General features: G+C 40.4%; 1 protein-coding gene and 1 non-coding gene across 7 annotated transcripts; both read right to left on the bottom strand.

The window, feature by feature from the left end:
* On the bottom strand, nt 47,797-126,492 carry CPEB2 (cytoplasmic polyadenylation element binding protein 2). Of its 6 annotated transcripts, XM_018049737.1 has the most exons (12): nt 124,478-126,157; nt 121,326-121,607; nt 120,458-120,547; nt 112,212-112,302; nt 88,381-88,431; nt 80,335-80,358; nt 69,673-69,843; nt 67,949-68,038; nt 62,810-62,928; nt 62,427-62,541; nt 60,350-60,531; nt 47,797-51,784 (listed from the first exon to the last, which is right to left on the bottom strand). In XM_018049737.1, the coding sequence occupies exons 1-12, from the start codon at nt 126,155-126,157 to the stop codon at nt 51,557-51,559; spliced, it is 3,123 nt and encodes a 1,040-aa protein (XP_017905226.1). In that variant the 3' UTR covers nt 47,797-51,556. The 6 variants fall into 6 exon arrangements, with proteins under 6 accessions (XP_017905226.1, XP_017905227.1, XP_017905229.1 ...); XM_018049738.1 differs by lacking the exon at nt 80,335-80,358 and having other exon boundaries at nt 47,802-51,784; XM_018049740.1 differs by lacking the exon at nt 120,458-120,547 and having other exon boundaries at nt 47,802-51,784.
* Nucleotides 141,953-142,024, bottom strand: TRNAW-CCA. The gene has a single exon. It is a non-coding gene; the product is annotated as a tRNA-Trp (tRNA).

Below are 144,179 nucleotides of genomic sequence, written 5' to 3'. Positions count from 1 at the left end.
CCTGTTTGAGTTTCCTGAGTGGTACATCAAATTCCCATTGGCTATCTACTTACATATGGTAATGTAAGTTTCCATGTTATTCTTTCCATACGTCTCACCCTCTCCTCCCCTCTCCCCATGTCCATAAGTGGTTTCATTGTGTTTTAAACATAGGTTCTGAGTTTAAACAAATAGGCATTAATGCCGACATGCCACTTTGAGTTTTCAATATAATTTTCATATTTGCACTCTATGTATGATTTTATTTGAAAATGAGACTTCACTGCTCAATAAAAAAATAAAACCAAAAAATAGTGTGTTAGCAGGGAGAATGTGGAGTTTAGAGGCAGGTGGTTCCTTGGTTCAAATTCAAGCAATGTCCAGTAATGAGTGGACCCCATAGCTGGTATTTTACAATTGCTTGCCAGACCCAGTCCAGTCATTAAGGGTGCTGCCTACAGATACAGCCTGAGACCCTTAAGGTTCTTAGACTTTTCTTTTTCCTTTCAGGAAACATCTCACGTGAGGAAGGTGCACTCTGCATGTCAATATGATTCAAAGCCCAAGAAGAACCTGGAAGATAAGGACATTCATGAAAAAAAAAAAAAGAAAATGTGCTAGGTAATCGGGTCAGCCTGGCTCTGAGCCCAAGTGGGCAGTTCAGTAATTGAAGAGTTTTGTTTCTCTAAGAAGCCCACAGGACAATGCAGGCCTTATGCTGAATCCATTGCCCAGACCTTACCTCCCCGCACTGCCCCGGCCCCAGCTTTGGGGACCTCCCGTAATCTCCTCCCATGGACAAAGGAACAAAGGCCAGTCTATTTCCCTCCACCCCGGAGATGCCATCAGGGGAAAACAGAGCATGTTTTCTTCAAAGTCCAAAACACTCAGTTTTTGGCCAGGAGGCTAAACTTGAACTGGGAGAGAGGGGGCTCCGATTGGAGGCTGGGAGGCGTTGGCAGGTTTCCTGACTTTGGGTGGAGTATGCTGGGCTCCGGGTGAGAGACTTGGTGGGAGTTGGACTGAAGGAGAAAGAAGGGGAGCTTGCCAGAACTGGCTGGCTCCAACCTCACATTCTTGGCAAGGAGAGAGAGTCCTTGGAGGGGAGATCTCCAGAAGCTGCAGGGAGGGTTGCCTTTCCTCTGCCTATGTGTTTGCAGAATCGTAAAGGCAATCACATGCTTTATTAGACGTTAAGCCAGAGTTGACGCTCGGCAAAAATAAACAAAACCAAGGAACAAAACCCAAACATCTCAATTAGGTCATCAGAAAGATGCCTCCTTGGTGTCGACAATCAAATTTCCTCTTCATGTTTCACTGGCAGACTTGAAGTCTGCCTTGTTTCAGAGCTGGGGTGGTCTCCTAGGCAGTCTCTCTGACCCTCGGATCATTGTTTTTTTAAAAAAAATTTTTAAATTGGAGGATAATTGCTTTATAGGGTTGTGTTGGTTTCTGCCATACAGCAATGAGAATCAGCCATAACTATATCCTCCCCTCTCTCTTGAGCCTCCCCCACTTCCAATCCACCCCTCTAGGTCATCACAGAGCTGGGCTTCCTGTGCTATGGCAGCTTCCCACTAGCCAGCTGTTTTACACATGGCAGTGTATATATGCCAGGGCTTTTGTCTGCTCTGCACATGGCAGGCAGAGTGGCCAGCTTAGGTAGCATTTTGAAGGTGCCATTTCTTGGCTTTAACTTTCTGTTTCTCCCCATTGTCTATGAAATAAACTTTGACTCATCCCTGTCACTCAAAGCCTTCCACAATCTGTCCCTAAAGGATTTGTTTAATCTTAATTTTACTGTAAACAATCTATTCCCTGGTCAGTTTCACATTGTTCCCCATTCATGTTGTTTTCTCCACATCTTTCCACCTGATGTTCACAGGACTCCCTTCCACCTTTCCAAATTCTACCTACTCTAAAAGAGCAGCCTCAGACACTGCACATTCTATAGAAGCTCCCTGAGAAATAGTCATTAAGAAAATCAGACTTACTCTAGACTTGCCCTTTCATCCACTAGCACTATGGTTTGGGACTAGAACAGCAACTTCTCTGAACCTCAGTTTTCTCAGCAATAAAATGAAGAAAACATAGGGAGTGTAAAATTTTGCAGAGAAAATCACAGAGTTCTTAGCACATGCTTACCTAGCACATAGGGAGTCTTTAAAAACTCCATTTTTGAATTTACAATTAGGCTTACCCTGTTCTATCTTATTTATGAAAGGAAGAAATATAATCCTATTGTTTCACTCTGCATTTGAAAGAATTTCTGCAAGGCAAAAGACTGTGAAAAAACTCACGAAATCAATAGACAACTTCACAGTTACATGCTTATCACCATGTTCCACTCCGCACTATTTCACATATGGAATCCTAGTGGTAAGTCTAATTTACCAAAGACGTTTTAACTAACCATTATATCTTACCTGCTTCCCAAAGGAGCAGTAAAATCAGCATTTACGATAGTGTAGATGTTGTGTTCTCTGCTCAGGGTTCCAGAACATAGAGCTATCTTCTCGTATTTTCAGAGGACTTCAGTTTTCAAACGCTGTCTTGTTTGGTCACCAAAACAATCCTGGAAGTTAAGAATATTCAGCATTCTCTCACAAAGGAAGGAAGAAGGACTCATAATGACCAAGTGAGGCCACCAGGCTAATGTCACAGTCAACGCAGAAACAAGTCATGTGGGCACAGGGTAGAGACCCAATAAGATTTCATAAAGCGCATGAATGAATGAATGAAAAGCTGAATGAGCAAAGTAACCTACCTTCCGCTTTGGCTGAGAGACACGATTCTTTAGGAGTGATGGGAGGATAATGCTCTACGGTGACTTAAATGGGAAGGAGAACCAGAAAAGAGGGGCTACATGTATACATACAGCTGATTCACTTTGCTGTACAGCAGAAACTCACCCAGCATTGTGAAGCAGCTGTACTTCAATGAATACTATAGCAAATAAAAAATTCAGAGCAGTGCCTTAAAAAAAAAATACAGTCTTTTAAAAATTTGAGAGACTGTATCTGTCAGATCTTTTCAGTTTCAACAGAGGTCCCTACATACTTTGCTTGAGAAAAAATGAGATTTATTGGCTTCTATAAATGAGAAGCGTAAGGACCAAGGTGCCTTTTAAGAGTTGATTCTGAGCTCAAGTCATCTTATCAGTTCTTCTCTCTCTGTCTTTCTCACACACACACACACACACACACTCATACACACATACACACACACTGTCTCTCTGTCTCTCCTCTGCAAGACCAATTTCCCCCACTGGGCAGAGAAGATAGCAGTGTCTCAAGCTCCACATCCTTCCTGTTCTACCCTCAGGATGATAAAGAAGTGAGGATGTGCTGGGCTTCACATTCTCCAGCTAAAACAGGGCACGGCAACCCTAGGTGACAGTGATTTTAGAACTACTGGTGGAGTATCCCAGTGCCCATGTGTATTTCATAGTGGTACGGGCTTCTGATTGCCCCCTCCAGCCCTACCTACACCAAGAAGCTGTAACAGCTCATTCCTGTTGGGTACTTATTCATGGTCAGCCCCTGTTCTTTGTCTCTGTTCTTTGATCTCTCCTTGAGTCCTATGAGCAACTCTGCAACATAGTTCTTTTATTATCATCATTTATCGGTAGGGAAAGTAAGGCACAGACAGTTTAAGTAACTTCTTGAAGGTTTTGTGGCCACTGGGTAGTAGGAATAGACAGTTGGGTCTAAATGTTCTATCTCCAGAGACCACACTCATAACCACCACACAACTGCCTCTCAGTTAACGACTGTGTGACTCAAACATTCCATTGTTGTTGTTCAGTTGCTAAGTTGTGTCTGATTCTTTGTGACCCCATAGACTGCAGCATGCAGGCTTCCCTGTCCTTCACTATTTCCCAGAGTTTGTTCAAACTCGGGTCCATTGAGTAAGTGATACGATCCAACCGTCTTATCCTCTGCCACCTGCTCCTCCTCTTGCCCTCAATCTTTCCCAGCATCAGGGTCTTTTCCAATGAGTCGGCTCTTTGCATCATGTGGCTAAGGTATTGGAGCTTCAGCATCAGTCCTACCAATGAATATTCAGGGTTTGTTTCCTTTAGCATCGATAATTATTGCAAAGAATAGGGATAATGAATGTATTCACAATGCCAAGTAGAGATTCCATCAACAACAGCTAATGCTCCATTCCAAGAAGATGCTTATTTAAGGATTCTAGCTAGTCCAGGAAGCTTGTAAGGATGACCAGGACCAGAACTATCAACCATTTTGAGATCTTTGTGTTAACAAGCCCAGGTCTCTGATGCAAGGCTTATACTTTAGTCGAGATTGTGAACAATATTTGGGGCTCAAGGGACAGAAATCCAACAAATTGACTTAAACCTAAGAGAGGAATATTTACTATCACAAATAAAATATGCAGACTAGAGCCAGTGCATTTTCAAATGCACTTTCTAGAAATCAGTCTTTCTTTCTCTCCCAGTTTTACCTTCCTCGATGTTGGTGTATTTTTCCAGTTTGGCAGAGGTGGTCACTCTACAATGTCTTGCCACACTGATACCGGTTTAGCATATTGACCTCCCCACTACCATCCGCAGGTGCAGAGGGCATCTTTCCATCAGAAGCCCTGGGGAAGCTCTCTTTGGTCTGGCTTGAGTCACATGCCTGCCCCTGAACAAGTGACATGGCCGTAGTCAGGCAGTGTTCTGGTTGCCCCAAAGCAGTTGGCTCTGCTCACAAACAGAAATCAAGGTACAGTTACCAAATGAAGGGAAAAAAGATCCAGGGCAGCTGCGACAATTCTTCTCCTCCAGGGCACTATAAACAAAGGTGGAAAATTCCAATCAGTTCAGTGGAGAAAGAGTTCTTGAATTTCATCTTGAGAGGGCAAGCCTCATTTCAATTGCAGAAAGAAAAATTTGGTCTCAATAACTTTTCATTATACCTTCCCTATTCATTCAATATGTATTTGTTAAGCACCTACTATGAATCAGATGGGCTTCCCCAGTGGCTCAGCAGTAAAGAATTTGCCTGCAATGCAGGAGCCACAGGAGATGCAGGTTCAATCCCTGGATCAGGAAGATCCCCTGGAGGAGGGTGTGGCAATCCACTCCAGGATTGTTGCCTGGAGAATCCCATGGACAGAGGAGCCTGGTGGCCTACAGCCCATAGGGACACAAAAAGTTGGACATGACTGAAGCAACATGTATGCATGCATCAGCCACTGTGAAAAGAACTGAGGATATCCATGACCAAGTGGGCTTTATCCCAGGGATGCAAGGATTCTTCAATATCCGCAAATCAATCAATGTAATTCACCACATTAACAAATTGAAAAATAAAAGCCATATGATTATCTCAATAGATGCAGAGAAGGCCTTTGACAGAATTCAACATCCATTTATGATAAAAACTCTCTAGAAAGCAGGAGTAGAAGGAACATACCTCAACATAATAAAAGCTATATATGACAAACCCACAGCAAACATTATCCTCAATGGTGAAAAATTGAAAGCATTTCTCCTAAGGTCAGGAACAAGACAAGGGTGCCCACTTTCACTGCTACTATTCAACATAGTTCTGGAAGTTTTGGCCACAGCAACCAGAGCAGAAAAAGAAATAAAAGAAATCCAAATTGGAAAAGAAGACGTAAAACTCTCACTGTTTGCAGATGACATGATCCTCTACATAGAAAGCCCTAAAGACTCCACCAGAAAATTACTAGAGCTAATCAATGAATATAGTAAAGTTGCAGGATATAAAATCAACACACAGAAATCCCTTGCATTCCTATACACTAATAATGAGAAAGTAGAAAAAAAAATTAAGGAAACAATTCCATTCACCATTGCAACCAAAAGAATAAAATACTTAGGAATATATCTACCTAAAGAAACTAAAGACCTATATATAGAAAACTATAAAACACTGGTGAAAGAAATCAAAGAGGACACTAGTAGATGGAGAAATATACCATGTTCATGGATCGGAAGAATCAATATAGTGAAAATGAGTATACTACCCAAAGCAATCTACAAATTCAATGCAATCCCTATCAAGTTACTAGCGATATTTTTCACAGAACTAGAACAAATAATTTCAAGATTTGTATGGAAATACAAAAAACCTTGAATAGCCAAAGCAATCTTGAGAAAGAAGAATGGAACGGAGGAATCAACTTGCCTGACTTCAGGCTCTACTACAAAGCCACAGTCATCAAGACAGTATGGTACTGGCACAAAGATAGAAATGTAGATCAATGGAACAAAATAGAAAGCCCAGAGATAAATCCACACACATATGGACATCTTATCTTTGACAGAGGAGGCAAGAATATACAATGGAGTAAAGACAATCTCTTTAACAAGTGGTGCTGGGAAAACTGGTCAACCACTTGTAAAAGAATGAAACTAGATCACTTTCTAACACCGCACACAAAAGTAAACTCAAAATGGATTAAAGATCTAAATGTAAGACCAGAAACTATAAAACTCCTAGAGGAGAACATAGGCAAAACACTCTCAGACATAAATCACAGCAGGATCCTCTATGATCCACCCCCCAGAACTCTGGAAATACGAGCAAAAATAAACAAATAGGATCTAATTAAAATTAAAAGCTTCTGCACAACAAAGGAAAATATAAGCAAGGTGAAAAAGCAGCCTTCTGAATGGGAGAAAATAATAGCAAATGAAGCAACTGACAAACAACTAATCTCAAAATTATACAAGCAACTTCTGCAGCTCAATTCCAGAAAAATAAATGACCCAATCAAAAAATGGGCCAAAGAACTAAATAGACATTTCTCCAAAGAAGACATACGGATGGCTAACAAACACATGAAAAGATGCTCAACATCACTCATTATTAGAGAAATGCAAATCAAAACCACAATGAGGTACCACTTCGCACCAGTCAGAATGTCTGCAATCCAAAAGTCTGCAAGCAATAGATGCTGGAGAGGGTGCGGAGAAAAGGGAACCCTCCTACACTGTTGGTGGGAATGCAAACTAGTACAGCCACTATGGGGAACAGTGTGGAGATTCCTTAAAAAATTGCAAATAGAGCTGCCTTATGACCCAGCAATCCAACTGCTGGGCATACACACTGAGGAAACCAGAATTGAAAGAGACACATGTACCCCAATGTTCATCGCAGCACTGTTTATAATAGCCAGGACATGGAAACAACCTAGATGTCCATCAGCAGATGAATGGATAAGAAAGCTGTGGTACATATACACAATGGAGTATTACTCAGCCATTAAAAAGAATACATTTGAATCAGTTCTAATGAGGTGGATGAAACTGGAGCCGATTATACAGAGTGAAGTAAGCCAGAAAGAAAAACACCAATACAGTATACTAACACATATATATGGAATTTAGAAAGATGGCAATGATGACCCTGTATGCGAGACAGCAAAAGAGACACAGATGTGTAGAGTGGACTTTTGGACTCAGAGGGAGAGGGAGAGGGTGGGATGATTTGGGAGAATGGCATTGAAACATGCATATTATCATGTAAGAAATGAATCTGCAGTCTATATTTGATGCAGGATACAGCATGCTTGATGCTGGTGCACAGGGGTGACCCAGAGAGATGTTATGAGGAGGGAGGTGGGAGGGGGGTTCATGTTTGGGAAAGCATGTACACCTGTGGTGGATTCATGTCAATGTATGGCAAAACCAATACAGTATTGTAAAGTAAAATAAAGTAAAAATAAAAATTTAAAAAATAAAATAAAAACAAGAACTGAGGATACAAAGAGAAACACATCTGATACCCTCTACAGCTCCCTGTCTAGTGATGATTTTTGTGGATGGAGACAAGAATTTTAATAGTTATCTTATAGTTTCATGCTTTAGACTCAAAAATAATTTCCAAATATCATAAATATGCGGGATTTTAGTTTCCTGAACAGAGTTCGAACCTGCTTCCCCTGCTTTGGAAGTCAGATTCTTAACCACTGGACCACCAGGAAGTCCTGCAGGCAGAAATGTTTGATAAGCTTTTTGGGGTAGAGGTCAGGACCCTCGAAGAATACTTACCTATCAAAAGATGGTTCATTGCTTGCTTTACATAATAAAAGACCGTTGTGCGCTCACTAGAGAGAGAAATTAAAGGGAGATTTGGCAAAAGAGTAAAAGATGGTGTGATGCTTTGCATTTAATGGTGATGTTTCCTTCCTCCTGAAACCTCCCTCCCTGCCCTCTGCCAGCCTCCACCAAACAATTGGTGTGAGTGGATTTATTGGGGAAATCAGTGAATGGACTAAGCTTCCTCCACACGGAGCCTGTGGCTGCAGTCGCCACGACTGGACTGACAGCACTGACATCTGGTTTACATTGACCTAATCGCAGGGTGGGAATGGACACTCAAGCCTGACCCCGAAGGCAGGAACCATAAAAGAGACAGTGGCTAAATATGACTGCATCACATGAAACAGATTCCTAATAGTTTAAAATGCCATAAACAAAGTTAGCGTGTCGAAGACAAACTGGAGTGAGTTTTGTTTGCCGGGTAAATGACAGAAGTTTATTTTTATAAAAATCTTTTTATTTATAGTTAAGAAAACAAAGGCAAACACTCCAATAGAAATTTAGGCAGAGAGCTGGGCATTTTCAAAAGGAAAAAAATATAAATGATCAATTAACACACGAAGGAGTCTGTTGTTGTTGTTTAGGCTTTCATTTGTGGTTGACTGTGACCCCATGAACTACAGCACTCCAGACCTCCTTGTCCTTCACCATCCCCCAGAGTTTGCTCAAACTCATGTCCATTGAGTCGGTGATACCACTCAACCATCTCATCCTCTGTTACCTCGTTCTCCTGCCCTCAATCCTTCCCAGCATCAGAATCTTTTCCAATGAGTTGGCTCTTTGCTTCAGGTGGCCAAAGCATTGGAGCTTCAGCTTCAGCATCAGTCCTTCCCATGAATATTCAGGGTTGTTTTCCTTCAGGATTGACTCATTTAATTCCTTGCAGTCCAAGAGATGCTCATCTATAGCCAAAAAAAAAAAAAAAAAAAAGGCACCACAATTCACTATAAGATAATAACTAAATCCCATGGTTTGCTTATTAGCTTGGAAGAAAAAAATTCAGAATTCCCAGTGTTGCTAGACTGTGGGGTAAATGGGCACCTTCAGATACTGCTCAACAGAGATAAACTTTCCAAAGAATAATTTAGCAATATGTTCTAAATCCTTAATTGTATATATCTTTAATGAAACAAGTTCACTTCTGGGGATGTATCCTAAAAAAATATTTAGACAAATGTGAAAAGGTATGGGTGCAGGGGTACTCACTGTACCATATTTATAAAACTGAACTATTTGAAACAACCTTATATTTCAGAGGCCACGGATTGGTGACCAAAACTATGCTGTGAAACACCAGGCAGCTGCTAAATGCTATGATATAGGTGGATACGAGTGAATATTGGCATACAGTTCCAGTATAAACATTGTGAGGTGAAAAAATCAGGCTGGAAAAGAACGTGTATATTTTGAAGCTAATTTTGACTGCAGACGCCACACACAAAAGAACACATAGGAAAAAATGCCCAAAGGACATTCACCGAGTGGTTTACAGAGCTTATTTGCGGGGTGATTGGACTAGAGGTGATTTGCAGAGTTTTCTGTTTGTTTAAATCTAACTGGTCTTGGGACTTCGTTGGTGGTCCAGTGGCTAAGACTCTGTGCATCCAACACAGGAGACCTGAGTTCCAGCCCTGATCAGGGAACTAGATTGCACGTGTCACAACTAACCGTCTGCACGCCAAAACTAAAAATCCTGCATGCGCAGCTAAGACCCGGCGCAGCCAACTAAATAAATTAATAAAATAATTTAATTGGTCTCTAGGCTCTGAGTATCCTAGAAAGAAAGCTAGACTCTCACATCGTGAAATGATCAACAGAAATATAGAGTGAGCAAGGTAGGCTGTGCAGTGGAAGAGGTGAGCTTGGGGTGCCAGGGGCCCTGGAAGAGAGACCCATGGAGAGTCTCAGGGGCAGATTCTGGACCGCTTCCTCTGGGGCACCCTCTCTCCCCCAAGTATCCCAATGGAAGAGTGTTGCAGCATGGCGTTCAGACGTGGGTCTCTACATTGCAAGTGTGACTCCTTCTGAACGTCACCAGTGATTGGACCATCCCGAGCTCCAGGAGCCCATCACAACTTACCAGTATACCCACTGCCCACTCTCCACTCCCCACCCCGCCAGCCCTGGAGCCTTGCTTTTGTGCCTGCTCCCAGGCTCTGCTCTCCACCTGAAAAGTCAGGCCCTATTCCTCGTTTGGTGACCTCCTTAAAGATTGCTCGGTTGTGGAATTCTCCATGAACCCTTCTCAGACCTACTGGATTGCTGTTTCCTCTGAGTTCTAGCCGTAACTGAGTCTAACTCTTTGTGACCCCAAGGACAGTAACCCACAAAGCGCCTCTGTCCAAGGGATTCTCCAAGCAAGAATACTGGAGTGGGTAGCCATTCCCTTCTCCAGGGGATCTTCCTGATCCAAGAATGGAACCTCGGGTCTCCTGCACTATTCTTTACCGTCTGAGCCACAAGGCACTATTCTAGTATATTCTAGCATATAATGGAATATATATCAAGTATAAATATATTCCAGAATTTATACTAGAATAAACCTGACTTCTATTCTAGTATATTCTAGGCGCTCGTCTTTGCTGTTGGATGCCAGGATTCTGTCTGCAGGTCTGATCCGATTCTCCATCCTGCCCTTCAGGATGGGATTATGGTTCTGCTGTCCCACAGGCCAAACCTCAAAGGTGAACTGCTCACCTAAGCTGTGGGCGATTGCCCAGTAGCCCTCTCTGCTTTGCTGCTTAGGATAAAGCCCAACCCCTTTACCATGACCTTGAAGCCCTCTTAGCTCTGACATTGCCTTGTAGGCCTGCTCCCCACTTTTGATTCTATTTCCCCACCTCTGGAATGTGATCCCTGTGGCAGAAACTGGAGTGGTCTCCAGTGTGATAAGGAAGTCTCTGGCTCCAAGTGTGCTGCCCAGGGCCATGACCTTGCATGTCTATGCCTGGTTGTCAGGCACAACCCTGGTGTCCAGGGCCATGCAAAGAGGCTCAGCCATCCCTCTTCTTCAAGGCTCCAATTTCTCTCTCTCTCTTTTTTTATTTGAATTGAGGTTTAGTTGTCCTTCCCTTGTAGCTCGGTTGATAAAGAATCTGCCTGCAGTGCAGGAGATGCAGGTTCGGTCCCTGGGTTGGGAAGATCCCGTGGAGAAGGAAATGGCAACCCACTCCAGTATTCTGACCTGGAAAATCTCATGGACAGAGGAGCCTGGTGGGCTGCAGTCCACGGGATCGCAAAGAGTCGGGCACGACTGGGTGACTAACACTTAATTTCTTACTTACTTAGTGACTTTACAATGTTGTGTTAGTTTCTGCTGTACAGCAGAGTGAACCGGTCATATGTATACATACGTCCCCTCCCTCCTGGACCTCCCACCTTCCACCCCTCCAGCCCACCTCTCTCGGTCATCACAGAGCACCTTGCAAGCAAAGCTCTCTGTGCTGTACAGCAGGTTCCCACTAGCCATCTGCTTTACACATGGATGTATGCTGATCCCCATCTCCCATCCACCCCTTCCCTTCCCCTCTCCACACCCACATGTTCTTTTTCAACATCTATGTCTCTATCCCTGCCTTGCAAATAGGTTTGCCTGTACTGTCTATCTAGATTCCACATCTATGTGTCCATATATGATATTTTTTGGTATTTCCAAGCTATGAAATTGATGGCCACAAAATCTTTGTAACTAATACTGGATTGCATTTCTTAGCCTATTTTCTAAGACTAACTAGAAATGCGTGTACCCTGATGACACGATTGGGTATCATTCAGGCGTATACCTTTTGGGATTTTGGTGTTAAGGAGTTGCTTGGACTGAGTGGAAGTTAGGACCTTTGTCTCAAAGCTGGTCTGTTAAGGACTGACAAGGGTGGGAACGGAGAAATGTAGGTCATTTGGGAATGTCTTCGGGAGGTGTCATTAACAAGACTGGCTATGTGTGTGGAGGGGAGGATGGAAAGGGAAAATCATGGAAGAGTCCTTGTATTTGGACTGAGAAGTTGCATGCAGGGATGGTGGTGCATTTACAGAGAGACAAAAGGCTGTGGGTGTGTGGGTAAGCTCTTTGGAAGTTTATAGGGCATGTTGGGCTGTGCGGGGGAGAGGAAGGCATTCTGTTACCAATGCAGTATGTTTGAGATGTCTGAGACACCCAGGTGAAGATGGCAGTTATTGAGTATGTGAGCCCAGAGCACACGGGCTGAGCTGGAGACAGACATCCTGGAGTCATTAACATAGACATGAATGGCATGAACACATGTTGGAAGGGTCACAGACAGAAAGCACAAGAAGGGTGAAAGCTGGGTCCCCGGGCATTATCTTCCTGTGCTTCATCTTCCTCACCTGTAATATGGACATGGAAAAGTGCCAGGCATGTGCACTGCAGTGTGTAAAACAGACCGCTAGCAGGGAGCTTCTATAGCATGCAGGGGGCTCAGCTTGGCGCTCTGTGATGACCTGGAGGAATAGGATGAAGGCGGGCTGGGAGGGAGGGGTATATTCATACCTATACTGCTTCACTTCACTGTACAGCAGAAACTAACACAGCACCCTAAAGCAATTTTATAATCCAATTAAAAAAAAAGTGCCCGACATGTAGTAACACTCAGGAAATACAGCTTTAATTGTTAGCATTTTTTATAGGTTGGTAGAAAGGAGACAGAAAGGTCTGGGTAAAATGTGGAACATACAGTTCCTTCTGCAGAGTGTGTGTGGGCCTGTGTGCCTGTATATGCGTATTTTTTAGCTTATTTTCCATTACAGGTTGTTATGCAATATTAAATATAGTTCCCTGTGTGATACAGTAAATTTTGTTTTCCATCTATTTTGTGTATAGTAGTGTGTATTTGTTAATCCCATGCTCTTAATTTATCCCTCTCCCTCTCTTTCCCTTTCAGTAACCATAAGTTTGTTTTCTACACCTGTGACTGTGTTTCTGTTTTGTTTATAGATCTATTTGTATTATTTTTCAATTTCTATATACAAGTCATATCATATAATACTTGTTTTCTCTGTCTGACTTACTTTACTTACTATTATAATCCCTAGGTGCATCCATGTTGCTGCAAATGATAACATTTCATTATTTTTATGATATTTTATCTTTAGATAGTCCATATTTTATATATATGTACCCATATAGATGGGCTTCCCAGGTGGTAAAGAACCCACCTACCAATGCAGGAGATACAAGAGACACAGTTTCTGTCCCTGGGTTGGGACGATTCCCTGCAGGAGGGCATGGCAACCCACTCCAGTATTCTTGCCTGGAGAATCCCATGGAAAGAGGAGCCTGGTAGGCTACAGTCCACGGGGTTACAAAGAGTGGGACATGCCTGAAGTGACTTAGACAGAACAGCACAGGACCCTTATATATATTTATATACCATATCTTCTGAAACGAGTTATCTGTTAATGAAAACTTGAATTGTTTCCAAGTCTTGGCTATTGTAAATAGTGTTGCATTGGCTACATGTAGCAATGATGACTTTTTTTTTCTTTTTTTAATTTTAAAATCTTTAATTCTTACATGCGTTCCCAAACATGAACCCCCCTCCCACCTCCCTCCCCATAACATCTCTCTGGGTCATCCCCATGCACCAGCCCCAAGCATGCTGTATCCTGCGTCAGACATAGACTGGCGATTCAATTCTTACATGATAGCATACATGTTAGAATGCCATTCTCCCAGATCATCCCACCCTCTCCCTTTTAAGTCACTGCTGGATGATAAGGACAACAGCATCAAAGTCCACCACCAAGCTTCTGTATAATATAATTCTAGCAAGTCCAGGATGCCCAAATCTGTCCCAATCCATAAGGTGCCCTATATTTGCCAGCATGATTTGTTCCAGTTGAGAATGAGCTGGTTAATATTACTCATGGGCTTTCCCACGCAGTTCTGGCATGATCACAGGGACATTATTTTGAAGAGAGCAGGGGGTAAATGAAGAGCAGCAGGAATTTTGGAAATATAGTGTTTTTTTTTTTTTTTTTTAAGAGCTAGCTTGATAATGGGGAAGGGGTTATATCCTGTATCTTCTTTTATTTGCTAATGAAATTTGGCTGAGTTCTTAGGAGGACACCTGAGATTATGCACAGCTCAATTCATTCTCTATGGACTTTGGGTAAAGGAAATAGAGCAGCCACAAGAGCCTGGACACTGGCTTCAAGCAGGGGCCTGACTTTGACCTCAATCTTGGGGTTAGATCTCCACAACCTGGGTGGCTTAAAACAACAGATACTTGTTGCCTCACTGTTCAAGATGCCAGAAGTCCAAAATCAAGGTGTCAGCAGAGTTGGTTGCTTCTGAAGGCTCTGAAGGATTGTTGGTTCTAGGCCTCTCTCAAGCTTCTGATTGTTGTTTTTGTTCAGTTGCTAAGTCATGTTAGATTCTTTGCAACCCCATGAACTGCAGTATGCCAGGCTCCTCTGTCCTCCATTATCTCCCGGAGTTTCCTCAAATCCATGTCAGTTGAATTGGTGATACTACGTAACCATCTCATCCTCTGTCACCCCCTTCTCCTCCTGCCCTCAATCTTTCCCAGCATCAGGGTCTTTTCCAATGAGTCAGCTCATCTCATCAGGTGGCCAAAGTATTGGAGTTTCAGTATGAGTCCTTTCAATGAATATTCAAGGCTGATTTCCTTTAGGATTGACTGGTTTGATCTCCCTGCAATTCAAGGAACTCTCAAGAATCTTCTTTAGCATCACAGTTTGAAAGCATCAATTCTTTGACTTGCAGGCTTCTTTACTGTCCAACTCTTATATCTGTACATGACTGAAAAAACGATAGCTTTGAGGCATTTGCTGGCAATCCTTGGCCTTCTTAGCTTGCAGCAGTGTCAGTCGAATAATTGCTTCCATCGCCATGTGACCTTATTCCTGTGTGTCCCTCTGTGTCTTTACGTAGATCTTTGATTTAGTGCCCCTCCTAATCCACTAGTACCTCATTTAATCATATCTACAAAAATCCTAGGTCCAAATAAGGTCACATTCTGAGGCTCCAGGAGGACTTGAATTTTGAGAAGATACTCTTCAACCTGGTTCAATTTCTCTTGCTAGCTGTGTATGTTTCTTACAGGGTGAGTGTTTTCACTTATAATGTGTAAATCTTACACTGTTGGGTCATGTGAGTAAATGAAGTAAAGCAGGGAACTCAGCACAGTGCTGAGTATAGAGTAAAGACCATAAGAATTGTGTTACTAAGGTCAGATCCTGTCTGTGCTGGGAGATTGTGGGCCTCTCTGAGCCTGTTTCCTATTTGATTAAAAGCTCCTTAAAGAAAGGGAAAATTTACTCTATTTTATTTGCATTGCTATATCTTAAGAGCTCCGCACAACACATGGTCAGTAGTGGGCACTTATTAAACTATCTTGGCATCTGTGGATTCTAACATGGGAATGATGGGTATCTCACAAAAGTGTTGGTGGGATGAGATAAGACAAAATTGTGTCTGCTTCTTTGTACTCAGAAAATGTCCATTTCCTCTTGTCCGTCGATCTGTCTCTCTTTCTGTCTGTATTTTAAAACACAGACTGGTACAGAATATACACATTCTGAGAGATGCCAACAGGGACTGTACTCATTGGTGAAAATCTCAAGACTTAGGGAAGGGACATCCTGAGCTCAGTTTAAGGCCTGGGTAGAATTTGGAGGATGGGAAGGAAAAAGGTAAGCCAACTTGACAAACCACCAAAATGATGTCCACTTAGTCTACAAATAGATCTTTACATCCAATGCTATTCCAGAAACCATGTATGTGGTTGGGGATACCAAGGTGATCCTCCTGTTCTCTTTGGTTCTTAAGTTCAGTAGACATGGATCTAAACAGATCTAAACAGGTTAATATGAGGTTATAAGGCTCCACGGGGGCATTTTGCGAGGATAAAATTTTCTAGACATATGCAAATGTATAAAAATAACAGTGAATATTATATACCCAAGTAAAAGAATGAAGTATTGTTAATACAGTGGGAACTCTGTGTTCTTCTTCCAGTTGGCACCTCTCTGACAGATGGAAAGTTGTTCACAAAGAAAAGCATAAAGTGAGGAGAAATGACTGGCCCAGGCTGCCAGGTCCACTCTTCCGTAATGAAACAGGCAAGTATAGCCTTGTATTGTCTGATGGTGCCCATCACTTTTCAAGCAAAGGAAACAGACTATTATTCTAAAGGCTTCATTCAGTGTGAATGACCCTTTTCTTCCCTCCCTGAATCCTATACCTAAGGTAGTCTTATTCTATTTAATAACAATGTCACAAAAAATTTAGGATAAGGAAGCTCCAGCCGCTCCCATGCTACATGAAACCTCCAACAGAGGATCAAGCATCATGCCAAGGGAATCCCTGAGAGGTGGAAGAATTAGCCTCTGCCTCGATATTTGCCCAAGCATCACACCACAACATTCCTCAAGCTTGTGAGAATGAATCCAGGGGACACAGAAGATGAGGGAGTTGTGGGAACCCTACTCTTTGTTTGAGAAGAAACATCCATCCTCTTTCGAAGCCAAGTTAAAGAAGTGAAATAAGAACATCACTTTTGAAGGCCAAGGGCATCTTACTTGCCAACTGGAGGCCACTGAACTGTAAAACTTTGAGGCCTTATCTGGTGCTATTATTGGAGAGGAGAGAAGCACAGTGTGGTGAGCAGAATTATAAGGTGGCCCATTGGAAAAGACCCTGATGCTGGGAAAGACTGAAGGCAGGAGGAAAAGGGGATGACTGAGGATGAGATGGTTGGACAATATCGCCAACTCAATGGACTTGAGTTTGAGCAAGCTCTGGGAGATGAAGAAAGACAGGGGAGCCTGGCATGCTGCAGTCCATGGGGTCTCAAAGAGTCAGACATGACCTAGTGATTGAACAGCAACAGCTGAGCTTCTCAGACCCCAGTATACACACACCTCCTCCTAGTCCAGTGAGCACCAATCTAAGTCCTGATGTGAAGGGATTTTTCAGATATAATAAAGATCTTAAATTAGTTTTCATTAAGACGAGGAGGTTTTCTGAAGCCTGGCCTAATCACAGCTGAGTTTAAGGGTCAAAGGCAGAGGAAGCCAGAGATTCAAAGTGTGAGGGAGGCTGGGCACACACAAAGTTCTCCTTTGATGACTTGAAGATGGAGGCAGCACATGCAAAGGAATTCAGGTGGCCTCTGAAAGGTGTGAGTAAGTCTGGTTGACAGTCAAAAAGAAAACGGGGACCTCAGTCCTACAACCTTGTGGAATTCTGGCAGGAGACTGGATTTGTTTGGAAGCAGATTTTTCCCCACAGCCTCCAGTGAGAACTCAGACTGGTCAACATCTCCATTTCAGTCTTAAGACAAACTAAGCAAAGAACTTTAGATCTACAAAACTGTGAGAAAATAAATGGGTATTGTTTTAGGCTGGAATATTGTGGTAATTTTTATGTAGCTAGATTTTCAAGATCATTCTTTCCATGGTGGCTCAGTGGTAAAGATTATACCTGCAATGCAGGAGACCCAGTTTCGATTCCTGGATTGTGAAGATTCCCCTGGAGAAGGGAATGTTTCAGTTCAGTTCAGTTGCTCAGTCATGTCCAATATTTGTGGCCCCATGGACTGCAGCATGCCAGGCTTCCCTGTCCATCACCAGCTCCTGGAGCTTGCTCAAACTCATGTCCATTGAGTCGGTGATGCCATCCAACCATCTCATCCTCTGTCACCCCCTTCTCCTCCTGCCTTCAATCTTTCCCAGCATCAGGGTCTTTTTCAATGGACCCCCTTAAAATTCTGCTCACCACACCACGCTTTCCTCCTCTCCAATAGGCTGGCTGGTTAAAAGCAGAAATTTATTTCTCACAGTCTGGAAACTGGGAAATCCAAGACCAAGTTTTTGGCCTATTTGTTTCCTGGTGAGAGTTTTCTGCAGAAAGCTGTCTTCTTACTTTATCCTCACATAGTTGAGAGAGAGAGAGAAAGCAACCTCTATGGTCACTTCTTATAAGGGCACTAATTGCATCGCAAAGACACCATCCCCGTCCCCATTACCTCATCACTTCATCTGATATCCTAATTACCTCCCGAAGGCCTCATCACTTTGGGAGTTAATGGTTCAACATAAAATTTTGAGGAGGACACAAACATTCAGATCATCACAGGAGGATTCTCAAAGGATGAAGATATGCCACTAAATACCATAATCAAAGACCCTGTGGCCTCTGAGCCAAATGTCTTGCAAATGAAAATAAACTGAAATCCTGGATGGGGGCAAGGGGCAAGCAAGCCTGTTGAGAGCTATCACTGTTCATGTCATCTTCAGGCCGGAGCTGCCTTGAACCTCAGGAGTTCCTGCTCACTAATCCCAGACCAGCCATTCAGGCCCAGATTAGCACAGTCTGAGCCAAGGACATCTTCATCACCCGGGAGACTATTCAGTCTCTTCTGTGGGAGCACATTCCGAGGCCAGGGAACAGGCAGAGGTGGAGAGCTGGCACACAAAGAGACACTTCTCAGAAAGCAGCCTCAAAGAAAGTCACAAAAGCCACGTTTGCCTCGGCCTAATATTTGCCATTCCTGGATTTCACATCGGCTAACAGTAGGGATGAACCTGTGGCCATGGACACAGCCTGGGGTGAGGGGTGCTTCTCACTCTTTATGGCTTTTCCAAGAAAACTGCAGGGTTCTGCAGACACAACATGATTTGTTTTTGGAGTCTCTGTCTCTCTTTCTCTCTCTCTCTTTCCTCCTCCTCCCTCTCTTTCCCCACACCACACAAAAAGATTTGAAAGAAAGCATTAACAAGTTAATATTTATTGAACCCTGATTGTGTTCTAGATATCATGTTGCTGTATTAATTGATCTTCCTGATAATCCCACAAAAAAGTATATTACACCCATTGGTGGGAAAGAGTAACTATGTTCAGAGATGCTGATTAAAGTGTCCAGAATCATACAGGCCATAAGCAGTGAAGTTGGACTGGAACTCCTGCCTAGCTGCCCTCAGATCCTTGCTCTAGCCACCTTTTCTTTCCAGCAGAAAGCTGAATTCAGGAAGTGGATTCTATATGAGACAGTGGATCCCCCTCCAGACAAGAACTCAGTATGAAACTCCTTTTTTCTTACTGCCCATCTAGGACCCAACCCACAGTGTCCATCTAAAGGACAACTTGGATGGGAACAATGTCTTATCTTTCATGATACCTTTAAACAAACATCTTCTGAGGTCTGAAGGATCATCTGTGAAATGACTGAGGTTAAAAGACAAGAGATTCCACTCCGTCATTTTTACAAATATCAGCAAATCTCCTGCCATTGCTTCATTGCTAAACCTAAAAAAGATGAACAAGATCATCTTTACCCTTAGACTAAAAATGGCTTATGCTGTTACCAAGCTTTTAAAACATTGTATTCCTTTCTTACTTATTTTTCACAAGATTCCTATTAGGAAGCCAATAGTGTATCCATTTTATAGAAGAGTCAGTTGATTGTCCAAAGATCCATAGTAAGGATAGACACAGCAATAGCCAAAGTTCATAGAAGTTGTACACTGTCCATGGGTACCCAGTCCATCCCAGCAGTGGGAGAGGCTCAAGGCTCATCCTGGATCAGGCAGTTAAAAGGTCCATTATCTGAAGACAACCTAAGAACTTAAAACTAATGGGAAGTGGTCTATCGCAACTCTAGTTCAACAAAGATAAATAGGGACGTAAAAATGGAAGCTCTGAGAAACTGGATAATCAGACCATAGACACATGGTAAGTTAGGACTAGAAGCAGAATCCTATGATGCATGATTCACTATTCTTTTTACTCTAGTATGATGCCTCTGTGACCATAGTGTTAATAATACATGTAGTAATTCTTATTTACTAGATATCCAGCATTTTTCATGCTCATCTTGTTAAATCTTCAGGAGAGCCCTGTGCAGTAATGATTATCCTCATTTTCCAGGTGGGAGGAGAGGGAGAGAAACTCATTTGTATGACAGAAGTGGGAAAGAGGGGGCCTGGGGATGGAACCCACATGTGAACCCACGTTCTCAACCACTGCAGCGCACTGCTTCCCACGACTGCCTCAACTGAAAACCTTCCTTCGATGGTGTCAGCAATTCTGTGCTCTTGGTAACCATTTGCTATGTTGAAGGAAACAGCCTAGCCACGCCATAAGCTTTAACTCATGTTAGCCTCCTCTTCCAGTCAGGCAGCAATTCTTATTTCTGTAAAAGAGAAACACATCAGCTAATAGAAGTCAAGGAACTTGCCAAAGGTCAAAGTGAGGTGGGACCACTGCTTCTTTGCCTGACTTCCAAGAAGCATCCTCTGCAATCTGGCCTCCCCAATGGCCACCTTGTGAATATTATGAGAGGGGTAGCAACCATTATTACGAATCAGAGCTGACTGTAGCAGCAGCTATGGTCACTGCAAATCATCTCTGTGGCTAACAGATTGGAGAGGAGCCAGAGTAAAATTGTAAAAGTAATTTTTTAAATGCCATCAAACAGATCAAGGGGCTTCCCTGGTGGCTCAATCGGTAAAGAGTCTGCCTGCAATATGGGAGACTTGGATTCAATCCCTGGGTTGGGAAGATTCCCTGGAGAAGGAAATGGCAACCCACTCCAGTATTCTTGCCTGGAGAATCCCATGGACAGAGGAGCCCACTGGGCTACAGTCCATAGGGTCACAAAGGGTCAGACATGACTGAGTGACTAACACACAGATTAAGAGGTTAAGAAATGGGAGGATAAGAAGAAGAAATATACAAGTGTATGGCAGTCATAAGACGGCCCTGGTGGCTCAGTGGTAAAGAAGCTGCTTGCAGTGCAGGAGACACAGGAGACTAGCGTTCGATACCTGGGTTGGGAAGATCCCTTGGGGAAAGGAATGGCAACCTGCTCCAGTATTCTTGCCTGGAGAATCCCATGGACAGATGAACCTACAGTCCATGGGGTCTCAAAAAGTCAGACATGACTGAGAAACTAACACTTTCAATTTCTATCAAAAACATACACAACCCACAAATATCAGCATGCTGAGAGATACAAATATTTCTTCAATGAAAAATGGATTTATAGCTTGAAAAACTTTGTACAATAATGGTATAAAATCAAATATATATATATGTATATATATATATGAGCTCACACACATACATGAATGTTTTATCCTTATAGAGGAGGCCAGATTTTTTTTTTTAACTCAGAGTAAAATTTAAATTTTTACCAGGAGTTATACCACTTCTTGAGCTTTTCTGATGGTAGAATCACTTCTTCCTTTTTATTTTTAGTCTCAGAATGCTGACTGATATTTATAACAGGTGAGCTTCTCTGTAAGGCCTAGTTAGTTAACATTTTATGCTATGTGGGCCATACCATCTATTTTGCAATTACTTAATTCTTCGTATGACACAAAAATGGCCATTGACGACTCCTGTGTGAATGGACACCAGTGGTTGCTATCCATAGGCAGAGACGCCCTGGAGAACAACTCGGCACCGTCCTGCAAAGCAGGACAGGCACACGCTTTGTTATTCAGGGGCTCTGCTCCTAGAATCTGCTGTGCACGGGCATCTGAAGACTCATGTAAGAATGTTCACAGCAGCCTTGTTTGTCATAACAAGAAAACTAAGAATGAATCAAGCTGGCAGAATGGAGTGATAAATTGTGATATATTAGTACGATGGAAAACTACACATCAGGGAAAATAAATGAACTACAACAGAACATCCACCTGGGTAAATATTAGAAGCATCGTATTCCATTGAAAAGTGGAGAGCAATTTCATTCTTATAAAACTCATAAATGAACAAAATTAGATGGTGCACTCTTTGGGGACACATACATACACGGAAAAATTACCCCCCAAAAGACAAGGAAGTCATGAGCACCAGTTTCAGGGGGATATTTACATTTAAGAGGGAGGAAGAGGATATGGGAGGAGCACTGGGATGATGTTTAAGTCACCAGTGGGATTTTATTTTGTTTGTTTCATTATCATGACTATGATTTTCACAAATATTACACCTTTTCTTTTGTACAAAAAGTTACATAATGAAGCAAAAAATAAAAAAGATTGTGTTCTAATAAAACTATATTTACAAAAAGTGGTGGTAAGGAGTGGTATTTAACCCATGGGTCATAGAGTCCTGGCCCTGATACGGTGGGACATTTGTTTCCTAAAACACAGCTTACGTGATGTCACTGACTGTTTACAAAGTGCTAGAGCAGACCATGCAGTTTATCTGGTTTCACCTGCTGCAAGCAGTGGAACCCTAAATCTGTTAGTAAGGTAGAGCTCATGCAATAAAGATACTTGTCAAAATATCTGGAGGGGTTCTATAACTTCTTGTTGTTGTTTGGTCTCTAGGTCATGTCCAACTCTTTGCAGTCCCACAACTGCAGCATGCCAGGCTCCTCTGTCCTTCAAATCTCCTGGAGTTTCTTCAAATTCATGTCCATTGAGTCAGTGATGCCATCCACCCATCTCATTCTCTGCCATCTCCTTCTTCTCCTGCCTTCAGTTTTTCCCAGCATCAGGGTCTTTTCCAATGAGTCAGCTCTTCCCATCCAGTGGCCAATGTACTGGAGCTTCAGCTTCAGCATGAGTCCTTCCAATGAAAATTCAGGATTGATATCATCCAGGATTGACTGATTTGATCTCCTTGCAGTCCAAAGGACTCTCAAGAGCCTTCTCCAACACCATAATTTGAAAGCATCAGTTCCCTGGCACTCAGCCTTCTTTACGGTCCACCTCTCACATCCCTACATGACTACTGGAAAAAACATAGCTCTGACTACAAGTACCTTTGATTTTATAAAAATGATAGAATTGACTGTTAAAGATGATCCCATGTTCTAGAAAGATAACTCTAAGGCATACTTTCATACAAAAAATACAAAATAAATTCTGTTACTAGCTTCCTAAAAATAAATAACATGCAAAAAATTAAAGATGTCAAATACCAATAAATAAAAGTTAACATAGATTAATAATAAAAATGCTAAATATGTAAGCACTTGAAGTAGACCATTAGCACAGCAAAGCATTTCAAAACAGCCAACGTTGTGCTTAATGATAAAGCACCAGAAGTTTTGGTATTGACATCAAGAATAAAATGAAGCTACTATTTAATTTTATTCTTCATGTTCAGAACAGTCTAATAAGGCTTAAGCCAGAAATAAGGGCTGCAAGTATTAAAAAAGATATCATTATATCAGGATGATACAATTTAGTACTTTAAAAAATCCAAATAAATCAACAAAAATTCTGTTAGAATTCATGAGTTCATGAGTAAAGAAACCAAAGAGAAGATATATAAAAATCAGTGGCATTTCTCCAACCCAGCAATTATGAGTTTGAAACAAAAGGGAAACATAAGTAAAAAGCAGAATGGCAGTTCATTATAAAATATCAAGCAATAACTTTGACTAAAAGAATTGTGTATATTTATACATCTTTGATCGGAGAGGGCAATGGCACCCCACTCCAGTACTCTTGCCTGGAAAACCCCATGGACAGAGGAGCCTGGTAGGCTGCAGTCCATGGGGTCGCTGAGAGTTGGACACGACTCAGTGACTTCACTTTCACTTTTCACTTTCATGCTTTGTAGAAGGAAATGGCAACCCACTCCAGTGTTCTTGCCTGGAGAATCCCAGGGACCATGGAGCCTGGTGGGCTGCAGACTATGGGGTCACACAGAGTCGGACACGACTGAGGCGACTTAGCAACAGCAGCAGCATACATCTTTGATAGACTATTCATACAATTTGAATAAAAATCTCCCTTGTTTCCATGCAGGAACAGAAAATAGATTAGAGATAACCACAAAGCAGTCAATCCAAAAGCAGACTATCATTGAATATTCATTGGAAGGACTCATGTTGAAGCTGAAGCTCCAATACTTTGGCCACTTGATGTGAAGAGCTGACTCATTAGAAAAGATCATGATGCTGGGAAAGGGCAAGAGGAGAAGGGGGCGAAAGAGGATGAGATGGTTGGATGGCATCGCCAACTCAATGGTCATAAATTTGAGCAGACTCTGGGAGATAGTGGAGGACAGGGAAGCCTGATGTGCTGCAATCCATGGGGTCACAGAGTCGGACACGACTTAGCACTTGAACAACAGTAGTCATAGGCTCAATGGGAAGTCATTCTTCCCAGTGGCTGTCATATCCTGGAGAACAGAAGTCATAAAATGGACCATTAATCCAGGTGGTAACACTATCTGTGGTAAAGAGAGAGCATTCTTGGGATGTCAACAGATATGAACTGGTGCTGCAAAGTTAATTATTTGTCTGGTTTTTGTCCAGGGTTCCTAGCATTGAGCTTCTAAAACCCTTGTAATTTCCCAAGTGATAAAATTGTCTGTTTTACCATGGATCCCTTGGGCCACATCTTAACTTAAAATGATGAGATGACTCATGTTTGGCCTCTACATACTTTAAGATGAGGACTGGTCCTCAGAAAGACCAACCACATGATTAGAAGGCTGAGACTTTGAGCCAGCTTGATCTTCTAGAGAAGGAAAGGGAGTTGGAGACTGAGTTCAGCCATGTGGCCATGATTTTATCAATCATGCCTAACAATGATGGTGGTTTAGTTGCTAAGTTGTGTCCAACTCTTGCAACTCCGTGGACTGTAGCCTGCCAGGCTCCTCTGTCCATGGGATTCTCCAGGTGAGAATGCTGGAGTGGGTTGCCATTTCCTTCTCCAGAGGATCTTCCCAACCTGGGAATCGAACCTAGATCTCCTGCATTGCAGGCAGATTCTTTACTGACTGAACTACAAGGAAAGTTCCTAAGACTTCAGTATAAAGCTGGATAGTGACACTTGTTGGAGCATCCTGGGTGGGGAAGACATCTGTTGGGAGAGTGACAGGTCCTGATTCAATGAGGAGAAGGCACAGGAGCTTTGCATTCGGGACTTTCTTGGTCCCTGCCCTATTTACACCGTCATCTGGCTATTCTGAACTTTGTCTTTATAATAAAATTGCTGTTATAAGTATTGCACCCTCTTGAATTCTGTGAGTCATTCTAGGAAGCTATGGAGCAAAAAGCAGTCATGGGAACCTCCAAAATGTACCCTAGATTGAAGAATGCATGACTCTGATGTCAACCTGCCAATGAGTTGGCCAGAGGAGAACATGCCTTCTGTGGTGCTGGGTGGTGGGAAGACAATGTGATGCCTGGATCTGGGGTTGCAGCAGCTGCCTGCCTGACTCACTGAGGATGGACCAAATGGAAAAAGACAAAGCTTTTTAGAGAAAGCCCCACCTCAGGATTTCCTCTTGGCTAGGGAATGACTCACTGCCCAAGGTTTAGGCCATTTCGCTGATGTGTGTTCTGCTGCTTGGAGCAGAAAGCCTTAGGACGCATGAGAAAGCCAGGAAAGGAGACCCCAAGGCTTCCTGAGACTTCCAGAGACGAGATTTTCCCAATATATGTGGTCATTCGACTTCATCCTGGGAGAGAGCTTACTGGGAGGGAATTTACAATGTGTGTGCAATGGATAGGCTCATATTCTGTTTGGGAGAATATAAATTGAAAAGACCTCTTTAGAAAACTTTTTGGAAGTTTGTACAAGAGCCTTAAGTAAAGCAGTACACTTTGATGCAATTATTCTACTTTTGACAATTTATCTTCAGGAAATAATTCTAAATATGGAAAACGCTTTATGTCAGCAGATGTTTATTGCTATAATAATGAAAAATGGAACCAAATTAAATTTGCAACAAGCAGGGGGAATTTAAATCAATGATGGCACATATACTCTCCACTTGCGAAGATATTAGAAATGATGGTTATGAAGACTAAACTAGCAATGAGAAGTGTCTATAATTTAATATGAAAAAATGATGATATAAAATTATATACAGTATAATTACATCGTGAAAAGCAACAATTGTATGGTTAGAGACATGCTGGAAGGAAATGCAATGGAACATGAATAATAGCTGGATTTGAATAGTGGGGTTATCAAGATTTTTGGCGGGGTGGGGGGTCTTCCGTGGTTAAGTGGTAAAGAATCTGCTTGGTAATGCCGGAGACACAGGTTCGATCCCTGATCTGAAAAGATCCCCCATGTCATGGGGGAACAAAGCCCCTGTACTACAACTATTGAGTGTGCTCCAGAGTCCAGGAGCTGCAACTGCTGAAGCCTGGGCACCCTAGAGCCCATGCTCTGCCACAACAGCAGCCACTGCAATGAGACGCCCTTGCATCACAAGCAGGGAGTGCCCCCCCACCCCTTGTTGCAACTGCAGAAAGTCTGGGCAGCAACAAAGACCCAGCACACCCTTAAATAAAAAATATATACATTTTTTTAAAAGTTCTTTTAACTTTATACATTTCTATAAAATACTATATTTATAATTATTGTTATTGTTCATTCCCCTAGTGGTGTCAACTTTGTGACCCCATGGACAATAGCACGCAGGACTTCCCTGTCCATCATCATCTCCCAAATCTTGCTCAGACTCATGTCCGTTGAGTCAGTGATGCCATCCAACAATCTTATCCTCTGTCATCCCCTTCTCCTCCTGCCTTCCATCTTTCCCAGCATCAGGGTCTTTTCCAATGAGTTGGCTCCTCTCATCAGGTGGCCAAAGTATTGAAGCTTCAGCTTTAGCATCAGTTTTTTCAATGAATATTCAGAATGATTTCCTTTAAGATTGACTGGTTTGATCTCCTTGCAGTCCAAGGGACTCTCAAGAGTCTTCACTACCACAATTCAAAGGCATCAAGGAGGTGCTCATCCTTCTTTATGGTCCAACTCTCACATCCATACATGACTACTCTTATAATATATAATTTTTAAAAAGATAAGAGTAATTGCCTTAAAAAAGGTAAAATGTGTTGTGTTAGGGCTTTCTAGGAAAACAGAATCAATAGGAGATAGACATTATGGGGAGAGAGATTTATTACAAACGTTTGTCTTGGGTGATGAAGGAGGATGAGCAGACCCATAACTTGCTGTATCTAAACTAATGGCCCAAGAGAGCCAGTGGTGTGGTTCCGGTCCATGTCCAAAGGCCTGGAGCCAGGAGTGGTGATGGTGTAAGTTCCAGTCCAAGTACAGTAAGCACTCAATGTCTCAGCTTGAAACCAGGTGGAGAGTGACTTCTCCCTCACCCAGACTTTCTTCCATCCAGGCCTGCAGTGGATTGGATGAGGCCCACCCACATGGTGAAGGGCAACCTGCTCTACTCAGTCGATTAATTCGAATGTTTATCTCATTCAGAAACGCCCTCCAACACAGGAGCAGAATAATGTTCAAGCAAATACCTGGACCCCGCTTGGCTCAGTCAAGTTGACTGTAAAATTAACCATCACTGCAGCCATGAAATTAAAAGATGATTGCTCCTTGGAAGAAAAGTTATGACCAACCTAGACAGCTTATTAAAAAGTAGAGACATTACTTTGCAAACAAAGGTCTGCCTAGTCATAGTTATGGTTTTTCCAGTAGTCATGTATGAATATGAGAGTTGGACTATAAAGAAAGCTGAGTATATATACATATATCTTAATACAGCTTTCTATGTGTATACATTTATATCTACACAGGCATCTACGTGTGTGCATGTTCATTTGATGTTCAGTTGCTCAGTCATGTCTAACTCTTTGTGACCCCCATGGACTGCAGCTCACTGGGCTTCCCTGTCCTTTACCCTCTCCTGGAGCTTGCTCAAGCACGTGTCCATTGAGTCTGTGATGCCATCCAACCATCTCTTCCTCTGTACCTATATTTGTATGTGTGCGTGTATATTTGTATGTGTGTAAATATATCTAATTCCTATGTGTCAGGCATAGTTCTAGACCCTAGAGAAGCAGCAAGACAAAGTCCATAGCCTTATGAGCTTACAGTCTAGAGACTGAACAGATGAAACTGGAAAATAATAAATAATTTATAATTATACATTATACAATTTATTTAATAAATCTATAATACAATAATTTATTATTTAATAAATACATAATAAACTTTAGACAATGAAATACACTAGGAAGAAAAATTATAGAGAATACATGGATAGGTGAGGGTTCTATTTTCAGTGACATTGTCAGGGAAAACCTCCTTGAGGAGATATTTGAGCACAAACCTGAAGGAAGTCAAGGGGTGATCCCAGTGACAAAGGTACCAGGCAGATGGGATGTTACTTGGGGATCTTGAGGAGGACAGCTCGCCAAGGCAGCTGGAGCTGAGTGGGGAGGGGTGTTAGGAAATAAGGTCAAGGGTGGGCAGGAATGAGAGCAGGTGTAGCTGCATAGGCTTGGGGAGCGGTTTGAAATTGACTCTGAGCACCTTGGGGGCCAGTGAACAGAGCATGCATGCTTAGTCACTCCAGGTGTGTCCCGCTCTTTGTGACCGCATGGACTATAGCCTGCCAAGCTCTTTGGTCCATGGGATTCTCCAAGCAAGAATACTGAAGTCGGTGACCATGCCCTCCTCCAGGGGATTTTCCCGACCCAGGGACTGAACCCACATCTGTTAGGTCTCCTGCATTGCAGGCAGATTCTTTACCACTGGGGCTTCCCTGCTGGCTCAGACAGTAAAGCATCTGCCTGCAATGTGGGAGACCCAGGTTCGATCCCTGGATCGGGAAGATCCCTTGGAGAAGGAAATGGCAACCCACTCCAGTACTCTTGTCTGAAAAATTCCATGGACTGAGGAGCCTGGTAGGCTACAGTCCATGAGGTCACAGAGTTGGGCACGACTGAGTGACTTCACTTCACTTCTCTACCACTGAGCCACCAAGGGTTTTGGGTGTTGCAACAGGCAAAGGCTGACATATTCACTTTCATACTCAATTGAATAAACCCATCTGGTGCCAGGCATTTTTCTGGGCAATTTCTCTTTGATATGCAATGTCCTGAATGAATGCAGTGGGTTCTCTAGAAACGCTTGCTAAAATTCATGTGTTCCTCCCTTAAAAGCTATAAACATCACGAGGTACAATGTAAAACATTTGGAAACTGGCCCTCAAATGGTAAGGAGATTTGCTGAGGTCCTGCAGCTAGTGTAGATAAAATGCAATGAGAGGCTTTGGTCTGAATTGCAAATGGGCCACTTGCCAGCTTTGCAGCCTTGGGAACAGGACTCCACTGCTCTGTGTCTCAGTTTGCACACACGTGATTTGGGGTTAATATTAGCACCTCCCTCATGGGGAGGCTCTGAGGATTAAATGAGATAATGAGCAGAGCTGATGTTATTATTGTTAGAGCTTCAATTCCTGCCTAGGCTTCTGGCTGGAAGCAAACGTACTGTCTTGGTACTTAACTGACTTCTTACAAAACTACGCCACTCCACAAAATCAAATCAAAGCAGTCATCTGACAGTCAATAGGAGCCAATTTCTCACAACAACCTTGCATTTAAGAGTCTGCTCATAGCCAGGACCAGCCAGGAGAGCTGCTCTTTCTTTTCCGAAAGGATCTTGGTCTGGTAGAAGCATCCTGGTGTGTAGGGAGCAGCCTTGCAGGCTGAAGGAACACGCTGTCACCTCTGTTTCTCTTGCATGGGCTGGGCCTTCTGCTTCTTCTGAGTCCAGTTTTCTCTGAGGGTGTCATATGTCTCCCCAAACCAGACCACTGCTGCCTTGGGAACAAGATGCCAAATATCAAGCAAAGGCTCTGTTTAGGTCCTGCCACCGGAGGGCTGAACTGAGGGTCATATTCCATCTGCGGTTCTCCAGGTTGCATACCTATTCACTTTAGCACAGATTTTTGGAGACTACAGACTACAGATCTCTCCCCACCCACCCCTAGCCACAGCTGTCTTCTAGAACTTCTCTCCCTCTGCCCTAGCGTATTGGGTCTTCCTGTGGGTTGAAGGATGGGCTTTGTTAGCGGTGCTTGACTAGAAGCACATTTCCAAACCATGTGAGTGTATCTCAGTGACCACTGCTCACCTCACCCCATGGAGAGCGGGTGTTTCCATTTTTCAGTAGAAAGCTATGCCCTGACTTCCCAGGTGGCTCAGTGGTGATTCTGCCATGCAGAAGACACGGATTCCATCCCTGGGTCGGGAAGGTATCCTGGAGAAGGAAAGGGCAACCCACTCCGGTTTTCTTGCCTGAGAAATCCCATGGACAGAGGAGCCTGGTGTGGGGAAGATGTCCTGGAGAAGGAAGTGGCGATCCACTCCAGTATTCTTGCCCAGGAAATCCCATGGATAAAGGAGCCTGGTGGGCTACAGTCCATGGGGTCACAAAAGAGTTAGACAGGACCTAACGACTCAACAACAGCAGGCCCTGACTTCGAACTGGAAGAGTCACTGAAGAATATCTTATGGATCTCCTCTCTGATGTTTCAGAGTGCCGGACAGTGCCTCAGCTCTCCTCCATATATTCTATAATTTCAAATCATCTCATTTTGATTGAAAGCTGTTTGCACCTGGTGGTCACATCACTTTCTTAGACTAGGTTTTTTACATCTGAATTAGAGTATTTGTATGCAAAGAGCATATTGTAATGTTGACAAAATTTCATTTGGCCCTAAAATTGAGAGTAATAAGCTTTGGGGGAGTACTCTTTTCATTTTCTGTTTGTCCCTTCAGATCCACTTTGTAAAAATTAATTTTTATTGGAGTATGTTTGCTTTACAATGCCGTGTTTGTTCCTATTCCTCAGCAAAGTGAATCAGTCTTTCGTATACATATATCCCCTCTTTGTGGATTTCCTTAGGTCTCTGTAGAGCATTGAGTAGGGTTCCCTGAGCTATACAGCAGGCTCTGATTAGTTATCTATTTTATCAGATTCACTTTTAGCCCTCCTCTGCCCTGCTTTGGGACTCAAGAGGCTGACTATTAGGGACTTCATCAGTGGGCACAATTGCCCTCTGATTTCTTATTGATTTTTAATGAGGTCGAGGTGTGTCTTATCCCAGTTTCCTCACAAAACAGACTAAGGTTCATGTGTAGGTAGTTTATTTTGGAAGTGATAATAGGGATATGGAGTGAAGACATAGGGAGAAAAAAATAAGAGAGGTGGTGAAGTGAATATAAGGGCCTCAGTGTGGTCAGCTGCACTGAACATCTTACCTGTACTCCTGGTAGCTCAGTGATCCTGAGAAGAAGAAGACAGAATATGCCTCAGCATTTTCTACCAGAAGGCTGCTGGGGAGAAGCAATTAACCATTGTCTCCAGTCTTCATTCCCTGAAGTTTGCCCCATGGGCTGTTAATTGCCCCCATATTTCTCATGGATGGGTGTTGAACAGGCTGTCACAGGCATCAGAGAAGATCTGGGGCAAAGGACAAGGGCAGAGTGGTGTGTATGTGAGTGGAGGCACCGCCAGCCAGAAACAAGTCGAAACCTGCATGGAATTGATCACCAGAGCTGTGGCTGGGATTCCAGGTGAAGGCAAGCGTGTGTGAGTTGGTGAACCAAAGGTTTCCTATATTGTGTATTTATTCCCGCTGGTTCCCTCTCTGCTTGTTTGTTTCACTCTTTCTAAGGTTACAGTTCCTACTGGGTGGCTCCCCCCAAATTGAGATCTAAGCCAATATCTCCATCTCTGAAAGCGCTATAGAATAAGAGATTTGAGACACCAATATGAAAAACTTGGTTCTGATCGGGGGGAAATTCAGAACCCCAGGGGGCATCAACTGCAAAAGCACCAGACCCAAAAGGTATCATCAGTGAGGGGTAGACATAAGAAACAACTACTCAAGATAAATCCACAAACATAAATTACAAAGCCTGTACTCAAAACAATTATCACAAAAGATTGTCTGCAAACTCAATGGACAGGGACTTTATTGTTGAGGAATTGTAGGTATTAGGATCATCTTCTCAAAAGGCATTTAAACGATATGGATTAAATCCTCAAAACAATAAAGAAAGACATCACATCCATAAAAAGAAAAAACCAAGAAATTATGAAACAGAAACAGGGAGGTCTGAATCAAGAACAACAGGAATTTGAAGGGGAGATGTCTTTTTTTTAACGAAATTTTTAAAAAGAAAAGTTCTAGAGTCTATACAGAATGATTGCGAAGATAGTTCCTCTTATACTCTACGTTCAAGTTCCTTTATTATTAACATTTTACAATCATGGTACACGTGTCACCGTTAATGAACCAACTTGATACATTAAGCCAAGTTCATAATTTACTTATATGTCCTCAGCTTTTCCCTAATGTCCTTTTCTTTTTTTCAGTTCCAGAATCCAATCCAGGATATCACATGACATGTATTAGGCATGCTTCCTCAGTTACCTCTGTTAGGCAGCACAGTGAGGCTATATGCTGACTCTGTTCAGGTCAGGTCAGTTCAGTTGCTCAGTCATGTCTGACTCTTTTCAACCCCATGAATCGCAGCACACCAGGCCTCCCTGTCCATCACCAACTCCCGGAGTTCACTCAGACTCACGTCCATCGAGTCAGTGATGCCACCCAGCCATCTCATCCTCGGTCGTCCCCTTCTCCTCCTGCCCCCCATCCCTCCCAGCATCAGAGTCTTTTCCAATGAGTCAACTCTTCACATGAGGTGGCCAAAGTACTGGAGTTTCAGCTTTAGCATCATTCCTTCCAAAGAAATCCCAGGGCTGATCTCCTTCAGAATGGACTGGTTGGATCTCCTTGCCATCCAAGGGACTCTCAAGAGTCTTCTCCAACACCACAGTCCCAAAGCATCAATTCTTCAGCGCTCAGCCTTCTTCACAGTCCAACTCTCACATCTCTGTTAGGCAGCTCAGTGAGGCTATATGCTGACTCAGAGGATACTTAAAAGGCAGAGAAACAACAGAGTGGATCTGTTGGCTCTTGGGGCACTGAAACAGTGCAGATGGAAGTGGGGCTCTGAGCCACGTGGGCCCAGAAGGAGGTGCTACTCTCCCCAAGCCAAGAGCCAAGAACTATGCAAGGGAGTCTCAGGTGGTGTTGCTTGTCTTTAACATTCTTAAAATAGATCTGACTAGTATCAACTAAACCTATACCAAGGAGGATCATCTCCTGGGCCATTAAACCGAAATGGCAACCCACTCCAGTGCTCTTGTCTGAAAAATTCCATGGATGAGGAGCCTGGTAGGTTACAGTCCATGGGGTCTCAAAGAGTCGGACACGACTGAGCTACTTCACTTTCTTTCTTTCTACCAAATTGAGAAGAACTAAAATTACACCGAATGTGTTTTTGAGCCTCCACTGAATCAAAGTAGAAATCAACAGCAGAAATGTTTATAGCATCTTTTTTGTGATAGCCCCAAACTGGAAACAACACAGGTATATCCCTCGGGGGGTGACTGTTTAAACAACCTGTAGTGCATCCATATTATATAATGGATATATATATGCATATCCATCCATGCACGTGTGCTCAGTTTTGTCCCACTCTTGTGGCTCCATGGACTGTAGTCTGCCAGGTTCCTCTGTCCGTGGGATTTTCCAGGCGAGGGTGCTGGAGTGGGTTGCCATTCCCTTCTACAGGGGAATCTTCCTGACCCAGGGATTGAACCATATCTCTTATATCTTGTGAATTGGCAGGCATGTTCTTTACCACTGACGCCACCTGGGAAGCCCAGAGCTACCATATTTCCCAGCAATTCCACTGCTGGGATTATATCTAAAATACAGAAACACTAATCCAAAAAGACGAACCTAGACAGCACTTTAAAAAGCATAGACATCACTTCCATTGGCAGGACTGATGCTGAAGCTGAAGCTCCCATATTTTGGCCACTTGATGTAAAGAGCTGACATGTTGGAAAAGCCCCTGATGCTGGGAAAGACTGAGGGCAGGAGGAGAAGAAGTGACAGAGGATAAGTTGGTTGGACGACTCAGTGGACGTGAGTTTGAACAAGCTCCAGGAGATGGTGAAGGACAGGGGAGCCTGGCGTCCCACAGCCCATGGGGTTGCAAAGAGTCTAACTCGACTTAGTGACTGAACAACAACAATCCAAAAAGATACATGCACTGCAATGTTCGTAGTAGCATTATTTATAGTTGTGAAGATACGGAGAAAACTAAATGTCCATCAACAGATGAATGGCTAGAGAAGATATGGTGCCTATAGACACTATATATACATACACACATATATAATATATATAATGGAATATTGCTCAGCTTTAAAAAAGAATGAGATTCTGCCACTTGCAACAATGTTTATGGACCTAGAGGGAATACTGCTTAGTGGAATAAGTCAGAGAAAAAATATTCCATGTTATCACTTATATGAGGAACCTTAAAAATAGAATAAATGAATGAATGTAACCAAACAAATTCACACATATAGAGGACAAGCTAGTGGTTACCACTAGGAAGAGAGAACAGGGAGGGGCAAGAAAGGGGTAGGATATTAGTAGACAGATACCACTAGTTCAGTTCAGTTCAGTTCAGTTGCTCAGTCCTATGGATGAAACAAATAAACACCAAGGATGTATTGTCCAGCACAGGGAAATACAGCCATTAGTTTGTAATAAACTAAAATGGAGTATAATCCACAGAAATATGAAATCATTCTATTATAAACCTGAAACTAATATAGTATCGTAAGACAACTGCACTATAAGGAGTCTTATTACGTTAGCACCTTAGCAGAAGGATCTCTAGCCTTTTCTAGCTGTGATGTTGCACAAGTTACTGAGCCTTTCTGTTTGTTGGTCTCTTCATCTATCGATGGGATCTTTTATGGTTGTAAATATGAAGTGCTTACCATAGTCCGCATCACAGAGCAAGCATTTCAGTAAACACGGTCTCATTTACGTCGTCATCATCATGACTGCGGGCAACCTTGGCTGGGACACACTGGAGAGGAAGGTGAAGAAGGGGCTTTCAGTGGAGTATGTGGCACGAGGACCTGGGGTGGAATAAGACTGGGAAGAGAAGCAGGCCTGGGAGAAACTCACAGCAAGGGCTGGGGCCGAGCGGAGGGAGGAGCACGGGCAGAAGATACCACGGAAGCATTGTCTTTGCATTCCTGTTCAGCCGGGACTGATTTCGCATCCCAAATTCAGCTCTTTTATTGGTGTTCCCTTTTCTTCTGCAGTCAATTTGAACAGAAACTTGCCCGTTTTGCATTTTCTTTTTTTAATGCAGTTCACTCACTAAATGTTAAATGAGTACCTGTTATGTGCACGACACTGTTCAGCGTATGTTGTCCCACTGTCTCATGATTTTGAACTTTTGGACACTTCCATTCCAGTTTTCACCCTCAACAAATGGTCTTATTTGTGACAATGAATTTGAAGGCTGTTTATGAAGTAAAGCTGGTATAAATAGTGTGGCTTTGAACAGGTACTTAAAACTTCTGAATGTCAGCTCTTCATCTGTCAGATGGGCAAAAGTATTATCTGCCCTAAAGGGTTAGTGTGAGGGTTAATTTGACTAATCCTATAAAGTTCACATGGTTTCTGAAATATATATACCCCTAACAAATGTTGCTCGTCCTATAACTAAGAAATCCTAACCTGGACCAGAGCCTTGGGGCCAGCCCTGCACACGTGCCGGTGGTCAGCGAACATCTCCTGCTTTTCCTTCTCATGTGCTCAGGTCTCAGGTTTGGGTTCAGGATCATTTCCAAGCCAGCTGAGCACTTTGATCTTGGGTGATTTATATCTCTGAGGCTGTGTTCTCATCTTGTGGAAAATATTAATACAGTGCAGCCCTTAGAGGCATGATCCCTGGCATCAGACGAATCTGTGCTTAAAACCCTATACCTTCATTTATTAGCTGCGAGACCTTAAGAAGGGAGCTTGAGCTCTCTGTGCCTCAAAATTATCATATGCAAAGTGGGAATAACAATACTTGCATCACTGTGTTTTTATGGGAATGCAGGATATAGCGTATATCAAGCCTTGTGCATAATAAGCACTCAACAGTCCCCTTTTCTGTATTCTCTATTTATGTTAGAGAAATTATAAGTAAGTGTCTTATTTATTTAATTTTAATATTTGGCTATGTCATGTGGCATGTGGGATCTTAGTTCCCTGACCAGGGATCGAACCTGTGCCGCCTGCAATGAAGTGTGGGGTCCTAACCGCGAGACCACCAGGGAAGTCGTGCCCTCTTCTTTCTTATGTAGAGTGTCTAGAATAGTGGCTGGCACTCAGCAAAGGGTAGCTGTTATTATTGAATTTCTTGTTCCCAGGAGCAATATGCTTACAAGTGATACTCGATATAAAAAATCTATAAATGATTATGAAGAAGGATTCATTCATGATACATTTCCAGGTTACATGAGGTCCGCCTTCCCCTAACTACTCTGAGAGCTTGGAGGAAAACATCAACTATTTGTTATTTATTTCAGCATATAGTGTCCAGGAAAGCATGAAATGAAATCCATTGGAAAAAGTATGGAGGGAAGAAATATTAAAACACAAGGGATAACTCTAATGCTTCCAATCACTCCAGCCGGGCCCCCTCTCTCCTCCCACTTACACACGCACCCCAAAATTAGAAAAAGCATGAATCTTGCCCACAGCAGTTGCCTATAGGGACCTTTTACTGGGAGATTTAGATGATTTGAGTTGGAAAATGCCTTTCACCACAATAGTGATTGTGTAAAGTGACATTTGATGAACTGTGGTGAGATAAGTCTATATCTACCCACTGATGCCCCAAACTCATGAAATAGGATCGTAAGCCCAGTTAAATAGAAGCAGTCTGATCCCTATTTTCAGGTAAAATCCAGAGGACTAATTTGCTGTCTTGAAGGGATTTCAGGTGGACTACATTCTGCTCTGCAATAATGTTATGTTCCTGATGAACCTCATGTCATGATAGAAATTATTGCTTCTATGTGGTGGGGAAGTAATATACTAAAGTGTTTCATACGTGCAATGGTGGTGTGGTTTAGTCACTAAGTTGTGCGCAACTGTTGTGACCCCATGACTGTAGCCAGCCAGGCTCCTCTGTCCTTGGGAATTTTCCAGGCAAGAATACTGGAGTGGGTAGCCATTTCCTTCTCCAGGGGATCTTCCTGACCCAGGTATTATACCCACATTTCCTGCATTACAGGTGGTCTCCTATATTATAGGTTGACCTTTATCAACTGAGCCACCGGGGATGCCTCATATGTACAATAATAAAGTTTTCTTAGGAATTTTAATAATATTATTTGCCTAGCTAAGATGTATATATATAGCTATAAAACTTAAACATGACTTGAACACATCTGACACTTGATTCCATGCAGCTTAAAAAAAAATGTCTATCACCACCACTTGTTATGCATCCATGCTGCCTCTCTATATTCCCTTAACAATTGTTGATCAAAATTTCTACTACATGCCAGGCACCCTTCCAAATGCTGGGCCTGTGAGAGTGACTGAGGCAGGCAAGAGTTCTGACTTCAGAAGCGTGGAAACCATCAGGTCAACACAATGATTATGGATTTCTACTGGGTTACCCAGGAACTAGAGAAGACACTGGGATGAAGGTGACAAGGAGGGACCCACTGCGGGATGTGTGAGCAAAGGAGCTCTTGTGGAAGCTGAAGGCTACAGCCTGAGAAGAGACGTGGGGAAGACCATGGCAGGCCGAGGAAAGAAGTGATGTGAAGGACCTGAGTCGGAAAGAGCTTGTCGGGGCCTTGGGAAGAGAAGGGGCGCCTGAAATGATGGGACCACGTATGGAACAGCCATGCTTTAACCCTGATGCACTCCTGATCCCCTCGCTATATCACACCCTATCTATTTCAGATTACGAAGTCACGCTGGAGGGAAATGCCCTCCCCACTTCCTTTCTATTTATTTGTTTAAGTTTCTTTTTGGCTGCCCTGGGTCTTGGTTACGCACGGGCTTTCTCTAGCTGTGGCGAGCATGGGTTCCTCTGTGTCGCTTGCGTGAGTTTCTCACTGCAGTGGCTTCTCTTGTTGCAGAGCACAGGCTGCAGGCACGTGGGCTTCAGTGGTTGCAGCACGTGAACTCAGTAGTCATGGTTCACAGCTCAACAGCTGAGGTAAGCGGGCTTAGTTGCTTCAAGGCATGGTCTTTCCAGACCAGGAGTGGAGCCCGTGCCCTCTGCCCTGGCCGCTGGAGTCTTCCCCACCGAGCCACGAGGGAAGGCCCCTGGGCCCCTTTCGGATGCTCCTCTTCTCCTGTTTTTCTGGCACCGAAGCTCCTGGCTCAGGTCTTCATACTCTGCCTTGCAGCTGGCAGCCTGGGGCTTATTTCAGCCTCCAGAATCACATGAGCCAATTTCCAAAACAAATCTCCTCTTATATATCTGCGTGTGAGCAAAGTCGCTTCAGTTGCGTCCAATTCTTTGCAACCCTATAGACTGTAGACCATCAGTCTTCTCTGTCCATGGGATACTCCAGGCAAGAATACTGGAGGGGGTTGCCATGCCCTCCTCCACCTCTTATATATCTATACATATGCTATTGGTTCTGCCTCTGGGAAACTGACTACTAGTCAAAGCTATGATTTTTCCAGTGGTCATGTATGGATATGAGAGTTGGACTATAAAGAAAGCTGAATGCCAAAGAATGGATGCTTTTGAGCTGTGTTGTTGGAGAAGACTCTTGAGAGTCCCTTGGACAGCAAGGAGATCCAACCAGTCCATCCTAAAGGAGATCAGTCCTGGGTGTTTATTGGAAGGACTGATGTTGAAGCTGAAACTCCAACACTTTGGCCACCTGATGTGAAGAGCTGACTCGTTGGAAAAGACCTTGATGCTGGGAAAGATTGAGGGCAGGAGAAGGGGATGACAGAGGATGAGATGGTTGGATGGCATCACCGACTCAATGGACATGAGTTGAGTAAACTCCGGGAGTTGGTGATCGACAGGGAGGCCTGGAGTGCTGCAGTCCATGGGGTCGCAAAGAGTCGGACACGACTGAGCGACTGAACTGACTGACAGTTGGATTGCTAACATTATCTAACTCAATTGATGGCATTCCTTACTTGGTAAGTACTCAGTTTAGAGATAATTGAATGAGCAGTAGGTGCAAGATTCAACTTAATTGTTCAGTAGGAAGTACATTTTAAACAAACCTTTAAGCATTATACAATGTTCAAAGGTGTATTTTCTAAAATCTGAGGTGCTTGGTTCCTTCTGGTTAAAATTTACTTTAGTCCGAATCAGAAATTGTTTCATATATTAGTAGAAGTCTAACTTAGTGTTTCAGTTATTGTTGAAGTTGTGTCCACTGTTCTTGCTTAGTTGCTGCTGCACTTAGTCACTCAGTTGTGTCCAACTCTCTGTGACTCCATGGACTATAGCCCAGCTGGCTCCTCTGCCAGGGGATTTTCCAGGCAAGGGTACTGGAGTGGGTTGCCATTTCCTTCTCCAGGAGATCTTCCTGAGTGGATAATTTCATTGACAGAGGGGCCTGGTGGGCTACAGGCCATAAGGTCACAAAGAGTCAGACATGACCGAAGTGACTTAGCATACATGCACATTATAAGCAGATGAAAAGATGTCAATATTATTAGTCATCAAGAAAATTGCAAATTAAAACCATGAAGAGAAAGATACCGGTTAATATTCACTTAAATACAAAAAAATCCATCAACCTTGGTGGGAACGCTGTTGTTGCTGTTTAGTACATCAGTCTTGTCGGCTTCTTTGTGACCCCATGGACTGCAGCATGCCAGGGTTTCCTGCCTCCCACTATCTCTCAGAGTTTGCTCAAACTCATGTCCATTGAGTCGGTGATACCTTCCAACCATCTCATCCTCTGTTGTCCCCTTCTCCTCCTGCCTTCAATCTTTCCCAGCATCAAGGTCTTTTCCAATGAGTCAGCTCTTCACATCAGGTGGCCAAAGTATTGGAACTTTAGCTTCAGCATGAGCCCTTCCAATGAATATTCAGGGTTGATTTCCTTTCAGATTGATTGATCTCCTTGCAGTCCAAGGGACTCTCAAGAATCTTCCCCAGCACCACAGTTTTAAAACCATCAGTTCTTAAGCACACAGCCTTCTTTATGGGCCAACTCTCACATCCGTACATGACAACTGGAAAAACCATAGCTTTGACTATATGATCCTTTGTTGGCAAAGTGATGCCTCTGCTTTTTAATATGCTATTTATGTTGGTCATAGCTTTTCTTCCAAGGAGCAAGTGTCTTTTAATAGAATGGCTGCAGTCACCATCTGAGTGATTTTGGAGCCCCCCAAAATTGAGTCTGTCACTGTTTCCATTTTTTCCCCATCTATTTGCCATGAAGTGATGGGCCCAGATGCCATTATCTTAGTTTTTTGAATGTTGAGTTTTAAGCTAGCTTTTTTCACTCTCTTTCACCTTCATCAAGAGACTCTTTAGTTGCTCTTTGCTTTCTGCCATGAGGGTGGTATCATCGGCAAATCTGAGATTATTGGTATTTCTCCTGGCAATAATCTGTTTTCCCGGAAATGAACAGAGATCATTCTGTTGTTTTTGAGATTGCACCTGAGTACTGCATTTTGGACTCTTTTGTTGACTGTGATGGCTACTCCATTTCTTCTAAGGGATTCTTGCCCACAGTAGTAGATGTAATGGTCATCTGAATTAAATTCACCCATTTCAGTTCATTTTAGTTCACTGATTCCTAAACTGTTGATGTTCACTCTTGCTGTCCCCTGTTTGATCACTTCCAAATTACCTTGATTCATGGACCTAACATTCCAAGTTCCTACGCAGTACTGCTCTTTACAGCACTGGACTTTACTTCCATCATCAGTAACTTCCCCAACTGGGCATTGTTTTCACTTTGGCTCAGCCTCTTCATTCTTTCTGGGCTTATTTCTCCACTCTTCTCCAGTAGCATATTGGGCACCTACCGACCTGGGGAATTCATCTTTCAGTGTCATATCTTTTTACCTTTTCATACTGTTCATGGGGTTCTCAAGGCAAGAATGCTAAAGTGCCTTGCCATTCCCTTCTCCAGTGAGAACATACAGCAATTGAAACTCATGGATTGCTAGTGGAATGCAAAATGGTAAGGCCACTTTGAAAAAGAATATGGAAGCACCTTACAAAATTTCATACATATATTTAATATAATTCAGCAATTCCACTTTTAGATATTTATCCAAGATAAATGAAAACATATATTCCCATAAAAATGTGTGAACATTCCAGCCAAAACCTGGAAGAAATCCAAATGTCCATCAGCTGATGAGCAGACAAATTGTGTATGATGGAACAGTAATCTGAAACAAGAGGAGGATGATATATTATTATGGACAACACAGGGATAAATCTCAGAAACAACTCTAAGTGAAAAAGTGAAACACAAAATGTTATGTTCCGCGTGATTCTGATTATATGAGATTTTATCAAAACTATTGTCAGACAAAATAGAACCGTGCTTGCTGGAGGCTAGAGGCATGAGAGGAAGGACGTGTATCGTATAATAGATACAAGGAACATTGCAGAGAGAGGGAGCTCTGCTGTAGTTTGGTTGTCATGGTGATTGTGATTGTATACAGTTGCCCAAATTTGTCCAGCTGTATATTTAAAACGTGTGAATTTTATAAATACCAATGTGAAAAAGAGAAAACAATACAAGCTAGTGCTTGCTGAAAAAATTAACATTAAGTGGTGAAATAACATATGAAAAGGAGAAAATCTGGGCGATGACATAACAGAATACAGCAGGATGGTCCTGGTTGTTCAGCTTTCCTGGCCTGCTTGCAACCGCATCATGGCTGGTGTCCAGTCCTGTTTCTGAAAGGCAATGTGTTGTGAATCACTCATCAGCTGGTGTTTGTGTGTGTGAACAGTCGCTCAGTTGTGTCTGTCTCTTTGCAACTCCATGGACTGTAGCCCTCCAGGCTCCTCTGTCCATGGGATTATCCTGGCAAGAATACTAGGGTAGGTCTTTTTTTCCTCCAGGGGCTATTCCCAACCCAAGGATCAAAACTGTGTCTCCTGCCTTGGCAGGCAGATTCTTTACCACTGAGTCACCTGAGAAGCCTGCCGCCTGGGAAGAGGGTTTAAAACATTAACATGGTCAAGATTAATATTAAGCAAATTGGCTCGGTGCATGCATTTTACTTAACAGAAGATTCCATTTGGCAGAATTACCTTGTACATAAATTCATATTCCTTTAAAGGATGGGGTGAAAAAAAGACATATATGAGAACTATCTGGTCTTTGGGGCTATGTTGTGTGTGAAATTTCTGAAGTTCATCAATGCTAAATGGGTTTCTCCATATGTTTACTGAATGGATCATAGTACTGGTTATAATCAAACATTTCCCATGATTGACAATAAGAATGAGCCAGACATGGTACCTGATGCTGGTTATAAAAGTGAGCAGACATGTTGCCCATAGTCTAGGATTTGGCACCCTGCTCTATTTAACTTTTTATTTTATATTGGAGTAGAGGCAATTCACAGAGTTGCGATAGTTCCAGGTGGACAGCAAAGGGCCTCAGTCATACATGTACCCATTCTCCTTAACCCCCCTCCCATCCGGGCTGCCACATAACATTGAGCACGCCTCCCTGTACTATACAGTAGGACCTTGTTTGTTATCCATTTTAAACAGAACAGTGGTACATGTCCATCGCAAACTCCCCAACCATCCCTTCAACTCATCCTTGCCTCCGCCACCCTGCCCCTGGAAACAGGAAGTTTGTTCTCTGAGACTGTGACACCCTGCTTTTGTAAATGTCTAGGTAGTACGTGGACCATCCTCTGTTGCAACTACTCAACTCTGCTCAAACTCATTAGTAATCCAAGAAATGAAAACGACCACAGTTTGGCAATAAAGATGGACCAAACCTGTAGGGACTAGGATGTAGAATATCAAAGCTTCCTTACATTGTTAATGAGTGTGCAAGCCAGTATAATCACTTTAGAAAACAGATCACATTCCTCAGCATGTAGAAGCTCCTGTGCCCTCTGACCCAAGCGATTCACTCCTGGGTATTATACCCTAGAAACTGAGACATGTGTGCATACAATAACAATAATAATGAAATACAATAACATTTATAGCAGCACTGTTTGAAATAGCCAAAAGCTGAAAACAACTAAATGCCCTTCAATAACAGTTAGATATTTATATGATAAAATGCTATCCAGCAATGAAAATGAACTGTAGCTACAGACAACACAGATGTATCTTATACAAAATACTGGAGAGCAAAAAGTAGACGCATGAATTGTTTTAATTCCATTTACTGAAAGTTTAAAAGCGATGTCATTTTGGAATTCAGGCTTGAGTGTTAAATTATACCAAAATGTAAAAGGCAGCAAAAGTGATTGTTTCAGAGAGGATGGGAAGGTTATGACTGAGGGGACAAAGAAAGATCCTGTCAATTTGGATGCTGTCAATTTTCGTCCTCTTATTTACTTATTTATTTATTTATTACTGTAGTGAAATATACATAACATAAAATGTACCTTTCTGACATGTATGGATGTGAGAGTTGGACTGTGAAGAAGGCTGAGAGCCGAAGAATTGATGCTTTTGAACTGTGGTGTTGGAGAAGACTCTTGAGAGTCCCTTGGACTGCAAGGAGATCCAACCAGTCCATTCTGAAGGAGGTCAACCCTGGGATTTCTTTGGAAGGAATGATGCTAAAGCTGAAACTCCAGTACTTTGGCCACCTCATGCGAAGAGTTGACTCATTGGAAAAGATGCTGATGCTGGGTGGGATTGGGGGCAGGAGGAGAAGGGGATGACCCAGGATGAGATGGCTGGATGGCATCACTGACTCGATGGACGTGAGTCTGAGTGAACTCTGGGAGATGGTGATGGACAGGGAGGCCTGGCGTGCTGCGATTCATGGGGTCGCAAAGAGTCGGACACCACTGAGCAACTGAATTGAACTGAACTGAACCATTCTTAAGAGTGCAATTTGGTGGTACATTCACGTCATCATACAATCATCACCACTACCCATTTCTAGGATTTTTTCATCATGTCAAACAAACTCTGTCCCCATTAAGCACTAACCGTCTTTCCCTCAGATCCTGGCAATCTCCATTGCACTTTCTGTCTCTAAGAAGCCGACTACTCTTGGTAGCTGATATGATGAAATCACAGTGTGTCCTTTTGCAACTGGCTTACAGTGGTTCAGATGGTAAAGCATCTACCTACAATGCGGGAGAGACCTGGGTTTGATCCCTGGGTCAGGAAGATCCCCTGGAGAAGGAAAAGGCAAGCCACTCCAGTACTCTTGCCCGGAAAATCCCATGGATGGAGCAGCCTGGTAGGCTATGGTCCATGGGGTCACAAAGAGTTGGACACGACTGAGCAGCTTCACTTATTTCACTTAGTGTCTTGTCTTCAAAGTTCATCCATGTTGTAGCACGTGTCAGACTTCTCTTGCTCGTAAGTTGGAATCATAGCTCATTGTATGCCTGTATCACGTTTTGTTTATCCATTCATTTGTCAGTGGTCACTTATGCTGTTTCTACCTTTTGACTATTGTGAGTAATCCTGCTGTGAACATTGATGTATATCCAAGTCCCTGCTTTTAACAATTTTCTTTTTGCATTTTAAAATTACTCATAGTGCATATTGATGCTTAATATTTTCTATATGTACTTAACAGTTCACAAGGAGGCTTTTTAAAAAATCCTGTAGATCTGGGATTCAGGTACCATGGAATCTCGGTTTCTGATTTTGATTTTGCATTTCTTCCTATGGAACTCTCGCTCTTGTCCTACTAAAGCAAATGGCGTTTCCTTGCTCGTTTAAAAATAAGCTTTTAAGTGAGGTATAAAACCTACAGAAAAAATGCAAAAATGATAATCATCAGTGTGATGAATTATTCACAAAATGAACAGCCTGTTTGGATGTGCATGCTAGGTACATGAAAGGGGTGTGTCTGGAAACAAACCACATACAGTCATTTTAGGAAGCCAGCAAGGTCTTAAGCTGAAAAAGAAGAGCGAAAGTGTGCTACTTAGCTGGAAGGAGGTAAATAGCATGATACTGTAAAAGTGTTAACACTTAAGGTGGTTGCTTCTCAGGAATGAAAAGTAGGGATTAAAAGGTGGTGGGCCAATGTTTTATTCTGGCAATTGTGTATTTGACTTTTAAAAGAGATACATATTTCATATTACAATTTGAAAATAGTTTATTTACAATAAATGAATCAACATCTATAATCTGTCTTCCTTACCCCAAACAAGGCCTTTGTTATCATTTCAAACGTTCATCCAGGTTTTGGTTTTGTTTAAATTGAGTTTTATTCTTATCTTAATGATGTTATACTTAGATGTTATATTATGTCTCTACTCTTTAGGACTTTGGAGAAGGAAAGGGCAAGTCGCTCCAGTATTCTCACCTGGGAAATCCCATGGACAGAGGAGCCTGTTGGGCTACAGTCTTCCAGGTCACAGAGAGTCGGAGTGACTGAGTGACTGAGCACATACTCTTTAGGACTTAACTATACATTAGACCCACAACAGTGTCCAGCACTCATGTTATGACTTTGACATCAATGACAATGTGTTTTTCTAACGCATGTGTGTATGTGTACGTGCTAAGTCACTTTAGTCGTGTCCCACTCTTTGCAGCCCCAAGAACTGTAGCCCGCCAGGCTCCTCTGTCCATGCGATTCTCCAGGCAAGAATACTGGAGTGGGTTGCCATGCACTCCTCCAGGGTATCTTCCCCACCAGGGACCGGACCCGAGTCTCCTGTGTTTCCTGCACTACAGGAGGCTTCACCACCGGTGAAGCCCTTTTATTCCCGAGACATCACTAGCAATTCTTTGACACCACATGAATGCCCTAAAATTAACTCAGCTCGGACACTATCTACCTGGTGATAGTGCCAGACCTCATAGATGAAGTCAGGCTCGGACATACAAGGTCCCCCTCCTCCCACTTCAGTTGAAGTCCAGATTGTCAGCTGCAGTTCTATAGGCTGAAGGTTCCAACCACTCCTCCTTGGATTTCAGTAACTACCAGTTTATTATAAAAGAATATAACTTAGAAAGAGCCTGATGGGAGAGATGCCTAGGGCAAGGTGGGGGAAAGAGAGTGGAGCTTCCAAGCTCTATCTGGACTCAAGCTACTTTCCCTGAGCTCACCGCCCAGGGTGTGCACAGCTCTCCAAACCCTGTCTCTTGGTTTTTTTATGGAGGCTTCCTTACTTTGGCCTGATTGATTAAATTGCAGTTCATTGGCGATCGATTCAACTCACAGTCCAACTCCCCTTCCTGGATGTGGGCCAGGCTGGGGGCAGGTGGGGTGGAGACTGAAAGTTCCAATCTTCTAATCACAGTGCGGTTTCCCATCCTTAGTCGCTTTCCAAAAGTAACCTCATTAACAAACTCAGGTGTGGTTGAAAGTAGATTGTTATGAATATTCACTGCCTTCATCATTCTTCTCACTTTGGAAATTCCAAGAGTTTTAGGAGTTCTGTGCCAGAAACCAGATGAGGATCAGATATGTACCTATTATATTATCATGATATCATACATCTTCCTGTCCCCTGGATGTTTTATTGTTACTCCTTTTGGTGAAATAGATATTCAAGTGTTTCTCTCAGAAACGGTTTGTATTGAGTTCTTTAAATTCTTAGGTCATACAAAAATTCAAGTCAAATGCTAACCCGTAAGTGAAATTCTTAGAAATTGTTTCCCATAGCGATTGATGCAAGTTGACTATGATGAGTTTGAATTAACCTTTCAACCTACAAGGCTATGACATGGCCTGGCATCCAAGGATCCTACATGGCTAGTGTCCACTCCTTAGCTGGTATTCAAAGTTTATTCTTAAGTAACAGAAGGATAGGGGAGCACAGAAAGAAATGATTTTTACATCAGCAGTGGGGAAAAGAGATAAGAGGTTCAGAAATTCCTGCTAAGTCTTAAAAGGTAGACAAGAATGGAGATGAGGCTCTCTGCTTTTGCTGTGGAAGGGAACTTGTTGGGTTTGAGAGAAACTAAGATTCTAAACAGCAAAATGGCAGCATAGGCCACATATATATGAAGAGGCATGGTTTGCTTGCAGGGGCAGGTGAGGAGCTGGCCAGGGTCAGGATTAACCGGGTTAAGGCATTTCTGTGAGGTCTTGTAGAATATGAGGAAGTAGTTTTATCCTCTCTGGGATACCTATTTCCTTGTGGATTGTGTTAGTTGCTCAGTCGTGTCCAACTCTTTGTGACCCCACGGACTGTAGCCTGCCAGGCTTCTCTGCCCCTGGAACTCTCCAGGCAAGAATACTGGAGTGGATTGCAATTCCCTTCTCCAGAGGAACTTTCCAACCCAGAGATCAAACCCTCGCAGGCAGATTCTAAAGAATCTGTTTGAGCTACAGGGAAGTCTTTGTATAGGTAAAACAAAAAAACTGTTTGCACTTGGTACTTTTTAAAACGTTCTCTGAAAAAGCAATGGCTCCTTTTCTTCCCCAACCCCCTGCCTGAACATCAGTTTTCAAGTAGAACGCAAATGCTGCTCAAGTTAAAAGGAGATCTGTTCGAACCCTCATTAGGCTGAGGACCTTGATCCCATACCACTTACTCTATATCTGTCCTTCTTTCTTCCTCTACAATGTGGCAGCTGAATAACTCAGACTGCGCAGAAAATAAGTAGGAAAATCTTATGGCAGTGGTTCTCAACTAGATGGTGTCTGAAAAAGTGTCATGGAAATTGTGCATTTTGCAAATGGTCAACAGTTTCTCAGTTTTAAGTGCAGCATCAATTAGGATGTGGTCACACTATCTGGTGATGACTATAATACCAAAATTTCTATGGTATGTGTGTGGGGGTTTAGGGGGAAGTGAGGAAAAGAACTGAGGCCCAAGGTCTTTGGGGCTGAACCAGATTTCAAGGTTCTTTTGTAGTCCATACAGAGCGGTCATGTCACTTAGCTCTCTGAAAAAGACTTTACTGGTGGTGATGAATATTTTGATAGATTTGAACTGAAGAGTAAAGATTCCACAACTATGCCAATAACTTAATAGTTTATTAGTCAGTCAACAATATTACAAATATTTAAAAATTACTTAATATAAATAGTTGGCAGCAAACTATTCCATTACAGAGTTAAATTACCAGTACAACAGACAGACTGGAGATTTAGACACCTGGAAGATAACAATAAAATAAACTAAAATATTTTAACAAAAAAATTTAAGCTGAAGGCGTTTACCTAGTGTCCATAAAAGCATGGGTTCTCTTTTTATTTAGAAAAAAATAAAAAACGGCTTTAACACCTCATTAGGAATATAAAATAAAATCAACTGAAAATATTAATTTGCATATCAAAGAACCATTTATAATTACAATCCAAACACTCCATAAACCACTTGTGCGATTCTATACAGAAACTGGGAATTAGAAACTAGTTGCTTTAATATTACAAAGATTTCAGCTCCAAAAATAATTCAACATAAAATAAACTTTAGCAATTAGTGTCATAAAATTATATATTTCCACATAAAAATACAAAATAATATTAATGACAAGAATATGAAAAATTATTCCAAGTATATTTTACTACTATTAAAATAAAATAAAACCCAAAAAAACAAAATAGAAATATGCATGAAAAAAGTCTCTCCTTTTGTTAGCAAAACACTATCCAAAATAACTACAATCATTTACATCAGTACAAAGATTTCTGGATTTAAAAAATAGTTGCAATGACAAAAGGGGTATCTTTTCTGACAGTAAAAAATGACACTGTGGATAAAATCTGCAAAATATGCAATGAAAAAAATAAATTTGCATTAAAAAGGTTTACACTGTTATTTTTTTTTATACAAACATTAGAAACAGTATTGCACATCACAACACAGAATCGAGGTTAGTCAGCCTTCCAAAATGTGTTATATTCAAGTTTTGTAGCATCTTTGAGGAGAGGCTCTGTGCAGCCAGATGCAACAGGGATAAAATGTCAAGTGTCTTCCATACACAAATATATAAATGTTAAATGTTTCCTTCTTAACAAAAAGTGTGGATTTTTAAAGTTTTTTTTTTCCTCCACAGTCATACTTTTGGGCAGCAATATGAACATTTAGGGAACACAAGTGAAGAAGCTTTGAAAATACAAAAATACAATCAAAATTAATAATTTTCTACAAAAATAGTAAAATAAATATGATCTGTAAATTAAAAAGAAAAAAACTCCAATACAGTGTTTAACAGTTAGAAAATAAGAATGCAGTATGTAAAATGAAAAAAAAAAACAAAAGAGGTAGGGGTGAGGTGGGGAGGAGTAAAAGATTAGACTAACAAGCTTTAATTGTAACAGAAATGAAGGTAAAACAAACCATACATTTCTGTCATTTTTACCCGTGGCGAAAAGGGTGTTCTACTACATTTCCCTTCATTTCCAATATTTATTTCTGTTTAAGAAGGGAAACTGATTTTTCAACATCTCCAATTATTTTCATCATATAATTTATTTTAGTGTTCATTATTTAATACACAAAAAGGCTCTTCAATTTTAAACATTAAGCAGAAATTATGAAAATAAAGTTAAAAAATCTGCGAAATTAAATATCTAAATAATTAACATTGCAAAACTACTGATTTCTTTTCTAAATTCCAAAAATTGAGGTATAGCAAAGGAGATGTCATCAGTCAAAAAAAGTGTGCCATAAAATAGCTGACTGTTGGAAAAAATCTCTCACAGAGATATAAAAATAGTGCATAACAAATGTCAAATGGATCAAGGTTGGCAGGGTTAAGGTTAGAAAAGAATACTCCAAAAATCTGGAGGATCATGGTTAAGTAACAAATAGGGAACATCGACAAATAAATTAGTAAAAAGCTCTTCTGAAAACAGCATCAACTTTAAACATTAAAAACTTGAACCACAACCACAATAAAACAGCAGAGTTAGACATGAACCACATATTTTTACAGTACAAAAAAGCACACCATAGACAACCAATATTAAGATCAACACTTTGCTCACGTGAAGGATTGTCCCAAGGGGCTGCAATAAGGCAACACCCTTGTAGTTTTCTCTCTTTAGAGTCAAGAATCTTATTTCAGCATTTTAAAAAACATCTACCATGTTGGATGCTTTGCTTAGATTGCAGAGTAACTCTTACATTAAAATATAGGGGCTAGTTGCATTAAAAATGCTCTAAAGAGAAAAAATGTCACTAATGATACTCTAATAGTGTTCAGTACCAAGAGAAACTAACTATTGCATGTTTCCATGCCACTTTCTCAAAAAAACCGCAAGCAAAGTCATTACCAAAATTCCTTCATCAAAATTTAAAAAAAGCAATTTTTAACCATTAAAAACAACAATTTCCATGCAACAGTGACCCCAGTTTAGACAGAAGACCCCAATATACATAGGTCAAACACATAAGCAAGTTTAAGCCAGATTTCACCGTTATCTTTAAGGTAAAATTGAATTTTATGCAACTAGCCATCTGTATATTTCCCCATCTCCATTTTGACTTTACTTAGGTTTACTAAAGTTTTGCATTCTTCGATAAAGTTCCTTTGTCTAAATATGGGCTTCCTGTGGGCCTTACATTTGGTGACCGGTTAGCAGTGTGCTGGCCATCTTTGGTTTATAAAGGATGTCTTAACCATGAACTATCAAAGGGGCTAAAATCAACTTTCTTTAAAATTCTAGTATTGTTCTTTTACTCAATCTTTTATCTATACTATATCACTGCACATGAATTAGAACCGCACATCACAAAATTGCACAGGGATTACAAATATTACATCCAGTCTGCATAAAATCGAATTCCACTACCGACCAGATCACAAAATGGCTGCACTCTCTAATCTAAAACTAATTTGCATATTGTACACATGTAGGACATTGTTTTTTAACTTGAAGTCACAATAATGCATGCAAGTTTGCTTTTTTAAACAAATTTTATAATTTGTTCATGCTACCTAGTTCAAGAGAGCTTTTTTTGAACATCTGCAATACCTCACCTCTTGTTAATAATTCTAGTGCATGCATATGGTGTATACAGGTAAGTAAACATGCATTTTTTTCACATTCTAAAACTATGGCAGTTTAGGCCATATTGTGCTGCCTGCATTTTATCTGCAATGCAGTGTGTCTCTAACGTTTTCAATCCCGTATTAATAGGTGGCATTTACACATAACACCTATATAGCAGCAAAGCTAATACAGCTTGTGATTAAAAATGTTTAAAAATAGCTAATAAATCAGATTATCTTGAGGTATTATTTCTTGCAAGTCAAAATGGAGAGCAAAAAAACAACCCTAATTTTTTAGTTTATGTATACACTGAAAATAGCAACAATAAAAATAAGCCTTTGTAGCAGACATATTCCATCTTCACTATTATTTTGCTACCTTTGGTAAATTACTGGGGCAGATCTTAAAGTTAAAAACCCACGTTTAGAAATAAGTGCACGCTTCACCCACTATATAGCAGCAGACTGTTTGCCCCTACGCAAAACATTCTCATATCTAATTTTAACTTTACATATAAAAATAACTTGGAGAAAATACAAAAGAACATTTTATTTTAACATGAAAATATCACAAAAATTAGTAAGCCTGAGATGTAGGGTTTTGGTGAAAAACAAGAGGCTTGTAGTGTTTTGGCTGCTGATAAAGATGCATGTATTGATAGCTGGGGTGAAAGCAGAAGAATGCACTTATTTCTTCTGCATGTCAGTATCTTCAGACACAGTAAGCCACATGCACCCTTTCTTTCCTTGTCGAACAGAGGCCGGTCAGCTGTTCTTAGTTCCAGCGGAAGTGGATCTGACGTGGGCGATCAGCACCTTCCTTTACCAATGGCTTATGGAACTCACGTCCTGCACGGGAGTGGATATTTGCCCAACAAAACTCACAGTAATACTGCAGGCAAGTGACATTGGCACAAAAAAAGGGAGCAAATTTCCCACCACAGCGTGCGCCCTGGCACTCATCACACATCTGGTCATCCAGCACATATGGCTTCACCTCCACCTAGAAAAAGAGGGAAGACAAGTCCTGTCAAGTCTGCTTCAGACGCCACTTTAGCACTGATTTCAAGAGGTTCATGCAGCGTTCTAGAGAAATGGAGCGGCATTCAATGCTGAAAGGAAGAGGCAGTTTCCTAGGGTGATAGCTTCGCCATGGTGGTTTAATCACTAAGTTGTGACAGATTCTTGCAATCCCATGGACTGTAGCCCGCCAGGCTCCTTTGTCCGTGGGATTCTCCAGGCAAGAATACTGCAGTGGGTTGCCATTTCCTTCTCCAGAGGATCTTCCTGAGCCAGGAATCAAACCTAGGTCTCCTGCATTGCAGGCAGAGTTTTTACCAATTGAGCTATGAGGGAAGCCCAGCTTCACCACCTTGTAGGTTAAACAAAGTACATCATTTTGTTCTTGCAGTAATCTTTTTATAGGTCTTAAGTTCATAATTGACCATGAGACTCAATGAGCACTTAGTTTGGTAATTTTATTATATTTTGATATGTTTCTTCTGAGAACTATTAACTGAATACTACTTATATCACTTTATTCCTCAAAGACAAAAAATAATTTATAAAAACTATAAAATCCTAATTGATTCACAAAACATTCCACCCTCACCTTTTGTTGATCTTTTCAGAGGTGGGGGTAACTGTGAGTTAAAATGAGCAGGGCATGGAAGACAAATGCACTTACACCTTTGTTCTCTCTTCCCAGCCTCACCGGTGAGATGGCACAACCGTAACAGCCCCTGGTCCCGGCAATGCTGCTCTACTGCAGGTGAGAGCTATGCTCTGCTCATAAATAACTGGTACCACCAAACCAGAGCTGTGGATGATCCTATGAAAGGCATGTCTAGACTTCTGAGAACTAGTAAGACAGAAGTCAAAGTCCCACTGTGAAGTGTGACTCAGGAGAAGGTCTCAGACTTAAGTCAGCTCTTGATGCTAAATTTCTTGACCTCAGTTTCTGTACCTGTGAGATGAGAAAGGCACTAGACCCTGCTTCCTAGAGTTGTGAGGATTAGATGATGCAAGTAAAAGCACGTAAGACAGTGCTTGGTACCTGGTAAAATACTCTGTAAATCAGCACTGGCCACTATTAACTGCAACGGCCTTACTTTCTGGCTTGTGAGAACTTTATGAATGACAGGTTACTGCTTCTGTCTGACTGAATAGTGCCAGGCAGTCTAAGATCTCTGCATTTCCTGAGAGGAGAGAAAATTGAGTGTTTAAATGGCTTGGTTTGCCCAAGGTAAAAAAATAATGACCTGATGATTTCTATTTTGAGTGTATTCTACTGAAATACTCGCATGTGTATAGAAAATAAATATATAAGGGTATTTTCTTCACCATTATTTTGAACAAATACAATAACAACAAACTGGAAACAACCTAGCTGACTGATAAAAAGAACTATAAAACATTTGATGGGAAAGTAATGAAATAACAGTTTTGTTTGTATTTGTATTGGTCAAAAAGTGCATTTTCAGTATGATCTTATGAAAAACCCAAAGGAAGTTTTTGGTCAACCTAATATTTCATGGTTAGGGTTAGGATAAACCTGAAAAAAAAAAGTGAAAGTTAGTTGTTCAGTCATGTCCAGCTCTTTGTGACCCCATGGACTGTGGCCCAGCAGGCTCTTCTATTCGTGAAATTCTCCAGGCAAGAATACTGGAGTGGGTTGCTATTCCCTTCTCCAGGGGATCTTCCCATCCCAGGGACTGAACCCAGGTCTCCTGCATCACAGGCAGATTCTTTACCGTTTGGGCCACCAGACTGGATATTTTATATATATTGGACATTTTGCTTTCCTGAACTGTCCATATTTTTTGCATATTTTCCTGCTGGTGTTTTCTTTTTTAAAACTAATTTATAAGTCCTCTTTGCCAGTTAAGGATTTTTAATCTTTCTTTCCATTGGCTTTTGATCTTTAAAATGATCTTTGACACAAATTCTAAAATTTGTATGCTCCATCTTTGTCTCCTACCTTTTTCCTTTACAGATTCCATCTTGATTGGCAGGCTGTTATTTCTGACTCATTACCTTCATTATAACTATAATTAAGGAAGTACATTACTGCAACCAAAGAATAGATCAAGGCAGTATGAGAACTGCTGGGTCTCACTTCACTGGAGGCTAAGCTGTGAGCAAAAGGGCCGCCTGCACTCGCTCAATGTCCAGTGCTGTCTGGTGGCACGTGTAGCGCAAAGCTGAACCTACACAAGTGTCTTCGTAGACGCTTTTTCTGGGTTTCTCTCTTGTGCTTTTTTTTTTCTTGCCTTTATCACCGTAAGATTTTAAGCACAGTGTCTCTGTTATTTATTTAATTTTCATAATACTTCATTAAATACTGGGTGACAATGTAAAACAATGATTTCAATTATCTGTATTTTTAAATTCTAGATGTTATTTTATACAGCTCATCTGGCGTGCTGCAGTCCATGGGGTCACAAAGAATTGGACAAGACTTAGTGACTGAATGACTAACAACAAATCTACTTAATTCAAAATCAAAACTTACAAAGATGAAAATGGATTTCAAATCTATGATTTTAGAATATAATCAAAACCTACTTTTGAGTCATAATCTTATTTCAAATCTATGATTTTAGAATACAATCAAAACTTATTTGTGATTCATAATCTCTATCAATGCTTGAATGTGTGAAAGGGAGTTTCAATGATTCTTCATGCTTCTTATTTTTTATTAGAATGTCTTCCCTTTTCCACTACAGAGGAACTATCTGTGATGCACCATCAACTGGATTCATAACTAATAATTAGCCAATCTGAAGTATAACACAATTCATTTCAGTAACTATCAGAAGCCACAGTGAATTATACTACTCATTGAATAAAATATAATAAATAAAAATGATTTATACATTTGTGGTGACTGTTCTTCATAGCTATCGGGAAGATGAAACTAAATTTCAAAGTACTCATGAGCCTAAAAAATGCGTTGAATAAACAATTTTAATTCCCTCCAAATAAATACACTATCTTTGCATTCCAGATAAATTTAAATTTTAACTGCTTTTATGGTTCAATTAGCGAGATGAAAGGTAAAAAGAATAATAATTTAATTTTTTTGTATAATGACTTATAAAATGTTTAAGGCTCAAATTCTTTCAAATAAAGTTGAAGGCATATCAATACCTTAGTAGCACATATCTTTAAAAAGCAAACATTTCTCTCAGTAGTTCAAGGCCTTTTTAAGAAGAGAAGTGTCTCTCAATTCACTTGCTTTGCGTCGAGGTTTCTCTGTAAGAATTGATACCCTGCCCTAAATAATTTTGTCCTCCAACATCATTCTGGAAACAAAGAGGTGTGAGGTATGGCAGTACAATAATTGCATCTCTCTGCTTCTGTATATTAAACCCTCTCACTTGTCTGAAAAAGCAAGTGAGTTTAGCTCAGACTAGCTTGATGGTCTAAAGCACAGTTAACTAGATGAGCAGCATTAAGCACGGCTGGGCCTTAGAATCACCCAGAGGCTTTACAAATCACTCCTGCCTTGGGTATATCCCAGACAACCACCACAGAACCTCCGTGGGGCTGAGACCCAGACGTCGAGGGCTTCCTCATTCCCAGGCAACTTTACCGTGCAGTGGAGGCTGAAAACCAATGGATGAGATGGACTCTAAGGTTCAATTCAGTTAAAAAAAAATTTCATAGCATGTCTTGATAAAAGCAGAACTACTTTTCTTAGATACTTAATTTCTTTCTTTCTTTTTTGGGGGCAACATTTAAATAACAATGGCAAACAAGCATGCCTCTTTGTACATGTGAACTGAACTGATGGCTGCATTTTGTTCCTAAATGGTGTGGTTTCATAATTAAATTGTTACTACTCCTAGAGTCTATGGTCTAGTCAACAGGTATTAATTAACCAGGTCCTCTGCCCCTAAAATAGTCTTTTATGTGCAAACAGCCCCAGAGAATAAGCTTCAAGAAACTGTTACACTGGGAAAACAAGAACCCACTCAAGTTATATCTACTATAATGGGTATAAGAAAGTTATTTTACCTCATGTTTTTAGTATAGCTCATCTGTACTACAAATGTAAACATGATTATTCAGGAAGGAAGTAGCCACAGTTTTATAGCATGAAATAGATTTGAAAATAATCAGTTGAGTTTTGTTTGCTCCTTTTTCGTATTTTAAATGGTTGGTAATCAGTATTACCAACAGTGGCTGCCTGTGCACAAGAGAGCCTAGAGGAGCCATCCCACGTTGAAGGTCAGGAAGGGAGGCAGTGAGGAGACACCCCTCATCCAAGGTAAGGAGCAGCGGCTGTGCTTTGCTGGAGCAGCCATGAAGAGATACCCCACGCCCAAGGTAAGAGAAACCCAAGTAAGATGGTAGGTGCTGCAAGAGGGCATCAGAGGGCAGACACACTGCAACCATACTCACAGAAAACTAGTCAATCTAATCACACTAGGACCACAGCCTTGTCTAACTCAATGAAACTAAGCCATGCCCGTGGGGTAACCTAAGGAGGTGGGTCATGGTGGAGAGGTCTGACAGAATGTGGTCCACTGGAGAAGGGAATGGCAAACCACTTCAGTATTCTTGCCTTGAGAACCCCATGAACAGTATGAAAAGGCAAAATGATAGGATACTGAAAGAGGAACTCCCCAGGTCAGTAGGTGCCCAATATGCTACTGGAGATCAGTGAAGAAATAACTCTAGAAAGAATGAAGGGATGGAGCCAAAGCAAAAACAATACCCAGCTGTGGATGTGACTGGTGACAGAAGCAAGGTCCAATGCTGTAAAAGAGCAATATTGCATAGGAACCTGGAATGTCAGGTCCATGAATCAAGGCAAATTGGAAGTGGTCAAACAGGAGATGGCAAGAGTGAACGTCAACATTCTAGGAATCAGCGAACTAAAATGGACTGGAATGGGTGAATTTAACTCAGATGACCATTATATCTACTACTGCGGGCAGGAATCCCTCAGAAGAAATGGAGTAGCCATCATGGTCAACAAAAGAGTCCAAAATGCACTACTTGGATGCAATCACAAAAATGACAGAATGATCTCTGTACGTTTCCAAGGCAAACCATCCAATATCATGGTAATCCAAGTCTATGCCCCAACCAGTAATGCTGAAGAAGCTGAAGTTGAACGGTTCTATGAAGACCTACAAGACCTTTTAGAACTAATATCCAAAAAAGATGTCCTTTTCATCATAGGGGACTGGAATGCAAAAGTAGGAAGTCAAGAAACACCTGGAGTAACAGGCAAATTTGGCCTTGGAATGCGGAATGAAGCAGGGCAAAGACTAATAGAGTTTTGCCAAGAAAATGCACTGGTCATAGCAAACACCCTCTTCCAACAACACAAGAGAAGACTCTACACATGGACATCACCAGATGGTCAACACCAAAATCAGATTGATTATATTCTTTGCAGCCAAAGTGGAGAAGCTCTATATAGTCAGCAAAAACAAGACCAGGAGCTGACTGTGGCTCAGATCATGAACTCCTTATTACCAAATTCAGACTCAAATTGAAGAAAGTAGGGAAAACCGCTAGACCACTCAGGTATGACCTAAATCAAATCCCTTATGATTATCCAGTGGAAGTGAGAAATAGATTTAAGGGCCTAGATCTGATAGCTAGGGAGCCTGATGAACTATGGAATGAGGTTCGTGACACTGTACAGCAGACAGGGATCAAGACCATCCCCATGGAAAAGAAATGCAAAAAAGCAAAATGGCTGTCTGGGGAGGCCTTACAAATAGCTGTGAAAAGAAGAGACGTGAAAAGCAAAGGAGAAAAGGAAAGATATAAGCATCTGAATGCAGAGTTCCAAACAAAAGCAAGAAGAGATAAGAAAGCCTCCTTCAGTGATCCATGCAAAGAAATAGAGGAAAGTAATAGAATGGGAAAGACTAGAGATCTCTTCAAGAAAATTAGATACCAAGGGAACATTTCATGCAAAGATGGGCTCAATAAAGGACAGAAATGGTATGGACCTAACAGAAGCAGAAGATATTAAGAAGAGGTGGCAAGAATACACAGAAGAACTGTACAAAAAAGATCTTCACAACCTGGATAATCACGATGGTGGGATCACTCAGCTAGAGCCAGACATGAATGCGAAGTCAAGTGGGCCTTAGAAAGCATCACTATGAACAAAGCTAGTGGAGGTGGTGGAATTCCAGTTGAGCTGTTTCAAATCCTGAAAGATGATGCTGTGAAAGTGCTGCACTCAATATGCCAACAAATTTGGAAAACTCAGCAGTGGCCACAGGACTGGAAAAGGTCAGTTTTTATTCCAATCCCTAAGAAAGGCAATGCCAAAGAATGTTCCAACTACCGCACAATTGCACTCATCTTACATGCTAGTAAAGTAATGCTCAAAATTCTCCAAGCCAGGCTTCAGCAGTACGTGAACCGTGAACTCCCTGATGTTCAAGCTGATTTTAGAAAAGGCAGAGGAACCAGAGATCAAATTGCCAACACCCGCTGGATCAGGGAAAAAGCAAGAGAGTTCCAGAAAAACATCTATTTCTGCTTTATTGACTATGCCAAAGCCTTTGACTGTGTAGATCACAAGAAACTGTGGAAAATTCTGAAAGAGATGGGAATACCAGACCACCTGACCTGTCTCTTGAGAAATCTGTATGCAGGTCAGGAAGCAACAGTTAGAACTGGACATGGAACAACAGCCTGGTTCCAAATAGGAAAAGGAGTACGTCAAGGCTGTATATTGTCACCCTGCTTATTTAACTTATATGAAGAATACATCATGAGAAACGCTGGATTGGAAGAAACACAAGCTGGAATCAAGATTGCCGGGAGAAATATCAATAACCTCAGATATGCAGATGATACCACCCTTATGGCAGAAAACGAAGAGGAACTAAAAAGGTTCTTGATGAAAGCGAAAGAGGAGAGTGAAAAAGTTGGCCTAAAGCTCAACATTCAGAAAACGAAGATCATGGCATCTGGTCCCATCACTTCATGGGAAATAGATGGGGAACCAGTGGAAACAGTGTCAGATTTTATTTTGGGGGGCTCCAAAATCACTGCAGATGGTGACTGTAGCCATGAAATTAAAAGACGCTTACTCCTTGGAACAAAAGTTATGACCAACCTAGATAGCATATTCAAAAGCAGACACATTACTTTGCTGACTAAGGTCCGTCTAGTCAAGGCTATGGTTTTTCCAGTAGTCATGAATGGATGTGAGAGTTGGACTATGAAGAAGGCTGAGAGCCGAAGAATTGATGCTTTTGAACTGTGGTGTTGGAGAAGACTCTTGAGAGTCCCTTGCACTGCAAGGAGATCCAGCCAGTCCATTCTGAAGGTGATCAGCCCTGGGATTTCTTTGGAAGGAATGAAGCTAAAGCTGAAACTCCAGTACTTTGGCCACCTCATGCAAAGAGCTGACTCATTGGAAAAGACCCTGATGCTGGGAGGGATTGGGGGCAGGGGGAGAAGGGGACGACCCAGGATGAGATGGCTGGATGGCATCACTGACTCGATGGACATGAATCTTGGTGACCTCCGGGATTTGGTGATGGACAGGGAGGCCTGGCGCGCTGCAATTCATGGGGTCGCAAAGAGTCGGACATGACTGAGCGACTGAACTGAATCAGTATTAGAAATTATACAGTAGGGGAGCTTTCATTTATAATCCATAGGACTTCCTGAAAATTCTTACTATGATGACCTAGCAGTGCTGCTAGAGAGTAAATGTTTTAAGGTTTAAAGCAATCATTTTGTGTGTTTAGTTTATTTGTATTTTGGCTTATTTACAAATTTACATTTGTTACTGCACATATTTAGGGAAATATACACAATGGGTTTTACTTTAGATTTTATGAAAAATGAAAAATAAGTAACATTTAATACTAGTGCCTATCTCTGAGTGCTTCTACAGATATGAATTCACTTATTCCTCTAAATAACTGTGAAAGAGATACTATTACTGTTTTCCAACTTGTGCATGAAGAATAAGAGGTGTGAAGAAGGTTCATTTGCCCAGGGTTATGGAGCACAGGGTGGAAATGGGATCCCAGGGAGTCTGGCCTCAGAGTACAAGCTCTGCCTCCACAGTTAGAAAGATATTAAGATACCTTGTTGGCTATTTTCTAAAATGGCTTTAAAATGATATTTAAATTCTGTGTATTATACCTAAAGTTTAATGTCTCATCAAGAATTTCATGATGCAGGGATCTTTTGATATAATACTCTTTAAGAGCTAAAGGAGTATACAAATAAGCACTCAGTTTTTTGAATTGCATTATTAACTCTGTAGGATAGCAAGCTTTGGAAAGTGTGAAAGTGCAAGTATTAGTCACTTAGTTGTGTCCAACTCTTTGTGACCCTATGAACTGTAGCCACCACGCTCCTATGTCCATGGAATTCTCCAGGCAAGAATACTGGAGTGGGTTGCCATTCCCTTCTCCAGGGGAACTTCCTGACCCAGGGACTGAGCCCAGGTCTCCTGCATTGCAGGCAGTTTCTTTACCATCTAAGCCACCAGGGAAGCCCAGTAAGATCTGTATCAGCAGCTTATTACAGGACTTAAATGATTTTCCAATATGCAACTTACGCGTTTATCAATATCACCGTGCTGAAGCTGAACGAACCGGGCACTGATGGCAGCAATGTAGCTCTGCTGATTGGAGAAAGCAACTCGACCAGCACCTTTTGGATATTTCAGCTCCGGATCTGTATCAATCCCTGCATAACACACGCCACCATACAGCCGGTCCATGATCATAGCAAGCTCCACTGGAAAATGAAAAGAAGTGCACATCAAATAGGAGAGAACACAGTGAATCAACAGTCTTAAAGTATTTTTTTTTAAGTGAAAGTCAATAGGATAATGCTCTCTTCTAGGTCCAGTCCTCTGTCTTGTACATTGGGGCCCATCTGCTCTCAGCACAGAAGTGGACCGCTCAGCTGCCCAATGGACCAGTCACAGATGTCTAACTGGCCCTGTAGCATGCACTGTCCTACATGGTGCTCCTGACCTTTCGCTACCTGTCTAAGCGTGCCCCAGTGTGTTTTCACTGACTCAGTAAGTGATGGAAAAGATGAAGTTGCCAACTCAAGAGGCTTGGCTTCCTCCTTCCCGTTTTTTTCTGTTTCCCACGGTGCATGCAATCCCATGAACTTGATTTCCAGACATATCTAGAATCCAACCGCTCTGCCTCCATGCCTAACATCCTGTTTCAAAGTACCATTATTTTTCATTAGATTACGGCAATAGTTGTATCACTTCGTTTCTGATCTGTGCTCTTCCCACCCCCCAGTTTATTTTCAAAACAGCACCAAGGGTGATTCTCTTGAAGATATAGAAGATGCCAATGGCTTAACTGAAATTTCTGCTTGGGAACTCTGAATGGAGGCACAAACTAGTCTTCAAAACCACAATCTTCTTCCAACCTACTCCAGTGTTCTTGATCTTCTCGGTAATGGTACCACTGTCTACCTAGTAGCTTAAGACTGAAAACTGAGATTGAGCCTTTGCGTTTACTTCATAAATACCTATAACACTTGTTCACTTGGCTCTTCTACCACCACCACCACTAATCCAAGCCACTGCTAACTGTCTCCTGGACTGTAATAACAGGCTCCTGAATTCATCCACCTATATCTACTCTCAACTCAACTCTCCCCTCCACAAGTCATCAGCTAAACTGGTCTTTCAAAAATGCAAATATGATGTCTCTCTCTTTTACTTAAAATCCCTTCATTGGCTTCCCACTGCTCTGAGGATAAATATCAAATTAGCTGTTGGACTTTTATGATCTGACTGCTATTTACCTCTTCCGTGTCTTCTGTGTCTCTCCCCTCATTCCTTAGGCCCTAGGTGGTGACTCTGGACTCCCCTCAGTCCCTCTGATGCACTCGGCCTCCCTCCACCAAACATCTTTGAATATCCTGACCCCTTTATCTGAAACACACTCCACACAATCTCCTTCTGTTTAATCTTCATGTGTCAGCTCAAATACAAGTATTTTGAAAATATTAGGCTATATCACATTTCCTTGCTTTATGCCCTTCTGTTTCCTGTAGTGCTTCTTTGTAGTAGGTATACCTGTAAGTATTTACACGGGTGAACAGTCGTTTAACAGGCACCTCGATACTGGAAGAGGGTATTCTCAGTGATGCAAGGCGTTAACACACTTCACAAGGGTGCACAGTATCATAAAACCTGCTTGTACTGTGGGCATTTATGTCTATAATTATGTACCATATGACATCTTCTGGTAGATCTCTGGATTCTGATGACTGATGAACAGAAGTTTGTCATTCAACTATCTAAAGTGTCTTTCAGATATCAGAATCAACCTGTATCAAATAAACAGACCCCAAATTCTCACATCTTGGAGAGTTACACTTAAGCGGACTTAAGTGCCTGAGTGGATTCTTCTTATAGCGTCTGTCTGGAGTTAGCTATACATACTGATAGACGGTTGTCCTATTCTCCAGTTCCTTAATGGTCTCAAGAGCAGTTTTTAGAATTTGTCTCGACTCTCCAGCAAGCAGCTGTCGGAGGAGAATCTGCCCTTAGCTGATCTAGTGGTGACATGTACACAACAGGTGCCCAGTGCTTACTGAATCAATTCATGTTTAAATGATTTTTGTAAAGAAACAAAATTTGTTAACATTCTACTTACCAGCCCGTAATGGCCTAGGAACACCTCCAACAAAAATTGTTTTTCGAGGATCCAAAGGTTGAGAACCATCCATCACAAAATCACTATCACTCAAATTCCAAGGACGGATCTGAACCTGTGAAGAAGATGACATTATGGCCTTAGGTCTCGCTGCTTTAATAGCTGATGAACTTTCTGCCAACTGTGGTGCTTCCATAGTTCAGAATTTTGGACAGATGCTTTAGGAAACAAATTGTTAATATTTTAATCTAGATACTGTTTAAGTTATATGAACTTTTAAAAACTGAACCCTTAATGCAGTAGTTTTTTCACTAATAATCATTTCAAAACAGTTTTTGGAAAACTTTCATTTGTAGCTTCAAGTTCAAGTAGCATTTACTTACAGGTTTGTCCTTGATGGTTGGGCTGGAAACACACAGATAGAGTTTTCCATCCTCTTCAATACAAGCATCAATCAGTGCCTGAACTGAGCTCTCTTCTTGAAAGAGAAGGAATGCATAGCCTGTAACAGCCATGAAAATGAGGCAGTGAGTCAAGGCCAGTGATTTCATCCCAAACTTTAGTACTGTTTAGAAAACACACGCCTTTGAAGTAGATAAAAATGAACTATCAAATAGGATTACAATCATTATGTTTCTATTGGAGAACACAACATCCTGTAGAATACACACAAACACAAATACTCGGTAAATTAACTACTTTATATAGAGCATTTAATATCTGATATTATACTAAGAGCTTCACATAAATATTTGATTCTCAGAGTAACTATAAAACATTATTTCCAATTTACAGAAAAAAAGAAAAAGAAAAACAAAACAAACCCTGAGGTGTCAAGTGGTTGAATTACTTGCCCAAAGCCAGTCATATAAGTAGTTGGTTGATTAATTTCAAACCTAGATCTGCTCTAAGGTATCCCATGATACTGTCTCCTTAAAGAATTTAGCTGGATTAACCAGTTGAGCCCAGCAGAAGCTACAATTTTCTTCAGGTGCCCTCAGGGAAAGACAAGTTCTAGAGCATACTCTTGGGCAGGTGGAAGGAGCACATGTGGAAAGGCCCTGGAATTCCTGTAAGTAGGGGAAAATTCCACAGTCAACCTGACCACTTCCAAATGATACTAAGAAAACTCCCTTAGGGAGGTTGGAATGAAGCAGATTCCTTCAGGATGGGTCAGACTTTTAAATCAAGTCTCAAAGTGGCTGAGCAGAACACTTTTTCCAAACAGTATGGAGACTGGGTTTGCACTTTGGAGTCAAGTTCTTGCTTAGATTCCTATGCTCTTTTGGAAATACGCCCTTCCTCCTTTCCTTGTGACAACCAGTCAATCTTTAATCAAATATTATGTATCCATCAGGCAGAACAGACTTCATTATAAAAAGAAGGCATCAAAATTTACAAGTTTACTATTATGTGATTATTCCCAGTAGCAGATAACTGTAAGTGACCTAAAAATACCCCTTTCCCTTGACAAGATTTCTATGCAAATTTAGAGCAATGAAATCTAGTCTCAGTATGAAAATGCCATCAAACAGGCCATCCATGTCTGGTCCATTAAACAATGGGAAGAGTGAGTTCATGTTTTACTAGAAGTAAAAAAAAAACCCACAGCTTATTGCCAATAATCGCTTTTAGTGCCACAAAGATCTGATATGACACACAAAAGAAGTAATTCATTTTAATAAAATTACTATATCTGATTGCACAAACAAGCAATCAAACCACTTCTATTTCTACACAAATAGAAACTTCCATATGTATGATTACGCAAGATCAGAAACATATCTTAGACTTTTGTAATTGTTAAGAAAAACTTAAGTAGGCTTGAAAAAATGAGAAAATAAAGACTGGCTTTCTATATGTGAAGGCATTAATTTTGATACAAGCTACGGTTCTGAGAGCTATAACTGTTTTGTAATAATGGGGGAGTATAGATCGATTTACTAAAAGAGCATTTAAAATTTTTAATGTTATGTTTTATGATGCTAGTTTTTATATTAATGTTTTAAGTTGCTAAATTATTTTTGTGATTATTAGGAAAGAAATATTTGTATCACAAAAATTAATTAAGCAATATGGCAGGTAAATTTTGATCTAGCTAAGGCAAGCCACTAAATATTAAAATAGTCTCATCAAAAATACCACCTAACATGTTGTTTAGAATTTATTAATGAAAGCTAATGTTTACATTCATCCATGGAATTGCAAACAGTCCCAAATGACTTGGGGAACAACAATGTTTACACAAGGTGAACCTTATTCACTGCAAAGGACAGGTGTGTGTAAGTGTGGTTCAGCGTCAAGGGCTAGAGTCACTACCTCAACTACAAGGCAACTTCATCAACTGGATGTTTCTACACCAGTGTTTTCCCAAACCACGGAATGATGAATTCCAGCAATGACAAAAACGCATGAACGTGCAAGGTTTAGGAACACTGGTCTTTGGCAATGGGTACAATCAACTATAACTGTACCAAAATACTATGATTTGCCACTGCTGATTTTTTGCTGTTTTTCTTGTTTTCAGTTTGAGAAAATAACAACTACCACAAAATTACAATAACAATGCAATAGCAACAATGACAGCAGCTCTTCTGTTTCATGAATCAGAAATCAATCTATCTCACTAGGCTTAAATCCACCCCTTATCTGAACAAGAAGTCCATGCAGAAAATGGATACCTGTCTTGACAGAAACTAATTCCAGTACCTTTCTAAACTTGTACTTCAATCCCTGCCTGTAACTCTACTGAACAGCTTTTTAATCTATCTAAACTGCACAATATCCTTTAGATTTGGTTCAAAGTTTCACAGTGAAGCTTTCCTCTGCCTACTTCAAGTCAAAGGATAAACCATCCTAGTTGTTTATATCACTTATTAGGGAACTTTCAATCCATGAATTACTGAGGATACAAAGATGAGTAAAGACACAGTCTGACAGATTACTGGAAAAATTTGAAGTTAATAGGTTCTGACATTAATAGATACAACTCTAGCTGTGTTGTGGGAGAAACACTGGGGATATCCAGAGATGTGGACAGACTAAGTCATATGTCTGAGATAGTCCAGACAAAGGATGATGGTAATTTAGGCAGAAATGTCCAGAACTAACAGGCATTTTTATTGAACATTTGGTGAAATAAACTATAAAAGACAAGATCTTAACACTGAACAACAGATTAAAACCAAGCTAAGAAATGAACATCTATATCAACATGAAGCTCGCTTTCTCTCTAAACTAAGGATGCAAGACCTCCAGATCCAGTATGTTACAATTTAGAGTACATGGAAACAGGTCCATAGGTAGAAGTACATTCTAAAAGCTGCCTGAGATCCGGGATCGAAGGATTCCGTAAGATTTAAAGGTTCAGTTCAGTTCAGTCACTCAGTTGTGTCCGATTCTTTGCAACCCCATGGACTGCAGCATGCGAGGCCTCCCTGTCCATCAGCAATTCCCAGAGTTTAAGGCGTGTGTGTATGTATGTATGTATGTGTGTATATATATATATACATGTAAATCACATATATATAAATCACTGCATTATTCCATTTCTCTAAAAAACAACATCTACCACTCATGGGAGTTCTGTAATTCTCAATGATAAAGGTAGAGATGGCCTGAACAATTTATCACCAGAAACCCTGAGCTGGTTTTTGGATGCCAATAACTCTGACACGTTTCCTTTCCCAGAGTCAAAATCAGGTTATTCAATAGATCTACTGGAGTCTTTTCCCCAGGCTTGAAAAATCCACTCAGCCATGATAATAATGGTGTACTTTTTTATTTCTAAAATTACATTTGAATGATATTCAAAGTCAAGTCTTTCAATCTCCCCCTTTCTTTTATTCACCTATGAGGATCTGCCATGACTGGCTGGATTCAGGCTAAATTCTTTCCTGCTGCTCACTCCAGGCAGGTGATTCTTCCTCTGCCCACTGATGGTGGCATCACTTTGCTGATCCTCTTCTCTGGATCAGTCATCGCAGTATCCTAGCAATACGTGACTCTGCACATCTTATCTCTTTATGTAACTGAGTTTTTCCTGACCATTCATTTCCTTCTCTATCTAAATTCACCAACAGAGTACATATTATTCTCGTCATCTCTGGAACACTTAAGGACATCTTGCAATACTTAAAATATTCATGGGTTTATATTTTATTCTCACTTCATACATTTTTTAATAACTTCAGATATGCAGATGACACCACCCTTATGGCAGAAAGTGAAGAACTAAAGAGCCTCTTGATGATAGTTAAAGAGGAGGGTGAAAAAGCTGGCTTAAAGCTCGACATTCAGAAAATGAAGATCATGGTATCCGGTCCCATCACTTCATGGCAAACAGAAGGGCAAACAGTGGAAACAGGGGCCGACTTTATTTTTCTGGGCTCCAAAATCACTGCAGATGGCGACTGCAGCCATGAAGCTAAAAGACGCTTACTCTTTGGAAGGAAAGTTAAGACGAACCTAGACAGCATATTAAAAAGTAGAGACATTACTTTGCCAACAAATGTCCATCTAGTCAAGGCTATGGTTTTTCCAGTGGTCATGTATGAATGTGAGAGTTGGACTGTGAAGAAAGCTGAGCACCAAAGAATTGATGCTTTGGAACTGTGGTGCTGGAGAAGACTCTTGAGAGTTCCTTGGACTGCAAGGAGATCCAACCAGTTCATTCTAAAGGAGATCAGTCCTGGGTGTTTATTGGAAGGACTGATGTTGAAGCTGAAACTCCAATACTTTGGCCACCTGATGCAAAGAGCTGACTCATTTGAAGAGACCCTGATGCTGGGAAAGATTGAGGGCAGGATGATAAGGGAATGACAGAGGATGAGATGGTTGGATGGCACCACTGACTCAATGGACATGAATTTGGGTAAACTCTGGGAGTTGGTGATGGAGGCCTGGTGTGCTGCAATTCATGGGGTTGCAAAGAGTCAGACAGGACTGAGTGACTGAATTGATACATTTCTTAATTTCACTGAGCGGAGACACTTTTTTATATGTCTGTGCCCAAGCTACTGAGAAGGACACCTTAGGCAGAAAAAAGACTCAAATATTTGTTGATACAAGCCTTTGAAATCATTATCAAATCATTATAGAGAAGGCATAGCAAGTCTCTGATGATTCTTGACTGGCTTGAAGTGAACCAAATAGCTTTCAGAAACATTCTGCCTCACTTGATACATTGTTACCGACCTCTACAAATTACTCTATTAGTTTTTATACAAAGATGTACTCATATTCAATTCTAAAAGAAAACACAGAGTAATTGATATTATTTCTTTGTGAAAGGGAAAGGACTGTGGCTTGCCAGGCTCCTCTGTCCATGGAATTCTCTAGGCAAGGGTACTGGAGAGGGTAGTCATTCCCTTCTCCAGGGGGTCTTCCTGACCCAGGGATTGAACCTAGTCCTGCATTGGAGGCAGATTCTTTACCGTCTCAGCCACTAGGGAAGAAGAATTGTTTCTTTAGCTCTCATATAACTTATTCCCTAGCAAATAGTAACAAAAAAACCCTCTTACCTTTTGGTGGAAAATAGGACTTGCTTTCTGCTTTATGAGGCCAATCCACGACCAAAGGCCCAAATCTTCTGAAGCTAGCAGTTATTTCATCTTAAAAAAGTACAATAACATGCATTAGGAATTAATTTTAATGATTCATTCTAAAAAATCCTGTATTTTATGTTATTTTAAAAGATTTAATATTTTAAAGTACCAAATAGCCTAAGATAAACTAGAATATAAATACTAGAAACATGGTAAGATTTAATATTTTAAAGTACCAAATAGCCCAAGATAATATAAATATAAACCCAAAAATACAAATACTAGAAAAAATGTCTAATATCCTCATTAAAATGATACATAAAATTTAATCTACTTAGTCAAAGTAGTTTTTAAGCAGCACATTGGTTAGAATAATCAGTTCAGCATGACTTCTAAAATATTATATAATACCATATGGACACTAAGGGATTGACAGTATAGCAATTATAAATATTACTGACTTGAAAAACATGCTGACATTATATCAAATTAAAGATCCATAAAGAGATACATTACTGCTTGATAAAGTAACATATTGTAGGAAAAAAAAGGTCTGCTGAACAAGACACATAAAGCTTTAATATTTCTAAAATATACTAGAGTCTATACATGCTTGGTAGTTTCACTGAAAGATGTACAGGTCAAATACAATGACACGTTCAAGCTTATTTATCACATGGAAACTTCTGGTACAGATTAAAATACAGAATAAGTCTGTGGATATTTGAATTATAACTGAAAAAATTCCCAAAATGTAGTAATACTTTCTCTATTATTACATTGTAAATGAGAGTGGCAGATTTCCCACAGTCTCACAAGTATTAGTTTCAGTATTTTATATTTATCTTGAAGTATCTTTCTTTAGTTATTATTACACAGGATAATTTTTACATATGCTTAATATTCTTTATAAAATCTGAATTTTCTGTTTATGTACTGTTTCCATTCCTTGTTTAGGTTGTATAGTCTCTTATCTGTTTCTAAAAGTACATTTACACTTAAGTTGAATTTTTTATTCTTATACATTAAAGTTCCATGGTTGCTGCTGCTGCTGCTAAGTCACTTCAGTTGTGTCCAACTCTGTGCGACCCCATAGATAGCAGCCCACCAGGCTCCTCCGTCCCTGGGATTCTCCAGGCAAGAACACTGGAGCGGGTGGCCATTTCCTTCTCCAATGTATGCAAGTGAAAAGTGAAAGTGAAGTCGCTCAGTCGTGTCCGACTCCTCACAACCGCATGGACTGCAGCCCACCAGGCTCCTCCGTCCATGGGATTTTCCAGGCAAGAGTACTGGAGTGGGGTGCCATTGCCTTCTCCGAAAGTTTCATGGTTGGTTACCTTTAATTCATTGTTTGTGGTGTGTGTGTGTTTGTGCGCATGTGTGCGCATGCATTACAGTCATATGAAAAGTTTTTATGTATGGTTAAGTCACATACATACAAAACGTTTGGTCATATGTGTCATGGTCATACAAAAAGTTTTTTAAAGTTTTAAATAAATATATAAAACAAAAAATTTAATGTATTTAAATATGTTCTATATTTTAAAAATAACTGAGACATGAACTAAAGGAAAATCTGATTTATAAGCAATGCTCACAGTAACAATATGTAAAATATACAAAGTAAAGAAACAAACTTAGATCCCCATTCACACTATATTTTAGGTTTTTTTCTTTAGTATCACAAGTCATCATTTTACCTTCATCAATGTCTGGAGGAAGACCACCAACAAAAACTTTTCGAGAGAAACGTTCTATTCGCTCTCCATTCTGATGAGCTGAGTAACATGTGGGTGAATTTAAAACACCAACTTGATCATTATGCCCATCATCCAGCAAGCCATCATCTATTGGAAAGAGGGAAGAACGACCTAAAATATAAGAACAAATATAACCTGAATCTCAGATCTAAGAAAGTGATAAAAGTCAGGAATAAAAAGAGCAACAATTAAAGGCTTAAAAATGAAAGTGAAAAAATAAAAAGTGAAAGTGATATAGGTATCAAAAATTAAGGAACATTCAGATAGCTTGAAAGTTCAATTACCTGAATTCAAGAAAGACGTTGTCAGGGGAATGACTTAGAAATAAACATGGCCATATGATAACAATTATGTCATAAACAAACACTAGATCACTTTGATTTTTTTATGGAAAACAGCAAAAATCTGCTGTATGGGGATGGTTAAACTGGGTATGTAACAGGAGAAACCTTTTAGAAATTGGTGGCAGAAAGAAACGACACAGACTAAATTGATAAGAAAACAACATCAACAAAACACTTGCAGACCATAGTAATGAAGGATGAAAGTACCAAATTATACTTGCATATAAGATCTTGATGTACTGCATGTATGTCAGTTACATGACAGGGTGGACATGTGCAGAACAGAAGAGGCTCCCCTCCAGGACTTTGGTCCCCACCTGAGCCCACCCTTCAGGACACACACTTGTAGAGGAACAGACTACATAATTCTCTGCGGCAATCCTGATGCTGGATTCTGTGGGGATCACGATAAAAAAGTAAATAAGATGATCTTGTAAAACAGTCGCTAAAGTGCTTCAGAGGAAGTGTGCTGGAGGAAGGGAGTAACCTGGCTAATAAACAGGCAATTTCTTAAATCCCCAGGTGAAACTGGATAGCAGTTCTGGTAAAGGGGAAAATAGTGGTACTTAAGAAAAGGTAGGCTAGTAGAATATTTGTAAGAAAATAGTTTTGAATAAATTTTTCAAGTGGAAGGAGAAACATAAAAGAGAGAAGGAAAAAATGAATTTATTTAAGAAATAAGAGTCATGTTGGCTGAAACATGTTGGAAAAAAGGAAAATAAAAGCTAGAAAAGCACCCTGGGCTAGACAGAACACTTAGCCTTGAATGCCAGGCTACAGGACACATTTTATTTAGGAAGCGAAAAAACAAAAAGGAACAAACAAAAAACAACTGGATACAGGCATTCAAGCACGATGATAACTTTTCCTGTATTTTAGGAAGACTCCTCTTGGCAAATATGGTTAACGTGATGAGAAATGAGGCAACCAGAAGTCCTTCAAAAAATTCAGGAAGGAGGTACAGTTGGAGATACCTGAAGCAGTGAAAAGTAGATGGGAAATGAAACAGGAAAAAAGAATGGAAAGGAGGAATCAAGAGGTTTTAGAATATAAGTGGTAAAAATCATTAACTGAATAAGTGTAAGGACAGTAAAGACCTGAAACTGCAACAGGAAAGGGAAATGTGTCCTAGACATGTGAAGGTTCACAAGCTTCACATCTGCGACGCTCAGAAATGGGGAGCAAGGAGAAGAGTCACAGTGCTGAGAAAGTTGTCTGGGGTCAACTATCCAGTAAACTGGTGGGAGCTTAATGTTCTTTATAACATCACTGATAAGAACTCCAGTGAGAAATGGTAAGGAGAGCACCTTAGGAAACTTACAAAGGAGAAATGAAAGAATAAAAAAAACAATGAAGGAACAATGTCAGATGTTAAGATAATGATTTGAGAACAATGACAAGTTGAAGACATGCATGATCTTTGAAGGCAGTAGCATTAGTAAAGCTGCTGGTAGAGTTTTGTGAAGTACAGACATCAAACAAGTTTATTACAGAAAGAAAAAGAAAATAAGGATATAGGCAAGGTTTTTTTTTTTCTTTAAGATGGAGTAAAGGATTTTTTAAATGAGGAGAAAATGTATATAATCTGTACTATGTCTTAATATATACAAATTATAAATATAATATAAAGTGTCATTAATGTGCTATCATCTTGAAAAGTATGGTACATAATGATGCAACTGATGTAACAAAGACAACCTGAAATGTGATGGCCTGCACAGAACTGGGGTTGTTGGGCTGAGGAAAGGGTGACATGTCTGTGAGCTATAGCTAGCTAGATGTTATAAGTAAGAATTTTAATTTTATAAGATCAAAAATAGGGGGAAAGACCATATTTGGTATAGGAAAGAAATTATTCTGCATATTCAAATTTAATTTAACAAGATGTTCTGAAATATAACCATATTCACTGAGTAAGTCTATGAATATTTAACTTTCCCAATACCTTTGCTATAAGGAATAAGGACCATGAGAAACAAACGTCAATATTCCTTGTGATCAATAGAAAGAAAGCTCTTCAAAATGAAACTATTTTCCTTAAAGAGAACCTCATTAGAACCATCGCAAGTAATATTAATTATGAATAACTAGTTCAACTTTCTACAGTTGGACTTTAAATGAATAATTCTATATTTTAAGAAGAATAAGATGAGGTAGAGAAACAACATCAATATTTAGTTTTTGATTAAAACGATAAATCCAAATTTTATACTTATTTCAGACATGCTAATGCTTAAACAGAAATACTGAATGCAGTGATAAAGAAAGTCACTATATAAGCAACATCAGATAGCTGACCCAAATGACTTAAATTTTTTCTCTTAACTATAATATTTTAAGTATACTCATTATATACTAATGAATTTTTCTGTATTCTCCAGGCCAGAATACTGGAGTGGGCAGCCTTTCCCTTCTCCAGGGTATCTTCCCAACCCAGGGATCGAACCCAGGTATCCTGCATTGCAGGCATACTCTTTACCAGCTGAGCCACCAGGGAAGCCCTATTCTGTATTACTAACTATAGTATTCTAACTATAGATACTGTCTAAAATAAATACTGCAGTTAATATAGTAACTATCAAAGATTCAAGTGTAATCTATGTCTAAAATCTATTAGCCAAAGTACAGATGAACAAAAGATACAATGAAAAGGCTGGGAACATGTCATATACTGGCCGTACTCATGATAATCTTTATTGCTGGGAAATCACGACCACTTTCGTTCTAGAAGCCATAAAAGCTCTAGAGTTAAATACTCATTTAAAAGAGGAGTTAACTCAACATGTATCGTCAACAAAAATACTGTTTTTCATCTTCCCAATTATCCTTCCCTGTAACTCAAATTAACATGATTATAAAAGAAGACCACTAAATAACTATGCCTTCCATGTACTTAAAAAATACTTTCTAAGAAAGAATAAAAAAGAAAATTAAAATCACCAATACTAAGTATGAAAAAGCAGACATCAATCAACACAAAATGCATGGTTTTTAACAGACTGAGGAAATTCCCATCTATTCCTAGTTTCCTTAGAGGTTTTTAAATCATGAATAGCTGCTGAATGTTATCAGATATGCTTCCTATATCTGTGGTATTTCTACTGCATGCATATATGCATGGCATTTCTAATTCCTTCTGTTTATGTGGTGAATTATAGTAACTGATTTTCAAATGTCAATCATATTTCTGGGATAAATCCCACTTAATCATGATACATTTTCCATTTCTATAAACTTCTAGATTCAGTCTGTCAATATTTTCTTTAGAATTTTTACCTCTACTTCATGAGGGATACTAGTATATAGTTTTCTTATAAAATTCTTGTCAGGTTTTAGTATCAGGGTTATAAAATAAGTTAGGAAAAGCTCTACTTACAAACACAAATGCAAGCAAATTAGCTTACACTAAGATATCTAAAATGTACAATAAAATTTTAAAAAGTAAATATGGTAGTTACAATAAATATTATAGATAGAAGCCATAAGAGATGAAAGAGAAAAATAGGACTATACAACGTTGGCCAATCACTGCCAGTGAAAGAGTGTGAGAAGGCCTTTATGTTGCCAGGCCTATTCAACAGGTCACCAAGATCTCCTTTCAACATGAAAGCAACATAACAGAATGCATATTCCTATAAACAGGACTCAAAGTACACCTTCTCCAAAACCAGGAAATCAGCAAAGATTTTGTAGGGAGAAAAACTGCAGCCACCACAAATACAAGCCTCATTTATGATGTTAATCATGATTTCATGATCTTTTGGGGCTTCCCAGGTGGCTTAGATGGTAGAGAATCTGCCTGCAAAGCAGGAGACCTGGGTTTGATTCCTGGGTCGGGAAGATCCCTTGGAGGAGGAGATGGCTTCCCACTCCAGTATTCTTGTCTGGAGAATTCCATGGACAGAGAAGTCTGGCAGAGTCCATGGAGTTGCAAAGAGTCAGGCATGACTGAGCGACTAACACATACCCATACAATCATGATTCAAACTACTCACTTTAAAGTATTAAAAAAAAATCATTAGAGAATGCATGGAACTTCTCTATATCCATATAAAAACTGCTGTTCTATACAAGCAATAATAAAAACTCTACTATGAGCATCCTAAACTGAAGACGGAACTAAAGACAAACTTACACATATGCTTGTATGACTGAGAGCTACTCCTCCACATCTGGTCCTCTTATGTGTGCAGGTGTATGTGTAGCACAATGGATACAGTTAGAGAAGTAATGGGCAATTACTAACTTTGACACTGGTGGCTATTCTAATATGCCCAAAACTAATCATTATACTTGGCTTTTCAGATCATAGCCTTATTCTGGATGCCCAGAATTAAGACATTTCCCAACACAGAAACACAGCAGGGACAGGCAGGAGAGGAAAACAAACTATTTGTGCAAAATTAAGTTAATTTATAGCTTAAAGGTAAGCATGGTTCTTTGATTTTAATGTATATCCTGTACTTTTATTTACTGATTGTTGGTTTAAAAATTAAAGCAAATGCAAAACAAAGTATTACTATTAAGAAAGAATATTCCTCCCATGCTTCAAGATCCTGGCAGCCACTCCACTGGGTTAAATGACCCACCAGTGTGATGGCATGAATTTTATTTCATATGCAAGGATTAAAAAAACTATCCAAACAACAGAAATAGGTCTGGAACTGATCTCTCTCAAGCACTGCCTGTGAAATTAGATAGAATCACTATCTAGAATGTTTCTCCAAAGAACTAAGACAGGAGCTATAGTTATTACTTAAAAATGTTTTGCCCCAATAATAGGATTGTCCTTTTCTCACAGGGAATAAAGATATTTAATTTTTAAAAAATCAGTTAAAACTTGGTACCCTATATGTCTTTGTAAACTAACTGCTAGACATAATATATTTGGGTTAAAATTGAGTTCACACTAATAAACTATAAGAAACAGAAAACAAGAAAATAATCCCATTTATAATCACATAAAAAAGAAAAAAATATCAATGAACAAACTTAACTAAGGAGGTGAAAGACCTATACTCTAAAAACTGTAAGGTGCTAAAGAAATGCAAGATGACAGAAATAGATGGAAAAATAAGACTATTGTCATGGATTAGAAGTAATATTGTTAAAATTTCCATACTATTCAAAGCAATCTACAGATTCGATGCACTCCCTATTAAGATACTAATGACATTTTCCACATGATTAGAACAAATGATTCTAAAATTTGCACAGAACCCCAAAACACCAAAAAACAAAACTTTGAATAGCCAAAGCAGTCTTGAGAAAGAAGACCAAAGCTTGAAGTATCAGGCTTCTTGATTTTAAACTATACAACAGAGCTAGAGTAATAAAAACAGTACGGTACTGACACAGAAAGGACACACAGATCAATGGAACAGAAAACAAAGCTCAGAAATAAACCAACATGCTGATGATCAATTAGTCTGCATGACAAAGAAGGCAAGAACACACAGGGGGAAAAGACAGTCTCTTCAAAAAACAGTGCTGGGAAAAAGGAATTACACGAAAAGAATGAAACTGGATTACTTTCTCACATCATATACAAAAAAAAAAAGTCAAAATGGATTAAAGACTTAAATATAAGACCTAAAACTCCTAGAAGAAAACATAGACAGTAAGCTCTCTGACTCTGGTTTAGGCAATATATTTCTTTGAACATGTCTCCTCAGGCAAAGGCACCAAAAGCAAAAATAAATAAATGGGACTACAGCAAATGATAAAAAGCTTTGCACAGTGAAGGAAATCAACAAAATGAAAAAGCAATCAACTGAATGGGAGATGACATCTACAGATGACAGTAAGGGGTTGATATCCAAAACATAGAAAGAACTTACACAACACAGTATCAACAACAACAAAATTTTGAAATAAGCAGAGGACCTGAATTGGCCTTTTTTCCGGAGATGACATCCAGATGGCCAAAAGATACATAAAAAGATACTCAACATCATTAATTATTAGGCAAACCACAAAGAGATGCCAACTCACTCCTGTCAGAATGGCTATAACAAAAAGGCAAGAAATAACAAGTGTTGGCATGGACGTGAAGAAAAGGCAACTCATGAAATGTTGTTGAAATATTACTCAGCCATTAAAAAGATGAAATCTTACAATGCACACTAACACAGATGACCTAGAAGGTATTAATTACATTAAAGGAAATAAATCAAAAAAAGATACTGTATGATTTTACTTATATGCGGAATCTGAAAAACAACACGAATACACAAAACAAAACAGAAACATATTCATAGATACAAAGCATAAACTGGAGGTTGCCAGAGGGGAGGAAGGTGGAATAAACAAAATAGAAATAGGTAAAAGGAATAAAGAGGTTTAAAATTCCAGTTTATACACAGAGATGTATTGATAATGGACAGCATAGAGAATATAGCTAATAATACTGTAATAATTTTGTATGGGGACAGATGGTTACTAGACTTATCATTGTGATCATTTTCCATAAAATACTGAATTACCACACTGTACATCTAAAACTAGTGTAATACTGTATGCTGCTGGTACTTAGTTTCTAAGTCATGTCCAACTCTTGTGACCCCATGGAATGCAGCCTGCCAGACTCCTTCTGTCCACAGGTTTTCCCAGGCAAGAATACTGGAGTGGGTTGCCATTTCCTTCTCCAATAGTACTGCATACAAATTATAATTCAATAAAAAGGTGATAAAAGTAGTTACCAAAGATGAAAATTGTCAGCCTTTATGTCATCATGAAAGGATTTGGTAGTGGTGATGTTAGGGAATATATACTTACTCTGGCTATTTTATAAGACTGTTAAAGAGTCAAATGAGTTCAAATTAAATCTAATCACAGAAAATCCTGGATCAATTTTTAAGCAATATTTTAAGTATAATGTATTATTAATACTTATTCATTATGGCACAGGAATATGAATGGCTATATACACAGTATGAATAAATCCAACCACTCTAACTAAGGCTGTGTAATTTTACTCCCTTTAAAAGTATTTCTCCCATCTTCCCATTTCATATGTAATACACTAAAATCTACTGAGTAAAGCTTTGGGCTTGCCTGCTAGAAAAGATTGCTTTGTGGTTTTTAGTTTCACTAACTAAAACAGATTCTTTATTTCTGTTATTTAACATAATTCTGTATATTTTTACTCCACTGGAATAGAGCAGCATTTTAATCCTGTCCCTATTATTGCATTAAAAGGACAGGCTACAGTAACAGAAATATTTCAGACTGAGAGATAGTGCTTAAGTTACACTTCACACTTCTTTCACAACCTCCAAACCTACTCCAAGCTCAGACCAGTATGTTCACTCTCAGAATGAAATAAACATTGAATATATAAGATAGACATAAGAGTCTTTCTCCTTTCTAATCCTGGCCCTCAGGCAGCACTGTAGAAGAACTTTTTATGGCTCCCAGGGCACAGAAATACATAGGAGTAGGGGCAGGATACAAATGAAAAGCAGGGGAAGAAATCTTTGCTTTTCTTAATCACTTTTAGCATATTTAAATTTTAATTATTCCTAAGGTATATTTCACATATTAGTATCCACAGGCAGTTTGGATTATACTGACATTATTAAATATATTAAAATATACACATTCATTTTGGTAGTATTTGGTTTTTACTGCACTCAAGTGGGAAATCTTTTAAATGAAAACAGCTACTCTATGCCTGAGCTTAAAGGTGAGTCAAAGGTGACAAAAGAAGAAAAAAATAGTTCTTCTTAAACTAGACTATAAAGTCAAGATGCTTGTGAAAATAATACTGTCCACCCACCATTCACTGGTAAACAGCAATGTCTTATTTTTTGGCAAAAACTGTATTGGCTCACTGTGACACATACCACATCAACAGATCTGATGTGCAGGAGAGTTTTCTTTTTAGAAAAGAAAAATGACTAAATAAATAAACGGACTTTCTTTGATGGACCATATCTAAAATATGAAACCCATAAAAGGAATCTTTGATAGTTAAAAGGTTATCATTGTGATACTGCTACGACATCTAGCATAGGAAGAGGAAAAAGTGAGTAGAAAATAGGAAGAAAGCCAGGCTACTTCTTGTTGACATACTCCTTTAGTATGTGCTTTTTAAAAAAATATATTTTATTACTTACTGTGTTAAAAGTGTACTTTCAAACTCAAATAAGACCTCTCAATAGTTATTTCTAATGGGTATACTTTAAAAAAATTTATTGACGTATAGTTGATTTACAATGTGTTAATTTTCTGCTGTACAGCAAAGTGACTCAGTTATATATATATATATGTGTGTGTGTGTGTATATATATATATTTTTTCTTTTTCATATTCTTTTCCATTCTGCTTCATCACAGTGTATTTTCATCTGACTATCAAATCTAAAATTTTAAAAGCAGACTCCTAGGAGGAACAACTAGAAAAATTACTAATGCTATACAATGTGAGAGGAAAAGTTAGCCACCACCATGCCCTACCCGCTTCACTCCACCTCCTGCTAAACTAAGCCAAGTAAGTATAACAACTGTCAGCTCTGTGCTACAGAAGGCTTCTACTAAAAGCCTTAAAACCAAGTGAGAGTCTTCTTTCTTCCAATGCTGGGAGGCAGCTCTGAAGTAGAAGTCTTTGTGGCTCCCAGAGGACAGAGATATTTGAGTAAAGCACAAATTTTTGTTTTTTTCTTAATATAGTCACAGTCTATAATTATTAAATTAAGATAAAAGAAGATAAACAACATGATTTTCCTATACCTTGTTTCAAAGAACTTTCCAGATTATGACATTTACATTGGAATATACCAAATCAGGTGTATAAATCACACTAAGATTAAAAGATGAAACGTGCATAAAAAGACAAGAATCCTAAATTGCTCTACAGTTTCAAAAATACCTAAAAACACAGATTGGTAAATGGGCTTTTTTCAAGAGAACTAAATTTCCATATTAAAATACCACAGTGAAATAAGATAGTCCAGAGAACTGAAAATCGGTACTAAAATTTTCAATTTTTCTCCTCTTCTCAGCTGCTAGTAACAATCTCTAGAAAGTTATTCAGCTTCAGTTTTCTAAGTCATTAGTCTCTAAATCCTCTTAATTTTTTAGTTAGAAAAATAAAGAACCAAGAGATTCAGTGAAGCATTTCAAGAAACTAGATTCTGAAAATGAAGTTAAATTCAGACAACGTTGAAATACGAAACTGGAAATACTACTGACATGTATAAAATACTAGTTTCTGTCGTCAGTGGTGACAGTTTTGCATGTTTGTTTTCAAAGTCACACACTCATGACTAGATAAAAAGAATTTGAAGCACTGGCACACATACATAAAATTTATGAAGAGGCACTGTTCTTACTATCTATGCTCCATGGCTCAAGGAAGAGTTTACAAGCTAAGGAAAATCCTTTTACATGAGTACTATGGTTACTGGCACTTACAACAACCACATAAGTAGTATGGCTATTCATCACTTAGAGGATAATCTAGTGTAAAGTTACTTTTGCTTCTTCTCATCCCATCATCACATCTACTTTTCTTCCTATCAATTTCTGCACATGAAAAAGAAAAGCAAAGTTTAAGCCACAGAAAATGTTAGCTGCTTTCCTAGGAAGCTGAACAAAGCAGCGCTGCACAGTCCTAGTCTTTTCCTTAAGAAAACAAGAACCCAAAGGGGAAGACTCTTGTGCAAGAGAGAAAGTGTGTGTGTGTGTGAGAGAGACAGAGAGAGAGAAAGTGCATGTGCGTGTGGTACTAAGACAGAAAGAAAAGATTATTTTAAGACACAGAGAAATATGAGCAACATGATTTCTATATGTCGGTGTTAATAGTAATCTGCTTGGTATTTGGCATGTTCAATTGGATCAAACATAAAACTAATAAACTAGAGCTATAAATTATATACCATAGATAAGACAATCAGTTATAGATTGGGAGAGCAGAAACTTCATATTGCATGTCGCCTTCAGTAGTATCTATTAAACACATCTCTTAAAACACTATAAACAGAAGGTTTATTTTAAAAGATACACAAATGACTTTAAAAAGTTAAAATCTAGACATTTATAATGGAAAAATTTATTAAATAACCATATTAGTATGAAAGTGTACCTTAAAGGTTAAGATATTTAGGGTTCAAAACTTGGACAAGTAAGTGTGCAAATCAAAACACAATTTTTCAGTGAGTTTCCAGACATTGCATAATAAATTTGGGATAATTACAACATTGATCAGTAAAACCCAATTAGAATCAGTTATACCATAGCAAACAGAAATGAATTACCTCGTCTTCGCCCATAACTCCTCGCTGCATGTAAACAAAGGACAAATTGTAAAATGTCAGAACTAAAAATAAGCCCACATAAACAAACATTTGTGACACGGAAAGCTATGTGGGCATCTGGAAATTAGAACTACTTTGTCTTAAGAGCTACCTCAATATCATCACACAACATGTGCATGGTATTTTTAATATTTACAAAGCACTCTTTTATGTCTCATCTGAACCATATAAAAACTGTGAAATTAACTGGAAATACAAAATTTATTCTCAATTATGTTAAACTCATGAATAAATATTTCTTTCATCTAATTGGGATAGGAATATGTAACACTTTATGGTTAAATAGCATCCTAAATATTTTTCCCAATGAATGGAGACAACTTGAATTGAATCCTTACTTTTCTACTTATTATAAAAAATGATACAGCATATAATGTCCAACTAGTAATTCAGGTCAACATCCCTTTTTATGCAAAGCCCTGCATGGAAAAATAACTGGAAGACACAGAAGAGTGAAAAGCTAAAACAATACTGAACTGGTCCGCTGAAGTCTACAGAGCTTAGACAGACAGAATACAAGACTCATGTTCAAACTTGCTTAAGTGAGGAAATGATCAATGACAGACTAACAGTGCTTTCAGTCTTTTTTGGTACATTTTATAACAGCTAAGTGTTTATTGTCTCCACATCTGGAGTAAGAGGGATTCTGATACAAACTATTATTAGTATCTTCAAAGAATAGTACATATGCTAAACCTTTAAAAGGGTAAAGCAGAAAGTATTTCAACCTATGTTACTAGCAGTTTACAGATTCCTCATGGAGAAAAAACACTGCAATTTATTTTTCATAAGAGTACCAGTTTGATAAAATCCACAACGTTTTTAAATAACTCAGCTCCCAAATCTGAGTATACTATGAGTATTTCTACTCTAGAATTAGCAGTAAACCAAAAATGACTGTCAAAATCAAGATCTTAATTCATATTCATCGATTTTTTTAAGCCTGGGAAAAATCTGTTATTGAAAAATTTCAAGTCAAAATATGTATTAAAGGTTGTCAGAAATGTAGTCTCTCCAAAGGTATGAAATTTAAAGATCAAAGGAAAACATTTTACATCATTAAACACATTCCATTGTAGAGATTTTACAAAACTAAAAAAAATTATACTAAGGCTTTAATATAAAGAAGTGTGTCTACAGGGTGGGGATACAGTCTTAGTTCCCCTATAATAAACAGGGGAGAACCAAACTTGAAAAGTCTTAATTGTTTTTATTTCAAGAAATAAGCCAGTAAATGTAAGGTTTGTATTAGTCTTTTATATAAAGTAACTTCATTAACATCCTGCATTTTACTGTCTTTAGTTATGTATACTGTATGTACAGACTGTTGTCTTCTCTTATATAAATGCAGACTTAACCTGTCCATGAGTTCCAGTTACCTCAAAACCTGGCAGATTTACCTCACCTATATACACATTTATATATAGCTTACCTCTGCATGTGTTTATGTGTATATACAGATTATATTAATATATAGCTTAACTGATCTATATATTAGTTCAGGGTGGAGGTAGTGTTGGAAGTGGCATTTGGAATTTTGTCATCTAGGTCTTCTGAGACATATACAGGGTTTCAAACAGACTGATGGTCAACTATGGAAAATCAGACACTAGGAATTATAAAAGGAGTTATCAAGAACAGGCTATGGAAGGATGAATTCCCTGAAGTCTTTATAATTGTATTCAGCATCAAAGTGGTCAATAGGCCCCAAAGCATTTCACAAAAGTTGGGCTTCCTGCTTATCTAAAGGCATTAATCTAATATAAATTTGCTTTGTGGAATTTCATTCATGGTTGTAGAGGGTCAAATATTCAAAAGAAAATAAAACTTTTCATCAAATTTAAAGTCATATTATAAAATTATGGTTAAGTAATAATGTACACACTCCAGGAGATAGTGAAGGACAGGGAAGCCTGGTGCACTCCAGTCCATGGGTCACAAAGAGTCGGACATGACTTAGCAACTGTATGACAATTCATGATCTATTGAGAAAATTAATGACATCATAACCAGTTTATGGTCTTAGCTTTTATGTTCTTAGCTGAGGCTAGTCAACATTAAAACAGTGAAAATATGTACAAATGTTCACAGCATATTAGGTTTCATTTCATTTCTAGGCTTGAACACATTACTTAGAAAGTTTCTCCAACTATCTCATACCTGAGGAATTTTAGAATCCTGTAAAGAGCTACTGACCTTATTTCTTGGACAACTCTCAGATTCCAAGTCTCTACATTACCAAAAATAGAACTGACTGCAGATGAAGCTAAACCATGTGAAACATTCCCTATTCCCTGTCATGGAAATAACCAATCTCCTACCATTATGCTAAACAACGGTGTTGTGTACTCAACTTTCCTACTAATATTTCTATGTGAATTTCATGGGTATGTTCCACTGTCACCAAATCAGAATTATCAGAAATCCTCAGTGAGAAAAGAAAATCATTACCTGTCTAGTAATCATTGTTTTAATTAAAACAGACTTTTTAAGGAGTATGCCCCACCCAAACTCATTTAGAATATGATTTAGAGAAAAAAAAAAAAAGCAAATAATTTGTAGTATAAAAACACTGTACTTAGAGTATTAAATTTCAGGTACATAGATTTATAAAGCATCATAAAAAGTGAGGAACTGGCTGTTTAACATACATGTGTATATATATATGTATATATGTATGTATGTGTGTTTTAAAATATACATTATAGGCACACACATATATATTTCTTTGTTTTCAATGAAGGTAATAAGGAGGTGAGAAAAGCCTGAAGATCCTTCCTATACAAGGGATGTTACAGTTTGGTCCTGGTTACCAATAATGTTTAGATTCTAACCTGCAGCTACTTAGAAAGAAACAGAATAATTCTAACCTTCTCCTTAGGACCTTTGTGCCCTTAGGTATTTACTCTCAGCAACAGTCTGTGCTACCTGAATTACTGCAACTGGAGGAAGGGACAGGTAAACATACCAAATCAGCTGAAATATATTTAAAGGTTAACATTTTCTTGGTGTGAAGCTAAAGACATTATGTTTTGTTCTAAAAGAGCCAAAACCAAGGGGAGAAATATTCCCCCCCAACCACAATCCTTTTCAAGATCCAACATAAATCTGCTATGATCTACTTCACTTCTATCAGCATCAAAAAAGAACTGATTGTATACCCAAGTTTCCTATTTTCATGACTGAATATACTTAAGACAATTTCATTACTGAGTACATTTTCTTAATTAAAAGATACACATTATTTCCTCCTAAAATAGAGCAAGCTCTTGATTACAAACATGGCTGTATGTGGTTAATCACAACAAATCTGAATTACAAACCAGCTTGCTACCCACTCCCCACACTTCTGGTCTGTTCCCCTTTTGAAAAATCGCATGTACTAATAAAAATGTAAGCTATTTTTCTTGGGAGACATGGGAACGGAGTACAGTAATAGAAACAAATACTCCAATGATGCACCATTTTGTATTACTCCTAGAAAAGATTTTTTTTTACTATTATTAAAAATGTAAGATTTATACACTTAGAAATACAAACATTAAAGCTGTCATTCTAACATCAGCCACTAAAACCTTTGGTTTTTAGACAATCTACCCGTTGCTATATAATGCAACTTCCCTAAGGTACTTCTAGATGTTAAAGCTGGACTCTTCTACAATATCTGAATTATTCAACAGTGGCAGTGTTCACTAGTTTACTGGATTTTTAACTGAATTGAGGAACATGGTCTATTGTAGGAGCCTATTTGCAGTTATATTTCAATGACATTTTTTACTGTTAAAATCTGTAAAAAAAAAAAAAAAGAAATCTAAAGAACAACGTCACAAGACATACAGGTATGGGATTATAACTTTTTCTATATCTGAGCAAACAGAGGCTCAGAGTTATGGATTTGCCAGGGGTACTTCAGAGTTTCACCTATTTTGACCAACTTCCTGACCTTTACTCCAGTCCCTGTTTATCCTTTATTATCCCTTACTTAAAAGGAGTATTTACATGTTTAGCTATCATGCTAATTACTCAAGAAGGTAGAATCACAAAACATTTACATTGTCTGCCTTATCTTCATAACCCCTAGACCTGAGTTTATATACTATCTTTTAATGGACTCAAACCTAGCACCACTAGAATATTACAGATTTCTGCTAGTCCTGTATTAGCTAAGGAATGATCTTAAACTGTCATCAGTTCAGTTCAGTTCAGTTGCTCAGTCGTGTCCCACTCTTTGCGACCCCATGAATCGCAGCACACCAGGCCTCCCTGTCCATCACCATCTCCCGGAGTTCACTCAGACTCACATCCATCGAGTCTGTGATGCCATCCAGCCATCTCATCCTCGGTCGTCCCCTTCTCCTCCTGCCCCCAATCCCTCCCAGCATCAGAGTCTTTTCCAATGAGTCAACTCTTCGCATGAGGTGACCAAAGTACTGGAGTTTCAGCTTTAGCATCATTCCTTCCAAAGAAATCCCAGGGTTGATCTCCTTCAGAATGGACTGGTTGGATCTCCTTGCAGTCCAAGGGACTCTCAAGAGTCTTCTCCAACACCACAGTTCAAACGCATCAATTCTTCGGCACTCAGCCTTCTTCACAGTCCAACTCTCACATCCATACGTGACCATAGGAAAAACCATAGCCTTGACTAGACGGACCTTAGTTGGCATAGTAATGTCTCTGCTTTTGAATATACTATCTAGGTTGGTCATAACTTTTCTTCCAAGGAGTAAGCGTCTTTTAATTTTATGGCTGGATGAAACTGTAATAGGAGTGTGTTTATTTTAATGAGCATTTGTGCACCATCAAAAGTCATCTTGGGTGCCACAAAGGGTAAGTGTACCACACTTGAGAAACACTGCTTAAGGAATCATTTTACTTTTATTGACTCCAACTTTGAGCATCTTCCAAATGGTTCTAGTCAGGGTTTCTGAAGTAACGTACGTCTTTGTCCACTATAAATAACTTCCTTCAAACACTTAAAAATTCCAGTTATGTCTTCTCTTAATTTTATATTCCACAAACAGATCCAGCTTCTTCATTTACGCATAAGACACGATTTTTACTCTTTCAAAGTCATTTTGTCACTGTTCATCACCCATTACCACAACTGACTTTTACTGTCAGGAACTCTTCTAAATACTTCATGTGAATTAAATCACTCACTTCTTACAAGATCCTTCTAAAGCAGGCAGAATGCTGTCTCTTTTACACGTGAGGACTCAAGACACAAAGGGAAGTTAGGTAAACTGCCCAAGGTCACACAGTTAGAAAATAGCAAACTTGGGTTTAAACTCAGATAACCTGGCTCCAGAGTCTGTAATTCCAACCACTGCCAACTACTGCTAAACCACCACATGGAAGAAATACTGATGTAGAATTTATTACCAATATTGATTTTAAAGGTCAATAATATCAGCTATGCTTGTTGGTTAAATAATATTACTAAATCAGTTGCCTAATGGTGAATTAAATTCGTGACAAACTAAAAAGAGCAACAATTTAAAAAGCAGGTCTATGTACTGAGATGCTATAATTTCTTTAATCAATCAATAACATTTCATAATAACTCAGTGTAGGCAGAAGTTTGATATTAATATCACTTAATTCTCACTTATCCCTTCAATAACCTTGACATCTACAAATAACCCTACAATCTTAACATTTAATACTTTCTTACCCTACAAATATACCCTATTTTCTGCTTTTGCTTTTCCTCTTAACCAAGGATCCCAGATAAGCAAAGTTTTTTTTTTTTTTTTTCCTCTCTGGATCCAGTTGTTTCTACTAGCCTAAACATTTCTGATGTCTTAGATTCATCACCATTTTTCTCCCCTAGTCCCTTGTCAGAAGTTCAGTATTTCCAGGATGGCTTACTGTACTGAGTATGTACTATAACCCTAAAATGGAATTCTGTAAAGGACGCTAACATAAAAAATAAAAACAGATTTGTCCACAAGATGTAACTCCTGCCTGCCTTAATTTTATTATTCTCCAAACAAATCCAACTCTTTCAACTATTCACAAGGACATGATTTTTACTCTTCCAAAGTCATTTTTGAAAATATATATTTAATAAAATATGACTAGGTCTACTATGTGATGTAACACTCAACATCTAGATTATTTATAAAGGTTTTAGACAACTGAAGAAGTCAATTAGTTTAATAATGTTTAGTGCAATCGAAAGTATAAAGTATAAAAACAGTGTGGCTACTAAGCTCTGCTCACATAGAACCAGCACATTCTATTGTGATTACGATATACTTCTGAATCATTCTATTTTACTATGTATTCAGCAGTCTAAGAACATCTGTGAATGATCTAACAAATTATCTCATACAGCACTTTCCTTCAGATAGATTTTAACAGAATACGTGAAACATATGCAAATTCACTTTTCAACTGAATAGCTTTTCTTAGAAGTTAAAAATAGAAATGTGAATGACCTTTATTTACCACACAGACTGTTCCAAAAGAAAAGAATTTAAGGAAGTCAGGATCAGCGTATTAAAAATGTATCATTATCTAAAGTTATTATTTTATAAATCAAGCCATAAGAGTAATAAAGATTATGATTTATTTTCTGTTTTGTAAACTCAATTTCAACAATATAATTTTCAATCACAAATTTAGAATTCAGAGACCAGCTGCTTAAATGATGATATGGTTTGTTAATTCCACAGTAGAAAAAAGGTCCCATGAAGAAGTCCTGGAATGTAATTTCTAGTGCCTTTCTGGTCAAAGTCTATGGACTGTTAGACCTCTGTAAGGCCTGGCGTGAACATGACCTCAGTCTAGAGTGCAGAGTCTGTTAATACTGTGACAATTCTACTTCTAACCATCCTAGAAGATCCTCAGGAATAAATAAACCTGTGATTAGACTAGGCTAGCATGTGGTAGGTGCTCAGTACAGAAGGGTCAAATGTTGAACAAATCAATCTGTCACCTCACTGAACGCTTTGCTTTTTCAATTCTTCTTTTATTCCCTAGTCCTATCTACCGTGACTATCTCCTAGGTAGCCTAGACTTTCTTCCTATCTTTCCATATTTACTTAATATTAATTTTTACTTAACACTAGAGTTCACATGGTCTAGCTTCACACTGGCCATTTTTTCACTTTGTTTCTCAACTTCATTGCCAACTGTTTTCAGCAAAGCTTTAGTTGAAGAAGTGTCAAGCGACTCTAGCAATTAATTATGTATTTTAAGGAAGTCCTATACTATCTTTACCATTCCTTCTTCATCCTTCTTCCCTCTTCTCAGACCTGCCCCCTGAACATATTCTACAATAAATAAGTGTTGTTTAAAATTAAAAAACAAATGAATAAAAGCAACCTTTGCAAAGGGTATTTTAATCCTGCCATGTCTACTCCAAAGTCATGGAAGTACTAGGTACTGTGACTCCAAATGCAATATTTGTCCAACAGAAAGAAAACAACTTTAATGAAAGTCTATTTATTCTTTTTCATGAGAGTAAAATTCACTGTGTAAACTTTCTAACTAGAATAAATTAAGTATGACTACCATATTTAGAGAATCACCAGTATATTTCCTAGTCGAACATAAACACAAGTGTTATAATATATAATAACAGGTTCTACACACTTTGTAAATAGCATCTCATTTAATTCTCATAATGAACTTTGAGATTGCTATTCCCATTTCACAGATGGGAAGCTAAGGCTCATGGAAGTTACTTGACAAGTTAATACAATAAACTGGAAAGCTGATATTCAAACTCAGGACTGCCTCCGTAGTCACAGTCATTGAATTAAATCATGCTGTCACAAATATACTTCAATGGCTTCTTTGTCAGTGAGAATATGCTCAAACTCCTAATTCTATTTTCTATACAGGAAGAGTTGCAGCTTCATTTTTATACTTATAAAATGATTAACTTGTATGTATGGGGAAGGTTTAGAGAAACATGTATTCAGTCATCTTTATATAAATCAATTGAAAACATAAAATGTTTTTATAAAAACTTACCATTTAACATCAATAGATTGTCAGTTCCTGGATGTGGATAGCTCAATCGACCTTTAAAAAGATGGGAAAGGGAAGTTTGAAGATTATGGAGCTATTTGAAAACCAAAAAAAAAAAAAAAAGGAAGGGGAGTAAGGAGAAGAAATTTACTGAGCACAGTACAGTTCTTCAGGAATAAAAAATTAATGTTTAGTTAAAAGTGTATTAATTGAAACTATCTTTGGAAGTTGAAAACAGTGAACTTTTAGCTCTCAGAATATAAAAGCACAATGTGATTTGGGAGCACCCCTTACAGAATCAAGATTTCTTTTTTTTGGAATGTAAAAACAATGTAGGTACCCTAGTCTTTCAAACTTAATACAGGATGTGAAAATTAAAAAAAAAAACAACTCAAATCTGTTTGTAATTCTCTCTCTAAAGACCTATTTTCCCAAAAATCATATTTGAAGGACAGAAACTTATATTCTTAAAAAAACACAACAAAATATCAAAAAAAAAAGAGCCGCAAAAACTCTTCTCAACTTGCTCTTGAATTCAATATGATTTTATAAGCTGAATTTAAATAAAGCTTAATAAAAACATTTTAAAGGTTTTACTATAAATAACATTGGAAATTTAATACTGTTTGATATTGTTCAATGTTTATAAATGGGACAAAAATAAAAACATAAAAAATGAAAATATTAAAGCTTAGGAGCATAATACTTCTTTTTGAGTCATCCTTCATTAGGGAATTTTGCATTTAGAAAAATACAGAAGGGACAACTACTATATACTGCTGTGGAAGAGAAAAAAGTTGTACATGAACTGCTGCAGTTTTACATAATAACATTTATTTCATTAAATCCCAATAGTGAGGATGATCATTTGTTTGTAGTCCATGAAAATACAGGATTTTCCTCGAATGACTGAATCTCTGATAGACTATTAGAAAGGTACATTAAAATCTGCTTAGAAAACTTTGAAAAATTAAATATCTGTGAGATTGCATTTTAGCAACTTTTAGCACAGCCCTTGAAAAAGACACTACAACAGAGTACAGTGTATTGATACCAGAGGGAGAAACCAATGACTGTCAGTGAGCCTGACACGATTTGTAAGGAGTACAGAGTAACTGCATCTGCCTTTACCACCTCAGCAAGTACTTTATACTCTAAGGGTCCTCTCCAAAATATCCCACACAAAACAGATATTTTCTACTGGCTTTTAATTATGAAGTTAAAGAATTTTATCATCTCCAATGCAAGAGCAAGTCGCAAAGGTAATCCAATTTTGACATTAAAACATATAAGCAGATATATACGTGTATATATATACATATATATATATCTATACATACACACACACGTCATCTGAGTTCTAATTTAACTACACACTTCGTTTTCACACTGAACTTAAACTAAACGTTTCTGACCTTCAAAGGACAATTTACCAGCCCTTACTGACTCCTAAGTTTCATGCAGCATGACATTAGTTAACAGAATGCCATACAAATAAGTTCATTGATGCGATACTTTAGTATGGAGTGAGAAATAGAAGAGTAAGTACAAAGGGCATAAGATAGAAAGAGTTAGGAAGCAGAGCTCTCTTGAACTGGATATTTCAACAGTGTGGAACATTACTTTGAAGGATCATAGTTTATTTTGGAAATATGCCTATTTCTAAACATCTTGTTGCAGATGACCAAATTTAGAGAACAATTTAAGGCTACCAAAAAAAAAAAAAAATCACCGTTATACTGAGACTGAAAACCAAAATCCCTAACAAAGTGGCAACCTGTGTTGCTCTGTTCAGTGTAACAAGTTCATTAGTCTGTACACTGATGCTAAGGATACAAACACTAGTGAGATAGTCTCTGCTTATGATGCAGCAGGTGAGACAGACACAAATAAACAATTCCAATACACTTAGCCAAGGGTAAAGAGTTATGTACAGTAGGCTATATTAAAAAAAACAAAAACACAAATGAGTATTTAACCAAGTTCAGGGATTTAAGCAAGATTTCCAAGAAAAGTAAACTAAGCAAAGCCTTAAGCCTAGCTCTGCTTCAAAAGACACTCAACTTCCAATTGCCACATAATTATCCTCTAATAGGTCCACTGTTCACTTTATTTTTTATCCCAAGACACAGGTAACAAGATATTTTCATTACTCATAGTCTTGACTTCTTGGCTCTGAATGGACTTAAAAGGCACACCTTATGTGGAAAGTTCAATGAACAGATATTCTATTTGCAAGTGGATAGATATGTGTAAATATGTTCTAAAATATAATTCTTCAAAGAAGAAAATCTCTCAAGATAATTAATAAAACACTCCAAACTGAAATAAGCAGATTTAGATTTGTTTTAAAATTACCCAGTTACTTTTCCTCTACCATCAGTTCAGTTCAGTTCAGTCGCTCAGTTGTGTCTGACTCTTTGTGACCCCATGAATTGCAGCGCGCCAGGCCTCCCTGTCCATCACCAACTCCCGGAGTTCACTCAAACTCATGTCCATCGAGTCAGTGATACCTTCCAGCCATCTCATCCTGTCGTCCCCTTCTCCTCCTGCCCCCAATCCCTCCCAGCATCAGGGTCTTTTCAGATGAGTCAACTCTTCGCATGAGGTGGCCAAAGTACTGGAGTTTCAGCTTTAGAACCATTCCTTCCAAAGAAATCCCAGGGCTGATCTCCTTCAGAATGGACTGGTTGGATCTCCTTGCAGTCCAAGGGACTCTCAAGAGTCTTCTCCAACACCCCAGTTCAAAAGCATCAATTCTTCGGCTCTCAGCCTTCTTCACAGTCCAACTCTCACATCCATACATGACTACTGGAAAAACCATAGCCTTGACTAGACGGACCTTAGTCGGCAAAGTAATGTCTCTGCTTTTGAATATACTATCTAGGTTGGTCATCACTTTTCTTTCAAGGAGTAAGCGTCTTTTAATTTCATGGCTGCAGTCACCATCTGCCATAGTGAGATACTAATACATTTTTACAAATAAACTTTCATGGCTCTATTTTACACGTGAGTGAGTGAGTGAGTGAGCGTTAGTTGCTCAGTCGTGTCAGACTATGTAGCCTGCCAGGCTCCTTTGTCCATGGGATTTTCTAGGCAAGTCTACTGGAATGGGTTGCCATTCCCTTCTCCAGAGGATCTCCCCAACCCAGGGGTAGAATCCAGGTCTCCTGCATTGCAGGCAGATTCTTTACCATCTGAGCTATAAGGGAAGCCCATCCATTTTACAAGGGGTAGTATTAAAATTACTTTCATTAAGAATCTGCCAATTGACAGTAATAACTAACACTGGAGGTTTTATGGGATTCCCTGGAGAATGGGATTGGCCTAAACCACTCCAGTATTCTTGCCTGGAGAATTCCACGGACAGAAGAGCCTGGCAGGCTACAGTCCTTGGAGTTGTGAAGAGTCAGACACAACTGGGCAACTAACACTTGCACTTGGCAGGTTTATGATGTACCAGGAGCTTTTCTTGGAGAAGGAAATGGCAACCCATTTCAGTATTCTTGCAGAGAGATTCCCAGGGATGGCAGAGCCTGGTGGGCTGCCGTCTACGGGGTCGCACAGGGTCGGACATGACTGAAGAGACTTAGTAGCAGCAGTAGCAGGAGCTTTTCTAAGTTCTTTACAACGAATTACTTAACCCTCACAACAATCCTGACTTAGGTACCATTATCTTCCCACTTGAAGATAAACCTTGCCACAAAAAGTTAAACATCTTGCCCAAGATTACAGCACTGGCAGGATTTGCTCCAAGCAGATTAGCTACATACTTAATCACTATCTTATAATGACTTCCTAGCTAATAACAATCTGGATCAAAGTAGGCACGGTTGGTTGTACAAAAAATTCATTCAATCAAAAACTTCACAGAATAATTATGCAGCATAGATAATTTATCCTTTAATATAGAAAAAAACAAAGAAAAAAAAAGCCACATTGCTATAAAACCAGTTTCCCCCTATTGTCAAAAGGCCTGTGGCACAGAGGCAGTTGTAGATTAACACTTGTTTTGTCAATATGAGGACACACAAATGGGCAGACACAGAGCTGCCCACAGGGAAAAAAAGTAGACTTTCCCAACCTTTCTTGTAGTTAAGTGTGCCCATGTGTCTACCGTGTGGTCAACAAATGTAAAACAAAACTGGTAAGTGAAGTTTCTGGAAAGTATCCTTAAAAGGGAAGCACTTCCCTTTTCTTTACCGTTTCTCCTGCTTTCTGGAATGCATATGCAATGGCTTAACCGAATCAGGCATCTTAGGTCATGAGGCAGAAGCTGGGTGTGAAGACTACAAGACTGAAGGACCCCAGACCCATGAGAACCACAACACTACTTCTCGGAGTCTTATGTTTATGTAAAAGAGAGAACGCCTATCATATTTAAGCTACTTAGTTCTCGGTTATACCAGAAGATAACTTTACAGATAAAGTCCTCTAGCAATGAGTTTGAGCAAACTGAATTTTAGTTAATTGGACTATTACTTATGATTGTAAAAATATGACAAAATATAGTAATGTCATGATGGTTTTAACATATATAAAGAAATGGGTATATACTCCCTCTTGGTCTCTTTTACATTAGAATACTGTAAAATTGAAAATAAACAATTTTGAAAAATCTGTATTCCTGGTGTTGGTGAATAACTAGAAGACCTACAGTACCTTAAAAATTGTCTTGCTGCTGCTGCTGCTAAGTCACGTCAGACATGTCCGACTCTGTGGGACCCCAAAGACAGCAGCCCACCAGGCTTCCCCGTCCCTGGTATTCTCCAGGCAAGAACACTGGAGTGGGTTGCCATTTCCTTCTCCAATGCATGAAAGTGAAAAGTGAAAGTGAAGTTGCTCAGTAGTATCCGACTCTTAGCGACTCCATGGACTGCAGCCTACCAGGCTCCTCCATCCATGGATTTTTCAGGCAAGAGTACTGGAGTAGGATGCCATTTCCTTCTCCGAAAAATTGCCTTATTAGTCTATTAATATTTTAACAATATGCATAATACATATACAAAAAGACAATTCATGTTAGCCATTTCAGATGCATATTCATTCAGTTCAATTCAGTTCAGTCACTCAGTCGTGTCCCACTCTTTTTGACCCCATGAATCACACATGCCAGGCCTCCCTGTCCATCACCAACACCCGGAGTTCACTCAAACTCACGTCCATCGAGTCAGTGATGCTATCCAGCCATCTCATCCTCTGTCGTCCCCTTTTCCTTCTGCCCCCAATCCCTCCCCGCATCAGGGTCTTTTCCAATGAGTCAACTCTTCGCATGAGGTGGCCAAAGTACTGGAGTTTCAGCTTCAGCATCAGTCCTTCCGATGAACATTCAGGACTGATCTCCTTTAGGATGGACTGGTTGGATATTCTTGCAGTCCAAGGGACTCTCAAGAGTCTTCTCCAACACCACAGTTCAAAAGCATCAATTCTTCAGTGTTCAGCTTTCTTCACAGTCCAACACTCACATGCATACATGACCACTGGAAAAACCATAGCCTTGACTAGAAGGAACTTTGTTGGCAAAGTAATATCTCTGCTTTTCAATATGCTATCTAGGTTGGTCATAACTTTCCTTCCAAGGAGCAAGCACCTTTTAATTTCATGACTGCAATCACCATCTGCAGTGATTTTGGAGCCCAAAAAAATAAAGTCTGACACTGTTTCCACTGTTTTCCCATCTCTCTGCCATGAAGTGATGGGACTAGATGCATATTCAGTTCAGTTCAGTCACTCAGTCATGTCTCACTCTGCGACTCCATGAATCGCAGCACGCCAAGCCTCCCTGTCCATCACCAACTCCCGGAGTTCACTCAAACTTATGTCCATAGAGTCGGTGATGCCATCCAGCCAGCTCATCCTCTGTCGTCCCCTTCTCCTCCTGCCCCCAATCCCTCCCAGCATCAGGGTCTTTTCAGATGAGTCAACTCTTCGCATAAGGTGGCCAAAGTACTGGAGCTTCAGCTTCCACATCATTCCTTCCAAAGAACACCCAGGGTTGATCTCCTTCAGAATGGACTGGTTGGATCTCCTTGCAGTCCAAGGGACTCTCAAGAGTCTTCTCCAACACCACAGTTCAAAAACATCATTCTTCAGCACTCAGCTTTCTTTATAGTACAACTCTGACATCCATACATGACCACTGGAAAAATCATAGCCTTGACTAGATGGACCTTTGTTGGCAAAGTAATGTCTCTGCTTTTCAAGAGGCTGTCTAGGTTGGTCATCACTTTCCTTCCAAGGAATAAGAGTCTTTTAATTTCATGGCTGCAGTCACCATCTGCAGTGATTTTGGAGCCCCCCAAAATAAAGTCTGACACTGTTTCCACTGTTTCCCCATGTACATCCCATGAAGTGATGGGACCAGATGCCATGATATTCATTTTCTGAATGTTGAGCTTTAAGCCAACCTTTCACTCTCTTCTTTCACTTCCATCAAGAGGCTTTTTAGTTCCTCTTCACTTTCTGCCATAAGGGTGGTGTCATCTGCATATCTGAGGTTATTGTATTTCTCCCAGGAATCTTGATTCCAGCTTGTGCTTCTTCCAGTCCAGCGTTTCTCATGATGTACTCTGCATATAACTTAAATAAGCAGGGTGACAGTATATAGCCTTGATGTATTCCTTTTCCTATTGGGAACCAGTCTGTTGTTCCATGTCCAGTTCTAACTGTTGATTCCTGACCTGCATATAGGTTTCTCAAGAGGCAGGTCAGGTGGTCTGGTATTCCCATCTTTTGAAGAATTTTCCACAGTTTATTGTGATCCACACAGTCAAAGGCTTTGGCATAGTCAACAAAGCAGAAATAGATATTTTTCTGGAACTCTCTTGCTTTCTCAATGATCCAGAGGATGTTGGCAATTTGATCTCTGGTTCCTCTGCCTTTTCTAAAACCAGCTTGAACATTTGGAAGTTCACGGTTCATGTATTGCTGAAGCCTGGCTTAGAGAATTGTGAGCATTACTTTACTAGCATGTGAGATGAGCACAATTGTGTGGTAGTTTGAGCATTCTTTGGCATTGCCTTTCTTTGGATTGGAGCTGCATCAAAAAACACTGACAAATATGACAACTGCATACAAATTACCAACTATAAAGATAAATTATTCACAAGGCAATATTTAAAGATATGCAATAAGTTAAGCCAATATTAGACTACTGACATATATATCCATATATATATGTATTGATATGTATCAGCATATAAGGTATTTCTCCAAACTAATTACTACCAACACAAAGAACTTATTAGTGATTCACATATATATATATATATATATTTGTTGATATGTATCAGCACATAAGTTCTTTCTCCAAACTACTTACTACCAACACAAAGAACTTATTAGTGATTCATATATATATATATTTTTGATACGTACCAGCATATAAGTTCTTTCTCCAAACTACTTACTACCAACACAAAGAACTTATTAGTGATAAAATGATAACATTTCTTATTTCATGTTTCCTTAGATTTATAAACATTCTTTTAAAGTTATAGAAATGTGAATTAGAAAGGATAGAATGAAGCAGTCATTTCCCCAACATTTCTTAATGCTTGTGTATTCTCAAATTTAAAGCTTCCAGTTAATGAGAAGATAGCCATTTGATGAGTTTAGTTGCTAAGTTGTGTCCAACTCTTTTGTGACCTCACGGACTGTAGCCCACCAGGCTCCTCTGTCCAAGGGATTTTCTAGGCAAAAATACTGGCGTGGGTTGCCAATTCCTACTCTAGGGGATGGCCCTGACCAAAGAGATGCATCCACGTCTCCTGCACTGGCAGGCGAATTCTTAACCGCTGAGCCACTAGAGAAGCCCATTCAATGTAGCGTCTTACTTCCTTTCCCTGATAGCATATTCTCTTGGTTCTCCTCTATCAGCAGCCACTCCTAAGGTCTTCTTTGCAAGTAACATATCTTCCTCCTCTTCTCAACCCTTAAATGCTAAAGCTCCAGTGGTCAATCCTCAGACTTCTCTCTCTACACTGTCTCCCTAAATGACATTATCTGCTACCAAAACTTTATATGTCATCTCTAAGCAGATGACACTCACATTGTATCTCTTAACTGCAACTCTCTACGCTAACTCTGTATTTCCCCAGATTAGTATACAGTACTTTTTCCCATTAGTTTGCTCATTTCCAAACTTTGGGTTACCTTATTCCCCATTCTGACTAATCTGTGCATAAATCTGTCACCTCTTCTCTTATCAACACAAAGCCCAACCTGACTACTCTTCACCAGCTCCTTCACTGTCTGCCTGGCCTAAGCCATCCCCATCTCCTCACAGACAGCCAGAATAACATCACGGTCTTGTCTCCACTCAGAAGTGATCCTTCTAAAACCTAAATCAGCTTATATTGCTCTATTGCTTAAAACCCTCCCCAACTTATCTGGCCCCTCATTGTCTACCATTCTAACCACAATGGCCTCTGCTATTACTCAAACATGGCAGGCACATTCTCATTTCACGATCTGTATACTTCCTCCCCTTTTTGATCCAAAATGCACTTGCCTACATATGACCAAAGTCACTTAACAGATGCCATCACAGACCATCCTGTCTAAAACAGCAGCTTCATTCTTTCTCTGTGCCCTTGACACTATGCTTCTGCCTTCAAACAGAAGGCAGATTGATTGACAACACTGATTCCCGTTGTCTCTGTCCTTCATTAAACAGATCCATGAGGGCAAGACTGTCATTTTTTATTCCCTACTCTATCTCTAGCATGTAACACAGAGCTTGGTACATAACAGATTCAAATATTTATTAAATGGATGAAAAAAAAGTCTCATTCTGTTATGTGAACTATGACCTTGATCTAAAGCACAGTACCTAAATATGCATTTGTATGTGAAGCAGGGAAAAGACATTCTCTCAGTGAATGGGAAAAAAAAAAAAAAAATCACAAAACAAGCTTTTATCAATTCATTTCTTAACCCCTTAAATATGGGGAGGGGAGGGAAAAAGACAAGTCCTATTTTTGCTCTTTGCCAAGATTAATTTTTCCCATCTCCACAACTGCCCAACAGTTAATGATGTCAACCAATTTCTCATTAGTGATGAGAAAATTGCTGAACAACAACAACACATGTTCTGCCAACTCTTTTAAACAGGAAAAAAAAATCACACATTAAGAGTTTGAGTTAGAATAGTTAACCAACAAATAAGACAAGTGGTTGTTCAAAGCACAAACTCAAGAACTATTAAATTCTACCAGCTACTAGCAATGAAATTTAGATATTTATTATTAGTAAGTCACCACAATCATCCAACTGTAAATTAAGGCTAAATATCTACCATTAGTTGTGATAATTAACTAAATACATACATGTAGAGTCATCAGAACAGAGCTTAGCATATATCAAATGCTCAATAAATGATAGGTATGATATGTTATATACTGGGTACATATATTAAACCAACACACATACACATACACAACACTCTTAAATAAGAACTAATTTTTCCTTTTTATGTGCTTTAAACAAAGCATTGCTCCCACTGCTTTGGTAGACTGTTACCATATTTCTTTTATTATCTACATTTCACCTTTATTTTGAAACGCAATTAGGAAAAAAAAAATGGTTCACAGGAAGCCTGGTAAAATCCACTCAGAATGTGGTCATTACCAACCTTGAATAACTTCAATCTCTGCTCAGATCCAAAGGGCAGGACAATCATTCCTGACCTCACTCCCAAATCTGAATGTATGCCTCATAAAAGCCTAAGAATAAGACCATACAAATGTAGAAAAGACCCTTAGATCCAGATTCCAAGAAAGCAACAGAATCATTCCTTACCTTCATCTAATAAAAGCCATCAGTCTACTTTAGTTTCCAGGAAAATTAATCAAGCTAATTCACTCTTAAATAAGGATCCCATCATAATTTTCTTTACCTAATATTTATAACTTTCAATACCTTTATCTAATTAATACTAGACCATCCATTAAGAGGGCTTCCCTCGTAGCTCAGGTGGTAAAGATTGCAATGCAGGAGACCTGGTTCAATTCCTGGGTTGGGAAGATTCCCTGGAGAAGGGATAAACTACCCACTCCAGTATTCTTGGGCTTCCCTGCTGGCTCAGCTGGTGAAGAATCTGCCCACAATGCGGGAGACCTGGGTTTGATCCCTGGGTTGGGAAGATCCCCTGGAGGAGGGCATCATAACCCACTCCAGCACTCTTGCCTGGAGAATCCCCATGGACAGAGGAGACTTGTGAGGGCTACAGTCCCTGGGGGGTCTGTAAACACCAAGGAACATAGAATATGAATAAGTTTCTTTTAAGTATAACCACAGAGAAAGACAAAAACAATAAAGGGCTAAACTTAAGTCATTAATCATCTGGTAAGATAATGTATCATTGTAAAATCACTTCAATAAAACTGGTACTAATTGATATATGCAATTAAATGCTAAAATCATGTAGTACTAATGGTCACAAAAGTTTAAATTACAAAACAATTAATAAAAGGAATATTGAGAATAACAAATGGACTATCAAACATCATCAGTGGTAGTACAAACTGACATAAAACTTAAAAATAAATTGGCAAAAGTGGGGGGGTGGGATGATTTAGGAGATTGGGATTGACACAGACACACTCCTATGCATAAAACAGATACCTAATTAGAGCCTGCTGTGTAGCACAGGGAGCTCAGTGCTCTACACTGACCTAGATGGGAAGGAAACCCAAAACAGAGAGGGTTTTTGTAGACATAGAGCTGATGTACTTCACTTTACAACAGAAACTAACACAACATAGTCCAATAAAGATTAATAAAACAATACACTTAGTCATGCTTAGGGAATTCACTTTCATGCATTGGAGAGGGAAATGGCAACCCACTCCAGTGTTCTTGCCTGGAGAATCTCAAGGACGGGGGAGCCTGGTGGGCTGCCGTCTCTGAGGCTGCACAGAGTCGGACCGACTGAAGCGACTTAGCAGCAGCAGCAGCTGCTTAGGGAATTAAGACTGCTGGTCACCACCATAGTCTGATCCCACAAGAGTAGGAAATCTGTGACCTATCCCAGCAGCAGCAGACATCATCAACCAAGGACCACAGGTCAAGCAGCAACCAGGTTTTCAAAAGACACTGTTTTAGAGCCAGAGAAAGAATGATTCCACTTCCAAAATGAGACTGCCCCTCACTCAGGAGGATACATGAGTTTCCTTCCTTCTTATGCTTATTGAGATAGGCTGGGACCTGGGACCCTTTGCTGCAGTGAGCTCACCTGCACAAAAGTCTCTTTGAGCATCAGCATACAAAGAAACCATACGGAACTAAAAATAAAGTGCCTACATGTGCGGCTGCACCACATTATGAACAATAAGATACAAAAATATCAAAAACTCAACTGCCACTTCTGAGGCATCAGGAGCAAAAGCAGGATGCTGTGCATGATCCATCCCTGCACACAGCGCCTCCAGGGCCACCAAGGGTGGATGGACCACTTAAGCCACCCCCTGGCCTGACCCACAGATCCACCCCTACCTTCACCCCATCTAAAGGACTAGTTAACTTCCCCATCTCAGAGAGCATGGGAGGGAACATCTCTTACTTGTTTTCATTCCCTGTTAATGTAGAAGGAGTCAAAATAAACCTTGCCTCTGTGGTGGCTCAGACAGTAAAGAATCTGCCTGCAATCCAAGGGACCCAGGTTCAATCTGTGGGTCAGGAAGATCCCGTGGAGATAATGGCAACCCACTCCAATATGCTTCCCTGGAGAATTCCATGGACAGAGGAGCCAGACGGCTACAGTCCACAGGGTCACAAAGAGTTGGACAAGACTGAGTGACTAACACTTCCACAATTTGGGTGGGGGGGGGGGGGGAAGTTGGCAATATGTGTCTAGTGCTTTGAAAACAAATGTAATGTCTACTCTACAGAAATAAACTCAGAAAAAGCTCATTGACTTTCACTTAAAAATTTAAATAACCAAATGTACAACTGTAGGGGAATGGTTATACAAACTATTTTGCATGCATATGAATGATTTTAAGTTCTAAATAAATATTGATAAAAAATTTTTGTGGGCCATTGTTTACTCTTTCAACCAATAATTCACTGAGCATGTTCTATGTGGTTGGCACTAATACAGATGCTGATTCAACATAAGGCAAAAACAGAAGTGGTCAATGCTCCCATGATACACTATCATGTGAATAGAAATATACACTGAAAAAAAATAACTGAATCAGAAATAAATGAGAAAAGTGCTCCAACTGAAAATTCACATGGTTGCTTAGCAATCCTTACAAAGTAACCCACTACTGACTAGAGTGTCAAAGAGGCTTCAATAAGGAGGTACCTGAACCAGGGATTACAGTCTTCCAACTGAACATGGAAGACTGAATACATGAGCTCATCTCTGCTGCTTTCTGAAACCCCTAAAATGACAGCATAGAAGTTTTAAAGAGGCATAACCACCATTAGGACAAAGAGAATTGGACAGGATCACAGAAGAATCATATCACATTTTCAAAAGCTGTGAACATGAATGGCTGAGTGGTAGTTGACTGTGGAGACCAGAAATCACCAAAAACACTAAAGGCAACCTGGTGTGTACATGGGGAAGATTATCAAGGAATAAGCCATTTACTATAACAAAAGCCCCCATAAGTTGAGAAATAAGCAGCTCTGGTTATCACTCAGAGTAGATATGAGTAGAACTGGAAACTGGGAGGTGGATGATTGGTTCAAGCAGAGACACCTGCAGCCCCTTCTCTGGCTTTTCTAAGAAGGCTAACTAGGCAGGACTACAGCTTCTAGGCCGAAGAATGGAACACAGACATCCAAGTCCATTCCCCAGACCAAAAGAAAATACATGAACACAGACACTGTGACACACAGATCCATTTACAGTAATGCTCACTAGATCATAAGCTTTAACTACACAGTTTCCAATCACCATTTCTGTTTTATCTTTAAAAATGAACGGACAGCAAAGGATCCTAAGATACTGAACAAAAGTCTCCAGCATGAGAAAAAAAAAAGAACAAAACCAAACAATTACAAAAGAAGAACTTACAAGAAGCATAGACACTACAAGGAACTGGAAAAATAATTGTTTAAGTACTCCAGAGAAACAAGATCGAAGAATAAAAATAAGAAAGTTCTGAGAATTTTTCTAAAAAGGGTCTTAAAAGTTACTCAGAGAAAATGTTTTAAATAAAAAAATCATTATAAGGATTGAAAGTAAGAGATGAGGAAACCCTTCCAAAAGCAAAACAAAAGATAAAGTCATGGAAGTTAGAAACCAAATGTTGAGTATAGGAGACTTAATATTTCAAGAACAGCAATTTCAGAGAGGGGTAACATAAAAAAATAGAACAGAAGAAATTATTTTTAAAAAGTCAAAAAATTCCCAAGAACTGAAGGAAATTAATCTCTGAAATAGGAGGACTCAACTAATGTGCAGTACAAGAAATAAGACAACAAAATGGAATGAAAGAAGTAAAGAAGGAAGGAAGAAAGGGGAAGAAGACAGACAGGTAAAGTCTCCCACCATCATACATAGAAAGACCCATATTTACATTACAAAATTTCAGAACCACAGGCATGAAAATATTCTAAAAGCTTCCAGTAAAAAAATTAAAATTAAAAAAAAAACAGAAAAGACAATCATACAAATGAACAGGTTTTAGAATGGTGTTAAATTTAACCCTGGAAGTAATGAAGCATTGCTTTCAACATTCTAAATCACTAATACATAATTCCACACAAGCCTATCATCTTATGTAGGTAGAATAAACATGTTTTCATACATACAAGCCTCAAAATTTATATCCTATCTTAAAGAAGGTTGTAAGGTAGGCCCAATAAAACATATATAAACCATTAAGAAAGAACATGGAAATTAGGATATGAATCTCAAAGGAAAACGGAATTCTTGGGCTTAAGGAAACCCCAAAATGACAGTTATGATGGGCTACAAGGATACTCACACCACCAGGGGAAGAGGAGGGAAGACAATTTATATGACTATTTGCTGTTTTTACATGTTCCACGAAGCTTCAGTGTTTTACAAATATATTCTGGGATGAATTAGTGTAAGTACTTAGAAAACTAAGCAAACAAACCAAAAGAGACAATGATCAATTCCAGGAAAAACAAAGTTATATGAGAAAGAAAATGTTACAGTACAAAACATATGAGGTTCACCTGTAAATAACATTTGTATTATCACAGTAATTTCCTTTAATGAATGCACACTACTTTTTTGAAATAAGAAAAACATTTCAAAGGATGAAGTCCTATATCCTGCAGGAAAACATTTCATTAGAGACTCTCAGATACTTTTCAAATACCATATGCTGCTAAAATTCATAGGCCCAGTTATCCCATGTATTTATCACTTCAGGTTCTATATAAAAAATATTCTTTCTGCTTTTATAGAGAAAACGAAGATCATGGCATCTGGTCCCATCACTTCATGGGAAATAGATGGGGAAACAGTGGAAACAGTGTCAGACTTTATTTTTTTGGGCTCCAAAATCACTGCAGATGGTGACTGCAGCCATGAAATTAAAAGACGCTTACTCCTTGGAAGAAAAGTGATGACCAACCTAGATAACATATTCAAAAGCAGAGACATTACTTTGCCAACAAAGGTCCATCTAGTTAAGGCTACGGTTTTTCCAGTGGTCATGTATGGATGTGAGAGTTGGACTGTGAAGAAGGCTGAGCGCCAAAGAATTGATGCTTTTGAACTGGGGTGTTGGAGAAGACTCTTGAGAGTCCCTTGGACTGCAAGGAGATCCAACCAGTCCATTCTGAAGGAGATCAACCCTGGGATTTCTTTGGAAAGAATGATGGAGCTGAAGCTCCAGTACTTTGGCCACCTCATGCGAAGAGTTGACTCACTGGAAAAGACCCTGATGCTGGGAGGGATTGGGGGCAGGAGGAGAAGGGGACGACAGAGGATGAGCTGGCTGGATAGCATCACCGACTTGATGGACGTGAGTTTGAGTGAACTCCGGGAGATGGTGATGGACAGGGAGGCCTGGTGTGCTGCGATTCATGGGGTCACAAAGAGTCGGACACAACTGAGTGACTGAACTGAACTGAACTGAACTGAAGCCCGTATTTCAAGCTCTAGGACAGATGCTTTGCGTGAGTAATAAACTTTTAATAAATACACATATGCTTTGAATAAATGTGATTTTTAAGAAAATTCATTGTCATTTCTGTGCAATAGTTTTTAGTTTTTAGAAAAGAAACTGTAATCTTATATAAGTCAAATGATTTAGTTGACTATTCAAAGATGCTTGGAAGAAATAACAACTCTAAATTTAATAATACTGTTGCTAAGAGAAATATATACAACTAAATAAAAATTTTAAATCTCTACCCATGATACCATATTTCAAATGAATCTTCTACAACAAGAACTTTTACAATCATACTTTCAGAATTTCCTCTTCAATCTGCAGATAACAATGACAACAGAAGTTCTACTCTAATAAATTGTACCGTTAAGATGAGCTAAATTCTGAGTTAGTTGGGGATAAAGGTATCAAGTATGTCACAACAGTGATCACCTCTTAAAATCAAAACACATTTAATAAAATGTATATGGCGTCTATATCATTTAGTCCAAAAACAATTATTTTTTTCCTCTTTATCAAAGGCCAGTGATCTACAGGAAAAACAAAATCAATGAAGTAAAAGGGAAAGAATGTGTAAATTCTTATTCCTTTTTAAAATAAAAGGAAACATTTTTCTTAAAAACTGAAAGCATACATAGCAATCTATTATCCTGTTTTGGAAAACCTTCTAGTAAAATTATTTTCATCTATACTTTTTTCGGCACGTGTGAAAATTTTGACTTCAAACCACACAGGTGGCTGAAGGAAAGCAAAATGAGGTTCTGGGAAATACATGCCTCTCTATCAGAGTTATTAATAAGCTAGGGCAGTTTAAGAGGAGGGAGGTAACTATACTTTGACATGGATATTGTTGGTATCAGTTTTATTTTTTGCTCTGCTCTATTTTAATAAAAAAACATTCAAATTTTTTAAACTTCTTATGGATTTCTTCACTCTTGTTCTAATAGAGGAGAGTTTCTCAAAAGTGTACTCATCACATAACCTTCCATGGCTAATTTCTAGGAGCAGGGCCCTGAAAGCTGCATGTTAAACATGCTCTCCAAGTCTGAGAACCTCTGTCCAGCTTGGAAGTAATAATTTTTTTTTAATTATGAAATTTGATTGCTTTTTAAAGATTTTTTTTAATATGGACAATTTTTAAAGTCTTTCTTGAATTTATTACAATACTGCTTCTGCTTTATGTTTGGGTTTTTTCTGCCACAAGGCATGTGGGATCCCCAACCAGAGATCAAACCCACACTTCCTGCACTGGAAGGTGAAGTCTCAACTGCTGGACAACCGGGCAAGGCTCTAGAAGCTCTTAAGCTCGAAAATGTAGTTCTCACACCAGACTTTTAGAAACTGATACAAGTTATTTTGTGACTCTGTACTTCAATTGTAAATTGTGGCTTCACCTGATGAATCCAATGTGATAGTTACTGATGTGCTCAGACTTTCAGTTGTGTCCCACTCTTTGCAACACCATGAACTGTAGCCCACAAAGCTTCTCTGTCCATGGGATTTCCCAGACAAGAATATTGGAGTGGGTTGCCATTTCCTCCTCCAGGGGAATCTTCCTGGCCCAGGGATTGAAACTGTGTCTCTCACATCTCCTGCACTGGCAGAGTTCCACAGAACAGCAAGGAGAGAGAAGAAAGACTTCTTAAGTGAACAATGCAAAGAAACAAAGGAAAACAACAGAATGGGAAAGACTAGAGATCTCTTCAAGAAAATCGGAAATACCAAGGGAATATTTCATGCAAGGATAGGCACAATAAAGGACAGAAACAGCAAAGACCTATCAAAAGTAAAAGATATTAAGAAGATGTGGCAAGAATACACAGAAGAACTATACAAAAAAGGTCTTAATAACCCAGGTAACCACAATGGTGTGATTACTCACCTAGAGCCAGACATCCCAGAATGCGAAGTCAAGTGGGCCTTAGGAAGCATTACTACCAACAGTGCTAGTGGAGGTGATAGAATTCCAGCTGAGCTATTTAAAATCCTAAAAGATGCTGCTGTTACACTCAATATGTCAGCACATTTGGAAAACTCAGCAGTGGCCACAGGACTGGAAAAAAATCAATTTTCATTCCAATCTCAAAGAAGGGCAATGTCAAAGAATGTCCAAACTAATACAACTGAACTTATTTCACATGCTAGCAAGGTAATGTTCAAAATCCATCAAGCTGGGCTCCAGCAGTACATGAACTGAGAAATTTCAGATGTACAAGCTGGATTTAGAAAAAACAGAGGAACCAGAGATCAAATTGCCAAAATTCACTGGATCACAGAGAGAGTAAGAGAATTCCAGGAGAATATCTACTTCTGTTTCACTGACTATGCCAAAGCCTTTGACTGTGTGGATCACAACAAACTGCAGAAAATTCTTAAAGAGATGGGAACACCAGACCACTTGACCTGCCTCCTGAGAAACTTGTATGCAGGTCAAGAAGCAACAGTTAGAACCAGACAAAGAACAACAGACTGGTTCCAAATCGGGCAAGGAGTCCGTCAAGGCTGTATACTGTCACCCTGCTTATTTAACTTCTATGCAGAGTACATCACACAGAATGCTAGGTGGGATGAATCACAAGCTGGAATCAAGACTGCAGGGAGAAATATCTACAACCTCAGATATGCAGATGATATCCCTCTAATGGCAGAAAGTGAAGAGGAACTGAAGAGCCTCTTGATGAGGATGAAAGAGGAGAGTGAAAAAGATGACTTAAAACGCAGCACTCAAAATAACAAGATCATGGCATCCAGACTCATAACTTCATGGCAAATAAATGGGGAAAAGTGGAAACAGTGACAGATTTTACTTTCCTGGGCTGCAAAATCACTGAGGATAGTGACTGCAGCCATGAAATTAAAAGATGCTTGCTCCTCGGAAGGAAAGCCATGACAAACCTAGACAGCATATTAAAAAGCAGAGACATCATTTTGCTGACAAAGGTCCAAATAGTCAAAGCTATGGCTTTTCCAGAAGTCATGTATGGAGGTGAGAGAGGGACCATAAAGAAGGCTGAGCGCCGAAGAATTGGTGTTTTTAAGCTTTGGTGTTACAGAAGACTCTTAAGAGTCCCTTGGACTGCAATGAGATCAAACCAGTCAATACTAAAGCAAATCAGTCCTGAATATTCATTGGAAGGACTGATGCTAAAGCTCCAAAACTTTGGCTACCTGATAAGAGCAGACTCACTGGAAAAGACCCTGCTGCTGGAAAAGATCGAGGGCAGGAGAAGAGGGCAACAGACGATGAGATGGTTGGATGGCATCACTGACTCAGTGGACTTGAGTTTGAGCACACTCTGGGAGATAGTGAAGGACAGGGAAGCCTGGCGTGCTGCATTCCTTGAGACTGCAGAGTGCGATAGGCCTTAGTGACTGAACAACAACTTCCATTTTATAACTAAGGCAAGTGAGGAGAATATCAGAGGGAAAAGAAGTATCTTGAAAAGAGGCAAGAATTTAGTTGATACCACCAGGACCACTTAGCATTTACAGAGTCAGTCCGTATTTCCTCAAGGATTATTTTCCTTAAAACAAGCAGAGAATTTTTTCTTCAGCAGTTTAGCAGTCAAGTGATAAAAATGATGCTATGATATACAAAAACACAGTAAATAAAAGCATTTTCAAGGCATCCACTTCTAAAAATGTCAATATTGAAAAACCATGCTCTAAATCCTTTTTCTTGAATTCCCCTTAATTGTTCAGAGAACATTAGTAAAGGCATTGTGACTTGCTGACACAGAACCTCCTAAGATTGCAAAATAAACTACATTTCTTCCTGCTGTTCTCAAATAATCTTTTATGTGCTTAAATTTTTTGTTTGCCCTTATGATTTGGAGGAGGGGTAGGCAATTTGGGGTAAAAATGCTTACACAGTAAGACCTTTTTTGTAAACTGCTGAGGGCAGAGAGGGGAGAGAGATTAACAATAATCACTGACTTGTTCTTTTGTTTAAAGGGGAATGAATTGACCCACACATACAGAAAAAAGATCACAGATTATTTAACATAGGTATGCAAACACAAAATTGCAAAATCACAAAACTTTTACTTGGCAAAGCATGATTTACTTTGACCATTGAAAGAATTCATAATTGTCCTTCCTATGAAAAGGGACATATTTGTCAAAAATCAAGACAGGCACCAGAAAATGGATGTTCATGGTGAGTAGTCACTGCAGAATAAATAAAACAGATCCGTCAGTGCCACTCGTACTACGGAAAGCATAAAACAGTGTGTTAGTGTTCACAGTCCAGAGCAAAAGACTCCCCCCACCCTCAGAGGACTGGCTGAGCAGTGTCACACCCAGTCACCAGCAGGCAGCCCTAAAACAGCTATGCCAGGACAAGTTGGCTGTCAGCTCCTCAGTTACGACCAGCTCTTCAACACAACCTGCTCCCTCTGTCTAGCTGACGCTTTCCCCTCATATTGTTTCATCCTTGTGTTGCTCAGGTTTCAGGTCTCACCTTTCATTCCTCCACATCTTCCTTAGGTACCTCCACTTATTACCTCCAAACACTTCATAGCCGCCCCCTCCACATTATTCTAATACTTACCATTATATGTGTACATAATCGAGCCCACCAGGTTCCTCTGTCCATGGGATTTCCCAGGCAAGAATACTGGAGTGGGTTGCCATTTCCTCCTCCAGGAGATCTTCCCTACCCAAGGATCAAACTCGAGTTTCCAATGTCTCCTGCATTGGCAGGCAGATTGTTCTTCACCACTGTGTCACCTGGGAAGCCCTATTGTATGATTATGTTATATTAATGTGTTATATGTATCTATGCATATCACACATGAACTAGGTCTCTCTTCCTCTTTGGCTGTACATTCCACAAGAACAGAGACCATGTCTGTTTCACATAACACACAGCAGGCTCTTGGATACTGCCTAGTACAAAAGAAAGCACACTTTCTGGAACAGAATGCATCCAGGGTCACTCCAGTACTCTTGCCTGGAAAATCCCATGGATGGGGGAGCCTGGTGGGCTGCAGTCCATGGGGTCGCTAAGAGTCAGACACGACTGAGCGACTTCACTTTCACTTTTCACTTCCATGCATTGGAGAAGGAAATGGCAACCCACTCCAGTATTTTTGCCTGGAGAATCCCAGGGATGGGGGAGACTGGCAGGCTGCCATCTATGGGGTCACACAGAGTTGGACACGACTGAAGCGACTTAGCAGCAGTAGCAGCAGGGTTTCATCTATGGCTGCCATCACTTCACATCCTCAGAGCCTTGACAAGACCATTCTACCTGCCATGCTAGACTAGAAAGACCCTAACAGTAAACAGTGGAGGTTCTCTACTGCCCTGTAAAAACCACTAGGCTTGCATTCTGGGCTAAAGTGGGGGCAGGAGGGTCCTTCTGTCAGTCTAATTAGTCAACAGTCCTGCCAGTAACCGGGCGTGGACTTTTTCTGGATTCCAGAGGACTGCCTAATTGCTTTTCTGTCTACCAACATAAACCCTTACCTGAAGCAGTTGTTCTTTCCCTTTAGAACAGCAGAACCCAATGCAAATTTTGCTTCTGCCTTTCATCTCTGTGGAAGGCAGCCTCCATGACTGCCTTTGCTGCTCTTTGCCTCCTAGGACTCACAGCTCTCGGGCATCAGACTCCACCCCAGGTGAGCAAGGTGTTCTACGTGGCTAGTATGCTGTCATGGAAATGATGGCATGAGACTGCTGAAGCTAAATCCTATAAGACACTGGGGCACCTGCTTCGAGGACTTTATCATTTGCTCTGGGGGTGCAGGTGGAGGGGGATACACTTGTAGGACACTTCGGCAGTCCTGAGCAGAGGTCTGTGATGAACTGTGTTCTCCTGCCAACAGCCTGCGCCAACTTGCCAGCCACATAAGTAAGTTATCTTGGAAAAGGATCCCCCTCGCCTTAGTCAGACCTCCAGATGACTGCCTCCTCATTGCTCTCCTGACTGCTATCTCTTAAGACCCTCACCAGAACTAACCTGCTAAAGAGCTTCCAAGTTCTAAACCACAGAAACTGTAGGTGATAATAAAGGTTCATTGTAGCTTCAAGCTACTAAATTTGGGAGTAATTTTTTATGCAGCAGTGTATAACTAATACAATCTTTCACCACTCAAGTTTGCACAGAAAATTTTCAAGAAACTGTCACCACTTACACAAAGGGAAATAAGAAATTCATTTTTATTTTCAGTTTTTCATTTACCCCACAAGTCTCACCTCTCTGTTCATTAGATTCCATAAGGAAGACATAGCAACTGGTTGGGTTATTGAAAAATATTTTAGAAGGATAAAATAAGATTTGTTCTGCTTTTTTTAGAGAAAAGAATTTTCATATGCTAAGTAGAGAACAGAATTTTCTGAAAGTGATGAAAAGATGAGATAAGAGAGATAGGATAGAGGCTGAAGTGATGCTCTAAAGATCAGGAATGGAAAGGAGGGGAAATAAATTCAGGGATTGGTTCCTTCTATATGTCACAACCTTGCTTTTCTAAATTTTTACTGATGCCAAGCCCCAAGAAACTGTGTAATGATCAGCGTGTGGGAGTAAGATACACAGTATGACAAATCCCAGGAGGCAGGGAAATGTGTACTAGTAATAAAAGAAAGAACTAAGTGACAGCACTTGGATATCAAGATGATTTTAGAAGGTGCGTGCATGTGGGTGTGCTAAGTCACTTCAGCTGTATCCAACTCTGCAATTTCATGGACTGTAGCCCACCAGGCTCCTCTGTCCATGGGATTCTCCAGGCAAGAATACTGGAGTGGGTTGCCATTCCCTTCTCCAAGGGCTCTTCCTGACCCAGGATAGAACCTGCATCTCTTAAGTCTCCTGTATTGGCAGGTGAGTTCTTTACCACTAGGGCCATCTGGGAAGTTCCAATTTTAGAAAGGTATATGATGGCAATTTGGCAAAAGTACCAGTCTTACTTCTCAATTCTATGGAGAAGCATTCTCAAATGTTTTCTTTTGTTTTTTCTCTATTCCCTGTCATAATTAATATGGAAAATAAAATGTTCCAATTAGAAACAGAGATGTGTTACCATGATTCCTAAAGGTGGTTAATGAGCCTTTTTTTCCTAACAGAAGATTTCTGAATTCATTTGAATATTTCCATTATTGATATTAAATTCCTTTTAGCCTCATACTGCTTCTGTTTTCTTTTTCAAAGTCTTCTTTCTAGGTTTCCTTCCACTTTTATTATAAAATAGGCTAGAAAAACTGGGATAATCAATAGTGAGTATATAATTAATATTTTCTCTTAACATATTCAAAGGGCTTCTTTAAGGAAGGCTGGGAGAAACAATGATGAAAAAAAGTTTAATTATCCACTGGTTACAGTTAATATTGACTTGATCAGCATTAGAATTTCTATGTATTTTCTTTCTATAGAAGGCAAGGAAATCAACAGAGGGAAGGTCTTCATAAGTGCCCTTGGACTGTTGGGGTAACTGGGTTAAAAAAAAACAAACAAGACCTCAAATACTCAAAAAACTAGGCTGAATTTGGTTAGAGGCAATTTCCCTCAAAAAAAAAAATAATAATAATCAAAGTATAACTATCTTAATTACTTTGTGAGTAGAATTAGCATCGTTACACATCATCGACAATTACCAAAATCCCCTGAGCTTCTCAAAGTCCTCACCAACAAAGGAAACAGAAAGATAAGAAACTCCTTTACAAGCAAAACCCAGAGGCAGAACAAAAGTGTTGAGATAGCTCATCAGTACTGCCAGCTCAGCCAGAGCCATCGCCTTGCTGCCAACTCTTGAGTTCCAGAATTTTTAGGCTGACTCTTATAAGGGAATCCTTGGCTTTACAGAATTAAAAAGAGAACAGTTTGAAAGATCCTGAGCCAGAACCAACCAGTTAAAAGTGCCCCTGATTCCTGCCTGGCCCACAGAAACTGTGTAAGGTAATACAATGTTGTCTGAAGCTGCTAAGTCTGGGGACTGTTCACTATGCAGCAACAGACACTAGTATTTCTCATGACTCAAGTTCACACAGTTTGCTAGATTCTCATCATTTATAATATAAAAGGCAAGAATATATTTTATATGAAGAAATATAAAATAATCACTAACGTAACATGCAGACAAATGAAAACAAGTTTGTTAACACAATTTCTTCAGTTGCAGTTAACTGTAACTGTGATAAGGCTGGCAGTATAACATTATGGGCACTGATTCTTTTACCTAATTTGCCCTAACTTTTATGAATAGCTTCTCTACCTCAAAACCCTGAAAGGGTTTTGAAAAATTTCTAAAAATTTGAAAAATTCCTACAACATGACAGCAGAAAGGAAAATGAGAAAGGAAGTTAACTTATGACAATTTTAGGCTGGAATTACTGCAAACTACAAATGCAAGTATTCTAAGAAAGTTTTTTTTTTCTTTTTTAATATTTCTGTATTTGAAAGAATTCTAGAATAGTGACTATAATGCCTTCAGAGTCATTCTTCATCCTTGGGTGAACTGAGTTATCTCTAGAAAGTGGCTTTTTCTTAAATAACAAGCCAAGAAATTTAGGTTTTTCCATCTCTCTATATAAACTGGCATAAAGTCAAAGCAGCTACCAGGGTAAAAATATGACCTTTCATAAAAACAAAGGCTCTTGTTAATAAATTTAGAATTTTATAGATGAGATAGGTGTTACTTAGTGCTTATTTTCATTTTAAAAAAACGGTAAGATAAGCAGACAAAATGGTGGATGGCATAAGAAAATAAAAAAGTCACATACCCTTAAGAGGATCATGCTCTGCTCTCATAATATCAATAAGGGAATTTTCCAGAGAGTGCATATTCAAACTGTCATACATTCTACTTCGATCCTGGAAGAGAAGAAAAAAAAAAGAATATAGTCAACACAATTTTTTCAAAAAGTGATGATTAATGTACCATTTAAATCTTCTTACATAAATCAGGACATTTGACTAATATAATATTACTAGTCAGTTTGCAACCCAAGACAATGTCAATAACTAAGCATCTCTTGAGCTTAATATCTCTTGTACTGGAGGACAACAGATTTCATACATTGATCTCCAAAATCCCATATCAAAAGTATCTCATTTAATCAGCAGTATTAATGCAATACAGTAAAAACAATTTCTGTTATCATTCTCAACTTATAAATATTTCTAAAATCTTATACACACAGAAAGCATTTTCAGTTGTTATTTAACTTTTAAACTTTAAACTTTTCACACATATATATATAGGAATTTGGACACTGGCCCTTGAAAAATAAATATTTGGGGTGAAAAGGCTTAATTCCATAATGCACCATACTTTAAACATCAAACATTGTATGCTATTTGATAGTCAGAATTTCATAATAAAGAATGCATAAGCATCCTAAACAGTAAAAATTAAAAGTATGAAATACCAATTTCAGAACAAAGACAAACATCAAGAATAATCTTGACATACTGATCTTTGCATTTCCAAATCTTCTCTCCCCTCTACCCACTGTTGCAAAAAATGAAGGCAGGGGAGAAAAGGGCAAAAGAATTTTCACCACAGCAAGTTTCCTATATCATCAAGTCTCAGAACAAAGTCTTTTGTGAGTTGGAAATTTTGTTTGCTGAATGTCAAACCCTTAACTTGCTTACTAGAAGGAATCTGATTCTGTAATGCTCATGAATTTATATTGTATTCTGTTCGATATACATTCAATAAACTTGAACAAATATAGACAGGGAGCCACCACAGCAAGCCCTGGCCTGTGCCCCACTAATTGCCAGGCAGTCTGTTCCCAAATTACGCCCATGTTAACCCCACTCATTTAGGTTTAAGTGTGTACCCTACCCGGTGGTTATGTGTTGTGTGTAAATGAGGGGAAAGTTGAGCAGGCAGGCCACTTTCAACTCTCAAAGAATGATGAACACAGAAAAAGGAAAGGAAGAACCGGAAAAGTTGGGGAAAAAAGTCTCCACAGAAATCAGAATGAGGCACTTCTTAACCTAGGTCCCTGAGCTTCAAGGACCATGACATCTGTGAGATTATGTAATGCTCCGTATGGACATGTATATGTGATTTTTTCCTGAAAAGGTTTATGGCTTTCCTTAGTTTTCCAAAGGAGTACACAATCCAGAGAAGATCCAGAACCACTCTTTTAGAAAGCCGAGGAAAAACATAAGAAGCTTTTCTTCGAGTATGTTGACTTTTAAAAATTCTCCTCTGATGTTTCAATGAGGGTTGCAAGCTCTTTTTTGCGGGGGGTGGGGGGGGGGCGGGCAGATCACCACTGCAGACTAAACAAGTCACTATCAGAGAATCTGAAACTGTGCAAAGCAACAGTGAACGACAGAAAGAATACTAGACCTGGAAGATCCTGCTGGAGCTTCATCACTACCTACATTAGCACGCCTTACTTAGTTTTACTTAGACTCCTGAGATGTAACACACCCACCAGTAATAGGTGTTCCCTAGAACAATGACCTTAATTGGGATGGGGGCACAGTCACTGAGCTGTAACAGCGACTCTTGCACTTAAGCATGCTTCAGGAACATCTGGAAGGCTTGTCAGACATACGAGTTTGCTGGGACTCATCAACTGATTCAATAGGTCTGATTCAACAGACCTGGAGTGGTCTCTGAGAATTTTATTTCCAGTAAGTACCCAGGTGATTCCGAGACTGCTGGTCCAAAGACCACACTTTAAGAAGCATTGTGCTTCTTAATCTGAACCTACTTAACCTTTTTAGGCTTTGTTCCATCTTCGAGAAAATAAAATAATCGCATCAAACTAGATGATGTCTAAAGTCCACTTTAAAAATAATAGAAATAATGGAAAAGCAAAAGACTTATAGTAGTATATAATAAATAAAACTGGGATACAGTAAAACTTGGGCAGAAATGACATGCAATTTTTGTAATCTATCCAAATATGTCCATCTTTTGTGCTTCTACTGTATGAGTTCATAACTAATTTGTTGGTTTTCCTGCCTCTGTCAATGAATTTCTAAGTTAATTCTAAGTAGGGACCTGCTAATTATGGAATATAGCTATCTCTCAAATGTTTGTTGAATGAACAGTATTTATCTTTACCATAAAAACTGCAAAAGTTTAAGTTGAGTTCAGTGAGGGCAAAGACTGCACTTTTACGTGGTAATTACAAAGGACTGCAAATCTTCTCAGAATCCTCCATGGACTAGGTACTCAAAATGTTAAGTAACTAAACTGAGACAAGTATCAGGTAATAATGTGACTTTGCTGTCAACTTGAATTTCCAACCACACAATAAAAGATTAAATATTATATTCAAAGCTCCAAAATGTATTTAAAATATAGAATTTAAAAAGTAAACTGTCATGACAAAAATCTTTTAAAAAGTATGCTGTATTTAAGGGTTCTAAGATGGAATATAACATAGATACTTATAACATAGATACTTTATAGTCTATTGATCTTAAATTCTTACAAAGCAATGTGTTATGGTTCAGGGCTATCTTCTCAGGCTTATGTTTTCTGAACAGAATCAGACCATGACCTGTCTTCAGTCAACCTATGAACTTAATTAATGGTAACTAATACCACCCAAATTTGCATTTCTCATACAACTTTGATTTATGTATTTATTTGGCCAGCCTCTACCTCCATTCCAAGGAGTATGATTTTGCTTTAGAGCATAGCAAAATTAATGCAGAATCCTATATATACTGTCAACGGGCCATGGATAATATTTCAGGTATGAAGAGATAATACATAAGCAAGTTATTCAGTAAATGTATCAACTCTGGCAACTCTTATTTTAAAAATAAAAAAAGCCACATGTATTAACAGCTTTAGCTTTAATGCCTATATCCAACTGAAACAGTGAGATGCCCATTTATAAAGTCCCTTATTTTCCTTTGCATATCAAGTCTCATCATGAAACAAACTCCTATTTCAGCAAAGAAAATAGCAAGCTATTTTAAAACTATTAACTTAGTTATACTTTATTAAGCATCAGCTGCAGCCCACATGATTTCTAAATCACCAAATACAAAATAGCCTTGAGCAGGCAAAGAGCTCATGACCTCGAAAAAGTTAGTTTCTGAGTAATGGAACCTGGATGTTATTCCCATTAAAAAAAAAAAAAACAAACAAAAAAAAAACAGATAATTCCATTAAGTAAAGTGTGGGGATTAAAATATAACTTCTGAAAAAAAAATACAGAAACGTATCTGATTACAAGACAAACACTCATGCATTCTTCAGGAATAGGGACATTAGAACAAATTGTGTTCATGTAAACTCCCATTGGTTCAAAAGCTAAATGGAAATCCTGAATCCATTTTAAAGTTACCATAAACACAGGAATACTGATTATCAAAAAAATGATGGGAAATTGCAGCGATGTAATTTACATTTATTACTACGTGGTTATTTGAAAATAGCCAATACATTTCACAAAAGTAAGAATCTACCAGAAAAAGTTTATCCAAATCTACTGCAGAAATATGAAAGCTATGTGGCAAAGAACCAACTAAATGGGCTTTCAGAAACTGAGATTACAGTATCCCACAACAATGAACAGGCAAAAATTAGAACACAATTGTAAAAAAACTCCAACAATCTCTTATATTCTAATAGTTTGCTACAGTCTTTAAATACAGACATTTGCCAAAAAGACTTATGGAAGCAACAACGAACTCCTAGAAAGACTGAAAAACACAGAAAGAACAAAGTCATTCTAAGTTTAAAAAGGATGACCTGGGAAAGACTATAAACACTGAAAGGTAACTAATGTGGTCAACAGTGATATTAAAATACAACAAAAGGAACTTAAACTTACTTAAAAGGGAACTTTATGGGATGCTGTATTTTTGCTTTGACATAATCAAAACAACCCTGTTTATTTCAAAAGAAGTAGGTAAGTAGAAGCTTTTTCCTTTTGACAATGATGTGTCCTCCCTATGAAAAAAGAGGCAGGTTACAGAAAGCCCACCAGGCTCCTCTGTCCATGGGATTCTCCAGGCAAGAATACTGGAGTGGGTTGCCATGCCCTCTTCCAGGGAATCTTTCTGATCCAGGGGTTGAACCTGGGTCTCCAGCATTGAAGGCAGGTTCTTTACCATCTGAGCCACCAGAGAATCCCATAGAAAAACTCTATAACATCATATTTAAAGTTATACCAGATGGCTTGGGCATATCTTCTTCTGCCTAAGTAGAAAGATCAACTTTTGTTGTATTTTTGTGTTTAGTTCTCCTAATTATACTCTCCTACCACACCTTACTGAACGAGCAGCGGATACTGTACTGCTCTGCCTCAGGACGCAATGCAGCTCTCAATCTCATACACTCCCATCCGATTCTCTGGTTGTTCCACAGAGATATCCCTTATTCATCCAACTGGACTTTCATCTTCTCAAAAGCAAAGAACAGTATCTCCCTGGACCTATCTCCAGGGTAAAGCACTACCGCATATACAATGAATATACATTTCTTGACCTTCCTTTATTATTCTAATCCTCAAAAAAGAGCTGTAACAGTGATTTAGGGGAAAAAACATCAAGCCCCAAATAGCCAAAGCTAATTTAGTATCCACAATGGTTAAATAAAATGGAAAGGTAAGTAAAAAAATACCTGGTGTAAGAATGTATCAAGTACAAGTAAAGAACTGAACACAGATAGGAAACAAAAAGGCTCATACGCACAGATAACCAGATCCCATCCTACCTTAGTTTCAGTAGGGATGATAGTTTCACAATTACCAGTGGCCCTATAACTCCTCTAGTTTAAGAATCACAATTTAAGGAACACTTCATTAAATGAAAACTTGGACTTGGCCTTGTTTTTTATATAATGCGAATAAAGCCTCCAAAGAATGTATTTTTCTGAGAGGTCCCCAGATTATCACATCACATCATAATAGCCTGGATATTAAAGATTAGAAAAAAATATCTTCAGTTAATTCAAGGTAGTTTATGGACATTCCCAGGAATTGCAGGGAGAACATCTATAAGACCCCAAGTCTAGAGCTGGAAAAAAATTTTATATATATATATATTCAGCTAAAGAGCAGGCCAGCTCTCACAGGCTTTACAGGCTATAATAGTTTTAAAGGCACGGTGTTGGTTTGTTTACAGAAAACTAATATGCCATATATAAACTAAGTAATAACCTCAGCTTCTAGTATATTTACTCTCCATTGAAAATATTCCAGTATTAATGAATAAATATACTGCAGCCTGTTTATCTGCCTGAAAATTCAAGCTTAAGGTAATTTAGAATTCATATTTTTGAGTATGACTTAGCACATTAGCAAGAGTAGCTAATAGCATTTTAAACAAAAGTATTATATTTAGCCTTAAAGAAACTAAAAAAATACATTCATTTTAAACTCAGAAATGAATATAACAATTTATATTTGTTTTTAAAAAGTTTTTAATCTGAAGTTTTTTGATTAAAAAAAGAGAGGGTATTTTAAATAAGGAAATGCCAATGTGAAAATTTTACATACAACTGAAATAAAACCAATGTACAAAACTATTTCTTTTCCATTTACTAAATTCAGTTACACGTCCCATTCTTGGTATAGGTTAGGCCAGGTATAAGAATTAAGACTTTAGTTCTATGGTTTACTACAGTTTAGACTTAAATCAATTTGAGACTTCAGGAAATTTTAAAAGTTAAATGTTTTTAAATAATTTATTTGTTAACTAAAATGTATTAGTATAAAAATATTGTATATGATGAAAAAAGATCAGAAATGAAAGTAATCTCCCCAGATATTTAAGTGTCTAAGTATTTTCTATAATTTTAACTTTGCCAAATAGTGAGGAACTACCCAACTGTTTAAGACACCAAATGCAGCTGCTGCTTTAGTTTGTAGCTGCTGCTGTATTTCTAAGAAACTCAACTTCAAATACCTCAACCTTTTATGGAAAGACAGAAACCCTGAACAAATTTTGTATAATAAGTACCCTTAGGGTACTCAAAGAAAAAACAATATTGCTTTTAAGGCCAGGTGGGACGTCATACAGGGACCTCCACCGCCTGGGACCAATGCCCATTGCTCCCCCTGGCCCCCGAATAAAGCAAGACCCTTGTATTCTAAAAATAAAGAAGGGGGGATAAGGAAGCAAGGAGCAAAAGACATGGCCACAATAGATGAAAGAAAGCACAAGAGCTGGCTACGAAGGCCTTACAGGATCTAGTTCTAGACATTTCTCTTACAGATAGGGAAAGTATGACCCAAAGAGATGAAAGCCCATAAACTGTGTCATTCAATGTCAAAAAACTCGTGAGAGGAAGATGATGATTCAGGTTTCAGATCTCCTTTTCTTCTAGGTCAGTTCACTTTCTACTATCTTTTTCTTCACCATTCTCTTCAACTTCATCCTCGTATCTCGGGCTCAGGAATCCACAGGGATTGCCAATATCGCAATAATTTACAAAAAAATAAAAATAAATTATCCTTATGCATCAAAATCATTTTTCCTAAAGTGAATTTACCTTAAATCCTAAGGGCATAGATAAGAGCAGAGAAGCTGAGTGGGAGGGCTGACGGCTCTCATCCTGTGGCAGTCCCATGGGCACCTCTGCAGAGCCCAGTTTGAAAATTTCCCTTTCATTATGACCTCTATCTAGTGCAGCATTTTTCTACCCACTGAAGCCATCTTAATAACCTAATCTCTCAACATCTGCCCCCCCAACCCCCATGGATCCTCACTGATATCTTTGTCTTCTTTTTCTTCCAGTTACACATCCCGCTCACATATCCTCCTGCTTCCTCCTGGTACAACCTCTTCAAATAATTATGTCCTTTCTTGTCTAAAAACATGTCCCTTGCCACCTTCAAAATAATTACCAGTTTTTCTCTTCTAGCATACCATCTCCTAGGCATTTATGTATTTAATTGGAACACCATAACTTGAAAATGCCCACTAATATAGCCTAGAAGAAGAAGAGAGGAGGAGAGGAGAGCAGAAATAGATGGATTACACTGCAACATTAATAAGATAATAAATTACAAATTACATGCGATACGTACTTATTTCTAACTGGAGATCCTAGCAGGACTACTTTGGTAAATAGGTGGACTTATTTAAAACAAGTGCTAACAGCTGATTACTGAAGTTACTGCCAACCCTTCCAGTTAGAATGCTATTTTCAAATGTAATATTAATCTGTTTATACAGTCTTTACTTGTAAAATCATTTCATGTTGATAAAGTAACTAAGGATAACAGAGCTCCATTCACTGGACTCCCACAATGTCAAGTCTATGGTCATTCAATCCTCTTTTTTGAGGACTGAGTGTTCTCCTTGTCCTGCAAATTATTCTCATCACCTGGTACCCAGTATGCATTCAAATTTCATCTGCAGGAAGAGAGAGAGCATTTTGTAACCATAAAGGACTTGAAGGTAATTCGATTAAGACTTGACTCTCAGATGTTTGACTCAGTTTCTTTTCTACAAGGAACTGATTATTTGAGAGAAGATAAGTGTATATAATAGCAGCAACAAAATTTAGAGAAATACTATAAAATTTTTTATAAAGGTGAAAAACTGAACTAAGGGCTTTCTTAGAAGTATATCTCAAGACAAATACAGCATGATTCATGAAAAAGTTTGCCAAAAAATTCTATAAAACATTTATGAAATATACAATTAGATGTTAAACATATGATTTTATACCTAACTGCAAATGATTCTGAGAAGACATAAAATATGTTCAGTTTAAATGATTCTGAAAAGAGATAAAAGGTGTTCAGTTTGACTGATGTTTAAAGTTAGGTGCACTTGGGTATATGATTCCTTTTTCCAAAAACAAATCAATTACGTTCAGGAAATGTAAAATGGTTATGAGTTACTTTCAAATTTAAAAACAAAGCACTTTAAATAGTTTAAGTGATCCTTTAAAAATAAATCGCTTTCACACTTTCTGACATATGCTTAAACAAGTATAATTGAAAAGTACATACTAAATCCTACTCACAATACAAATACCAAACCCCTGGCCAAAATCCTGGTAAGTACACACTGTGCAGCCTACCTGGTCTATTCTGGATGTTCCGGCTGCAGTGCACCAACTATCTTGGAGTGAATCTGAGCCCCAAGCTGGCAACTGCAAACTAGATCTCACCTTCAATAGCATAGAAGTTTTCATCAGAAACAAGCAGTTCTCTTCCCCATACCCACCCACAAAAAAAAAAGAAAAGAAAAGAAAAGGAACAAAGAATGAAAAGGAAAAAAAAAAACAATCAAAAGTTCTATCTTGCATCTTTGTTCCATCCTCTAACAGTGTTAAGGGAAAGATATTCTCATTTTAGATAATATAAGGGGACTTCATTAACTTAAAATATCAACAAAATATTAAAGGTCTGAAAAAATGTCTAATCCTCATAAATATTAGGCCACATTTAGAAAAAGTCACTAAATCAGTGAACAAATTTGAATTCAATTCAACGTAAAACACCCTAATATTATTTTGCCTCGATCAGAGCTGCACTAACTATGTTTGAATATACATACTGCTGATCATAGTTAAATTCATGAACAATTACTAAATATTTTAGTTTAGCTATATTGGAGGAGAAACTCATTTTGGTGGCCTATTAAAGATTAATAAATTAAGGCATTCACATGGAGCTGCAAATTAAAAAGCTTCAATATGAATTTAAGAAATATAGCAGGGTTTTTCTGTACTTTATGAAGCTTATTTTCTATTATGTATTTAGAGAAATTTTTTAGTCTCATTTTCTCTGTATAGGTATTTCATCCTGTGATAATTAGACACTTAAACATTAGAGCTTTCTCATTTTAATCCATGAACTTTATCATACTATTACAACTACTACCACCCAATTTCCTATATTGAAAGACTAACATTAGAAACAAGGCCATTTATACACCATTCTTACCTGTAAGGGTAAGAGTGTATTACTATTGTTGTCCGTTCTGAACACATTATCTTCAATCCAAGATTTTGGAGTCAGTGATGGAGTAGAGCGAGTGAATTTCGGTGGTGCTATGACATTACCAGAAAACGGTTTCTTCAATGGAGATATCTGATTCATAGCTCCTGGAAGCCCCATGTTTCCAGTTCTACGGTGATCTCTGCCGTGCATCGCTCCCCAGGACATACTTCCGGTGCCCCAGCCACTGCTTTGATGGTTGCTCCAAGGAGATTGTTTCAGAAGAGGCTGGGGAAAACACATCTATTTAAATTACAGGCATTTAAAGAGTTTATAATTGAAATCCAAACCTAGGCCTGAGTTAAGAATTCATATAATCTTTTAAACAATGAGTATTTAATAGACTTGAGATCTTATATATGAAAACATATTCACTTAATGCTAGGTGACTTTTCGTACTCTCATCTACATAAATTATAATGAATCAAGCAGGTATTCCACAACAATTACTAAAACAGAACCATGCAGTTACTTTTTTTCCCCTTCAAAGAGAGCCATATACATGACTGATATGAATAAAAAACTAAAGATAAAAATTGAAATTAACTTTGAAGATCCTTAAAGATATAACTTACACTATGATTTTTACGCAATCATATTCTGCTAAGCCTACCACTAGAAAGAGTTTTTTATTTATTAAAATATACCAATCATATGAGTGACATATTTAGACTTTAGGTTTCTAATACAAGTTATATCACTGTAAAAGTGGTAAATAACATTTGGCTTTATTCTATTGCATGGAATAAAAATGCCTTTGGGGGATAGAGAAAATACAAGAAATATCTCTTTTTTTTGCATTGTTTATTCAACTTTTAAAATATTTTATTCCACTTTTAATGTACTTTCTTCGAAATTCTTGTAGTTGTCATTTCACTTAACTATCCAAGAAACTGTTATTATCTGCTATTATCCATAGGTGGATACACTGAGATAACTATATACTTTGATCATTCTAGTAGAGATCTTAATAATACAAGTCTGCATTAATGTCATCCATTTTCAAAAATAAATTATACTCCAAAACAGAACCAATGACAAGAAAAGTTAAGTCATCAAAGAATGAAAAATTCTCCAAGAGGCTATAGCTGTAGATTTTGAAGAGTATTAATCACTAGCAATCATATTGTCAATAAGCTTATAATTTAATAATTTTGTGATAACAAAGTTACTGTAAGTCAAGCACTCTTAAACCTATTTTTTGGGTAAACCTGGTCTATAATACCTGTTTAAAAATTTTTTTTAATGCTAATATAACCATGAATATATACTACCCTTTTCCCCTCTACATACTTCAAAAGCATAGCTAAGGGTCCATGGACAAATCCCTTGAGGGCCTTACTTTCCTCATGGACACAGTGCTCAAACTTCTCTTGTAGTGATCTAAAATTCCATTTAATAGCTGGGTGACCTTTTACACTCCATTGCAAGACCCTTCTGTTTGACAAAAAGCAGATTACAGTTAAATATGGATCTCTGTATACAGTCTTCTAATAATAGTCCATGGCCTCAAGAACACAAACATACCTATTGATAATTGCCGCCACAGGTTTCCAGCTAAAACAGAAAGACCCTGACATCCGAAAGATAGTTCTTCAAGATCAGGGAAATCATGGAAAAGTGGCATATTATTTCAAAATTACCTAATTTCAACTCTTACAGGCCACATTCTCCTTTCTCAGGGAGAAACCAGTGGAGTGATTCAACAAAAGCTGTTAACTGTTATTCTGGTTAATTTAAATAGACTGTTCACTGTTACTTGGGTTAATTTAGATAGTAGTCACCTCTTGAAAAGGTTAATCCTTAAAAACTAACCGGTCAATGGAAAAAGTTACATCAGTAAGTTAATACTTAAGGTTAAGGTCCAATTTTGCTTCTCAATCTTTAATCACTGAAGTGGCCTTAGACAGAATAACCAGTTTAATAAATGCTGACTAGATCAAACAAACAAAAAAAAAGAACAACAAAATACTCTTTCAATGTCAACTAACCAACTCAGCGGTCACTCAGACGCTGTCCTGACAGGATAACACAGACCTTGAATTTCAGAAAGGACCCGGATGAATAACCTGCCTGTTATGATTTTATAGCTACACTACTCCCTTAAAATATACCCCCTTAAAATAATCTTCAAAAGAAGATTACGGCGACAACAAAAAAAAAGGAAAAGTCTTCTCTTCAAGGTAACACACTAATCGCAGGCTCGTTTAGTTTAAAACCTACAAGGTATTACCCAAACCTTGAGAGGCACAGAAAGTGAAACAACCTTGCAGCACCTATCTCAACCATCTGACAGCTCGGGGGGCCGACCCACGCGGGGAGGCAGGCAGGTCGGCGGGAGGAGTGCTGCCCGCCGGCCCCTCGCCGACGCGGGTCCCGCCGGGTTAGGCGGTGCGGCGGCCACCGCCTAGCCCGCGACGGCTCCCTCCAGCCAATTCAGGAGAAAAAAAAACCCCAAAGCAAAAGGGCCTTTCCTCCCGTTCCCCCACTGGACGGCGGCGGAGGCTCACGGGCTGCCCACACGCGTCGCCTCCGGTAATCCTTCCCCAGCTCGCTTCCCACAGCCGCTCCCCCGAGGCCGCCGCCCGAGCCCGCCGGTCCCGCGTCGCCGGCCCCTCGGTCCCCGAACCCCGGCCGCCTCCCCGCGTCTCCCGGGCTCGGGGAAGCCGACCGGCTGGTCGGCCGGCCGCCCGCCCGGCCAGGGGGCTCCGGCGGAGCCCCGGGGTCCCCCGCTCCGCGGGACCTGAGGGGACGTCGCGCCTGGACACCCGCCGCCCCGGCCCGGGCGCCATTCCGCCCCGGCCCCAGCCTCCAGCGCCGCGCCGGGGCGTTCGAGGGGGCGCCCGGCCGGGGCCACTTCCAGCCGGGCCCGCCTCCGGAGCACCACGGCCCACGGTGGCCACAGCCCTCCTGCCCCTCCGGCGGCCGGTGGCCCGAGTCCCGTGGCCCTTCACCGTCCTCCGCGTCCCACTCCCTCGGGCGAGCGGCCCTCGCCGCGGCTCCTCGGGGCCGCTCGGGCCGAGCCCGGTCTCCGGCCGCCCCGCCCGCGGTCTCCCCGGCCCCGCGACGCAGCCGGGCGGCCGTCCGTCCGCCGTTACCTGGTGGTGGTTGTAGGAGTTCCTCTGCTGCAGGAAGGCGGCGGCCGCCGCCTGGTGCTGCTGCTGGAGCTGCGGGCTGACGGGCGACCTCCGGCTCTGCGGCTGCTGCGGCGCCGCGGGCGGCGGGGGCTGCTGCTGAGGTAAATTCATGGCGGGCGGCGGGGGCACGGCGGCCGCCGAGAAAGGGCCCCCGAAGCCGCCGCCGCCACCGCCGCTCGCCGGCACGCTGAGCCCCGCGCAGCCGTGCGGGGACACCGGCGAAAAGCTCGGGAAGAAGGCCGGGTTCATGGACGACGGCAGCCCGGGGTAGAAGCCGTTCTCCGAATCAGGGCTGGGCGGCGGCATGGCGCTGAGCGAGCCGCCGCCGCCGCCGCCGCCGCCGCCACCCGGGGTGGCGGCCGACGAGCCCGGCGGCTGCGGCTGCGGCTGCGGCGGCTGCTGGGGAGGCGGCGGCGGCGGCGGCTGCTGGGGCGGCGGCGGAGGCTGGGACTGGGGCGGCGGCGACGCGGTCTGCACGGACCAGGGGGTGCCGAAGCCGGGCAGCGGCGGCGGCGACGCGGAGCCGCCTCCCCCTCCGCCTCCGGGGGGCCCCCCGCCCCCGCTGCCGCCGCCGCCGCCGCCGCCCGGGTGCGGAAGGTCTGGGCTCTGGAGGCTGCTGAAGGCGCCCGCGCCGAGCGCCCCGCCGGGCAGGAGGTTACTGGGACTGTTGAGCAGAGGGTGGTTGGGAGACTCCATGGAGCCCGGCGCGGGGTTCACCGGCGGCGTCGAGGGGGCCAAGCCCGCATTGGGGGGCTCGGCGGCGCTGCCCTCGCCCGCGGCCGGGGTCTTGCGAGGGCTGCCCGCGCCTCCGTGGCGGCGCCGCGGGGCTGCGGGCGGCGAAGGCTGGAGCTGCGGGAGCGGGGGCAGGTCGGCCGGGCGCTGCCGCGGGGCGAAGTCCTGCGGCGGGAGGTGCTGCGGGTGCGGGAGGCTGAACTGCGGCGGCGGCGGCTGCTGGCGCTGGACCGTCGGCGCCGGCTGGAGGAGCTGGCCGGGCGGCGGCGGCGGCGGCGGGCTGAACCGGCCCGGGCAGTGGAGCGACGGCGGCAGCGGCTTCGAGTCCGGAGGGTGGGGAAGATGGGGAGGGCTGAACTCTTTCCTCTTCTGGCTGCTCAGCTGCTGCTGCTGCCGCTTACTGAAGTCCTGCGGGGAGGAGGTGCGGCGGCAGCAGCAGCAGGAGGCGGAGGAGGAGGAGGGGTGGTGCAGACTCGGTTTGAAGTCCTGGGAGGGGAGGAGGTGGGTCACACCCGCGTTCGTGCCGCCGCCGGGGTGGTGGTTGGGGAGTTTCTCCGTGGCCGCCGCCCCCGAGAGCGGCCGCGCCGGCTGCTGTGTCAGCCCCAGCAGCAGCTCATCCTGCATGGTCTGCTGATGCGCCAGGAACGGGGAGGAAGAGGAAGCAGCGGCGGCAGCAGCCGAGCGGTCCGCGCCGCCGCAGCCGAGGGGGATCGACAAGGGGGAGGAGGCCTCCGAGAAGCCGGTGACAGGCAACGGCGGCGGCGAGAGCGGGCCGAAGGGCGTGGCGGAGGGCAGCGGGGCGGCGGGTCCCGCGGCGGAGGGACAGTACGCCCCGCCACTGAACAGGGACCCGGGGCTGTTGCTTCGGAGAGGGGCGGTGTGCAGCACCCCAAAGCCGAAGTCCCTCATTTATCAGGCCGGCGGCCGCGGGAGGAGACGCGCCCCGTCCGCCGCCGCCGCCCTGCCTAAGAAGCCGCCGGATCTGAGGTGGAGCGGCCGTGGTGGAAGGAGGTGGGGCGGAGGGAGTCAGTGAAAGAGGGACACCGTGACTGAGCCAGGGGGCACCGACTTCGGCCCCCGCCACCCCTCGCGGCGCTCACCGCCACCTCCCGAGACCGGCTCGGGCTCCGCCGCCGCGGCCGCCGCAGCCGCCGCCGCCCAGGCCGCTTAAGAAGCCCGGAACGTGCGTCAGCGCCACCTCACAATCACGCCGCCCCCCGCGGTGCGTCCCGGCACGCGCGTGCCAGCGGCCGCCGCGCCCCCTGCTGCCCCGCCCCCCCGCCTCTCATGAATATACAGATGAGGGCCGGGGACGCGCTCGCGTTCTCGGGAGGGCGGGGGCGAGCGCGGGCGCGAGAGCGAGTGCCGCGTCTCCTCAGGCTACCCCTGCGTCCGGGAAAAGGAGCGGTCGGTTGGACCGGCGGGCGGCCGGCGACGCCTGAGCGCTCGGCGCGCGCTCACGGGAGCGCGCGCACGCGCGCGCGCGGCTCGGACGGTTCCTGGGCAACCGCCCCTCCGGGCGCTGGGTCCTGGCCGAGTCTGCGGCAGGTCGCGCGCGCCACCTGCCCTCTGCCCGCGTCTCTCTCAGGGCCCCTCCCTTGGTCACGGGAGCCCCGTGCCGCCGGGATAGGGGTCCGCCCTAGGCGGCGCTGGCCCACGGGGGAAACTGAGGCCCGGGAGTGGCTCTCCGCGTCAGCGGCCGCGCGGGGACCCCGGCGCCTCGCGTCCCCACCCCGGGGCTTGGCGCAGGAGGCCTCTGGCCGGCTGGAGTGTGCAGGACTCTGCCGCCTCGCAGGCGGCCCGGCGGCTCGCCCTGGAAAGCGCCTTTTCGCGCGGGTTTCCGTGTTTGTTTTTTTTTAAGCCTCTCGCGCCGCGTGCTGTCATCCGCCCTCCCGCCACCGCGGGGAAGTGTTCCCTGTCGCGGAAACACGAAGCCCCGGCCGCGTCCCAAACGTTTTTACTTCAGTGGTGACGAACAAAAGTCCCCGCAAACCCCGCGGCCCCGCGCGGCGGTTTACACGCAGACGCGCACACGACGGACCCCGCGGCGAGCTCCCGGGGAAAGCCTGGCCCGCTCCCCAGCCCTCCCGGTCGGGAAAGCGCGGCTCGCGCGGGGCTGGCGGACCGCGGGGTGGGCAACTCCCCCTCAGCCGCGCTAGTTCGGGCATCCCCGCCCCTTCCCCCGGGAGACTTAGCTGTTTCCACAGCTTTATGAATTTTCAAGGGAGAAAGACTTCTTGACAACAGGAAGGAAAAGGAGATTCTGACTCAGCAACAGACTTGTTGAGACTTGCAAAACGGAAGAGGAGAGCTTTCCATGGTAGAGCTCTTGTTGGAAGCGACAGAAGAGGCCCCCAACCTGTGTATTTCCTCAAGAAACATTTAACATAGAGAACTAGATAGATAGATAGAGGGAGATATGTATATGAGGGTCTGGATAAAGGAACAGCAGAGTGATCCATGCTAGTAAGCTACTAAATTTTATGTTCCTCTTTTGCCATTTTAACTTTTCTTGGCGTTCAGAGAAAAACTACTGAAAGAACTCTAGAAAATAGACTAACATAGACTAATAATCTCAAAAGCAACAGAAATGGGTTTAGAGTCTATCTGGTTTGGGTTTACAACTGAACTAAGATTAAATATTTCGTGTTGTTAATTAGCACACTTTCACTGCTGTAGGCAAGAGTACGTTTTTATGAGGCCTCATTCTCTATTAGTTAAATTTCATTCCCACTTTTGTTACTTCAGTGTTTCAAATTTATACAAATCAAAATAAATACAGTAGAGAGAAAAACATTCCATGGGGAAAATACATTCTACGTATAACGTTTATGTTTTCCTGTCTAATGAACTAAGTTTGACATTGCCTTCAAATAAGGAGAAAGTACTTTTTAAAAACAACTCATAAATGGTTTAGAAATCAGTGGATGTATAGAAAATTGGTTTGAATTAGTAATCTCAAAACCATTTTTAACAGTCAAGCAAAATATAAAACCAGAGGATTCCTTTTTTACTCTAAATTAGCAATGTCTGGAAAATAACCTGAGCTCCTCAGAATTAAAAATACAAATAGCTATTTTCACACGTGTTGACATATCTGTTAATACTAACCCATTTGGCAAGGAAAGTGTTCAGCAACTGAGGCATATAAAAATCTTGAACAAATCTTTTTCTTTTTTTTTCCTAAGTAAAGTTATATTTGACTGGACTCATCTGAGGATCCAAGACAAATCTTGAAAAGGTAGGCACTAAAATTAGCTCAATCATCCATTAAAATTGCAGTTAGTGCAATGTAGAGAAAGAGAGCATACATTTAAAAGCTAAATGGTGTCATTCTGGGGTAAAGTTTGAACAAAAACAGGATTTCTTAGTGTGCTGAGACTAGTTTCGGTTTAGAACCTTCCAAGCTCTCCAAAATGGAAAAATGCCGCTGAGTTTGGTATTATGTAATAAGGTCAAAGTTCATATTAAGTGCACTGAATTGTGAAGCCCCACTGCCATGCCCTCTGCTCACCACAGTAACAGATCCGATTGTGTCCTGAGGGCCTCAAGTTATATTCTGAAAGCTAGAACTTTCAAGCTGACGAGTGCCCCATCATTGAAAATACTTTTCCTACAGTGCAGGTAGAGCTGCGTGGGAGGAAAGAGGTTGGGGACCCCTAGCCCAGGAGTCCCCAGCCTCCAGGATCTAATGCCTAATGATCTGAGGTAAAACTGATGTTAATAATGGAAATAAAGTGCACAATAAATGTAATGTGCTTAAATCATCCTGAAACCATTCCCCCACCCCATCCATGGGAAAATTGTCTTCCGCAAAACTGGTCCCTGGTGCCAAAAACATTGCGGACTGCTGCTCTAGCAAGTCCAAAGCCAAGACCTTATGAGTCTATATCCTAATTGTTTTTACATGAAAATTTTATTAATTGCATGACCAGTAACTCAGTCCCTGACTTGAATTCGACAGTCCCTTGTTCATTTCCAGCCACTGGTGTGGGCCAGTGGTTTTAAAAATATTTTGCTACAACCCAGGACACACATATACACACATGCACCTGAGATAAAGCTTTTATTAAGCAATTTTACCTCAATACATGAAACAAACTCTTTTAAAATTTTACTTTTTAAAATCACTAGTCAGTTCAGTCGCTCGGTCATGTCTGACTCTGCCATCTCAGACTGCAGCACGCCAGGCTTCTCTGTCTATCACCAACTCCCAGAGCTTGCTCAAACTCATGTCCATGGAGTCGGTGATGCCATCCAGCCATCTCATCCTCTGTCATCCCCTTCTCCTCCTGCCTACAATCTTTCCCAGCATCAGGGTCTTTTCTGAGTCAGTTCTTCGCATTAGGTGGCCAAAGTATTGGAGCTTTAGCTTCATCGTCACTCCTTCCAATGAATATTCAGGACTGGTTTCCTTTAGGATGGACTGGGTTAATCTCTTTGCTGTCCAAGAGACTCAAGGGTCTTCTCCAACTCCACAGTTCAAAAGCATCAATTCTTCAGTGATCAGCTTACTTTATGGTCCAGCTCTCACACCCATACATGACTACTGGAAAAACCATAGCTTTGACTAGACAGACTTTTCTACTTTTTAAAATGCTGTAGATTGGTCGTAGCTTTTCTTCCAAGGAGTAAGCGTCTTTTAATTTCATGGCTGCAGTCACCATCTGCAGTGATTTTGGAGCCCAAGAAAAAATCTCTCACTGTTTGCATTGTTTCCTCATCTTTTTGCCGTGAAGTGATGGGACTGGATGCCATGATCTTAGTTTTCTGAATGTTGAGTTTTAATCCAACCTTTTCACTCTCCTCTTTCACTTTCATCAAGAGGCTCATTAGTTCCTCTTTGCTTTTACCATAAGGGTGGTGTCATCTACATATCAGAAGTTATGGATATGTCTCCCGGCAATCTTGATTCCAGCTTGTGCTTCATCCAGCCTGGCATTTCGCCTGATGTTCTCTTCATGTAAGTTAAATAAGCAGGATGATTTCAAATCTCTAATTTTAGACTCATGATTAGGTCATGAGCTGAAACTGAAGAACACTGTCCTAGAAGACCATTTCTCACTTTCTCTGTCTTAAAGCCTCCTTACACCTCCTGTCCTCACTCTTAGTTGCTCACTTGGCTTCCTATTTCACTGAGAAGATAGAAGCAGTTATAAGCGAGCTTCCCCAGATCCTCACAGCTCCCCTTTCCAGTCTCTGCATATGTCCCCCATATACCTCACCTTCCCCTCCTGGTACATGGAGGGTGTGTCCTCACCCCATTTCCAGTCTAAGGCCTGTCCCTCACTGGTGGACCACATCCTTCCCATGCTTGCTCAGGACACAGCTTCCTAGACATCCCAAATTTAATATGCCCCAAGTTGAACTCCGCACTTCCTTATTGGACTACAAGGAAATCAAACCACCATCCTAAAGGAAATCAGTCCTGAATATTCATTGGAAGGACTCATGCTGAAGCTGAAGCTCCAATACTTGGGCCCCCTGATGGGAAGAGCCCGTTCATTGGAAGAGACCCTGACCCTGGAAAACACTGAAGGCAGGAGAAGCAGGGAGCAGCAGAGAATGAGTTGGTTAGATAACATCACTGACTTAATGGACATCAATGTCTATTAAGTCAATGGACATCGATGTCCATTAATGGGCAAACTCTAAGAGATAGAGTGGAGGACAGGGGAGCCTGGCGTGCTGCAGTACATGGGGTTGCAAAGAGTCAGATAGAAGTTAACAGCTGAACAATAACCTCATTAATCCCCATCTGGGTAAATAGCCCTCCACTGTTGTAGCTACTTAGGCCAAAAACTTTGGGGTCCTTCTTGACTTTTTTTTTTAACAGGATATCCAAGCCATCATTTCATGCTGCATGTCCTACCTTTAAGTTATACCCACAATCCAAGCACTTCTCACCACTCCCACCTCAAGCAACATGGCCCAGGCCACCATGCTTTCTCCTCTGGATCGTTGCTCTCAAATCCTAACCAGTTACCCAGCTTTGGCTCTTGTCTACAATCTAATCTCCATGAGGCAGCCAGAATGCTACTTTCAGACAGATGACATCAGCTCCTCTGGTGAAATACTTATTTAACTGAAAGTCAGAACGTTTTCAATAACTGAAAAGTTCTCCGTCATGGCCTCCTGCCCTCACTAATCCTTCTGACAACTTCTACCCTACAGTGCAATGCTTATTTCTTTACCACACCAAGCCAAGTTAGCCTCAGGGCCTTAGCTCTTGCCATTCCCACTGCCTGGAATACTTGTCCCCTCAATACCAGCAGGGCTCACTCTGTCACTTTTTTTTTTCTTTTTTAATCTCTCTCTCTCTCTACTTGGAGGTATGTGCTCAAGCTCATTTTCTCAGTGCTATCTGTCTTCCCTGCCTGCTGTTGTAAAACAGCAACCCCTTCCCTCCATTCCAGCCTCCTCTCCCCCAGGGGTGCTCAGTCACTCAGTCATGTCTGACTCTTTGCAGCCTCATGGACTGTAGCCTGCCAGACCCTCCTGTCCATGGAATTTTCCAGGCAAGAATACTGGAATGGGTTGCCATTCCCTTCTCTGGGGGATCTTCCTGACCCAGGGATTGAACCTGCATCTCTTGTGTCTCCTGCAGTGGCAGGCGGATTCTTGACCACTGCGCCACCTGCAAAGTCCCCCTTCTCCCTCACAGGTGATTTGATTTTTCTACATGGGGCCCTCCCCATGTTTATCTGTCCTTCCCAGTTTTCAGAAGGCACATTGTTTTGTTCACCATTGCATCCTTAGCACCTGGAACAATTCTGGCACACAGTAGGCACCCAAGTGTTGTCAAATGCATGCACTGCAGGAAGGAATCGTGAATCAACAAATAGTTTCAGGAACTAATAGCTATAAACATACTGTAGTAATATGAGAGTCCCTTTATCAGTTGCTGGTTGGCAAGAGCTGCCCAAACACCACCCCAACGCTCCGAGGAATTATAAGCAAGGCAAGATAGCTCCAGGCATTGACAGAATGTGAGCAAAGACAGACAGGGAAACTTCTAATTTTAACATCAGGGGTTAGATAATCTGGACTCCAAGGGGCAAGACTTCTGTCTTAGGAACCTAGAGAAGGACTCAGGCTCCAGGGACTGGGTTACTGAGGAAAGAGAAGAAAACACAGGGATTCGGTACAGGAACTTGAAGAAAAACAGGGAATGATGACTCCAGCTCACAGAAACAGAGAACAAGTTTAGGCAACAGGGCAATGAGACAGAGATGATACTGAGCTTTGATTCAGATGCTAGGCCTTGACTATGGTTATCCCTGCTGCCCAGCCTGTGAATGTGACCCCACAGCATGAGAAAGGATTAGTCAACAGATGGGAGCACATTAGTCTTGGCTATGGGGTGGGCGTGGGAGGGAATAGAAATTAAGGTCCACACGGATGCTGTCCACCTTCAGGGTGCTTTATCTAGATGACATCCCACGGTAACACCATCTTCAGGTTGTTTCATATTTCTAGTTCTGCTTCTTTCATCCTATCCTCCATCTTCCTTTCTTTTTACAGATCTCTCTTATCTTACAGTCCTTCGCTTATAATCTTGGTCCTCTTCTCTACGTCTACATCTTCTTTCTAGGTGACTTTACCATGATCGTTTTTTAAAACATCATCTATCACAGACCCAGGAATTCTGTGTGTCCATAACTGAAATAGTGGTAAAGAACCTGCCTGCCTATGCAGGAGACACAAGAGAGGAGGGTTTGATCCTTGGGTTGGGAAGATCCCCTGGAGGAGGGGGAATGGCAACCCACTCCAGTACTCTTGCCTGGGAAGTCTCATGGACAGAAGAGTGTGGCGGGCTACAGTCCATAGGGTCACAAAGGGTTGGACATGAGTGAAGCGACTTAGCATGCATGCATTCTTGAACTTACCATCTCCCTCCTCTTTTGCTCCCTATCTGACTGACTGCATCATCACACAACTAGGTTTTCAAGCTGGAAACTTGAGTTGCCCTCTTCTCTGTCTCTCCCCCTCCAAAAACAATTGGTAGCTATTATATGCCAATTCTACTGTAGAATCAAAGGCAGACCCCTTAGCCTTCTCCCCATTCATGTTTTAGCTCTGAATCTTTCTTCCGTCCTGCAATAACCTCTTTGCTGACTTTCCTACAGTTCCTCTTCTGATTCTTTCCCCTCTAATAGTCCCCAAAGCAACTATGATCCTGTTACACTGTCCTTGTCAATAACCACTCCCTAGCTTCCACAGTATCAAGTCCCAACTTGCTAGCAGACAGGCCCCTTCAGGACTTACTTGCACTTGCCACTTTTCCTTGATCACCTGTCACTCTCCATCCTACCAGATTTGCTGAATCAGCCATGTCATTTCATAACTCTGGGCCTTTGCACACGATGCTTCTAGTTCCTGGAGTGCCTCTTTTCATCACCTAATGCTTCCTTTCCTTCCAGCCCAAATGCCACAGTCTTTTTTGACTCCCCCTGGTACAGTGAGCTGAGACCTGTTCTACACTCTGAACATTGTTGTAATAATTTTTTTATTGTTATGTGTCACATGGTCATAATTATTAATATGCTTCCTCGACTATCTGCCCTTTTAGACTGCGAGTTGCTTTATAGGTCATGGTTTTGCCACAGTACCTGGAGCATGGTTCCCAATAACTTTTTATTGATTATTAATTACACAGTTAATGCTGTAGAATGGAAAGATGAAAAGAAAGAAAGGAAGGCAGGAGTGGTGGAGGGAGGGGAAGGAAGGAAAAGAAGGAGGAAAATGTTTCTAGAGCACATTAAAAAGGAGATGTGCCATTATCTAGAGAATGGTAGCATTAAGCTAACAGGTTTCCCTGGTGACTCAGCTGGTAAAGAACCCACCTACAATGCAGGAGATCCCGGTTTGATTCCTGGCTTGGGAAGATCCCCTGGAGAAGGGATAGGCTACCCAACTCCAGTATTCCTGTGCTTCCCTGGTGGCTCAGACGGTCAAGAATCCCCCTGCAATGTGGGAGACCCCGGTTTGATCTCTGGGTTGGGAAGAGCCCCTGGAGGAGGGAATGGCCACCTATTCCAGTATTCTTGCCTGGAGAATCCCCATGGACAGAGAAGCCTGGTGGGCTACAGTCCATGGGATTGCAAAGAGTCAGACATGAATGAGCAACTAAGCCCAGCATAGTTGCATTAAGAGTTATGTTTGCTGAAGGAAAAAATAAATACATAAATAATAGGAAAATCCTACTCACCTTCCCCGCATTTTCTTTGATGACACTAAACTGAAAGATCTATTTTTCTATTGCAGTTTTCACTCTGCTCACTATGCCCTCAAGGGTGAACTCATTCATTTACAAAGGTGAATATCTAGAATCTTCCACTGCTGATAAAGCATAGCCCCCAAACACAATGAAAGGTTTTCCAGGAGGCGTTCCCCTTTGTGAAGCCTGGGAGATTTGTTTTTCAAGTCCAGGTGTCCCACCTAGAGAAGAAAACTTCAACCTCTAATTCATGCCACGGTGCTCCTGAACACTTCAGTAGACTGTTTCATTGGTCTCACTTTTCTGTCTTTAGGCCTAGTCAATTTGACTAGATTATAGTCAGTTCGACTAGACTAGATATAGTTCAACATTCAGAAAATTAATCATGGCATCTGGTCCCATCACTTCATGGCAAAAAGATGGGGAAACAATGGGAACAATGACAGACTTTATTTTTGGGGCTCCAAAATCACTGCAGATGGTGACTGCAGCCATGAAATTAAAAGATGCTTGCTCCTTGAAAGGAAAGCCAACCTAGACAGCATATTAAAAAACAGACATTTCTTTGCCAACAAAGGTCTGTCTAGTCAAAGCTATGGTTTTTCCAGTAGTCATGTATGGATGTGAGAGTTGGACTATAAAGAAAGCTGAGCGCTGAAGAACTGATGTTTTTGAACTGTGGTGTTGGAGAAGACTCTTGAGAGTCCCTTGGACTGCAAGGAGATCCAACCAGTCCGTCCTAAAGGAAATCAGATCTGAATCTTCATCGGAAGGACTGATGTTGAAGCAGAAACTCCAATACTTTGGCCACCTAATGCTAAGAACTGACTCATTTGAAAATACCCTGATGCTGGGAAAGATAGATGGTGGGAGGAGAAGGGGATAATAGAGGATGAGATGGTTGGGTGGCATCACCAACTCAATGGACATGAGTTTGAGTAAACTCTGGGAGTTGGTGATGGATGGGGAGGCCTGCAGGTGTGCTGCAGTCCATGGGGCCACAAAGAGTCAGACACGACTGAGGGACTGAACTGAACTGAACTGATATCTGGTCAATTTGACCAGATTATAGATCGTTGGAGGCAGTGGCCTTCTATGTTTATTTTCCTAGTTCTTGTTGATTCATTTATGTATCCACTATTGAGTGCCTGCTATGTGCCAGCCACTACCAGGCACTGGGGATACAACCAGCAACAAAACAGAAGGCACATGCATTATTCTGGGCAGTCAGAGATACTGTAAATCAATGTTTACTGTTGATACTAGCTACCATAATTCGTAGCTCTAATTATCTTGACAAATTTTTAAACAGTGAGATTCGAGGCTGAAACTGACCTACTAAATTGGAGTCCTGCAAGCTACAACATAGACTTGCTAGGCTGGTCATGGGTGGCGCAAAGGCATGCATGTAGAATATTGAGGTAAGGCAACTTCGGCAAGGAGGTAGATGAAACCACACACTGAAACACATTGTAATCCTGGCTTGTAATGAGATTTCCATTTGTTATCTCCCATGTGCATGCATGCTAAGTGGCTTCAGTTGTGTCTGATTGTTTGCAACCCCATGGACTATAGCCTACTAGGCTCCTCTGTCCATGGGATTCTCCAGGCAAGAATACTGGAGTTGGTTGCTATGCCCTCCTCCAAGGGATCTTTCTTACCCAGGGATCAAACCCAGGTCTGTCTTCTGCATTAGCAAGTGGGTTCTTTACCACTAGCACCACCTATGGAAGCCCCGTTGCCTGCCGCCCCCATACTTGTCAGAATATATTTTGTGAGTAGATAAAGCAAAAGCAAATGATATTCCTATTTTACGCTTGGAAAACCAAAGCCTGGAAACAAAATAATTTGCCTAGGTAGTTTGCATAGCTGGACTGAGTGCCCCCCCTTCCTATTTCTCAGTCTCCTGCTCTGCTACTTGGGCATCAGGCTGCCACCCAAAATATGCAGCATATTAGCACAAAACAGTCACGGTGACAAGCCCTACAAACATTGATGGCTATGCCACCAAAGGATACAGAATGGAGAAGACAACCCTTGAAGCCTTCCCAGTAACTCCAGACTGAATGAGTAACAGTTGAGAGCAGTGACCTCAGAGTGAGAGCTTCCTGTTTTCAAAATTCAGAAATAATTCTCAAATGTGCTTACTCATCTTTCTATTAGAAGAATGAGGTATGATAATGTATATTGTATATACTGCATTTAATTCTTTTTTTTTTAATTCACATTCTCTAAAGCTTAACTCTTTCTATCGATAAATTATTCTATTCAGAGAAAAGTCAAGATGCATTCCAAAAACTGGAAAAGGTAAGGAGACTAAATTCTTCCTATATTTGAAAGGAAGAAAGAACTAGATGTTAAATATTAAACATCTTCATTGACTATTTAATCGCTAAGGAAAACCAGTGATGTAAACAAAACAAACTTTGACTTTATGGGAAAAACTGAATTCCATTACCAGTTCTGACACCTGAAGGGTGGAGTGTGTTAACATAGTCAGGCTATCATTTGTCAGTCTGTTTTCTCCTCTGATAAATAACATAGGGAACTATGCCCCCAAAATACCTTATGCCATGAGACCACTGGTCTTGAAATTAGGATAGTCAGACCATGTCAATCCAATAAAAATATAATGAGAGCTACATATGAAGCAACATTGAAAGAGGAAAAAGAAGTGGGTGAAGTTAACTTGAGTAGTATATTTCCTTTAATTCAATGTAGGCAAAGTCAGTTCAGTCCCTCAGTCGTGTCTGACTCTTTGCAACCCCATGGACTGCAGCACATGAGGCCTCCCTGACCATCACCAACTCCCAGAGTCCACTCAAACTCATGTCCATTGAATCAGTGATGCCATCCAACCATCTCGTCCTCTGTCATCCCCTTCTCCTCCTGCCTTCAATCTTTACCAGCATCAGGGTCTTTTCCAATGAGTCAGCTCTTCACATAAGGTGACCAAACTATTGGAGTTTCAGCTTCAGCATCATTCCTTCCAATGAACACCCAGGACTGATTTCCTATAGGATGGATTGGTTGGATCTCCTTACTGTCCAAGGGACTCTCAAGAGTCTTCTCCAACACCACAGTTCAAAAGCATCAGTTCTTCAGTGCTCAGCTTTCTTTATAGTCCAACTCTCACATCCATACTTGACCACTGGAAAAACCATAGCCTTGACTAGACAGACCTTTGTTGACAAAGTAATGTCTCTACCTTTTAATATGCTATCTAGGTTGGTCATAACTTTCCTTCCAAGGAGTAAGCATCTTTTAATTTCATGGCTGCAATCACCATCTGCAGTGATTTTGGAGCCCAGAAAAATAAAGTCAGCCACTGTTTCCACTGTTTCCCCATCTATCTGCCATGAATTGATAGGACCGGATGCCATGATCTTCGTTTTCTGAATGTTGAGCTTTAAGCCAACTTTTTCCCTCTCCTCTTTCACTTTCATCAAGAGGCTCTTTAGTTCTTCTTCTCTTTCTGCCATAAGGGTAGTGTCATCTGCATATCTGAGGTTATTGATATTTCTCCCAGAAATCTTGATTCCAGTTTGTGCTTCTTCCAGCCCAGCGTTTCTCATGATGTACTCTGGATATAAGTTAAATAAGCAGGGTGACACTATACAGCCTTGACATACTCCTTTTCCTACTTGGACCCAGTCTATTGTTCCATGTCCAGTTCTAACTGTTGCTTCCTGACCTGAATACAGGTTTCTCCAGAGGCAGGTCAGGTGGTCTGATATTCCCATTTCTTTCAGAATTTTCCACAGTTTATTGTGATTCACACAGTCAAAGGCTTTGGCATAGTCAATAAAGCAGAAATAGATGTTTTTCTGGAAATCTCTTGCTTTTTCCATGATCCAGCAGATGTTGGCAATTTGATCTCTGGTTCCTCTGCCTTTCCTAAAACCAGCTTGAACATCTGAAAGTTCGCAGTTCACATTGTTGAAGCCTGGCTTGGAGAATTTTGAGCATTACTTTACTAGCCTGTGAGATGAGTGCAACTGAGCAGTAGTTTGAGCATTCTTTGGCACTGGCTTTCTTAGGGATTGGAATGAAAACTGAGCTTTTCCAGTCCTGTGGCCACTGCTGAGTTTTCCAAATTTGCTGGCATATTGAGTGCAGCACTTTCACAGCATAATCTTTCATGATTTGAAATAGCTCAACTGGAATTCCATCGCCTCCACTAGCTTTTTTTGTAGTAATGCTTCCTAAGGCCCACTTGACTTCACATTCCAGGATGTCTGGCCCTAGGGGAGTGATCATACCATCATGATTATCTGGGTCGTGAAGATGTTTTTTGTACAGTTCTTCTGTATATTCTTTGTAATATCTTCTTAATATCTTCTGCTTCTGTTGCTGCTGCTGCTGCTGCAGCTGCTAAGTCGCTTCAGTCATGTCCGACTCTGTGCAACCCCATAGATGGCAGCCCACCAGGCTCCCTCATCCCTGGGATTCTCCAAGCAAGAACACTGGAGTGGGTTTTCATTTCCTTCTCCAATGCATGAAAGTAAAAAGTTAAAGTGAAGTCACTCAGCCATGTCTGACTCTTAGAGACCCCATAGACTGCAGCCTACCGGGCTCCTCTGTCCATGGGATTTTCCAGGCAAGAGTACTGGGGTAGGATGCCATTGCCTTCTCCTCTGCTTCTGTTAGGTCCATACAATTTCTGTCCTTTATCGAGCCCATCTTTGCATGAAATGTTCTGCTGATATCTCTAATTTTCTTGAAGAGATCTCTAGTCTTTCCCATTCTATTGTTTTCCTCTATTTCTTTGCACAGATCACCGAGGAAGGCTTTCTTATCTCTCCTTGCTATTCTTTGGAACGCTGCATTCAAATGAGTATATCTTTCCTTTTCTCTTTGCTTTTCACTTCTCTTCTTTTCATAGCTATTTTTAAGGCCTCCTCAGACAGCCATTTCTCTTTTTCTTGGGGATGGTCTTGCTCCCTGTCTCCTGTACAATGCATGCAAAGGATTATCATTTATCCATGTAGCTGATATAAAAATTATTCATTTGCTGCATCTATTGAGATCCTTGTCGTTTTTGCATTTTTTCTATTAATATTGTTTTGATTAAGTTTTGAATGTTAAACCAATCTTGCATTTCTGGGGAAAATTCCTCTTGGTCACGGTGTGCAATTGTATCAGTTCAGTTCAGTTCAGTTCAGTCTCTCAGTCAGTCGTGTCTGAATCTTGGCGACCCTATGGACTGCAGCATTCCAGGCTTCCCTGTCCACCACAACTCCCAGAGCTTGTTCAAACTTATGTCCATTGAGTTGATGATGCCATCCAACCATCTTGTTCTCTGTCATCCCCTTCTCCTCCTGCCCTCAATCATTCCCAGCAACAGGGTCTTTTCTAGTAAGTCAGCTCTTCATATAAGGTGACCAAACTATTGGAGTTTCAGCTTCAGCAGCAGTCCTTCCAATGAATATTCATTGATTTCCTTGAGGACTGACTGGCTGGATCTCCTTGCAGTCCAAGCAACTCTCAAGAGTCTTTTCCAACACCACAGTTCAAAAGTATCAATTCTTTGGCACTCAGCTTTCTTTATGGTCCAACTCTCACATCCATAGATGACTACTGAAAAAACCTTAGCTCTGGCTAGAAGACTTTTGTTGGTAATGTCCATCTAGTCAAAGCTATGGTTTTTCCAGAAGTCATGTATGGATGTGAGAGTTTGACCATAACTCTCTTATTCTGGACCATAATTCTTCTTCTGAGCACTGAAGAATTGATGCTATTGAATTGTGTTGGTGGAGAAGACTCTTAAGAGTCCCTTGGGAAAGACCTTGATGCTGGGAAAGACTGAAGTCAGGAGGAGAAGGGGACAACAGAGGATGAGGTGGATGGATGGCATCACCAACTCAATGGACATAAGTTTGAGCAAGGTCTGGGAGTTGGTGATGGACAGGGAAGTCTGGTTTGCTGTAGTCCGTGGGGTTGCCAAGATTCGGACTTACTGAGTGACTGACCTGAACTGAACTGAGGTGGTGCTGGGGTAAAGAACCTGCCTGCCAATGCAGGAGAAATAAGAGATGTGGATTCAGTCACTGGATTGGGAAGATCCCCTGGATGAGGGCATGGCAACTAACTAATATTCTCGCCTGGAAAATCTCCATGTTCAGAGGAGCCTCGCGGGCTGTGGTCCATAGGGTCGCAAAGAGTTGGACATAACTGAAGGGATGTAGCATGCACAGCATACATGAGGAATATTGATCTGTAGTTGTCTGGTCATGTCTTTGTCTGATTTAGGTATCAGTGTAATACTGGTGTCATAGAATGAGTTGGGAAGTGTTTCTTCCTCTTCAAATTTTTTGTAAGAGTGTGTGAAGAGTTGGTATTTCTATATGCATGGTTGAATTCACTAGTGAAGCCATCTAGGCCTAGATTTTCCTTTGTGGAAAGTTTTAAAATTGCTAATGCAATCTCTTTACTTGTTATAAGTCTATTCAGATTTTTTTTCTTATTTCAGTTTCAGTTGCTTGTGTTTTTCTGAGAATTTATCTGTTTCATCTAGATTATCAAATTTGATGTCATATGATTACTCATACTACTCCCTTACAATGCTTTTTATTTCTGAGGTTAATACTGAGATCCCCTCTTTTATTCCGGATTTCAGTAATCTGCTTTTAAGTCGCCTCAGTCGTGTCCAACTCTGTGCAACCCCACAGATGGCAGCGCACCAGGCTTCCCCGTCCCTGGGATTCTCCAGGCAAGAGCACTGGAGTGGGTTGCCATTTCCTTCTCCAATGCATGAAAGTGAAAAGTGAAAGTGAAGTCGCTCAGTCGTGTCCGACTCTTAGCGACCCCAGGGACTGCAGCCCACCAGGCTCCTTCGTCTATGGGAGTTTCCAGGCAAGAGTACCGGAGTGGGGTGCCATTGCCTTTTTCTTGGCCAGGTTAACTAGAGGTTAATTTTGTTGATCTTTTTCAAAGCACTAGCTTTTTATTTCATTGATGTTCACTACTACTTCTATTCTCTATTTTATTTATTTGTGCTCTAATTTTTATTATGTTCTTCTTCCTGCCTGCTTTTGTTTTAGCTTCTTTTTTTAATTTCTTAAGATGGAAGTTCAGATTTTTGATCATAGATATTTATTCTTCTTATGAAAATAAGCATTATAGCTGTAAGTTTCCCTCTGATTGCAGTTGAGTTTTGGTATGTGTGGTTTTATTTTCATTTATCTAAAATTTGCCTTGTGATTTCTTCTTTGACTCATTTATTACTTAGGAGAGTTTTTAAACTTTTCATTTCTCAAATTTCTTTATATCATGAGTTTCCATTTCATTCCATTGAGGTCAAAGAACATTGTATAATTTAAATATTTAAAAATTGTTTGTGTATGCTCAGTCATTCAATCGTGTCTGACGCTTTGCAGCCCTATGGACTATAGCACGAACTGTAGCCTACCAGGCTTCTCAGTCCATGGGATTTTCCAGGCAAGAGTACTAGAGTGGGTTGCCATTTCTTTCTCCAGGGGATCTTCCCAACCCAGGGATCGAACCCGGGTCTCCTGCATTGGAGGCAGACGCTTTACCCACTGAGCCACCAGGGAAGCCCACTGTATAATTTAAATATTTAAAAACTGCGTGTGTATGTTCAGTCACTCAATCGTGCCTGACTCTTTGCAGCCCTATGGACTATAGCCTGCCGAGATCCTCTGTCCATGGAGTTTTCCAGGCAAGAATATTGGATTGGATCACTGTTTCCTCCTCCAGGGGATCTTCCCAAACCAGGAGTCAAACCCTTGTCTCTTGCATTGGCAGGTGGATTCTTTGCCACTAGCGCCACCTGAGATACTTTTAAGTCAAGTGAGATTTGCTTTATGGCCTCCTAATATATCCTGGAAAGTGTCCCATGTGCACTTGAGAAGAGTGTATGTTCTGCTTGTTGTTGATTGGGGTGCTCTGTAGGTGTCTGTTACGTTTAGTTGGTTTACAGTGTTTACATTTTCTATTTCATTGTTACCTGCCTGGTTGTTCTAACCATTGTTGAGAGTGGGGTATTGCACTTTTCAAATATTATTGTTGAATTTCATATTTTGCCTTTTAATTTATGTACTGTACTTCATGTTTTGAGGTGCTCTGTTGTTAGATCCGCTGTTTATACATATTTTGTCTTCCTGATAAACTGACCCTTTTATTATTATGTCCTTTTTTGTCTCTAGTAACAAAGTTTGTCTCTAAGATTATTTTGCCTTATACTACTGTAGGGAGAAATAGCAGTAATCTCAGATATGCAGATGACACCACCCTTATGGCAGAAAGCAAAGAGGAACTAAAGAGTATCTTGATGAAAGTGAGAGAGGAGAATGAAAAAGCTGGCTTAAAACTCAGCATTCAAAATACTAGGATCATGGCATCTGGTCCCATCACTGCATGGCAAATAGATGGGGAAACAATGAAAACAGGGAGAGACTTTATTTTCTTAGGCTCCAAAATCACTGCAGGTGGTGACTGCAGCCATGAAATTAAAAGACACTTGCTCCTTGGAAGAAAAGTTATGACCAACCTAGACAGCATATTAAAAAGCAGAGACATTACTTTACCTACAAAGGTCTGTCTAGTCAAAGTTATGGTTTTTCTAGTAGTCATGTATGGATGTGAGAGTTGGACCATAAAGAAAGCTGAGCACTGAAGAACTGACGCTTTTGAACTGTGGTGTTGGAGAAGACTGTTGAGAGTCCCTTGGACTGCAAGGAGATCAAATCATTCAATCCTAAGGGAAATCCAGCCTGAATATTCTTTGGAAGGACTGATGCTGAAGCTGAAGTTCCAATACTTTGGCTGCCTCATACAAAGAACTGATTTATTGGAAAATACCCTCATGCTAGGAAAAACTGAAGGTGGGAGGAGAAGGGGACAACAGAGGATGAGATGGTTGGATGGCATCACCGACTCAATGGACATAAGTTTGAACAAGTTCTGGGAGTTGGTGATAGACAGGGAAGCCTGGCGTGCTGCAGTCAATGGGATCGCAAAGAGTTGCATACGACTGAGATTGAACTGAACTGTAGCCACTTCAGCTCACTTCTGAATACTCTTTGTATGGTATATATTTTTCTGTCCTTTTACTTTCAACTTTTCACATCTCTGTGTCTCTTGCGATGGTATATAGTTAGATCATCTTTGCTTCATGTGACCATTCTTTGCCTTTAGCTGGACAGAGATACACACTCTTACTAGAGGAATGATATTTTCATTATTTTATAAACAATTCATTTATTGTTTTATTATAAATTAGTTGCTGAGAGCAAATGTATTGCTTTTTCTTTTTATAATTTATGGAAAATGAGTTAATTATTCATATTAGATCTATATTATCTTAATTTTTAATACTTATTATAATCTGTTTTATAGGATTCATTGTGTAACTTATTTCTCAATGTTTTTATAATGTTTCTGGCAGTGCTTATTAGTATATCTCTTTGAACTGATATAATAAATGAAGCTTTTTTCTGAAAGAAAGTGCAATTCAGCTTATTGATTGCCAGGGATATTTTTGTAAATTGACCTAACTATGCAGCTCTACAGTTTTGATTTAATATATGTGTATAAAATCCAGGGAGAAAGTATTATGGCAATGTGAGTTGAAAAAAGAGAGGAAAGGCCTAAAATTTCCAAATTTTACAAAATACTTTTTATCAATAAAAATAACTAGTCTTGAGCATTTAATTTATAATATTCAAATTTCATTAGATGCATTTAAAT

This window comes from Capra hircus, chromosome 6 (assembly GCF_001704415.2).
Source record: "Capra hircus breed San Clemente chromosome 6, ASM170441v1, whole genome shotgun sequence".
Classification (NCBI taxonomy): Eukaryota; Metazoa; Chordata; class Mammalia; order Artiodactyla; family Bovidae; genus Capra; species Capra hircus.
Note: the sequence above shows the minus strand (reverse complement) of the source record. Positions and strands in the feature narration are given on the sequence as shown.

Coding starts and splice junctions, on each gene's coding strand:
- CPEB2 (XM_018049737.1), bottom strand. CDS start 126,157: ATGAGGGACTTCGGCTTTGGGGTGCTGCACACCGCCCCTCTCCGAAGC. Junction 88,432..112,211: donor AGAGCATGATCCTCTTAAGG/GTATGTGACTTT, acceptor ATCTTTTTAAAG/GTCGATTGAGCTATCCACAT. Junction 80,359..88,380: donor CAATCTATTGATGTTAAATG/GTAAGTTTTTAT, acceptor GTTTACATGCAG/CGAGGAGTTATGGGCGAAGA.